Source organism: Agelaius tricolor, unplaced genomic scaffold (assembly GCF_023055355.1).
Source record: "Agelaius tricolor isolate 1412-34295 unplaced genomic scaffold, bAgeTri1.0.p SCAF_4, whole genome shotgun sequence".
Classification (NCBI taxonomy): Eukaryota; Metazoa; Chordata; class Aves; order Passeriformes; family Icteridae; genus Agelaius; species Agelaius tricolor.
This window is the reverse complement of record NW_027269264.1, coordinates 6,492,986-6,637,164: the sequence shown is the minus strand read 5'-3', so window position 1 is coordinate 6,637,164 and position 144,179 is coordinate 6,492,986. Positions and strand designations below refer to the sequence as shown.

General features: G+C 38.5%; 2 protein-coding genes across 10 annotated transcripts; both read right to left on the bottom strand.

Moving 5' to 3' along the window:
* Positions 1 to 29,425: 29,425 nt before the first annotated feature.
* Positions 29,426 to 73,070, bottom strand: SUSD1 (sushi domain containing 1). Of its 9 annotated transcripts, XR_011678814.1 has the most exons (17): positions 72,349 to 72,454; positions 70,629 to 70,760; positions 68,947 to 69,102; positions 68,149 to 68,301; positions 66,643 to 66,819; positions 64,555 to 64,734; positions 62,402 to 62,581; positions 56,987 to 57,081; positions 55,193 to 55,382; positions 54,109 to 54,203; positions 52,847 to 53,033; positions 42,027 to 42,120; positions 40,754 to 41,009; positions 37,163 to 37,202; positions 36,269 to 36,327; positions 35,019 to 35,112; positions 32,156 to 32,293 (listed from the first exon to the last, which is right to left on the bottom strand). XR_011678814.1 is itself a non-coding variant. In XM_071424452.1 (16 exons), the coding sequence occupies exons 1-16, from the start codon at positions 72,657 to 72,659 to the stop codon at positions 32,155 to 32,157; spliced, it is 2,253 nt and encodes a 750-aa protein (XP_071280553.1). In that variant the 5' UTR covers positions 72,660 to 73,070; the 3' UTR covers positions 29,426 to 32,154. The 9 variants fall into 9 exon arrangements, 7 of the variants coding, with proteins under 7 accessions (XP_071280553.1, XP_071280552.1, XP_071280555.1 ...); XM_071424452.1 differs by lacking the exons at positions 36,269 to 36,327; positions 72,349 to 72,454 and adding an exon at positions 72,575 to 73,070 and having other exon boundaries at positions 29,426 to 32,293; XM_071424451.1 differs by lacking the exon at positions 36,269 to 36,327 and having other exon boundaries at positions 29,426 to 32,293.
* Positions 73,071 to 82,752: 9,682 nt separating this feature from the next.
* Positions 82,753 to 129,377, bottom strand: PTBP3 (polypyrimidine tract binding protein 3). The gene is made up of 15 exons (XM_071424449.1): positions 129,050 to 129,377; positions 125,292 to 125,386; positions 114,277 to 114,348; positions 111,505 to 111,668; positions 110,515 to 110,661; positions 107,457 to 107,621; positions 103,866 to 103,976; positions 101,520 to 101,694; positions 98,405 to 98,482; positions 97,620 to 97,750; positions 94,984 to 95,017; positions 94,275 to 94,367; positions 93,534 to 93,750; positions 91,775 to 91,852; positions 82,753 to 91,084 (listed from the first exon to the last, which is right to left on the bottom strand). The coding sequence occupies exons 3-15, from the start codon at positions 114,299 to 114,301 to the stop codon at positions 90,952 to 90,954; spliced, it is 1,551 nt and encodes a 516-aa protein (XP_071280550.1). The 5' UTR covers positions 114,302 to 114,348; positions 125,292 to 125,386; positions 129,050 to 129,377; the 3' UTR covers positions 82,753 to 90,951.
* Between the last annotated feature and the right edge of the window lie 14,802 nt (positions 129,378 to 144,179).

Below are 144,179 nucleotides of genomic sequence, written 5' to 3'. Positions count from 1 at the left end.
TATTTAATTGACTATTGCATTTGACCATTTCAGGAACTAACTACTTTCAATATCATATCTGATGTAAGGTCTTTCCACTCTTGATGTATGTTAGCAAGATCTTTACAGCTGGAACAATTTTTTTTAGCAAAAAGAAACTTCCAAGTAGTGCTGTGGAGGTGGAAGGAAGTGATTGATCATCTTAATGAAGATAGACTGATTTGGATCTTCTTAGGCTGCATCAACAGTATCTGAAGTCAGTATTGATTCATGCACTGATTCTATCCTTTCCTCTTGGAAGCCAGAACACCTTGAAGATCTCTAGCTCAAGGCAAAACTGGGTATCTTTTTCTGATGAAGATCTGAAGTCTGGGTCCTCAGGCCCCTCCCAGCAACTCCTCACAGCAGCTTCTCAGTTTCCTAAAATGCACTAGGGAAAAGTCCAGCCTATAGGGAAACATCATCATTATGTATGCTGTTTTATTACAGTCAGATGTTAAAAAAAAAACAGATTTTCATGGAGAGTGGGATGGCATATGTGTTGCTAATGGCTCTAGGCACAGCAGGAGGTTCATACCACTAAGTAAACCTGCAAATAAGAGCATGAAAAGGAAAATAATTCCATTGGTGTCTCATGAGGAGAAAGGCAAAGAAAGAGTTTTCATTTTACTGTCCAACACAATGGTAAGGATCCATTGATGACTCTGTTATTTTGAACATATTTTGACAGTGTTGACTGATGATAATCCCAAGTAACATCAGTTCTTACCTTTTACATTGAAATACACACTTTAATAGTCTCCTTCTTCCTCAAGCATTCTCCACTGGAAAATATGTTTCGCCGGTATTAATCACCACAGTAGCCCAATCACTAGGCAGATTAGCAAGGCAAAACAGGCTTCACTGATTCAGTTTGCTATTTATTATGAAGCCAGGGAGACTTATGTCCTGCTGCCACCTGGGCTCTGTTACTTGAAATCAAGAACTGGAAGGAAGGCAAAATTACAACTTAAGTAAGAATTGTACCAGGCTGTTAATTAAGTGATAGCGGGGCTATTCAAATACCATGCATGCTGTTTCAGTGTCAAGATTATGGGTTTAAGGACAGTTACAGAAGAAGTCAGTGGCCATTGCTCAGTATCTGTCATTGGCATTATCTGACACTGAGACTCCTAGTAAAGGATGATAGGTGAAAGATGCCAGGGAGCACTGGCAGTACATGTTGGCACTCTAGTTTGCTCCCATCACAGTAAGCTCATTTCCAGGGCTTTTCTTCAATCTACATTTCCTTGCCTTTGCTTGTCCCAGAGAGAAGCCCATGCAGGTGACTCACTGTGCATGCATCATTCTTGTGACTGATGTGTAAAAAAATTGTTCTGAAACAATATCTCATTCTGTGGCTCTTGAGTTCCAAAATGCTCAAAATGGAGAAGTCCCAGACTATCCCATATTCCCTAAAATCGCTGGATCTTTAATGCATGTCTTCTGTCAGGTTGGCCCAAAACAGAGAGACTGAAAGAGGATGTGTTTCCTATGATTCAAAATGCTTTGTTTGAAAAACAGGAGAATAGTTAAGACTACCAGAATAAAAGTGAGAAGGTGATTGTCTAAGCAAATAAAAGTTTGGGGGTTTTCCTCTACTCAAGAAAAAGCAAGGTTCTGAATGCTTCTCAACAGGCATCCTTCCACCAGATCTGGTCTTATCAGAGCAGCTGTTTGATTTCTTCTGGCCAAGTATCCCTGGAGGAGACTAAGCTACAGGTGGGTAGTTTTCTGCATTTTAGCACAGCACATGGGCTCTTGCCACCAGAGGTAGCTGGGGAGGTAGTAGGACCTATGGGCAGGACGTGTGGAGGGGAGGTGTCTCCCTAAAGCCCCTGCACTCAGCTGCAGCGTGGGATCAGCTGAGGGCTGTCACACAGATGAATCCAGGTGCTGGGGATAGCTGAGCTTTTAATCTTTCTGTGTCGTAACGTGCCTGATCCCCTGTCCAGGTACAGACATAACATGTCTGAAGTCTCCTGCTGTTCATCCCTAGGAAGTGGCTAACTCCCTGGGTAAAAAGGAGCCAACAGCCTTACAGCAGGTTCAGGGATTGGCTGCAAGGGAAAGGTGATTGAGCGTAATGACTTTCAAAATCAGAGCTTTTGTGGCTGCCCCCCGTGTATATCTTTCAGGTCAACTGCAATTACTGGAGTCAGAGGTGTTGGTGTGGGCCACAGGAGCTGGAGGATCCAAGCATCCTGCAATTGCTCTGGTGGGGATGGGCAGAAAGGAGCACAGAGCAGGTGAGAAAGGAACCCTGTGAACAGTTAGCAATTCCCCAGGAATTCCCTCCTAAACTTCATCAGGTAAAAAAAGCAAACATAGAAAAAAAGAAGAAAGCACTGCTCGTCTTCATAGGGGTTTTAATGCAATTTACAAGCACAAATCTCTGTGAAATGGGAGAAGAATTATGTCATGGGACAAAGTTAAATGCTTTCAAATTCATAATTTTTTGTGTGGTGATTTGGGACTGCAGCTAGGGACATAAAGAAGGAATGAGTGGTAATGTCACGAAGGAAACACCATTTCATTTCAAAAACATCCATGTGACTTTGAACCTTCCCTGTCCATGGCATCCTTTTGCTCCAAGATTCCTTTCCAGTTCACATAAGAGCACAGCTGCACAGCTGAACCTCAGTATCAGTGTCACTTCCATAAGTCAGTGTACAGCATGATCTAGTACTCTGAGTGAGGAAAAACAAATTTCTGTGACTGATTAATCTGGGGAAACAGAGTCACTCATATAGTCTTTTGCTCTTACAGAACAATTGTGCAAAGGAGGAGATAAAACAAAACTGATGACTGTGAAGAAGGATGGGAGAAGGGGCTGGTGATCACCATTTGGGTAGTGATATTGCAGAAAGAAAGAAAGAAAAAGAAAGAAAGAGAAAGGAATATTTTTATGATTTTGACCTACTTAACAAGAACAATGTGTATGCTAGTAAAAACTTTGATTAACAAGCAAGGCTTGGCTAGGTAAAACTGTAGTAGTGGTAGTAGCTAGTAAAACCAGAAAATATTCAGAATGTAATGACAATTTTATTTGGCCACAGAGACCAGAACAGAGTTTTGATCCTACCATGCAAGTGAAAGCAGAATGAATGGCAGAGGTGATTTTTGTGCTGATCTGCCTGCTTTTAAGGCTCGCTGATCCTGCTTACACCTATAAAAAGGCAGAGCCTGTCCTGGCTTCAGGAAGAGCTGGTTTTCATAGCTCATTCTGACTGCCTGCTATCACATCTTTTATTATTGTTTTATGTACATCTGTGTATGTAATGTGGCTCCTAGGGAATGTGCACAGAGCCTCTCTGCCTGCACTGCCCATATTTTCACAGTGCAAGCTAACAGTCTCCACTTGTCCTGTCTCCAGACTGTTGTTTCAAGAGATGCTCAAGTCCCTCGCAAGCCTCCAAAGTGGCATATGTACATGAAAACAGTCTGCCCCACTCCACCAAGGTGAGAGCCTCAAGCCTCATGTGCTTGCCAGAAAAGCAAAGCTTTTGAGCACACTTAGACTGGAGGGACTGGTCTTTCTCTTGTGACAGACTCCCCTGAGATGCCTGCCAATCTCTGAGAACCCCAAGATCTAAATGATGTGGTCTAAAGGAAAGCAACTCCTTCCAGATGCTCTCACAGAAAAGAAAATATCTCAGAGGAAGAAGAAATGCAGAGATCTGACACAGAGAAAGGGAGATAGAAAGAAGCGGATCGAAAAGAATTTTCCTTTAATTATGTTTTATGTGAAAAGGGAGCAATATCATAGAGTGGAGAAAAGTTTGCAATTGTATCAGGTGCGGAAGTCTAAGGCAGCTCATTATTTGCTCAAGTTTGAACATCATCTTCACTTGCAGCAGCAGACTCCAGCACTGCAGAAGAAAGGCTCAGCCCAGAGAAAGTGAGCAAATAAACAATCAAATGAGCGGGGAAAAAAGAGTAGGAAAGCTTGATGAAGAGCAATTTAAGAGAGAACAAAAGCAGTCTGAGACCCCCTTGAAACTTGAGAGACTCTGTTTATGTTACAGAGCTACATATTTGTTATCTGATAACAGAACCCATTTGATGGCTGCAAAGTTTGCTTGGGCAGATATAGGAGCTGGGGGGTGGCAAGTAGTAGTTGGACTTTTTGTAAGAAAGGAACAAGAGAAACACCTCTGCTGTATCCATCCAGCATCAGGAGGACTTGATACCCAACATGAATTTTGCAAATTGAAAATGTGTGAGGTTTACATTGGAAGGGTGAAAGTCTTCCAGTGGCCATCCCAGAGGAAGACTTTAAGAGACGGATTTAGATTTCTTCTTATAGTTTTTATTGAAATAGTTGGATAAAACAAATGTTCTTGTTTTAATCATGTTTGCAACTGGGAAACTACCTCAGCAAATATCAGAAAGTACAGATTAAGCATCAGAGATTATTGACAGAGGTGTTCAAGTTTCTTGCAGTGAGCCCAAGTGTGTACACCAAGGCTGTCAGTGAATTCATATGGTCATCTTGACATCAGTGAGAAACAGAAGGACATGGCAGATAAGGAGAGATAAGAGAGAGAGAAACCATGAATCAGTTGTCCAAATAGCAAAAGTTTTTCCAGTGTTACCATTCTCTACAGAAACCTTTCTGAATCTGTTTCAATCATGTAAACTCATATTACCATTCTTCTGTGGTCAAGTCAGGAAATCAGTTATCTGATGTTGGAAAGTATCAACACTGCCTCAAAGAAAGCCCCACCAAAACAAAACAACAAAAAAACAACAGCAAGGCCCAGTAAATACAAAGTTTTTGTTTTGGGCTATGAAATCACTAAAATATTTGAAAAACAACAAAAGAATCAATTGCATAAGAAATATATCTTTAGGGGCATTGTTCCCTGATCTCCACTTTTATCTTGGCTGCAGTGGGAAAATGCAAATAATTAATCAGCTTTGGGTCAGCATGAGAGTTATAATATATTCATTTTTTAAATCACAAATGTAGGAGGACAATGAATTATAACCATGCCCAGTGGTTTCATGTTCTTTCAGCATAACCAAATACATTCAGAGGTTGTCTGCATCCTGAACACAAACCCACAAATTTTCTATTTTCATTGCTTCCTCTTTTAGAGTTCAAGGTTCTTCTTCCCCATGGCTGTTCCTACCAAGTTACTACAAGTAACACCAGGCTTGATTTCATACTGCTGCACTATCACCCACTTCAGGAGTGGAAGTGTCCCTTCCCATGGGTGCCAGTAAGGAATGCACTCAAGCCTCATGCTTCTCTTTGGAGTTGTCAGCTGAATATGAAGACGTTTTCAAGCAATAGGGGCTTTTCTCAAGACTTACTAGGAGTATGTGCTCATGGGCATCTTAAAACAGAGACTGCATTTCCTGTTGGCATTAGTCTGCCTGGTCACAGTGACTTTAAGAAGGAACAACTCAATTAGTTGGGTTATTGCTGACAGTGTGCCTTGGAATGGCTACCTAGAACAGAGGCTAGACAGAGCTAAAGAATAAAGTAGGCATTTATTAAAGGCCTTCAATAGGCACACCTTGGGCAGTGCAAAAGCCTCCGAGATGGGCTACACCCAAGATATGGATGGTGCTCATGAGTTTTTCAGACAGATTAAAGTTCGGTCTATTTGCATATCAGAGGTCAATTGTCCAATTGCAGCTTCAGGCAATGAAGTTGCATACCCCCAGTTTGCTCCCCCCCAATTCACATCTGTTTATACTTTTTGGGGCCTGAGGCAGTGACAGTGACCTTGGCTCTCAGGCCTGGAAGGATTGTTTTGTCTGAGCAAACAGTGAAGAGAGCTTACTAACACTCTATATGGAGATTGGAGTTATACACTAATGCAGGATCTGAAAACTGTAAAAGCTAAAACTTAAGGCATCACCCTTCTACCAAAACTTATTGGTCCTTGAATTACAGGCAGTGAAGAACAGTGTCTAAATCAGCACTGTACAATCTGCTTGGCCTGACCTTCTGTATGCAGCTATGTAGGTTGCACTTTTAAATAACAACAGCAAAAGACAAAGCTCAAGGGTGTGGCATTGCAGGTAGGGAGGCAAAACAGCTTTGTTTTCCTTTTCTAAATTGGTTTGGATAATAGTGACTACAAACTAAAATTTAAGAATGACTATTGCAAGCACCAACAAATCACATCTTCTGTCTTGTTTCAGGTGAATGAATAATTGTTTACTTATTGGACCCTCCTTTTTTACATATTTATAGAGTTAATTTTGGCCAGTATGATGGGATGGCAGCATAAGGGCAAACTTATTGTCTCTTTCCTGTAAAGCTTTCAAGAAATTCTTCTCTAATCTGTAAAAGTCGCTTTTGGAACCTCTGACACAAACTGTGTGATCAGTCCAGCAATAATCTTATCAGACTGCCATTGTACTTTACACAAGCACCAGCAAAGAGGGACAGCTGGCATTTATTTTTAAACCTAAACATGACCATGAAAGCTGGAAGTGCTTGGGGATAAATTAGTCATGGTTCACAATGATAATCTTTGTTAATGAAGCTCCAAGCAGACTTCTATCCAGAAGCAGCAAGTAATGAGGTGCAGAAATGTTTACAAGTCCATAGAGAATTCATTAACCAAGCTCCTGTAGCAAAAGAGCTGAAGGAGTCTAAGAGATTTGAAAGGTGATATTTTTTCCTGGGAAAAAGTTAAAATACCAGGCTGGCAGTACACACATAGGAAGGAGCTGGGCTTTTTAGCAGATTGCTGACTATGCTTGCAAAAATCTTGCATGCAGCTGCCCCCCCTTCCTGCTTGTTGAGGGAGCAGAAAGATGGATATCAAGCTTGTGTTTAAAGTTATCTGTGATTTGGAAATCTCTGCAATTTCCTTGGTGACAATATAGAAATTCCATGCCCACAGTGCCAAGTTTTTCCATGAGAGCTACCTCCTCCCACCCCCACTTGTCAGTGATCCAGAAATCAGGCCCTCTGTGACACAGGGCCCAGCAGTTAGTTATGGAGAAGGATCACCTACAAGTGGGTCGATCACCACTTATAAATGTTTGAGTGGTCATTTCTGAGTAGAAGATGGCCCTACACAGACATCAGAGAGCCTGAGTGGATGCCCACACATGGAAGGTTAAAGCTATTAAAAAGCTATGTGATTCCATGCCTGGGGCCAACAGTGACAGATGGGAGATCTTCCCAGGGTGTCATGGCACAGGAGGGATAGCACATTGCAGAAGCAAGATATCTGAGGTCTTGGACATTCAGTTGCTGATAAACAACAGCAGATAGCTACCGACTCCTAGGCCTCCCATAAGTATGAAGGATCATGAAAACAAAGGTGTCTTGATACTGCTTCTGCTTAAGACTGTGAGGAAAACTCAAAATCAATGTAAAATGCCTGTGAATGTATGAATTTCTGTCCTTCTTGCTACTCAAAAATCAGAGTCACTGAGCCTCCTTTGGCTGACAGCAGACATACAGCACTGACCAATGCCACATGCTGCAATCCTATCCCAGGAAGAAACCCCCTCTGAAGTCAAAAGTGATATACCCTGCTCTGCCCCAGCACTGAGCTCTCCCTGCTTGCAGGGTGCTGCTTCTCATGCACAGTGGGGTGTTGACGCAGGAGACCAAGGAGGTGCTCATAGCAAGGAACAGCATTGCTTTGACATACAGGCATTTTCTCCATCCCTCTGAAGGGTTAGTACTAAGCAGGAGTGTAGACAGGTATTTGCAGCCAAGGTTGCACATTGCTATCCAGGCTTTAGGCTGAGTTTTCCCTTGAATACATTCTGACTCTCAGGTTGCATGAGAGTTGCACAGAGCCAGAGGATCAGGGGTAGTGATAACCATCTTTCCTGCTAATCCTAAAGGAGGATTATCAAGAAGACAGAACCACAGTCTTTTCAGCAGTGTTCAGCAGAGGTAACTGTAAAAAGTTTCACTAAAGCAGATTCTGGCTGGACACAAAGGCAAAATAATTTGCCTTGAGGATGGTGAAGTAGTGGAGCAGAGTGCCAAGAAAGAAAGTGGAATTTTCCTCCTTGGGAGCTTTCAAAACCAGAGAGAATAAAGCCCTCATCAACCTCACCAGGTGCTGAAGGTAGCCCAGCCTTGTACAGGAAGCTGGATGTGAGGTTTCTAGTGGTCCCTTTCTGCCCATACCTGTCTGTGTTTCTGCTTTTTTGCCCTCCTGAAGTTCTTTTATACTTCCTCTCAAGACATCTCTCAGACTGGGAGAAAGGCTTGTTAAGAATGATGGATTTAAACTAGAAACACCATCTTACAGCAGATTTTCGTGTCTAGGAGAAGGAAGAAAATGTCCAGAATTTCACAAAGTTCTTGTGGCTATTTCTGCAGCATATACAAATTAAACATGACCCAGCTGCCTTTAGGTTTTTTTGCATGCAGAGGCATGCAAATAAAGCAGAGGCCTGGTCTCCTGGTTTGTGGGGGTTTTTTGTTTGTTTGTTTGTTTGTTTAGGTTTGGTTTTGTTTTTGTGGGGGGTTGTTTTGGTTTTTTGTTTTTTGTTTGTTTTTTTTTTTTTGCAAGATTATTTGCCTAGATTTTGTCCAAAATACACAAAGTTTCAGATGTCTACTGCCACAGTTGTCAACAGGCAATTGGTTCTGGATTACATATTTAATGGAGTGATTTTCTTTATCTTCTTTCTATGTCTTTTTTTTTTTTCAAATTTCCTTTTCCCCCCTTTCATTTCACATTTCTGAAGAAATTCCCTAGTCTTGATTGTGTCACAATAAATACTTTTAAAAAATAAAAATCACTCACTGCAAATACTGCTCACCTGCTGATGACCCCAAATGAGAACAGACCAGTCACTGTGCTCAGGGGCATTGCTGCCCTGTGGAGAGGCTGGGACAGGGTGAGGAAGGGGCCAGCTTGCATGGGGCAGCCCTGACCCAGACAGGCAGAGCCCAGCAGGGATGCACTGGAGCCAGGGGCATTCTGTGCCCTGGCATGGAGCAAGCTGAGCCAGGCCAGTGAGGCTGGAGGTAGGCATAAGCTTTTTTCCCCAACACATGAGGCACATGGAGGGGAAACCACCTCCGTCCTTGGAGATTTCCAAACCTTAGCTGGATAAAGCCTTAAGCAACAACATCTGATCTCATTTCTGACCCTGCTTGGAGCAGGAAGTTGGTCTCACAGACCTCTCAAGGTCTCTTCCCCTCCTTGCTTCTTCTGTTTTATTTTGTTTTGTTTCCTTGCAAGTCTCTGGAGAGAATAATTACATAGATACAAAGGATATATAAGCTTTATATTTAGACTGAAGTAGACATTAATTTTTTTCAAAGACCTTGTCCTTCCGATGTCTTGCCAGATGCACACAAAGAACAGTAAGTTGAGGAGATAAAACAAAATCAGAACAAAACAGAACAAGAAAACTCCAAATTTTGGTGTCCTTCCCCAGTCCAGAAACTTGGAAAAATCAGCTGAGAACCAGCTGAGTTAGCCAATATTACACAATGTAATACTAAAAAAGGAAGATTAAAGGGCACATCTGCTGATTCTCCCTCATCAGCCAGTTCAATGAAATCAGACACCATGGACATTTTCCAGCTATTTACAGACCTAAAGCCTTCAGAGGTGCTCCACAAGGTAAATTAGATACTTCACACCTTCATACTAACGCTTGGTCTGCTGACAGCTATCAGGTGGTAATTTGTCAGCCTTTTTATACAAACAACACTAAAAAACCATCATGTCGAATGTTATAGCTGAATCAGCGAATATTTTTGCTTTAAACTTCCATTATTTCTGCAAAGGAGACGTATTTTGTTTTACTCTGATTACTCAGTGGGTACTTAAAGGTTTTCCTGATCCCCCTATTAATCTTGATTCTTGTAAGAGAGGATGTAGATTTTAGTTTCTAAACCTAACAGAGGGAGAGCAGCTCTGAGAATTGGAATAGGCTCTTTGATTTTTATTGGGAGTTTTGATTCTCTACATGAGACAGCATGAGCTTGGTTATCTGGTTTGAGATGAATTTTTTAATGGGGCTCTTAACAGCACAGTGTAAGGAGTTACTTTCTGGTTAGCAGCCACACACTGCAGACTGACCTGAACATAAGAGGTTTTTGTTTTTCCTGGGCATATTTCTCTCCTTATCCTCACAAGACATGTGGTTGAATCAGTTGACTGTTTGGAGACAGGAAAAGCTGTCCAAAATACAGTGTGATGAATTGCAAGGATGCCCCTCGAGGGAACAAACTGCTGACCCACAGACCGATCTGTGCTGGATGCTGTTTGGAAACCTGCTAGCAAAGGCAGGCTAGTAGTGGGACTGAAAGAAAAAAATCCAGTTTGACATTCTTACAGTAAGGAAAAAAATATCCATGATCTGGTAAATATTAATTTAGAATCACAGAAAAATTTTAACTTCAGCTATTAAACTCTAGAAAAATAAAATATGGTGGTTTTGTTGGAAATGCTTAATTCCAGGATTAGTTGTCATATGTCTTCATTTGGTAACTCTTTTATTTAATTTGAGCCTTTAAAAAAATGGAAGTAGGATTTGATGCAAGTTTCACTTATCTCTGTAATTAATAATCAAAAATAATAACATTATAATAAACACTATCAAATGTATAAGAGAGATTTTTTATTATGACAGAATTGTTCTAAGAAATAAAATTACTTAAATGAACACTTTTTTCATATGAGTTTTGTATATTTCTATTAACAGAATAACATTAATTTTTTGCTACTTTGTAATATAACTTTTTAATAATTAATATATCATTTCAGTAAGAAACAATACAAAATAATGTTTTCTACTACCCCTCCAGGAACTAATAAATTTTGTGTTTGTGCTGCATTTATTTCCTTAAGGTTAAGCCTTTCCACTCTAAGCAAGAATAGGTCTAACAAAAAATGTAGGTAAATTACAATGCTGATCCTAAAAGAAACAGTAATTCACTATTACCATTTGCCTGAAGAATTATTAGAATTATTTCTGGTTTAAAGTCTTTGGTAAATATTGCTTATAAATTTATCTGGAAAGAGCAGTAACCATAGAACTAGACCAGCTGATAACTGATGTTCCACCTGTAGACTTTCTACCTTTCTGCTTGTATTAGTTCATCATGATGTTGAAATACAGCTGGAATATTTATTCCTGTTCATGACAAACATTCTCAAGGAATTTTTATGTTCAAAATTTTTGAAGTCATCACAGGAATGTGGAACACTAGTGAAACCACATTTAGCACAGATTTGAACACTACAAACTGTCTCATGTTGTATAAGAAAATGTAAAAGATGATTTCCAGGGATCAAAGCTCTTTCAGATGTTCCTCTCACTAGTACAGACAGCTGTCACAGCACCCTGTTAAATAAAAGCATTTTTTGGGGTATCACTGGGAACAATTTGGCAATAAACCTTATTTCTCTTCCTTCACAGAATATTCCAAGTTGGAAGTGACCCACAAGGATCACCAAGTCCCACACTTAAGTGAATGGCAGTACAGGCTCATATCCATCTATTTGATAAGTAAGACAGTGGTTTTATGATGCACTCATTAATGAATTAATGGGGGGAAAATACTAAATAAAAACCATACCCCGCCCACTCCCTTCAGAAAAAAACAAAACCCGAGAATTTAATACTTAACATGGGTTTCCTTTTAAAACCAATCCAGCAAAATGCCACTAAGTAGAAATAAAACCATGTCTTTCTGAGAGGTCCTTTACTGCAAAAGAGTAGGCAAGTAGACATATAAAAATTTTTGACAGAATTACACAGTTCATCCACAGTATTATAGAGGAAGGCAACCTGGACTGGGAAGTGGCTTTATCAGGTAAACATTTTTAAAGTCCTTTTTCTTTCAATACTTTTCAAATAATGATTTTGCTTTGTGAATGCCTCTCTTTGGTCTTTCCACTACCAGATTTCTAAGAGATGGATAATTACCATAGAAAGATATTAACTCTTTTGATTTCACTGCTGGTTAAAATACTCTAGTCCTGAATAAACAGCACAATCCAGAAGTAGCAGCTGAGGTTCAGTAAGGACCTAAAATGCAATTTATCCTAGGACTCAGTCTGCTAACAAGACATCCCAATTCTCACTACAGTTTTCTAAAATCTTTTTTAAGGATAAAATTTGTTATTTTTATTTTTGAAGTTATTGTTATTTTTGAAGTCAGTAAAGAAAAGCTTTATTTTAGTGTCCAGCAGTTGTGCATGAGCTTCACAGGCAGCTTACGATCTTTCATTAAGAATAATTTTAAGGTAAAGGGCAATTTTGCTTTAGGATAACTCTAGCAATGACTTCTGAAGAAGTATTTTTTAAGACTGAAAGTTTCATCAATATTTCAAAACTGTTGTGGAAGCTACTAGTACTGCAACTAGGATAAGAACAACTGGTTCCCTCAGGTGGTTGTGGAAGTGACCCCAGAGGTTTGATCTGGCCTTCAGCAGGAAACTGGAAAATGCTTCTGACACTATTTTACACTTAATTTTGTAATAGGTAACTATTACAAAATTTTCAGTAGCAGTTAAATTTGGAATTCACATGCTTGGTGCATTTCTGCAGCTTATTGCCTACTAGAAGTCCTTCTATGACCTTTTTGCTTCTTTTTATCTGAAATTCTTTTTAAGTGTCACCTTCTCCCCAAGGGTTTTCAAGTTTCCTTTCTGTGGCTATAAGGCACATGATGTCTATCACAGGAATTAACTGTAAAGCACTGCTTACTTCCTCTCTAGACACAAAATGTTTTCAGGAATTGAGATAGTGGGGGAATTCATCCAGGAATTTATTTTGCCTGATTTAACTGGAACTGAAGAAAGCAGAAATGGGGGGTTTGTTTTGTTTTCTTTTTTAATAGTATTTCTACTTTTGATTTGAAAATATGACTTGCATATCTAATGAACTTCTGTCATGTTGGATCTCCAGTGGTCTAGCCAGCTGCCTCTGCAGCAGCAGGAACAACATAAATCCTTGCAGATACGAGCTGGCTGGTACCTCCTGCATGGTGGTCTCTGACCCATGATCCTTGCCACCCTCCAGGGCAATACAGTGGGTCAGAACTATTTGCATATACCCCTCTCTGCACTGTTTGAGACCTGTGCAGATCTGAACTGGAGAGCAATTAATCAGGAACAGCCTCACAGGGATCTGATCCACCTCATCTACCAGAGACAAAAGAAAGATACTTTCTTTTTTCTGTTGATTCTAAGTAATAGAATTTAAGGAATTAAACCAATTCCTGTCCTTGTAAAACACATAATTGGTTTGTTGTTCTCTTTCATTTAACATTTTTATTTCTATCAGAATCAAAAGCCTTGATACAGCTGGAGCCTGTTCATTCTGTTCACCTGAATACCTTCAGGACAAAGGAAGCCTTCCACTGCAGCAGGGTACTCCTGTTTCTCTGTATGCTCTCCTATAAATGAGGACAGAATCATGGTCATCAACTAAACAAAACACAGTGTTATAGGATGGAATTTGCTCAATCTCTCCAAGGCATTTCCAGATTATAGTATTAACCTTTCTAAAGCACTCAATGGATTGATATTCAAAAGTGTTTAGACATTTTAAAATACACCATGTTTCAAAAGTTTACAGTTTTCTGTTTTTCTTTTCAGCATATTTTCCCAAAACAATGCAAAATAAAACTAAAAAGTTCATGACTCTGCATCTTTTTAGTCCTTCATCAAATTTAAAAAACAATTGTTGACGAACCTTTGGACTGTAAAATTTTTTCTGCAGGTATTATCTTGGTTTCCTTAACTGAAACACCCTGAGCCAACAGTACCGAGCTCCCACTCTGCTGCCGGACCCTGAACGCCTCCCCCTGGGTCTGCAGAACAGCAGATGTCAGCACTCAACACACCTCGGTTTGTTCCTAGAGATCACAGGGGAAAGGTGCCACAGGAAGAACTGCAGCAGAAGACAAACCATAGAAACGTGCAGGCAGGGATGAGCCAGGAGATGGGGATCAGCCTGGCTCACACATGGCAGCAGAGTCAGGCAATCCGATCCATACAAGAAGCAGTGAGATGTGGTTGAATTTACTTGTAAAGGTGCAGTTCCTGGCCCAGGGGTGCTCTGCAGCTGGAATCGGGGCCCAGCTGGAATCGGCCCTGCTCCGACACAGGAGTCACCCGACGGGGCACGGCGGGCTCCCTGTGGTTGTGTGGCCGTGAGCTGTCACTCGCAGCTGAGGGCAGGTGGCAGGTCCTGAGAGGTGCCAGCCGCGGTCCCCTGGAGCACGTCTCCCTGCTTTCCCCCTTTGTCCTTGCCCAGGACCGTTTAACTTTGAGGGTGTGCTGGCCCCGGGCGCTGCTGTCGCCGAGAGGAAGAAAGGCCCCTTTGTGCAGCAGAGCTCAGGCCCAGCGCGGAGCCGTGCAGGGCCGTGCTGGCCAGGCCGCGCCCCGGCTCCGGCTGCACGGCTGCTCGCTGCGCTCGTACCTTCCTCATCATCAACAGCCTGGCGTGACATTCACCGCACAGCAGGGGAACGAACAAAGCCACAGTCAGCAAAGGGAATCACATGAGTGGCATTTCCAGAAATGACCAGTTCTGTTGCCAGACACTACTGAATGTGGGTTGAGTTCCAAGGAAATTAAACAGAAGGCCCAAAAAACTCCAAACCCATACTGCGGTTTGTTTTCAGATTACTTAAAAAGAGTTAACAGTATCTATGTGATGCTGGATGAACTGATGGAGATAGAATGTGCTTTCAATCTTGATGCTGTAGGAAGATTAGTAGCAAAGATTAGTTTGAAGAAGACAAAACCTACTCCTCTCCTAATCGTTTCAGAAGAAATGAGATTAAGTAGTATGTCAAATCAAGAGAATCCATTCTTTGGATTGTCTTGATTTGTTCACCCAGTGATATTTGCTGAACTGAATTAAAACAGATTTATCATAACAATAAAAAACAAAACAAAACAAAACAAAACAAAACAAAACCCCAAAAACCAGAAGGCAGGATAGACTCAAATAATAGACATCTTAAATACAAGGATTTAAAGTTTATGAAATATTTCATAGTGGTGGGATAAAAGTAATGGAACCCTAAGGAAGAATGGGAATTCCACTGTTCCACTCAATATGGCTTCAAAACTGATTGGAACATGTTTGTTGGAGAACTGCTGCTGCTAGACCAAACCACAAAATTTTGCCTGGTCAGGAGGAGTAGATGCAGGGGGAAGGAGAGGAGAACCCACAGAGGAGAAACAGAGACAGAGAGGGCATAACACTCACCCCAGGGAGGTGAAAGCTGGAGATGTGTAGAGCAGCTCTATAGTGACTTTTCTGCTGGCACTGCACTCACATGCATGAGGTGTAAGGGTTATGTGGAAGAACTTGCCCTCTTACAGTAGAGCTACTTTGCTGGTGGGGGTGATCTGGCTCTACTGGCCTACACTAGTTTTTCCAGGCATTCTTACCATGTGAAGAAAATATAAGGCTTTCCTATGAGACAGCAGGCATGGATTTTTTGGACATGAGCTTTCACGGGACAGTGCCTCTGAAGGGAAAAAAAATTATTTTTGGCCAAGGGGCCTGGCCAAAGGTCTGTCTTAGAAGAATTGTTGCAGGAGTATTAATGTCTGCACAAGATAGCTTGTGGCTACAAATGGGCTTTTCCTAAAAAATTTGTCTTTTCTGGATGCAGGAAACTCAGTGATCTCTCTGTGTTTCTAAATGCCTGAACATGTATCTATGTAATGAACCTGCATATCCTAAATGAGAAGGTCAGCAGTGATGTTTTTGACAGTTTTGTACCACATACCCTACCTCAAGCCTGCTTCCCCTTTTAGAGCTTGTCCACTGCAGCCAGTGGGCTCACCCGCTGCTTATTGTTGCCAGACCCCCAGCACCGAAAAAATAAAGATGATGCTAGCATCCCCAGGCTGGTATTTGCACTGTGAAAAAACTGTATAGAAGGGAATGCCTTGCCCTTGCCAAGGTCTCAGTGGAAGAATAGTCATTACCACCCACAGAGAAACAGAGACAGAGAGGGCATAACATTCACCCCAGGGAGTTGAAAGCTGGAGACATATAGTGCAGCTCTATAGTGACTTTTCTGCTGGCACTGTACTCACAAATTCCTCCTTCTACCGTGTGCTTTAACAGTACCAGCCAATTCACATCTTTCAAAGGAGACTTGTAATCTCCCTCTAGCAAAAGAACTTTATTAAGTGAACTTCCACATCCTGTAGAAATGCTGCAATGAAAAATATAGTGTAATACTGTGTGGTCAAACACATGGCAATGGAAGCTGCATAAATATTGCATGCAGAGCTAGAGCAGGACACAGATCTGTGATTGTATCCACCATGCAACCCCTCTACATGTATCAAAGGGATGCTGGAGAGCTAATAATAAAGAAATAAATTTTTAAAATCACTACTAAGCAAACATTACTATGCTTAGACATTATCCACCCTATTGGGCATTGCTCTTTTTATGGATGTGAGTTGGCTTACACATGTTGGACTGCTCTTTGAACCTTTCCTGCTGGAGAGTAAGTAAAAAGTCATTCTTCACTTTTAATGTCAGAGCTCTAGGCCTTCCGTTTTCTGTGGGGTGCATTAGCTGTACCTGTTACTTTGTTTTCAGTTCTGTAAAAGTTACTCACAGTAAACAAGACCTGCTGCCCTTGACTCTCCTGTCCATCCAAAACATCTTCAGTCACCTCTGTCCTCAGGAAACCTAGTTTGTAAATGTGTAGGTACCCAGATGTTTCTGGTTGTTTGCCTACCCCCAGAAGAACTACTTGCACTTAAATGCCTTAGAGAACATCTATTAAAATCCCAATGGAACAGACCAGGCAGAGGGCCTGCCTTTGGATGTGGAGTTAATGCTCAGAGGCAGTACTATGAGATTATAAAGCAATACCTTCCTATTTCTCCAGCTCTTCCCTTACATGGGGGAACTGTGAAAAAAAAAAAGGTGGCTTAAATCACTGGACTTTCATAGTTTGTACCTGAAAAAAATGCCTATTTATGTACGTTTCAGCAATCCTTTTGTAAAATTTTGTTCCTCAATAGCAAAAGGAGTGGTTTTGTTACAAAATTATCATTGTTCTTGTCAAAAAATTCCAAAGCTAGTAGGAGTCCTTAGATATATAAATAGCAACAATTATTTATCATCTGTGGAAAATAGTATGAGGCTTTGAAACCCAGCTGTACCAGATTTTAACAATCCAAATTTCATACTTCTCCAAGTCACAGTCTCACAGAGACCTTGTGTGTAGGGAACAAGGCTGCTAACAGGTCAGCAGTGCCAAAGCAGGAGCTGGTTTTTTGGTTCACATATATCTCCCAAACAAAACAAAATAAGAAAAGAGGAGGCACTTTATTTCAACTTACCAGTTTTTAAAGCCCTTTTTTTACTAAAAGAAATGCGAGTTGTCAAAGCAGAGGACAGGCTACTGTGCCAGACAAAGAAATGGGTGAGGTGTGGTGGAATTTTACATGGCAAGATAGCAAGACAGCAGTCCCATGAGCATCAGACACTGCAGCTGGTCTTCTCATGCTGTGCAGCCCAGACACAACCCAGCAGCTGGTGGGTGTGCAGCTCCTGCTCAAGCTCACATCATGGCTCTGGCTACACCTGCACACTGCTGGAGCACATGCGCTGCCTTTGTGCTTAAGTATAAAAATGGTGCAAACACCCTGCTTGTCGGAAAAAATAAATAAAAAAGAAGAGGAGCAAAACCAGCAGAAAGCTTTTCTTTCCTTAAGCAGATCACAGGGAGCTTAGCATTATTAACATTTGAGTATGATTGGCTGGGTGGATGGGGATGTGCTTTCTATAGTTACTAAGAAAGCGTCTACGATTGCAGATCAGGGTGTTCTGCATGAGGAGAGATTCAAATTGAAGCTCCTGCTTTCAGTCACAAAGAGAAAATCTGCCTTTTGAAAGATGCTGAACAACCAGGTTAGAAAGGTGTGCACAAATGCCTTCTTCCTCCTCAGATTTGCCAAATTTAAGTCAGGGGCCATTTTTTTTTTTTTTTTTTTTTTAATTTCTGGAAGGGGGAAAAAACCCACTTATATTTACAGGGAAAATTATGGTCTCAGCTTTAACTTCAGGCTGCTTCAGCTATCCCCACTTCTTCCACTGCACCATTTTTTCTCTGTCAGTAAATATTTTTCTGGAGAAATACAATTTCTCCTGCTCCCCACATGAGCACATCTAGAGTGACCATGACACTGCAGTCACTACACCTGTGTTGCTGACCTGCAAATGACCTGTCTGGCTGGACTCTCAAACTGACAGCTAAACATGGCTGGCTATGAGGAACTGCAACAAAGAAGACATGGGAAAAAAACAGCATGAAAAGCAGAAGTGGTGCATTCATCTCTTTCCAAATTCTGTCTGCTTCCTTTTGCTTTATCTCTTGAGCAACTCATTCCCCTCCTTAATCATGTTCTTGTGACAGAGTTTCTTATCAGTAGCCTCTCTCCAAAGTGATAATGGTCCTTTCCCCTCAAGAATGTCTGTATTTTCCGCAAGTCACTTGACTGTGGACTAAAAATATGACTGTCAGCCACAGTTTAGCACTGTTTTCCAGTTGTCAATGAGGTGTTTCCCACAAAGCAGAAGAAATAAAAAAACATAATTTCACTAAACATGGTTGCTTTTTATTTTCCTGACTGCTCCTCAGGCCCAAAGGAATTTCAGATGTTTGCCCTGCCATAGCCACAGTATTCAGATCACAACTGTATGCTAGAGTTTCTGATATTTCTAGTCCCCTCATCTGTTTCCTTGTATCACACACTAGCAGATAGAGATTATCAGAGGAAGCAGATAGCTCCACTGAAATCCCACAGGAAGTGCTCTCCTGCTCTGCCTCCCAATACTGTTTTGGAGTTGTGGAAAACAGGCCACTGCTGGTGGCCAGTTTAAAGCAATAGAAAATGCAAAGCTTACACCAAGATTGAGGGGAGCTGTGCAGGTAACTGCCTGCTGCAATGACACCACATGTACAGGATGCAGACAGGGTGCTCTACTCATAGTTTCTTCAGATGAGTAGCTAAGAGATATAGTAGAGACCTATAACCTCTTCCTCTTGCTGAGAACCAGTCTCAGGCATGCAGCTACAGAGTATACATAGATATAATATCCTTCAAATAACATTCACATTGATAATTTTCAATGTGTTAAAAAATAAAAACACATTAATTCCTACAATGGAATATTTCTATTTTCTACCTACTCTCAAAATGTATCACTCTAATGACAAGCACAGTGGTGGATAAAAATGCATGGGAAACAAGCACTTTATGTAACCTTCTCATTCAGCAATGTAATGTAAAATCAGCCTGTAGTATGAAAACCAGGCCTTGATCACAGACAGGTATGTGTAGTAGAAGCAGCTTTTAAAACATAAAAAATAGTTATCAGAAAAGAAAGGAATAGCAATGTCGCTGTTGAGACAGACACACGACATACACACATTCTCGTGTAGACACAACAATGGCTTTTTCTTTATTACAAGTTGTTCTCAAGTTTTATACTCTTAACAAAGTGTGATCTTACATCATTAGTTAAAACAGTTTATTATATTCATTGGATAAAGCAATAGCTTATTGTATTTTATTGGTATAAAGCAATTAATGTCAATAATTAATTGGTAAGAGTTTATAACAAATCATTACTAAGGCACGTACGCTGCTCACTAAGGCACGTATCCTCTAAATGTAAATATCTTTTGTGTCTATCCATTTTTATGCTAACGGCCTTATTTTTTCCTTGCTACGGATAAACTTGTATTTTATCAATTTCTTCTGCTAAGTCAGTCATGTGGCCTGTAGACCAGCTGCTAAGCTGGTCCATACTTCTGTACTTCCCCCTTTTTGTATTTGAGCTACAAACACAGTTGTTAAGGATTTTTGTAGGGCTCTTTGTAAAAATCTAAGTAGGTAAGGGAAACCAGTAATTGCAATCACTAACAAAATTAACAACCTAGTCTTCAACAATGACCTAAGCCATCTAGTGATGGTCTAATGACTATGTGTTAATAACAAAAAAATTAATAGTTGTTTTATTTTGTAAAGTGGTATGTCTAATGATGTCTATATCTAATAGTAACCTATTTTAAGTTACAGATGTGTTATTGCTTTGTTTGTTTAGTTAACAACTAAATTTATTAAATGTGGTTAAAGTGTGAGCTGTAGCTACTCTAGGTGTTAAAACAGATGTAGAAATAATAGAACTAGGTCTTTAAAAGGTTACATCATCATGACACTGAGAAGTAAATTTGGGTCAGAGTGATCATGTATTTCTTTTTATTTTTTGATGTATTATTGTTATGTTGGGGGCTAGCAGAGTTAATCACTCTAAACTTTAGGGACCTGCTGTTATTTTACTTCAAATAATAACTTAAGTACAATCACTACAGGTCAAAGCACACCTTTTGGCAGCTGTAAAGGTATATTAAAATAAAAGAAGTTTTTTGCCTATAAAATACAAAATTTAACACACAAACTACTTTATCTATCTAATCCTACTTAATCTTGCTGTCTAAATCAGTACTCACGATACAAAATTGACAGTCAATGATAACAGCTTCAGTTTAATGTTTTTTACCAATTCTGTGGCAGTCAGGACAACACCTAATCTCTCTGTCCCTCATACTTTCTTGTGGCAAAGTGTTTTGGGTTCTCTGGGAAAGAAGATAAGCATATCTATATATGATATAAAGAAATCATAAGGACTGACAGGCATGGGTGTAAGATGATTCTATATTCAGAACCAGACACAAGGTTTTTCATCCCAGTGAGGGGGAATTGAAGATAAAAAACTCCAGATAAGCAGCAGAGGAAACATTATAGGAATTTTGTTGTGCAAAGGGAAGAAAGCGCATTGGGCACTGACATGGTTTTCCCAAAGTACAAAGGCGAAACAGCAGTTCAAAACAAATAAAGAAGTGAATACAGGAATGCCTAAAAATGCAATTTGTCCATAAAATCCACATTTATTTTTCTGAAAAGCAAAATCAGTTTTACTAATTTTTTTTTAAACAAAGCTTTATATTTGTTTTTTTAAAACCTCTGATGGTGTTTATCAGTATTTTACAAAAAGTAAAGGAAAAAGGAATCTATAAATGATTCAAAGGGGTACCAGTGTCTCTGTTGCACAAAGGCAAACATGCATACCCTGACTACCAACATGTATACAAGTCCCATATCCAGTACACTCTTTTCCTTCCCTAAAGGCACATACCCCAGATCAACCTTCCAGGAAAAATGTACCAGCATTGCCTTGATGCAAATCCTTATGTACTTCCACAACATCTTGAGATCTATTTACCTATACTTCTCCTTCTTAATCAGATTTTATGCTTTTGGTTTTGCTGCATTTTTTTTCCCAAGGGAAGTGTACACTTCCAAAAAGAAATCTAAAGGATTTAGGGACACTGTCTCTCCCTGAACCTGACACATCATTTTTAGAAACTGCAACTTCAAAATAACAGCGGGCCTTCAGCCTTCCCTCAGAAGGAGACCTATTTGCATGGAAATGGTCAGTCGTGACATCATCAGTCTTTTTTTTAAAAAGCTTAGCAATTACACAAAAGGATGCCTCTAATCAGTCTCAAGTCACTTCCTCATTATCCAGTTGCGTTTTTAATTGGAACTGTGGTAATGCTTCCCTACTGACACATATAAAAATTGCAGACTTTTAGAGCCTGAAGTTGCAGAGGTTCTGTCACTTGCTTTCAGTTGCTGACCCCTTGATTGAAAATCTGTTGGTGAAGATCATCTCACAAACAAGTATTGAATGACTCTTCCTGTCAGACCCACTAGAAAGACTGACTGCCATGAGTGCTGGTCTTGAGTCACAGGCAGTCTGTTAAAAGTGCTGTGGACAAATGTGAAGGCTAGACAAGCAATGAATTCTGTGATTCCAAAATACATGTTCTTACATGTGATGTCAAGTGTTTTAAGAGCCTGTAGGGAACCATGACAAAAGGCAGATTTAATGACTAGCAGCAGAAGAAGCAGTTACCTCTCAAAATTCTGATAGCAAAAGAGCCAGTCACATTTGGGATGATGTTCTGAAGCAGTTTGGGACAATATGACTCCTCACTGCATTTTTTAGAATATGAACTCTCACTAGAATTTTTTTAGATCAATAATTTATTGTGAAGAATCAGCAAAGTTTTGTTGTTGTCAGATTGCAAGACAGGGATTGAAGTTGCATTAAGAGGCACTTCTTTATCTCTCTCTGATTTTCCTCCTGCTGAAGAAAATTCCAAATTTAAAATATATCCATGCACTTTTTCTGTTTTGATTTGAAATGTAAGTGGAACAGTGCAAAAGAGCAAATGTCTCAGCAAGCACATTTGACATCGTCAGGCTGGAAGACCTTCTAATTGGAATATATTTCCTAAGGGTCTAACTGATTTTATTTTTTCCCCCACAAAAGAAAGAGTAATTACTCTCCCTCCTTACTCCAAAGAGGAAAAAACAGGCAATCCTATATTCCCACAGGATGTTGACTCCATTGGGAAAAAGACAAAAGGAAATTAATATAACTTACAATGGGGGAGAAAATTAGTACAAGATAAAAAAGGTAACAAAGCAAAAGTCAAAAAATTGTAGGCTTGCTCAGGGATGTCAAAGGTAGGAATGAGAACCATTTCTATTGGTTTTGAGAGCTCCTTTTATACTTTGAAAAACAAGGACTGATTATAGTGATTTGCATTTGGGGATGGCAGGAAGGGAAAGTGCTGCTTCTGCAGTTTCAAGACCTATATCTGTTGTCTGTGATTTTCCAACAGCTGGTAGCCAGGTTTCTACAGCTGTGAGAAGGCTAAGGTTGAAGTGAAGACTTCCCCTAGATAATTAAAAATCAGCACATTTTTGCTAAAGACAGGCAACAGCAAATTTAGCATATAAAATACAAGCTGCAAAAAAACAGTAATAGATTCCTGCTAACACACACAAGGACCTTTAAGCTGCAGCCTCTTATACAGAGCGTTACAGACATAGGTTCAGACATTCATTCTCAACACAGTTTCTTGAAAGAACAAGAATGGGTAAGAGCATGAATGGGGTGTGAAGAGAATGGTTTTAGTGGACATCTTGGAAAGCCCACTGTAAATAAATATCTGAGACTCAAAGGCTTTTTTATCTGAAAGAATCTAAATGCCATCTTGATTCACTCTTAAAAATCTCCTGTCCAGTTATGTAGAGCTCATAAACCTGTTTCCTCTATTCATATGAACACCAGGATTTAGATTCTCCATGCATTACATATTCCCTAGATATTGTTTGTGCTGTGTCCATGTTTCCCAGAAGACCAGAGTTGTGGAAAACCACATTCCTCAGGGAAGCCTGAGTCCTTTTGTTTATGTGTCATCATTCTGGACCAGCAACTATCAGAGATTACCTGTTTATAGAAAGATTGCACTTATATTATTTTTTTTCTCTTAAATATGGATAGATGAGTTCAGAGAATTTCACTGTTCTTATCTAGTAAGAAACACTCCTTTGATTCTCTATGGCAGCCACCTCCAGCTCCACTGATTTTCTGATTCTCATAACAGGTTTTAAGAATTAACAGACTGCAAATGAATCGTGAAAAAAAACATTGCTCTGTAATACTTTAAATCTGTCTGCAGAGAACAGTCTGCAGGCATGCTGAAAGAGTTTAGATAACAAGCAGATCTATGAACACTGGGTTCAATCAAGCTTAGTTTTCTTTGGATTTGTATCTTGTTACTGACCTGAATTCTTAACATAACTTGAGTAGTGTTATTAAATGAACTCAGCTCTTAGAAGGCACGGGAGACTAATCACATACTAAGCAGTAAAAGTTTTTCATTACTGTTTGCATGCAGGAGACAGAGAGAATTGACTGTGCAATGGATTCTACTGTATTCCACACTTTATAAGGCTTGGGCAGAACATCAGTTACTAGTGCAGTAGATTCTCTGAGGTCTGACAAGTAGAGGCTGGATTCTTGCCCTTCTCAATTGCCTGCTTTCACCAAACTCAAAACACAACTCTCTTAATATTTCTGTTGCTCATGAATGTGCCTTAACACAGACAGGAGGCAAAGATATTATTGTGGGGAGACAGAGTTCGTAGCACGGTCATTTCTTTAGAAAACCTAAAACTGTGAGACAGCTACTTACAATAAGTAGTGCAAAAGCCACATTTGGACACAGCAATCCCAAGCTTATGAATGAGAGCAGTGGGGGTCAGCAGAGGGAGATATGCTGACCTTTCTCTCTGATAACCAGCAATGGAAATGGATAAAGAAATGAAATGAAGATGCATCAGGGGAAGTTTCAGCTGAACATTAGGCAAAAGGTTCTTCAGTGAGACAACAGTGGGCACTGGAATGGGCCCCTGGAGGAGTGGTCACAGCACTGAACCTGTCCAAGAAGCTCTTAAACATTGTAATATGAATTAGGTTTAGGTAGTCCTGTGAAAGGCAAGGAGTTGGACTTAACAGTCTGTATGGGTCCCTTCCAAGTCTTCTAAGTCTTGACTCATATGCCACTCACAGGAATATATACCTTAAAAATGGAAAGGGATATAGAAGTGAAGTACATTGTAAGAATTTCAGGTTCTTAATGGCTGCTGAGGTAAGATTTTTAAGAGGAAGTCTTAAAAAATTTAAAATCAGCACCTGATATTTAGAGTGTTGAGAAATAGTATCTCTTTTAAATATTGTAGTATCCAGACACTGTATCAAAGTATTTGAAACCATTTTCACCATGCCTTTACTCCTATACTGAAGCATATCCTGACTGCAGCAGTTTTACCCATACAGAGAAAGCTTATAACTAAAAGGAAAAGATATGACTAAACACAGAAAGCAATTAGTCAATACTTAAAGCAGACTTGCAAGGAAAATATCTGGGAAGGGAAAGTCCAAGGACCACATAAAATGCCTGGAGGCAAAAGTATTTTACTATCATACTGCTTTACTCTTGTCTGCTGTGACACGTTTGCACAAAACCAAGTGGCATCTAAATGGCATTAAACTGGATTCCTTCTCATATTAGCTTACTATTCTGACTTGCTGATATTCTACTAAGTGTTTTAGGTTCATCACTCCTGTGATTATAAAATCATTGTAATTTAAGTCTTACTCTGTCACCTTAAATGCAGTCCCTTTTCAATGCATGAACTCTGCTTTTTGCTTTGGAGGATGAAGCTGGGCAAAGGTAGAGCTGCTGCTTGCAATAAGTCAAATAACTGATGAAGGAATACTTGTTGTACCTTGTCAAAGATGGAATGGCTTTTCATTGCTAAATGCCCAAAGCCAATACATGAAAAATGTGTTTAAAAATTTTGGTTTATTTGAAAAATATTAAACATCCTTGTGGTAAGGTTGTGCAATGAAAAAAACCCCAGGAGTCCCAGCAGAAAGCAGAGCAGATCAACAGGATCCTAAACTACCTCCTGCAATCTTATTTCATCTCATATGTTGTTGATGAACAAATTAAAAAAAGAAATCTTTCAAGAAGGAACACACACACATAAAGTATGGAATTGTATCTTCGAACAATAAAAGGAATTGCACAAAGACAATGTGCAGCTGGAAATTCCTATCCACCTTGCTTCACATTGACCTCCTGTGTAGACAACAATGGATAAATAATAGTACTGCTGAAGATTCTGTGGATACTGCTGTGGCTATACCAGGAAATATTCTTACATCTATTGTTTCAATCTTCTTGAAAAAATACACAATACATTCACCTCTCTGGTCTCCTTTCTGCCTTGAGTTAAAGCATAACAGTAGATTCTTTACTAATGTAAATATATGTCTCATTGTGCTAAATTTAGAAATAACAATGTTATTTGGCACAGGGTGAGAATGTGGGTGATTCCATAAATTCAAAGGAATTTAATGAAAATCTGGGGGAGAAAAATGAATTCCTCAGCATACCTTGATCTAGGCCCAGTTTTGAATCTGTTTTATTATAATAAAAATGAACATCTGGCAGATTGAAGCCATGAAGAGTAACATGATTAAGGTAGTATTTAGCTGAACTGGAAGGAGCCAGATATCATTAAGCCATAAACCACTCAAATCATCATACTGAAACATGGTGTATAATCTAATAATAATAATAATAATAATAATAATAATAATAATAATAATAATATTCATTTGCCAGTTGGAGATTGGCACACTGTAAAAATGCAGAACTGCTGTTGATGCACTCTTTCACAGAATCACAGAATATGCTGAGTGGAAGGGACCTTCAAGGATTACCAAGTCCAATTCCCAGCCCCACACAACACTGTCCCCAAGAGTCACACCATTATCCCAAGATTATTTTCCAAATTACTCTTGAACTCTGTCAGGCTTAGTGCTGTGACCATTCCCCTGGGAAGCCTGTTCAGTGCCCATCCTCCCCTCTGGGTGAAGAACCTTTTTCTAAAGAAGAACCTAAACCCTCTGATACAGCTTCAGGCCGTTCCTTCATGTCCTGTCACTGGTTACCACAGAGAAGAGACCAGTTTCTGTCCAAATCCTTCACGAAGCTGTTGAAGAGCACAGGGCTGAGCATGGAGCCCTGTGGAACTCCCCAGTGACAGGTCACCAGTCTGGTGTTGCCCCATTCACTGTGACCCTTTGTGCCTGTCCCTGAGCCAGTTGCTCACCCATCACATAATTTGTTTATCCAGCTGTGAGCTGGACATTTTCTCTAGAAGGACTTCTCAAGACTGGAGGGCCAATACTGAAAGCTTTACTGAAATCCAGAGAGATTGCATCAACTGGCTTCCCTTGATCACCTATGTGGGTTATCTTGTCATGAAAGGACATCAGGTTTGATAAGCAGGATTCCCCCTCATGAAGCTGCGCCATCTGAGACTACCAACTGTGTTGCTCTTCAGGTGTTTTTCATTATTTCCCAAAATAATCCTTCTGTAATTTTACTGTACATTGAAGTGAAACTGACAGGCCTGTAGTTTCCACGGTCCTCTTTCCTGCCCCTTTTTGAAATCTGGAACAATGTTCATCAGCTCCAATCACCTGGGACATCTCTGGATTACCAAGATAGCTCAAAAATCAAAATAGGATTTGCCATGACATCATCAAGTTCTTTGAGGAAGCCCATCAGGCCCCACAGATTTGTAGATGTTCAACGGGAGCAGCAGATCCTGCACTACTTCAGGGTCAACTGGGAGTTGATCATTCTCACAGTCAGGGGGAGACTCTCCAGCTCAGGGTACTAAACCCCCTTGGTTCATTATCCACGTTGAAGACAGAGGCAAAGAATGTGTTAAACACTCCTGCCTTGTCCCTGTGCCTCTCAGCAGGTATTTCTAATTGCCACTAATTTGGCATTCACAGTGATCTGATTCTGTTTTTCTGTGCATGAAGGAATACTCCAGGTTAGAAGAAAGGACTGGATAAGTGAATGCATGAAAATAAAGTACCCAGAATGGGTCAGAATTCACAGGAATACAAAATAAAATGAAACTTCACTTTAAGTTTCATCAGCTAAGAGAAAAATTAAGGCAGCCATTCTACACAGTTGAAAGGGATAGCTGAGAGCTGGCTTTCACCAACCCTACCCTTTGTTTTCATTATATTAGTCTTTATTCAATGTATTGGCACAGCTGAATTGTGATCATTAGCTTGGAACATCTTCACCAGACTTTTCACTCCTCCCAAGATGGCTGCAGGAGTGACTTTTATATGAACTGTTACCAAATCAGGCTAAAATATTCCATGCTAAAAGCTGCTCAAGAAAATCTGGGCTTTTGGAAATTACTTTCTGTTAAGAATTTGCTTTATTTCTATAATTCTTTCTCTGTTGCTTCTCATTCTACTAATATTTTTATAGTCTTGAGGTGGAAACCAAGGTTCTCCACTCTTGCTGGGAAATTTTGACTGTATCTTCAGTTAGTTACGTGCAATGGAACAAACAGAAAAAAAAATACACACACACACATGTATATACATATCATGCATGTATAGTGTACAACGTGGTAATCCAACAAGGACTCCAGGGAACATAAAAAATGCACTGCAACTGAACTGCATAAATTTTGCTGCCTCAAGGCTGGGAAAACCCTAATAAATTGTTATTGGTATTTCCATTATTCCCAATTATTCCACTGTGAGATTGCAGGAACAAAGGCACTATTTCTGGAAAAAATACACAAAAAATTTGAGGAAAGAGGGGGAGGAGGAAAAAGAGGACTCCAGAGCAAGTCTCCCCTTTTTCTTCTGTGACTGTAATTGTGCCTTTTTGTCAACTTCAAAATGGAAGTAGCTTCATAATAGCAATACCAGAAATTAAATCAGTGTACTCTGACTCCTCAGACTCAGACCTCATCACTGTCAGAAATGAAAGGACAGTGCCTGTGCTGTCCAAAGAGTCATTCTGCTGCTGCTGCTGCTAGGAACTGCAGTACTTCTGCAACCCTGACACTTAATCCCTTACATTAGAGCTCAGCACTGAGATCACTAACTAATTTCACAGAATCTACTCAGTATATGATTCAAGGACACCAGTTCCCTCCTTGAAAGGATTGCAACAGTTAGATTTTTCACAGACTTTCATAACTTCCTAGCAGTTCTATCACTAGGAGTACATATCTTCTCATCTGAGCTAGAGACCTGTGAGCCCATGCTGGATTCTAGCTGAACCATGCTGAACATGAAATGGCCTCACAAAATAGTGCAAGACCTTGGAAACAGGAGTGGAAATTGAGAGTAGTTAAATCTGAGAACATACACAAACACAAGGAGCAGACTGGCTGTCCTGGTTACAGCTGAGGTAGAATTTATTTCTTTTCAGTAGCTGTTACACTGCTGTGTTTTGGATTTAGAATAAGAATGGTGTTGATAACACAGTGATGTTTTGGGTTTTGCTAAATAGTGTTTATCCTTAATCAAGGGCTCTCTTTTTTCCCTTGTCTCATGCTCTACCAGTGAGGAGGTATGCAAAAAACCCAACAAACTGGGAGGGAGCATAGCTGTACAGGTGACCTGAACTGGCCAAAGGGATATTCCACACAACAGAATGTCATGCCCAGTCCATAAACTGGGGGGAGTCACCCAGAAGTTCGTCCAGTCTGGGTCCAGGAGTGGTGTCTGGCATATGTCAGTGGGCAGTGAGCAATTCCATTGTGCATCACTTGGTTTTTTCCCTTTTCACTATTCTTCTTCTTCTTCTTTACCTCTATTATTGTATTTTGCTTTATTTTCAATTATTAAATTGTTCTTAGCTCAACATGAAAATTTTACTTTGATTTTCCTCCCCTTTTCACTGGATTGCAGGGAGAAGGGAGGGAGGGAGGGAGCGGCTGTAAGGTGTTTCATTTCCATGGACCTGTGGGCTTAAAACCATGACACCACCTCACATATCTGACCCTGTTTGTACAATTGATTGACAATATAAATACTGAAACAAACAAGCCTGTCTGACTTCTGTGTTTATCATGCGCAAAACAAAGAAATTTCAACAAAAGGTTTAAAGGACTCATCAGACATACATAGTAGAAACTGTATTTTACAATAAAACCCTTTTCATTTGATATACCATCACAACTACTTGCGTAAGTGCTGGATTTTACCAGTATCCTGTGTTACTTCACAATTATAAAATAAAATAGAAAAAATAGTTTCACTTAAGCTTACAAGACTTACTTATCCAGGACTAACCATTTCCCATTTCCTGTAAAGAGGATTAAAACAATCCGCATATAGTGCAGCTATTGGTATGGATCTAAAGCAACGAGTTTCTCAATACAGCACATTTCAACATAGCACCATGAAGTGGTAGAGATCAGCAGTAGAAGTAGAGTAAGTTCAGTTCAATTAATCTTACTTGGCCTGGGTGTGGAAAACCTATCCAAGGAAGCAGAGAAAAAATTGGAAAAATTGGAAAAAAAGGACAAATTTCAGTGTTAACTGAAGGTACTAGAAATGTCTCTAGAACCACTAGAAATGTCTCCAGAATTTCTGGAAACATGAGAATGTGGTTATGACATTGCAATTAGTTCAGCAGAAAAGCTTGGGAGCAATAGAGCAAGGGTCTAACAAGAAAAACTGTTAACATTCGCACATCTATCTGAGGATGACAAGGTTAAATTAGTTCTCTATTCTTTCTATATTTAACTGAAACATATATAGGTGGAAGAAAGATAAGTAAACATGAAATAATAAGGTAAACACAGATGAAGATGTGCTCACAGCCAGAGGTCTGCCAAGAGTGACAAGGGAGGCAGAAGGAATGAGGGAAACTTGCAGAACTGTAACTGTTGTGGAAAATTGAAGACGACAGAGAGTCTTGCCTCATCTCTTCTCCCTTATCAGTCCATTCCTGGGTATCAAGAAGCTACACTGAGTGGAGATGTCCAAATCAGTCATTAAGTATGTTATCTAACGACCAGCAGAACCATGGATGTTTTGTAAGGAAAAAACCTTCCTCTGAAAACTTTATGAAAAAGCAACTTAGGCAAATAAGAGGCACACAGAAAAGAAATAACCTGCTGAAGATTACACAAAGACCTCCAGTTTTCCAATCATACCCATTGACAAGATGGACTTTATAGTCCTGATCAAGTAGCATACTGGAACACTGGTGGTCTCAGTAAAGCGTAAAAAGAAGTTTGGTTTTTTCACAGAGGGTAGCACATCTGCCTCTCCAGCCTTTCCAGCTCTCCCTTAGGCAGGACCAGCTGCTCATGAACTCTCTCTAAGGACCAGAGCGGCAGGAGACTGAATCAGAATGGAGTCATGCAGCTCATACTCTATACCAAACCTTGCAATTTATTCCATTGAGGCAGGGAATGTGTGATAATGAATTCCACACAAGAAACTGAAAAATTAAGGCATGGTTTCCCAGTATGAACAGTTTAGTTTTCTTTCTCAATTAGCAACAGAAAATGCTATCGATTTTTAATCCTTAATGTAGACAAAGGTGTTACTTAACTATTAACTTGAAGGACACCTCTGGAAATGCTGGATAACAAAATTGGTATCTGCTCAGACCTCGAAAAAGCACTCTCAGATGAATGCAGCAACTGAAAACTCTTTTTGGCTGTAACTCTACTTTGCTTCTAACTATGAAATCTGCTGTTGTACTTTAAACCTCAATTACATGTTATAGAGAGACAGAACATCTAAAATTGTAAGAGTAGTAGCATCAGAATCTTAGCAATTCAGAAACTTAACAATTCCAAAAATGTGCAGCATATATTTAAAGTGGTAAAACACAAAACATAACTTAGGAAAAAAAATATCACAAAACCAAAACTCCTGCTTTTTTAATTTCACCAGTTAACACCTTTTTTGCTAACATATAACAAAGCAACTTGTGAAGAGGAGTGGAAATAATCAAAGCCACTTGATTCTTTCTTACAGAAGAAAAAAACATGTATTAACTGGGAGTATGCAATAGGAAATTGGTTAATTGTACTTTCTTAAGTGACTCTAACCAGACGTTACACAGTGGACAATTAACTAGACAATTACTTAAGGGCTTTACTCAGCTGTAATTATAGAACAGAGATTAACAAAACTACACTTAACACAGGAAGGTCCTTCCTTAAATTAGTTTCACATGCCATTAAAGCAAGCAGCTTTTGAGCAAACTGCAGTTTTATAGATTGGTATATTATTTGCAATTACTGCTAATTGCTATGAGCAATGATTGCAATATCTCTGGAACACATTAGTTGCTGACTACTTGAATGTGGCAACTTCATGGCTAACAAGTGTACGTGCCACTGATGTATCATTACTTGTAAGTGACTGACAGAAGAGTTCTACCTTTATAATTGGAATTACAATAGGCACTTTATCTCGCATAAGGGTAGGTCTGTACTTTTGTTCATAATAGGCCAGTTTATGTGTGCAAAGGTATCTAAAGTAGCAGTTAATCCTCAAACAGTCTCAGCTGGATCAGGGGATTGTTCATGTAATCAAGTACAATACAAGTACTCATTATCAGGCACTCATGCAGCTGGAATAGTTGAAAGACTGTGACCAACACATGGGATGCATGATAACCTGCTTGTGAAGGAAGGTTCTCCTTCACACACCACAGCATCTGGAATAAGGCAAGACAATAAACATCCCACTCCAGTGACAAACACATTTAAACTGTCCATGCTGTAGTACATATGTGACATGCAGATACCAGACACATGCTGGCTTTCAAAGAAGAGCACATTTTTTTCTAAGCTGACTTCAAGGAATAAACCATCAGAGAAGAGAGACACTTTCAGTCTCTAGGAATGATGATGCAATCCCTGCTTGTGCCACGTCTCCTGTAGTAGATAAACGTACAGCCTCACAGGCTACAGGAGCAGGTGGGGGATGCACTGAGCTGTGGAGACAAGACCTGGGGAGAAAAAAAATTCCAGTTAAAAAAATCTTACAAGTTATTCGAGACTCAAGCATAGACCTGACAAAGAACTTGTATCACTCATATTGATTAGATACATGACAATGCTTCTGAAGTTTTTTGAAGATGCATGATGGTGCTAAAAATCCTGATCACTACAGCCAGTGTGAGATGGGTAGGAAGCATTCCCATAGGTTACCAGATGATTACCTGACCAATGTTAACCTTGGCATCAACAAAACTGATGCCCAGTGCAGATCCTCAGAAATCTGGAGTTATGGCACTGTCCTTATGCATATGAATGGGCATCACATACAAAAGAAAGGAAAGAACTAAGAGGAATGGAGCAAGGTATATGAATGACAAACCACTTTAATAACAACTATGGGCTAATGCATTTTTTAAAATGAAAAATATAATATCTAAGGACATCAAAAGTCAGACTTCACCTAGTGAATCCAGTTCCAGACTTTTACTTGTTGAGGAACAGTTGGAACTGCTGTCAGCAACCACTCTAGCAGGAATTCACACCCTGAATTCCACCCATTGTGGAAACATAATTCCTGAGACAGCAGACATGTGGCAAGCTGGTGAGCACTTGAATACAGTGGCTCTTTGTGACAGAAGCTTACAGGGACCACAAGAAATAATCCAAGACCATTCACCTGACACCATGGCAAGATCAGCCATAGCTATGTCATTACTGACAAGTTTGTTTAACCTCCTCTTGCAGACCACCCAGAAGCTGCATTCAAGCAACTGGTTCCCATGCCTCCTCTCCTACAGTTCAGAAGCACATGGGCATGCCGTACATGTACCATTGGCACTACCAACAGGAGAAAGTTGATCTTTATATAGTGGCATTTTGTATATTTGCATATTATGCTTCTGGGCAGAATCTTCTCTGACAGGCTAAGCAACCCACCACTAGAATGCCCTGTTTGTAGTTAGATTAAATAGATCCCAGGTCTCTCTTATCAAATTCCACGCTCTTTCACTCCTACTAGGCCACATCTCTCTTGGAGTACAGTGTCTAAAACAGGACCATGGTTTTACAACTGGATAGGGCAGAAGGCTGACTTCACATGGGTTTTTTTCAAATCACATTCTTACTCAGAAAGGCTTTAAACTGATGGTTAATTATAACTAAAATCACATTTGTTATTTAAAATATTCCAGATACTTTGTAAGCATTGTGAAGGGTCTTATTACAACTGACATCTGGGGTTTCCCTTCTCTGCCTACTGCTAGGATGCGGCAGTTTTAATTGCTGTCAATGATTCTGTCTGGTATTCCTTAGAACCGGAGAATGGATTCAAAAATTTCTCTGTACATAGGATCAAGGGCCTAAAAGATACTTGCTGACTTATTAAATCCTTGTCCCCTACAATATACCACTGTCAAATTTACTCAATGTAATCAGCTTCCTAAGGATTTCATTTTCTCTCACTCCTTTTGAAAGAAGGCTGAAGTGGCAGTTCAGGGTCTCTCACAAGTGGCTCACACTCATGCATGATTCTTCCAGTACTGTGTCATACCTCAAATCACTCTCCTATCACTATGAACCTAATTGATTTGACATAGTTTTGAAAAGTACTTATATCCTTCTGCCACATTTTAGCCAGGGAAACTGAAATAACTGAGAAGCCATGACAGCCCAGGGAACCCCTTCCTCCTGCAATAAATCCTCTGTCAGGAGTCAGCTACTTTAGAAATCAAGACAGTAAAAGCCCCTTCTTTCTCAAATATCAAAGCTGACTCTGAAAACATTTTCAAAATCCCCCAAAACAACCAAGACTGCAAACTCAAGTTTACCACTGCATTCTAATACTAAGGGAAGCCTAAAATCTGTTTATTCTGTTTATTTAGTAACTTAAAGAAAAATATGAGACCATGGAACCTTTAATTCAGAATTTTGATTGCAAGAACTGATTTGAAATTTAGACAATCACTAACAATCCAAATAAATCTACTTTCTTCAGCCCTATATATGACTAATTCCTTCTGTTTCGGAGCACCAAACAAGCAGCTTAACCAATCAATGCTTTATTTCATAGTCTCCAAGCTGGAGGCTCCTGACCTTTCAAGGGAAATATATCAGAAGCCTATTCTTGTAGATATGCATACTGAAACAACAACAAAGTCATAGATTTTAGTGAAGAGGTATGTAGGCATTTCTAATTACATAACTTGCATATTTCTTTTAACTTTGAAAGGACGAAAGTTATGAAATTACTGACTCTGCTTGAAGGATCATGAAACATAAATTAATAAATCTCCTAAAAATTTTAAACATGTTTTTATCATGGTCTTTAGGTAAAACAATTCTTTTCAGGCCTTTTGAATAAATTTGGGAAGACAAAAAATTAGCTCTGTACATAAGCAAAGTGCATCAACATTTTGACAGCATATAAATTTCATGTACTTAATTCCCATTAAATCAGAACACTTCTGTACTAAAGTCCAGGTTCTACTCACGGTCTTAAATCCTTCCTTTATTAAGATATGCCCTACATATTTCTGATGCTTTGCCAGAAATTGCAAAGATACAGAGGACATCAGCCCAAGCAATGGACAGCATTAGTGGCCACTGAAAGCACCCTTGATTACAGTTTCTAACCACCCATGATGCCTAAACCAAGCATGTTGGCAAGAAAATCTAACTGAAAAGAAAAAACACATGAAGGAGGACTGCAAAATTGGAGGCAGCAACATCACATACCGTGACACAGAGAATGACAGGAACAATATAAGGCAGACAGCAGCCACTGACCCTAATCCAACAGCAGTCATGTATTGTAGAGTGGGTGATAAATCTGAAAGAAAGCATCAAACAATTCAAACAAACCAATCAAATAGTGCAGCATCAGTCTGCTCATAGCTGAAGTATAGCAACAAAACCCAGATGCTGGATGTAAAGCTCAGTTAATGAGAGTAATGGAGCTGACTACCTAGTAGTTACCATCCAGCTGAGGAATAAAGATTAATTAGAGTATTAAAAAAATTATTGGTAAAAAATATACCTGCCCTTATAGCACTATAACACCAGTTTCCATCAGCAAATTACACATCTCTAGAGAAGATGCCAGCCCCGCATAAAGGTTACAGAATTGTCTTCCCTCCATATTGTAGACTGAATATCATGAAAAACCCTAAAACTTCATTTAACTTCTTTGTGGCAAAAGAAAGTATGCTTTTAATACAGTTTTCTACCATTTTTTATGACAATGATCTATCACACAATATCTAGCTAGATGGCACCTGAAACAGGGCCATTTGGATTAGATTTAATTTGCAGATTTGCCTTCCACAAGTTGAATTAAGAAATATTTCTCAAAGGATTCAGGAAGCCAAAAATACTCTCAGCCTCTCCAGCTGCAGAAGTACATTAGGGTAAAGGACACTTTGACTATAAGTCCATTGGATATAAAGGCAAATAGATTTACACCAAAGGCCTGACCAGTCCTTCTCTCTTCTTTCTGTGCTCATTCTTTTAAAATCCACCTATTTGTAAGACAGCCTCTGTTGATGTGCTGCATGTTGATAAATGACAAATTCAGAACAGAACAGTTCTCTGTCTTTCCATAGTTATTCTACAGCTATGCCTAAACAGTCCTAGCAATGGAACCGTTGAACTTAAGGAGTCTTTGATCTTAGCACAGTCTCCACAACAAAGAGCTGCCTGGATTATATTCTAAGTGTGGTGATAAATGAGCTAGGTCCTAAGAGTAATTAAAGAAAGAGTAGCTAAACAAAACCTAGAAATAAACAGAGTTGTCACCACAAGATCAGTTTTAGTAATAATTTGATATGGAGGAGGTGCACCTCAAACACTCCATGTGCCACATGATTTGACATCATTCCAAAGTACTGCCTCATTTTCCAGCATTACTGCCTTTCCTAACTCAAATTTGCAAGACTTTCAATTCAAAAGCAGATTTTAGGGCTCATAGGAGACTCCATTGGTGCTACCTTCTTTGTCAGCAGAGTTTGCTTTTTGCTGAGACATGAGGTGTGAAGAGGAGTTTCAGCTATGGTGGAAAGGAAGGAAACAAGTGGATCCCAAACTGCTCTGACCAAAACTCATTAATTGGAAATATTTTAAAGTCAAAAAGTAAATCAAAATAAAACCACACTGAGAAATTTACAGGGTTTTAAAGTTATGCTACTTTTATACTTAAGAAACTGTACTTACCAGTATTCAAATTAGCCATATTTTTCATTTTTGCACAGTATCTTCTGGTTTTTTTAAGACTGTAAAATTCTTGATGGACCATCTGAACATTCTAAAATAAAAAATATCGCCTCTAAAAGCTAAAGCATATTGTGGCGATGTGTTTCCAGTTTTTGTTGTTGTTGGGGTTCTTGTATTTTGTTGTTGGTTTTGGTGGGGGGTTTTTTGTTTGGATTTTTTTGTTTGGTTTTTTTCATGGTTTTGTAGGGGTTTTTTTTTTGGTTTTTTTTTTATATTTTTAGTTTTACTTATTGCTTTTGTTCTTTAACTGATTTTTTAAATCTTTAGACCAATATAAAACTATCTTAAAATACACTTCCAAAATTTCACATTTTCTGTGCTTCAAATCCTTTGTGCACAAATATTGCTGTAAAGATTTGGATGTGATGCAAAGAAAAAACAACAGTGAAAACCAGGGAAAAACAGGAGAGTCCATTTTAGAATGGACTGCTGCATCCATTGGAGTAGAATAGTGAAGAGCAAGGAAATTTTTCTCTCTCTAATCTTTTCAATCCTTGAAGTCAACAGATCATGAATGGCAAAAGAAGAAACAGCCACCACAATTATTAGTTTATGCTTCCAAGCAAAGCCATGACAACTTAGATTTTTTACTGAAGGAAAAATTTACTTACTTTTAATTTGTGCCCAAACAGCACAGGACTGTGTTCTTACCTAAAAAAGAAAACATAAAAAATCACTGTTTCTCATGAGAAAAATTTATGGTTATTAACACCCTCTGAAAGATCAGCCATCAAAAAAAATTACTATTGGGAATGGAGCTTGTTATTCCCTTGGTATCAGCCTCTATATTGTCTTAAGAGATTATAAATTATAAAAATAAGATTAGACATAGAACTTTGCTGAAAGGCTGGCTCTAGCTTTTAGCTCATTATTCTTTCTTTCTTTTTACAACCTTCCATCCATGGAAGGCTCTTTGACATTGCTTTGATCAGGGTTCAGAATTTATGAAATGTGAAGATAAGGATAAATATGCTGTGTTAACTCTTTCCCAAGAAGAACATGTATGTTAAAGTCAGGTATCTGATGGCATGTTTTACAAATACTAGATGTAGCATTTTCTTCAGTTATAACATGCTTGGTAATTTTTAATAGCTGTATAGAATACTGACAATTAAAGAAATATTTATCATGGGTCTGCTTTTGCAGATTTGTTAAGCAAGTTCGATTTTTTTACAGTAAGCTTTGGTCTCTGTAGAGCATTTTTCCCCAGGTCTTCATAGTCATAAATACACAAAAACTTCTATTCTAGGTTCTATTATCTATTGTGTAATTACTGTGAAGTGTATTTTTGTAGTGCTTCCTGCTAAATGACTTTCACAGACTTTCACATAATACATACACGATACATGCATTTTTCATATTGTAGCAAAGTGTGTGTTATGATGTTCTGAATAACAGTATGTTTGAGAAAGGCTACAGTTTGAAGCTTTTGGATTAAAGGATGAAGGCACATTTGTGTGATTAATCTCACTTCTGTGTGTCTGTATGCTGAATTGTCGAATCTCAATGATTCTTAAACCCATTATTTATCAGGACTTTTCCAGTTAATTAAAAAGACAAAAGACTGACAAGAAAAATCTTCTCAGAAGTGGGAAGATAAAGGGATGGGTTTAGAAACCCAGTCAAATGCCAGATTCTGGGGCAGAGGTGTGAGTGCCATCATTTTGAAATAGCTACCTTCATGACACACTCTAGTGTGCAGAAAATCAGACATCTCCTGCCTATCAGAGAAGTTACAGAGGTCTCATGGATCTCAGAGAAACAAAAAATAAATGGAAAGTAAAAGCCTCACAGCAGACACCCTTTTCAAGACCTCCAAATCTGAACAATGGAAAGATGAACACGATAATATGTTAGGCATATTCAGTAATAATGTTAATAAAAATCAAAACCAAGCAATGATTTTGCAGCATGATGATACAAATTGTACCATTTTTAGTATGAAAGGAGACAGAAGGGACCCTTAAGGATGCCAGAATATGAAAGGGAATAATGAGAACATTAGTGAGGAGCCTATTACATCTATTTCTAATTTGTCTGTATTCAAATGGAAATGTGCTAACAAGTAAAAGACACTTCAGAAATGCTGATTTCACAGGTATTAAGAATTGAGGGCCAAGCAATTTTTTTAAAAAGAAGACTGAGCTCTTGAATCCAAATGCAGTTACTTAAGTAATCAAATTTTTAAAAATGTGACAAAACCCAACAAACCCAACAACCTGCAATTCATATTTCCGATTTTTTTTCAGCTAATACCAGCAATTGCACAAAATAAAAGGGCATGACAACTGAAGATAAACCAATACTTTTGAAGCAGTCCAACTTCCATTTTGAAGAAGCACAGCTGAAAACCAAAGTAGTTTGGTATTTGCAACCCCAATAATGATTCATAACTGTTGCATATAACTCTGTGTATTTCATCAACCAACAAAAACCATACAGGGAAGTGTACCTGAGGGAGATTATGCATTTTTAATGGTAGGAAGCAAGACTGACCTCTACAAATAACTGTAATATTAATCCATCAAATCAGTGGCCTAGAAAACACATCTGCAAATATCAGCAGTGAAAGATCAGTAAATAATCCATAAGAAATAATATGTCATTTAGAAGCATCTTCACAAACGGCTGGTAAAGATGTATAAGAATCTACTTTGTTCTGTGCAGCAAAAACCTCCGCAAAATAAAAGAAGTTAAAATACTCCAGTATTAGAAAACACTGAGGGGTAAAGAGCTAGGGAAGCCAATGCATAAACCCCCAGGATAAATAAACTAAGCTCAAAGATATATTTAGTAGTGCCTGAAGAGGCCAAACTTGTATACATTTGACTGATTAACAATCCTGCTCCACAGAGCACATTTTTCTATGAAATACAGTTCATTGTCTAAATTCCAAGATATTTTGGATATCAATGTTAATAACATAACACTACTTAAGAAATGAAATGCCTTCTATTGTAAATTTTCCTACCTTCCCCCTCACACAATTAATTAAAAAATTATGACAACAGACTTGTATCAGGATGCAAAACCATTTCATCTCTGCTATAAAAATTTCCCAGACTATTGTTAAATAGTACTGCACAGATTAGTAGATACAAGAATCCTCTTATTACATGCACTTGTTTTATTTCATTGACTTTGAACTGAAGCAGTTACAGGTAAAAGGTAAATCTTTTTACTCTAGAAATACATTTTGATAGTAATACACTACTAGGAAAACAGTACTTTAGAATATGCATAAATGAGGATGTTACTCACTATTTCTTAACAGAAGCTGTTTTAACTTACTGAGATTTGTGTGTAGGCTTCCAAAATTGCAGAGAATCATTTTTAAGTGACTCATGGATCAGTTTTTGCATGCCTCCTGGCTTTGTGCTGTACGCACAAAGTCCTAAAAACTCTATTTTGATGGCAAGGTAAGGTGCTGTTTAGGTGTTTCTTTCTTTATTAGAGGTTGCCTAGTTCAATTTTTGTATTTGACATTCAGGAATTGTATTGCACACAAGGAGGTATCCCTTTCCCATACAAGAAAAACTTTCTACTGCTGAGACTTATATTATAAAAAATTTAAAACTGTTGACTCCTGAGATAGATACAACTGGAAAACTAGATGATATGTACATTTTAGAAACTTTTTGTTTCTAATTAAAAATACATATTTACTGTAAAATGATAAAAATTAATGATAAAAATATACTTTTTTTTTACAAGGCTTTCTCAGTGGAGCTGGAGCTTACATTCACTGTCTTTTGGAAGGTAACAACACATAATAAAATATATTTTTCCATGTAATTTGGAGAATTGGGATATTTTATTATAAAATATTTAATTAAAAATTAAAATGGGTGACTTCATCATTGCTAAGGAGTGATTTTCAAATTATCATACTAATCTCTTCTAGTAAATTCTGGCCCTATACAGGTATCTTCAATTACTGTGGGCAGGGATGGCCATTCATTTTAAATTATTTTCCATTGTTTGACTTTTGGCATTCAGAGTGGCTTAAACATTACAATGACCTAAGTACCATTAAGGAATTTTAAGAGATATTTAAAGAGCTTCAGATTTAATCTAATTTTGTCAACTAGGAGATCCTTGAAGTGTCATAAAAATTTAATACCCAGCTAACATTTTCGTCTTTTCCCCCAACAACATTTCATTCAAGAGGTGTAAAGAAGAGGTTTTAAAACATCCATTACCTTATTCCACTCACTTATTATTTTCAAAAAAACACAATACTCTTCTCCCAGCTTTAAAGGAGCATTATAAAACTTCCCATAATAATGTCTGTCTCCAAGAGCAATTGACATATTATCAGCAACATCCTTTGCCTGAAATTCAGCTGCCACATATCCGTTAATGTCAGCGGTGTTATTAAAGAAAGATGTAGCAGCAAAGGAGTCACAAATAAAAGTGCTTTGCAAATCCAGAGGAAGCACAATCACTTGATAAAGACTAGAGTGAAACAAAAGAGAAAAGTAAATATTAGCCCTCATTTCAATGAAATAGGCATCAGACATTAATTAATCCATACTGGTTTTTTTTCTATTTGTAGCCTCTTAACTGTTTTTTATTAACAATGTCCAATACAAACACTTCTTATACTAAAATATTTCTCTGTATGTGTGTTCCACTTCAATTTTAACCAAATGCATTGCATGGACAGCTTAGAGCTGGGTCTTCTCATTACATTCATGTTATTCCTACATGCTTATTGATATTCAGAAGAACATAAAACTGACATCAGACTATCTTCTCCTCCTCCTCCTTCTCACACTGAAGCTCACCTATGAAATAATATACAATTTTCTCAAAAAATTACTTGTAAGTTCAAAGAAACAAGACCTCTTCTGTTGAAAGGAGGAGTGGACAGGTACCATTAAAAAATTTAATCAAATCTGTCTTCATACCTCTCAAAACAACGTTTAGTCTATTGTATTCAACCATAGGAAGACTATTCATTAAGGTTGTTACACCAGCCATTCCATGAGACCTTCCTAGCTTTCAATTTTCTACTTCAGTGTAATATTGAGCAACCTTTCATTTCTGTCTCAGTAAGGGATAAATCCTTTTACTCCAGAAATACAATTCGATAGTAATACACTACTATGAAAACAGTACTTCAGAATATGCAAAAATGAGGACATTATTCACTATTTCCTCTGGCTCTGGGGGGAAAAATGTACCATTTGCATGAGTTCATTGGAAAAGAAAAATGACATCAGAAGAGGTGTGTTTGTATCCATCAATAAAGATCTACTGTAATCTCACTGTAGATAAAGGGAAAAGAAAAACAAAATCAAACCCTGAAGCTAAATATTACTCTGCTAAGGGGAGAGAAACTGGGAGGTTCAGTTCAAGTTTTTTTCTCATTGCTAAAAAAATAATCTTGTCACCCAAAACAGTTCTAATCTGTATGTAACATGAATCTGCAGAATGTTTTTTGAAAGGGTGAACAGCACAAAGACAAACCTGATTGGTCCATTTTCATCTTCTGCTTTCCGGAGTCTGAGCAAAGGTGCAGAACCTTTTACTGCAACAAATTCTACTTCTGGGAAAGGAGGATCTGAAAAGTGAATAAACACCTGTGGTTCAGAAAGGTTTTAGGAATATTTCAGGCATCAGTTCCTAGCAACTTTTCAGTTCTTTTTTCAACTGCTAGCTAGCTTTTCTGCCAAAACATCCTCAGTTGAGCCTTGAACCCCAAACAGCTAAAGGTGGCCAAGAAAAACACAGAGCAAATATGATCATGATGGTCTGGCAGCCCCTGTACTTCTGCTAGCTGGAAAAAGAGAGATGCCCAAAAATGGTGGTTGACTACAGAGAAATGAGCCTTTCTGACTACAGAAAAAATGAAGGCTTTGTTGGAGGAAGCAGTATTATTTACTAGACTAATTGAAATGGTCAGGGAGAAGAAAAGTATCAAGCTGTGCACAGAGCCCTTTGCAAGAAATACAATGGTATGAATAGAAGAGAATTTAGTAGTGCCAAAAGTACTTTCAAGAAGGCAACTTCCTTAGATACTGCTCGTAGTCAGGTACCAATCTCCAGGCCCTTAAATTGGATTTCAACATGGATACAGAACTCTAATCTGTTTTGGTGGGAATTTGCATCAAGGCCAAGGCTGAACAAATAGTTCTTCCTCTAATTTCAATGGTAATGATGACAGCTGCACATTGATAAGGAAATTACCACTACCAGCCTGGAAGCAAAACTGAAAATAGATTCAGTGTGTACAGCCAAGGAGGCAGAGTGTGAAGCATAGACATCATCTAGCCCAGAAGTCTAAAAGAACTTGCACAGGTAAATACAGGTATAGCTAGGCTTTTTGAACACCAGTGTATCAGGCTCCTGATGCGATATCTGACTGAAGAGTAAAAAATGCAGTGCTTATGCACAGAACACCAAGGCTTCAGAGCTAGAAAGAATAATCAATATCATGAAGAGAAACAGAAGAAAATCAATGCAGATTTCCCACTTAAGTGACATCAGGCAGGATATTGCTGAGATGCATGGATTTTTCAAAGATCTGGAACACAAACAGCTGCACATATCTTTTGAAGTGTAGAAAATCATTAGTTTTGCAGGAGAAAATGAGGCTTGTTAGAAAAACTGTCAAGAGGGTAAGTAACTGCTAAAAAAGGGAGCTAGAAAATCATGTTGAATGCAGAAGTACTGGGGTGCAGGAAGGTTATTAGAGGTTAGTGCTACTAGCATTTTGGTAACAATCATGGTGCAAAATCCCAGTATGTACAGATGAATTTTGCTGCTCAATGTTAGAAACACAGATTTTACTAAAGGAGAATTGAACTACTGTAACAGCTGTTGTTGTTCAAAACTGGGATTAAATTCACGAGTACAAAATACAAGGTGATACACCTGGGCTTCTAAGAAGAATTTATGCTAAATATTCTAATTGCCTTTGTGTAGTAGAAATGGCGTATTAGTGTATCTCAGAATGAGTGCTAGGCCCCAAAATGACAGCAAAAAGCAAAAATCTAGAAGGCTGCTGTAAAAGGCATCTGAATCACGCTAACATAACACTAGAATAGTAGCACCCAAAATATACAAGGCCCATGTGTGACCATTTCATATGACCTCTGCTTTAAACACAGATGAAATTTATAAGGGGATACAACTTTGGCACGGTGTGCCCAAAATAAAGCTAACAGGCCATACAAGCATCCCTAGCAAGAAAAACCTCTACCCCTTGAAAAAATCATCCTCTGAAGAACCTCCGGGAAGCCTACCTACCCAAATAAATTGCTTTGGTAGTTCCCTTTACCAGGTTATCTTTAAAACCATGGTATAGGTGAACGACCAGTAAAGAAACCAGCTATGAATGTTTAGGATTGAAATGAGAGTAAGATTTATACAGTGGTCTACAGCTTCCTCCCCTGGGAAGGCAGAGGGCATGCACTGATCTCTCCTCTCTGATGACCAATGACAGGACCTGAGGGAATGGTCTGGATTTGTGTCAGGGGAGGTTTAGTTTGGCTATCAGGAGAAGGTTCTTCACCCAGAGGGTGGCTGGGCACTGGAACAGGCTTCCCAGGGAAGGGGGCACAGGACCAGCCTGACAGAGCTCAAGAAGGATTTGGACAATACTCAGGAGGATTTCGACAATACTCTCAGAAGGCACAGCGTGTGACTCTTGAGGTGTCCTGTGCAGGGCCAGGAGTTGGACTTTCACAATTCACGTGTCTCTTCTCAGCATATTCTATAATTCTCTGAAAGCAATTTCTCTACAATGACTTGCTTCCCTCTAGTAGAGTCAGGGCAGAAAACCCTTTCTGAGAGTTTTCTGAGTTAACACAATGTACTGCATGGCTTCCTGCAGGAACAAGAAACAGTCTTTGCTCCTGTTCTTTTCAATACATCTGCAGCCACAGATACTGTAAAAGGTACAGGCAGAATTTCTATCTGAACAAAATAAATTAACAACTAGTATTTGACAGCCAATCTTTAGGCCCTTTGCACTTTGCAAACTTAAGCATATATTAATTAAGAGACAAAAATTATCTCAATTTCAGTGGTTCCTTAGCACAGACACTGTCAATAGAGAGAGTGACAGGAAAATATATCTCTCTCTGGTTTTATCTAGTATACTCCTTCTATCTTCCTTTCCTTTGACATTTAGTATCACCACAAGACATTATTATTAATTTCCCTAAAGAATTTTTCAATTTCCAAGAAAAACTTGGGAATTTCTTCTCTAATGCCAGCCAGAATGACCATTGCATGCAATGGTTTTGCATTGTTTTTACAGAAAACAGCACAAGAGGAAATAGATGTGGACTCAGATGACAAGAAGATGGATGATGACTAATGTCATAACAATTTCTATTTTCTTTAATTTGGCAGGAAAATGAAAATAATGAAAATAAGTAGCCATCCAGAACTGAGAGCCCTAGTAAGTAAGTAAAAGAGAGAAAGATCTGAAGAAACACATAGTATTGTTAAAGGATGGAGTCTTTTGCTATGTTTAGTTTCTGGTAAAAAATACTAGTTATTAAAAACATCAAGCACACAGAAGACAATCTACCTGTTTTAATAAAAAGAGTGAACAGTTTGTAGCAATGTGAAGGAGTAATAATACTAATATAATTGAAAGGAGTAGTTTAATTTTTGCTTCGGTGATCAGAAAATAAACTCCGAAGAAGTTGTTCCATATGCAGTATTTGCCCACTCTGACTTTTTTAATAAAATAAGAACTTTGCCAAAATTAAACACTGAAAAATATAATTTAAAAGAAGTCTGCTGGGAGGTCAATATTATTAGTGACCTAAAAATTCTCTTCTTAAAGACACTGACTTAACACCACAGAGAACAGCTGGAGGGGAAAGGGGAATACTACAGAGAAGAAAGGACTTGCACTAGGTGAAGAAAACAAGATCCTCCGGTCTGTTCAGGCTCTATTACCACCTTGCCTTTCTTTAAGAAATAATTTTTTTAAGTCTTCACAAGCAGAACAGACTAGCATATCCAGGAAAACAGAGAAGGGCACAGTAAGAAATCAAAGTATATGCATAGATTTATGCATACATTGTCCCACTCTAAGCACTTCCTTGTCATATCAGTCTTATGGTTAGCAACACTTGAACATTTTATACAAAGGCTAATTTTTTATAGTGAGAATCCATCTTCTGATTTTCTCTCTGAACCTGAAGGCAAGCTACAAGGAAGAAAGTACATGCCAGGAACTGCTTCCTGCTGCAGCAACACTGAGAATCATCCCAGGCCTCAAAGCTGGAGCCAAAGCCTGCTTGGTGTTACACTGTAAGGGCAATAACAAAGCTTTAAAAATAATAATGTAATTGAACAACAAAGTTCAAATTCACATGGCAATTCTTCACCAAACTTGACACTCCAAGGAATCCAAATTAAAGACTCTTCTTAAGGCTGGGTTTTGAATAAAACAACTTGTTAGTGAAATAAGACCATTGTCATGATCTTAATTCCCTGCACACAAGGGATTTCTTTCATCTGACACCTATATAACTTAGGTCAAAGTTACAAGGTGCTTCTATAGCTTGAGTTATAAGACATCAATATAACCTGATTAATCTATATAACCTGATATCAGTACAACCTGAATCATAACTTTCTATATGTAAGTAACCTGAATCATAGCCTATATATACCTAAATATATATATATATATATATATACCTATATAACCTGAATCATAACTTTTTATACCTCTATAACCTGGTAAAAAATAACTTTCTGTACAACATAAAGGCTAGTATATGGTTAACTAGCTGCTTAATGCTGAATAGACAAAAAAGAAGATAAAAACATGCCAGGTGGATAGCTTCAGAGACAGATAAGTATAGTACTAATGAGAAATTGGCAAATGTAAAGCCACTTAGCCAGAAAACAAAGAATTTACGCCAGCCAGGACCAGACAGACCAAGGAACACCATAACTATGCATGCTCCAAAGACAAAGCTGCAAAGTTCAGATGTGAAGAAGACCTTGGAAGCCTTCATCAAAGATCCGTGATGACCCCCAAACTGGGGAGGCACAAGCACGGTGCAGAAGAGTTTTTTATAACCATGAGATCATACCATGTAAATTAGTTCTGGCATGTATGTGATTATGTTGAAGTGATATAGTGACATGAGGCAATACTTACTGTGTAAATATACCACAGCATTTGACAAGGGTGTGAGCTAGGTGGAGATCTCTCCTCAACACCAGCACTAAAATAAACAAATACCTGCTTTACAGGCACAGTTCTATGGGGTTTTATTCACAGCCATTTTTGGGCATCACATGGTTGAGGGCTTTATGTCCAAAAAGTTTTTGCTGAATTTTAAAACAAGGAAATAAAAAATACTGCTGTAAAAGTAAAACTAAAATAAGGTAGAGATATTAATACAATAGAAAACATTGTTTACTGTTTTTATTACTGTTTGAAGAGTAATTCTAAAGTGATCAGGAGAGGAGTAGGCTTTGTCTTCTTCAAACTAATCTTTGCTACTAATCTTCCTACAGCATCAAGATTGAAAGCACATTTTATCTCCATCAGTTCATCCAGCATCACATAGATACTGTTAACTCTTTTTAAGTAATCTGAAAACAAACCGCAGTATGGGTTTGGAGTTTTTTGGGCCTTCTGTTTAATTTCCTTGGAACTCAACCCACATTCAGTAGTGTCTGGCAACAGAACTGGTCATTTCTGGAAATGCCACTCATGTGATTCCCTTTGCTGACTGTGGCTTTGTTCGTTCCCCTGCTGTGCGGTGAATGTCACGCCAGGCTGTTGATGATGAGGAAGGTACGAGCGCAGCGAGCAGCCGTGCAGCCGGAGCCGGGGCGCGGCCTGGCCAGCACGGCCCTGCACGGCTCCGCGCTGGGCCTGAGCTCTGCTGCACAAAGGGGCCTTTCTTCCTCTCGGCGACAGCAGCGCCCGGGGCCAGCACACCCTCAAAGTTAAACGGTCCTGGGCAAGGACAAAGGGGGAAAGCAGGGAGACGTGCTCCAGGGGACCGCGGCTGGCACCTCTCAGGACCTGCCACCTGCCCTCAGCTGCGAGTGACAGCTCACGGCCACACAACCACAGGGAGCCCGCCGTGCCCCGTCGGGTGACTCCTGTGTCGGAGCAGGGCCGATTCCAGCTGGGCCCCGATTCCAGCTGCAGAGCACCCCTGGGCCAGGAACTGCACCTTTACAAGTAAATTTAACCACATCTCTCTGCTTCTTGTATGGATCGGATTGCCTGACTCTGCTGCCATGTGTGAGCCAGGCTGATCCCCATCTCCTGGCTCATCCCTGCCTGCACGTTTCTATGGTTTGTCTTCTGCTGCAGTTCTTCCTGTGGCACCTTTCCCCTGTGATCTCTAGGAACAAACCGAGGTGTGTTGAGTGCTGACATCTGCTGTTCTGCAGACCCAGGGGGAGGCGTTCAGGGTCTGGCAGCAGAGTGGGAGCTCGGTACTGTTGGCTCAGGGTGTTTGGGTTAGGGTCCTTCCACAATGACAGCCTCCTAGCCCCAGTGAAAGAGGTCTGGTCTGAGACCCTGCAAACAGCAGTCACTGCTCTCACCCCAGTTCCTAAGCTGATGGCAGGACCTTGCCTGGGTAAGCAGAGGGGTGCAGCACTGTGCTGTACTCTCAGGGTGAGCACCCAGGCTTACAGTGCCAGACACTTCCTATATCCCCTGCCTTTGCTCAGCACTCTGTAGCTCTCCCTTCCTCCTTGACCTTGGCCAAGTGTCATGGTCCTGTGCACGACCTGGAACTGCTTTAATTGGATGTGTGGCACAGGAGACTGGCCACATATGCATATTTTTATATGCACCGAGATGAATGCACCTCCCTGGCCATGGGAGAGGATGAAAATTTGGTCAGGGAAAACTCAGCAAGGTGCTTTTGGTGCTTTCAAATGGAAAGCCTGACAGAAGACACCATGTTTACTTTTCATTATTTCTCTTCTGTGAGCAACCCATTTCTCTTTCAAAGCACTGGTTGTAAAGCATAGACTGTGTCACCGATATTAATTGCTTTGTAAACAGAATAAGAGAAATTATCTGAATGTTCATGAGTTTACAGAGAGTCATGAAAAATTCTTACTATGGAGGAGTTCAGAAAAATTATAGCAAAGTGGTGTTCATATGAACTTAATTATCATGCATTTAAATAATCTCTGCACAAAAATACAAAGTGTATGCATATGTATGAAATTATTTACATGACTGGCAGACTTATTTCCCCCTACATTAAAAAAGTAATCCTGCTCATGTTTTCATCACTTCTCTTCCCTCATTATATAAATCAGAAACTCCCTTCTTGGCAATTCTCATGCTCTGATGCTGCACACTTTACTGGATAGTTTCTCTGGAGGTACATGATGCTCTGGTGCTCTCAGAATAAGAGCTATGAAATCACCACACCTCCAACAGTCTTTCACTTCCTCATTGGAAAGTAGATTTTGGGTTTTCCCTCCTTTTCCAGACGTTAAAGAACTCCCTTTATGAAAGAATGAGTATAAATGTTTTTCATCCTACATCAGATCAGAACAATAGTCTATCTTTTATGTGCGTGTGTACATTCAGAGACAGATGAACAAATCAGACATCACAATCTGATCTGTAATGTTGTACATTTTCCATATGCCAAGACAAAGGGCTCTACAAGATTATACTAAATATATGATGGAATATATGATTCTCCTTATTCAAGTAACTTTCTAAACTTTCTGCTTGTGAGTCTACTTTCTCACTCATGTTCATATGAAGACAGAGAAGAGACACATGAATACGTGGCTTGCCGGCAAATCTTGGGCTAAAACAAAAAAGAATAGCAGCTGAGAAATACAGGAAGTACTACAATTATCTGAGGTACACAGACTCAAGGTCAAGCCTATTCAAACCTCCTGGAAAGTATATGTACAATTATGTAAGGAATTGCAGCGTGTGTGAAAAGTATGCCTTGAGCAAACTCAAAATACAGCTTGATTCTAAGCAGAAAATCAAGATGAGGAAAAGCAATGAGAATTTTACCTAATAAGAATTATTTTACAAGAAGGAAATGTAATCAGTTATTCAGGGACAAAAGTTCTATTTCTAGTGTCCTGAGACACTTTTGGTCTTACTATGTCTTAAGTCATAGTGGTCTGTTCTAAAGCAAAAAACCAGCTAACCAGACTCTGTAAACATATATGCATTCATGGACTCCCAAAACACCAGAGTTTTCATAAAGAATCTATCCAAAGCAAAGCTCAAAACCAGATTGAAATGTCAATAGAATTTTAATGTGGCTGAACTGAAAAAATTACTCTTATTCAGAACATTAGTAATGAAAGTAAAACAGACCCAGCTCCTTATTTATTATTTTGTTTTTCAAACACTTAAAAAATGGTTACAAAATGGTTCAATCATCTTCATTTCATATGTAAAAACAGGTAGTGAAATTAAGAACAATGCCTCCCCTGAGCATGCTTTATTAAAGGATATTCCAAAAGGAAAATTAACAGAGCCATGTGTAAGTAGTATAATCACAAGTATGCCCACTAGACACTCCTTTCCTTCTCTGGAAAGGGACACAAGATTCCTTGCTCAAAAGACAATCTTGCTACCATCCTTTTACAGCTACAATATAATCACTGCCTAATAATTTTTGATATTTGACTCAATTTCCTATTTCTAGTAGACAAGTGGTGAGAGCTTCTTTAAAATAATTTAAGACAACATAAAAGACTGTGCAAGATGCCTGTTACAATGGTACGTGAAGCATTTGCTAGACTGCATTTACCATCAACAAGCTGACAGGCAAAACCAACTTTGTTCTCAGCACCGAACTAATTTTTTAGAGGATGCTACTTGACAGGGAGAAAAACAGGCTTTTAGGTCCAAGTTCTTGGCTTTTTTTTCTTTAGAAATAATACGGATATAACGTATCCTCATTCAGGATGAATATGGGCATAGATATAGATATTCAGGATGTAGAAATAACTCTCATTACAGGCATTCACAAATCTTGTTTTTTTTGAAAAAATACCCAAACTTATTGCTAGGATTTACATACATATTGTGTTCTGCAACAGTCTAAAAATTTACATAATCACTATCCTTGTCAGGAAATTAGGTCTGTAAGGCAGTGATCATCCAATTGTCTGGGACATGTCTCTTCACACTATTCATAACTCCACAGTTAAGATTTTCCAAACTCTCAAAATATAGAAGGTTTGTAAAAGTCAAGGAGACACAACATCTGGATTTGCTCCCAGCTGTGGCTACAGACCAAGTAATCATGTACCTCTTCAAGGATGGCATATGAAACCTCAAACAACCTATGAGAACATAATCAGTAAAACACTTTTGTAAAAGTCTCAGTTTCCCTAGAGCTTCTGTGCTTAAGGCGTATCTTGCATTTCTACCATACCATTTAGCTGGAAAAGCATCAGAGCTAATAAAGCCTCTTTTCAGAATTAATTTGGCAGATAAATTGAGATCATTCCATCCACCTTGGAAAACGCATACATGATTACAAAATAACTGAACAAATTAAGGTGAAAATAATAGTTAAAATAGTTTAAATAATAGTTTAAATTATAGTTTTTACATAAATTAAGCTGCTTGCATAGGTAATGAAATTCCAAGACATAAGACACAGAAGTCAAAACAGCACTGCCAGAAGAATTATTTCAGCTGGATCCTTTTCATCTTAGATAACAACACAACTAATCCTATTTAAATTCCATTATTTGGCAAGTTTTTCCACAAGATCATTATTGGCTTTTTAATTTTCTGCAATTTCTGCAAAAACTTTAAAAAATATAAACTTTTATGTTTTTTCAGTGGAAGTCAGAAAATAAGAAATGTTTTCACACAAAGTTTTTGATAAAGACTCCTAATATGATAGAGCAACACCCATCTTTTATTGCCTATTGAGTAAGGTAACTATCAGGTATAAACGGGCTTGTGTAGTAAAATCTCCTTTCAAAATGGAAATAATCGAACTTTTACGCAAAGACCTTTCCTGGGGCTATGCATATGCATTTGTTAAGCACTAACTCAGCAGAGAGGAAAATATGCCAGCTGCCAAGACACAAATACCACACAGCACCTGCTGCAAAGTATTCTCTAGAGCTCTGCTGAGTAAGTGACCTGATGCAATTCTGCAGAATTCAGGAAATACCACAGGACGACAGAGTAAAAAGCTTTTCCTTTTCTCTGAGTATGTATTCAAAAATTACCACTATCAACAAAATTCTGAGATATCTTACTAGCTTTTTAAACAAAGACACATGTACTCATGAACTCATGGGCACTACTTTTGAGTGGCAATTAGGGAACTAGTGAAAAGGAATTACCAAATAATTTCTGTAATTTCATTTAAAAAAAAAAGAAGCAAACAGGTCATTGTATATCTTAAACAGTAGCTTTAAGAAACAAGAGTTTTCAATAGTAAACCTGAGGCTTAAAACCATCAGGTTTACTATTGAAAATACATCAAAACTATCAATTTCAAAATGCAAATCTCCAGCTCTTCCTAAGCAGTCAGAAGAGAATTGATTCCATCTAGTGGCTGAACAGTTACACGCACTCAGAGAGCTTTCATGTTCCTTACCTATTATAATTTGTGTCCCTGACAGGAAGAGAGATACAATCATCAAACACTGCACTGCACTTCACCTAATACAGAGATTCTGACAGTACAGGGATGGTGAAAACTGTTCTAAACAAATCAAGACCCATAAGATGTTTCTCATCACAGCATTTGACATACATCTTGCTAAATTGTGAACCCGAGGCTCTTCCTTCAGAAGCTAATTTGCTCAAATGTCTTTTATGTTTTGTACTCTGCCAATTAGAGGTGAAAGTATCTACATGAGGTACTTGCAGATTCCTGTACTCTACTTTGGATTCTTGCAGACTTCAGTGGTATCTGTTTCTGTTGTCACAAATACCAACACAAAGTGCATCTGAGATATTAACTCCACTGTGGGGAGAAGTTTTTCTTAAAAAAAAGCCTTAGCCTCTAAAAGGGTGAGGAATTTAACTCAGCTGTCCTAGATACTAGTCTTGTGTCCAACCCACCAAACTATCTTTTCCCTGATGTCTCAAAATGACACATTAACACTCTGCACCTCAATTTTTCTCCCGCTTCTGACTCTGAACTCTACAAAACCCATGAAAACAAACAATGGACAGTTTTGAGCATGGAAAGAATATTTTGGCAACCCACCATACAACACTGAGATCAACAATGTAGATTCACTTGAGTCTCTTACGCCCACTAGGTGCTTTTGTAAATATATAAAAAATAAATGGCAAGACCTACCTGTAATTTGTGTTGTCATAGAAACAAGCAGTGAAAAATTCAAAGCAACCATGGAAATATTAATAGAGTAATTGGTGCCTGGTTGCAAGTCTAAACAAACTTCAGGAGCTTGCTTGTGTGTGGAAAGTTCGAAGGTCATTTCATGAAAGAAGTTCTTCTGATACCAACGCTGGCCTTGCACATGAAACTGTAACCAAACAATCACAGCATGAAAATTGAAATGTTATAATACAATACTTGCAATTAGCCATCTCATGCTCTTAATTAGAGGAAACAGCAGAAGAGAGCACTGCTTATGATGTGTCAAAACTGTAGGCATTGACAGTTACTCAAATTCCAATCCTTCCAAAAGTTGATTTGTCTTGATCAGATCTGATATTTTCCTGGTTCTTTCACTTCTCCTCCTAGTCTATCCTCTTTTTTATTAATTTCCCCTAGACCATATTTCCTGCTAACATATAGGCTTCCACTAATGGCTCACTTTTATTGAAGTATACCCTCCTGGTGAATTAAAAAAGTAAGCTCATGTGAGCACCTCTCCAGTTACACCCTGGGGATCAATACAAAATCAAGTTATTTTGACCCATGTCAAAATGCCAGCTACACTCTGGGATCTGTCTACAGACACCTATATTTCCAGTGAAATTTACAGGCTCATGGGTTCTTTTTTTTGTTTCAGTAGGATTTCCTGTTTTATTGTTGATGACTGAAATGATCATGAAGTCAGTAACTTAAGGCCTCTCCTGATCAAATGATTTTTCTGAAATGAAAACAAAAATGCTTGCTGGATATGAATTGTGCATTAATTTTCCTTTAAATAGATCCTATGTCTTCAGATAACCTCTTACTGTCTCCTGGCACAGAGAAACTTGAGACAACAGCAGGTGGTCAGGAGTCCTGGCAGAAGTAGTTCATGTACAAATTCCCTGCTGGGATAAGGGCAGACTGAAGGCATACCACAAGGCAAAGAGAACTGACTCAGTAGAACCAGAATAGAGTCGTGTGAGTTGTTTGCCTGAACATGGCAAAATTACAAGTACAGATAAGGAGAGTAAATTAAGAGTTAAGTATGGGAAAAATAAGCAAGAAACAGGGGACTACAAGAGAGCATGGTCTTTCTTTGGCTGCTATGCAAGATTATTCTTTGGGGTTTTATGAGACATTATTATGATAAGGAACACTGCTAGCAGTGAGTGTTGAAAAATTAGGTTTTTGATTGATAAAAATTGCTTTCTAGATTCAAAATACAAATTGTCACTTACTGAGTATTTGTCTTCCACATCAGTTCCCCTGACATTTCTCCTCCATTTCAAGCAGGTATCATTAAAAATTAAAACATTATTGAAAGCTTCCTTTACTGTAGAGACAATTAAAAAAGAGATCAACTTAGAAAACTCTACCTCCTTCAGCTTAATTGAATATGAGCAGCTGAGAAGAAAATTTTTTTAAAGTTTGAAATTTCATTCTTTTCTGAGACAGAGAGGTAGGAAGCTATCATTTCTTTTTGAATGAACAAACAGGATAAGTAAAGCATGATCATTTTCTAGAGAACTCGGTTTTTGGGGAAACCCAAGCATGCTATTCAGGAAATCTAACACATGATCTACTTGTCCAGGCCTAGAAGGTTATAGTTACAGAAAGATCAAGGGTTCAGGCCTCCTGATTTAAATAAAATTATCACAGAACAATTTGTCATAGTTGATGCCCTTTGGGAAAAAGCATGTGAGCAAAAGCATTTTTGTGGATTTCAAAAGCAATTATTTCTCAAGGTCTGTCTCACCAGAATTAGTATATCAGAAGACAAGCCTAAAGTCTCCATGACTAAAATACTACAGAAATCCACTGTTAGAACATGACTTCTGTACAGTTACTGATAACTGCCAGAGCCCTGTTAATCACTGGTAAACACAGGAGCATTGTCTGTAATGCTCATACTGCTTAAATTAGTATCACACAGCCAAGCAACAGGGAACTCTACTACAGGGAGAGAATCATATTTCAAGGCAAAAAATAGAAACCAGTAGGCATTGTACCATGGACCAAAATTCTGTACCAATTCTGCCTGAGTCAGAAGGCATGTCCTGAAAAAGCAAATTTGCCGAATCTTTCGGAAGGGCACTTTCTGCCCCTGCTCTCCTTGCTCATAGAGTCAATGGCCAAGTAAGCAGAAAGAAAAACATCTTGCAGAAAAAGAGGATGTAGACAGTGGCTACATGCATGTAGCCAGTATAAAGAATTATGAAGTCTAGGAAACAGCTCTTTTTCCTGTCTGTTAGACTCAAATCAGTGAACTCTGCAGCACAGTAAGTTCTTTTAGAAGCACATAGAATACAAAACACAACCTACCCTTTGTCTGAATTGTTACTGTAAATGAGACAGTGATGTTTGTAGAAGAAATGGTAGTTATATTCACCACGTAGTTACTTCCAGAGTCCAGATCTAAACACACCTTTGGATTATCTTCACTTGTACTGATGTTAAATATCACATCTTCTGAGAATATCTTCTCATCCAATCTTTGGCCCAGTATATGAAACTATTGAAACAAAGACAATAGTGCAATTTGTTGTGACTCTCCAAAATTCAGAATATGAGCTTATTTCATCCTATTGGTTCTTAAAGGGAACACAGGATTACATCTGGTTTAGAGAATCAGTTCAAGGAAAATATATACTAGCTTTTTATATACTATACTAGTTTTGACTAGCTATGGGATGTCTTAACAAACTAGATCTTTAGTTCTTCTGTCTGTTAAAATTATTATTTCATATATTTCTACAACAGATAGAAGGAATCTATTATGGAATCTAATCAAATCTATTAGGAACCTAATCTACTGTGGACCCTACAAAGATCTCCAACTGAAATAGTAATGTGTAAGCAAATATTGTTTCTTGTTTACAGCACACAGATAGAAAGTACATCTAGTTGTTACTTTCCTTCCCTTTTGCTAGTTTTCCCCCTTGCCCCACAGAAGCAATAGTAAGACAAAACGCCAAACAACTGTAGACAAACTTGCCTAAGATTGTCCCAGTGTAGTGAAAAAGAAATCTGTTGCTTGTATGACATGAAGGGACAGACAAAGCTCACCTTCTCTGGCTATTCTGAAGTGTCTTTCAGATGACAGAATTCAGGAAAAGCATGTGAAGAGAGCACATTATACCAGAGACCCATAGCTTGCCAGTTACCATTGGCTACATAAAAAACAGTTTCGACCTGTTAGTGGAACTGGGAAGCTGTGTTTTCCATCTCAGCAGTGCTCAATAAAAGTACACAAACTAAAAAATACTTTGCTTATATAGGAGGAGAAAGATGGGTTGTTTTCCAAAATTATTACCCAACCTTGAAATGCTTTCCACATTAATGTACTTACCCTGGACAGCCTAAATAATCCTTTTTATGTTTTTTCCTTGTTGTAGATACTAAAAAAAAGGAAAAAAACCAAAACCAAATAACACAAACAAAACCCCCTTTCTTGGGATGTTATTGTGAAATCATGGAAAGTCTTATCATGTTGTTTTGGCTTTCAATAACACTGACCGAATTTTTGTTTCTGGAAATTTATGCCTTAAGCTTTATTCTTATGCTCATGTAGATTAAAAAAAAGAAAAAAAAAAAAGTCCTTACAAAAGTTGTTTTCAATTTCCAAGAAAAATTGTTCTAAAATGTTCAGATATACATTAGTTGAAACTTTTGAGCAAGGCACACTATTTTGATATACCTTGCATTTTTAAAACGTTATATCCAGTATCTGCAAGTGAGACACAGTTCAGTTGAGATGCTTGTCAAAGACATGGACAGAGCCCAAATGTTGCACTGTTTTCTGTGGCAATGTGAGCTTGAGCTCTTCAACAGAACTTCACTAAAACATAAACTTTTGCTGTAACTGCTTACAGATTCAAACAGGCATTTAGGTGATTTACTGGAATGAGACCCTGAATCCCGAAGTTTTTCACCTACCTTTAGGACAGGAATTTTCTTCTTTCTTAACATAGCTAGTTACCCCCAGGAGCTCCTCTGGGAGGATTGAGACAAACTGCCACACCAACAAAACCCACAACACAAATATCCAATGCTGAATCAGCAGATATAACCACAACAAAATTACTCCCAATCTCAAATACTTCCATTATTACTTACTGTGTATGTTTCCTGCACTCCCAGTCTTCCACTTTTCCTTTGCCACCTCACACATGTTTCATTGAAAATGGATAAATTACTAAATAATTCCTCTTCTGTGACCAAAAGCATGAACACAGAAAGAAAATAATTACTTGTCATGCATAGCTTATGTTTGGAGCAATTGCTTATTTCTTACTTTTTCTTTGGTCTTTTTTTGCTTTGTTTTTTTTTTTTTTTTTTTTTGTTGAAACAGGAAAAAGCCAAAGAAGGTAAGCACATGTTAGGTAGAAGGCTTTGTCTTAACTGTGTTGGCTCCTAAACTTAAAATAACAGGCTAACTGAAGAAGCATGTCCTGAGCTAAACACTGTGAACTCTTTAAACATACAGCCAGCATTACATAAACTGACCCAAGGAACTTTTAAGAAAGCTTCTGTGTTAGACTGGAAAAAGAGTTTATTTGTTGCTGAATCAAAGTTTTGGTTCATTATTGACTCAAGTTGCTTTTTAAAAGGTGTTGGCATTTTTTTCTTGTTGTAGAATAAATAAAATTAAATAACAAAGCAGAAAACTTTTCCAAACACACACTAGATTAAATCAATGGAGCCCACAGAACTAAGCATATAGGAAATACAGCTCTAGCTACCAGAGATACATCCCTCAACACACAGCTGTTAATTTATACACTTTATAGAAGAGCAGGCTTTCTCAGAGACAAAGCACAGCTAGGAAGGTCAGCTCATCCACATTTTTACAGCAGCTCACTCACTGCTGTCATTAGACACAGTGCAGTTGCTCTTACATGATGAGATAACATTTTCACATAGCTAAGAGCTATGCTCCTTCTGGTTACAACTCAGATTGACAGCGAGCATACCTCCTCCTTTCCTTCATCAGCCTTCAAATTTTCATTCCTTTCTCCCACCACCATATTTTCTTATTACATTCACTATATGACCAAGGTCATACAAACCCAACCTCATATAGAATCTAAGCCGAAAAACACTTACTAGCTGCTGAAAAATTGAAAGGTATTTATAGGACAGCATTGGTAGATACTTCATGGAATATTCACAAAATAGTTAGTGAATTGTTCTGATGTTAAAGCAGGCACAGGTCAGGGCACTCTTCCCCTGCATATACTTCATTACCATCTCACAGGGGACCTCTTGTAGCAGTGGATGTCAAGCTGGCACTAAAATAAATCAGTACATTAAGAGTTTCTAGCATTTCTAGCATTCCATACTTAGGCAGATATTTAGAACTACAATGTAACTGTTAATGTATTTTGCAGTACTTTTTTTTTTTTAATTATTAGAACTGCCATAAAACTGTTTTCTAACATTATCTCTCTCTCTGTATATTCCACAAATACCTCACTCACTAGACCAGTTCATCTCCCAACTAATTTTAACTCCCCCACTCCACATTCATTGTATTTGGAAATGCTGTTGAAAGTTTTCATGTTTCCAGGACAGAAGAAAGAGATTAATCTATGTGTCCTCTAAAACAAATTTCTTATAAATAGCTGTGTGATTGACTATATTTAAGGGCTGCTTATTGTTATTGTTATCTGTTTTGCAGTACTGCCCCAAACTCCACAGTCTAAGGCTTCTGTACCAAAACAAAGCAAAAGATTATGTTCAGTTGTTGCATTTTTTAAATAAGACACAGTTTTATTAAAAGAGTGGATAGCAAGAAGGACACACAGACAGAGGGAAAATGTTTCCATATCCATGAGATCTGAATTAAAATGCATAACAAGGAGGCAGGAGGGAACAAGAGAGGGAGTAATCTACAAGACTTATTGGCAAGAAAATCTGCAACTTGACTTATGAGTTTATATAATACAGCTAAAAAAAAAAAAAAAACAACCAAAGAAAACAACAAAAGGGATTGCACTGGATATTTAGACAAGGAAAGAAATCTTTACAGTGGCCTCCTTGGAAGGAAGAAGGCAGAACTAGTAGCATTTTTTTTTTCTGTAAATACATCAACTTTTTTGTTATGCTTTCTGAACTTTGAGGACAAGTCCATGGGGCAATGACCATAAATTCATAGAATAGCTAGCAGATCTTTCCTCAAAAGTTTCCACTTTAAACGGATGTGAATGAAAGAGCATGAAAACCTCTGCAGAGCAATTACCACAACAAAGCCTACAGCTTTCTGAGGAGACTGATTTTTCTCCTTTACTCTTACTGATAACACAATCTTTGTTTGGACGACCAAATATAAAGAAAGGGCCTGGTTTAACATTAATCCCAGCAGCATAAACGGAGTCTTCAATAAACAAAGATTTCTCTGAAAAAAACATTCTGCAACTAGAGGGAGGCAAGTTTCTTGAAACATTCATTCTACTCTGAAGTCTAACAGTGGCAGTGACTTACAGAGATTGGGAACTCACTTTGTGAAACACACAGTAGCAGACAGTAGCATCCAGATCTTAAATGTATCTGATTTTGATCAACAGTTTATACTTAAACTTACAAATAAACTGGGAGAGCAAAGACCCTACATTTGCCTATATCTCAGCACTATAAATTTAAACTTATGATTACCCAAGGCAAGTGAAGTTCACTGCTACCCCACTCATCTTCAGGTTACCTTCACAACCTTTTCCCATCCCAAAAGAAAGTGTCCTAGAAACAACATGTGAATAAATACCTGGAGAACCAGAGGTGAAAGATGAAAAGAAATCCTTCAGGAGTCAACGAGAGAAAGGCAGATTTAGGAGAGGATAGAGAGATGCAAATAGTACCTGGCTGTTGGCAGCCAGGAAAGACAGGTGTTAGTAAACGCAACACAAATGGTAGAATGCAGAAAAAAGCAAAGTATTTCACTAGCACCAGTGAGTGTTGGAGGGGGAGAAATTACATCAAGAAATTCAAAGATACCAACTTTTTTACCAGAAAGCAGACAGAATCAGCTCCACTCTGACATTTATTTTCAAGTAGCTAAAAGAGAATCCACACATTCAAGTTCATTTCCGGAGTTCTTGTTACCTATCCCCATGCATAGAAGCAATTTAGTGGAAAGAAAAAACCCACGTATTAGATTTCTTTGTATATTTTTGCCTGTTCAATTCTGTAAGTGGTGAACAATGTTGCAAATGCCATCTGCTACTAACCAAACACATTTTTGCAATTAAATAAATGAAAATATCTCAAAGACAGGTGCCAAGAGGGTGGTGCCAGACTCTTTTCAGTGGTTCCCAGAGACAGAATGAGGAGCAATGGCCACAAACTAAAACACAAGAAGTTTCACCTGAACATAAAGGAAAACTTCTTTACACTGAGGGTGGCAGAGCACTGGAAGAGGCTGCTCAGGGAAGCATGAAAACATTCCAAAGCCACTTGGACGTGTTCCTGTGTCAGCTGCTCTAGGTGACCCTGCCTTAGCAGGGAGATTGGACTGAATGATATCCAGAGGTCCTTCCAACAATAACAGTTCTGAGATTCTGGGAAACCAAGCACTTCTACTCCACAGGGAAAGAAGTTCTGTGAGGACCAGATACACAAGATGTCCAGGCTCACACGATGAGCACACTAGACAACAGGTATTTTAATTGCTGGTCTGTTCTCTGCACTTCAATCACCTCATTTCATGTGTATAAATGAGAGGTTGGTAAATACTGTAATCCAGCTTACTACTGCCTACCTTACTGATGGCTTAATCTAATCAGCATCACAAATAAAATTAACTTTGTAATTAAAAAGTTAAATTAATTAAATGTAAAATTAATATTTTTTAGCATTTAAACTAGCTACTTAGAAAAGTACTTGTATACACACACACACATATATTTACCATGTATCCAAACAGACAATGCACCAAACAATGCAAATAAAAGGCATCCATAGCAATCACTTTTTAAGAAATGAAGAAATTAATTGTCAAAGAGAATTTCCTGCAGATGTTCTCTTAACTGCCTCATTTCTAATGGAATGGAACGTACTTTCTCTCATTTTAATGGGTGTTGCTGTTACATGCCATTAAGAGCATGTAAATGTCAAAGGCATCCCTGCACAAGCAGAAATTTTATTTCATTTTAAAGCAATTTGTTAACTCTAGTGAATATGAAAAATGTAGAAGTCAAGAAGATGCAAGATTTGTAACAATTTCCTGTTGACAATTAATTTTTTTTAAAGAAGTCTGGACTAGTTAGGCTATTTTTGTCACTCTTCTTTCTGGTCTATTTGACAATAACTGTCTTTTTTGGCTCTCTGATCCAGCAGCTAGGGCTGGAATCTGGCAAAGCTCTTGCTGAAATCCGTGGTAATCCTGTGAGTGTAGTCTGCAGGTTCAGGCCCTTCAAAACTTCACAGCGCTCAAGACAACTCTTGGCACTTCAAAGACTGACAGACCTGACTAACTTAGTCACTTTACACAATGCTGGCTTCAAAATCAAGTCACAAAATACAGTCATGTTAGTTTCCTGAATGAAATATGAATCATGACTTCTAACAACAGCAGTTCCATTTTCACTTGGACACTTTACCAGCTGAGAGAACTGCTTTTCTGCATACTCATTTTACTTGATGTCACATGTTTTACATTCACCATAGATGCTCAAGAGGTCAAGTGAGGGAACGGAGGCCTCATGCAGTAACTCTGTATGAAGTTAAGTGGCAGCAGGCAAGGACACATTTTGGAAACCATGAAGATGTTTCAAAGCTAAATGAACACTATCTTCTGCAAAAGACACCACTGCTAGAGATAGAAAGTGATAGACTACTCCTTTTTAGGACACAGAAGAACATTAATGAGCACAACAGTAACAGTCCAAAACATCTGCTTCTTGTTGCTGTTAATAAAATGTCAGTACATCCTGTTTCCAAGCACACAGTATGACAACACCTTTATTACAAATTTCCCTTGTCAGAACTCATTATTTAATAAGAAAATAATTCTGGAATGAAATTCAGAAAACTAGATGTAGGCTGGAAAGGCAACCATGAACAAATTCTGCTTTGGTCATTACGAAAAAACAAAAAACAAAACAAACAATGAGGGGGAGAGAGAGAGATAAAGGGCTTCAAATTAAATTGCCAGTATTTTCACTGGAGTGCACTTTACAGTATTAGAGTAACAAGAAAATATTGTTAAATGCCTTCTGCCCCTCTGGTGACGCTCCATGGGCTTCTGAAGCTGAAGGCAATGTGTGAGGCAATAAAACTCCAGTAGCATTAGTCTCTTTCTGTTTGAGAAAAAAAGCAAGACAGCTACAGAAGATCTGTGGTATCCAGTAGAAGTTGCTGTATTGTAAACACTCTCTTCTGTGACCTCTCCATCCAAAAGTACTACCACATTCCCTACATTATAAATTAGAAAGGGGTTTCTTGCCCTCATTCTTCCTCCAGCTCCTAACATCAGAACAGGAGTGACAAACTAATTGCATTGCAATTTAAATAACAACTTTGTATGTTAACACTTACCTTTGCACACATATGTAATATTCTCCCATGACTGATCGATTGTGCATTCTGAAAAATTCCTGTCTCCATTGAAGTAATATCCTTCTTTGCAGTGGTAGTACACTCTGCTCCACAGAGTGGTAGAGTTGTCCCAGGTCATTGTCGTGTGTGGAATCAGCAAAGGTTTGCCACAGTCTATTTCTAGAACAGAGAAAAGCAGGAAAGCAAAACATTGAAATGAAAACAGGCAAGACATATCGAAGTCCTAAAGATGGAGGGATGAACTGTCCCAGCAGGTTACGCTTTGTTTTTTGCACTTCTTAGAGATTCCTAGAAGTCAGGGAGGTCATCAGAACCCAAAATTTTGTGGCTGGAGACCTTCTAGCAGGCTGAGATATTTATCCTACAAGATGGCCCGTAAAATAAAAGAAAGTGTCCTGATTAGAAATGGAGAGCAAGGATCTTTAAGCAAATTTTTCTGAACAATTCTATCTTCCCACAACACTCTCTTAACCTCCACAAGCTATTTATTCCTTTATTTTACCTACCATTAGTAACAGTAGATATTAAAAAAGACACTTGGTTGAAGGAGTGTTGTGAAAGAACAGCATCAAGAAGGTTATGTTCCTTTGTCAGTGGATTTAATTCAAATTTTGAAAAGAGAGGCTGCTACAGACAAGATGAATGAGCAATTCTGGAGGAAAAATTGATAGATTATGCAAACCACTTGACAGATAATTAGAAAGCTGGGATAATGAACTAATAATTTAATTCATTTGCTCAGGTTTTGGGGGCTGAATAATAGAACAGGGAATAAAAAGAATAAAAAGTGAAGATCAAATAGATGGAACAGTATTATTTAGGGTAAAATCTGCTTTTCAATTCACAATGAACGTTATACCTCAATAAAAGATTCTACGCCACTTCAGTTATAAGAAGCAAACACTGTAAGAATTAAAATCTTACCCTCATTAAAGCTCATATGGTGCAAAAAAGTTCTTTTAAAACCATTCAATAATTTTAAGTGATTCTGAAATTCTATTTAAAAAAAGGAAAGCAAAGAAGTAAAAACCAAAGCTTATAGAAACATGATCTGTACAACATTTAAAGGAAAATTTAAACTTATGTATTTCAATGGATAATACATCCACCATCATGACTATCTTCCTTTTCATACACCAATGAGTATGAATCTATCTACTATAAATCATGAGAATAAGCCTTGGAATAACTAATGCTCATGGAAGCATGTGATTAACTCATGGAAAGACAGTATGTGACGAGACAGAAAAATTCCTCCTGTTCCAGCTACCTGCCCACAGCCATTCTGTAAGCAGACTGAAATGCAGAAGCACATTCTTGTGTAACATTGCAAACCTTCTCCTCAGACTCATGACACAGAATAAGAATATTAAAGGTCATTCTAAAAGTGGAGAGTGATTATAACATACACATGGAGCATTCAAAAAAATTACTACATTTGATTGCAATAAACTGAAAGCTTGATCCTGGATCAAGCTGAAAATATATTGCTTAACCAATAAGTGGAAAAGTGAAGCTGTGAAAACTGACTAAAGAGTGTAATTATTCTAAGGTCTCCTAATGAAGAATATGAGCCCAGATTAATAAAAACCAAACCTGAAGAGTTTTTTTATAAATGTATCTTTGTGTTCCATCTTAATGAGGAACTCTTTAGACTACATTCCTCCAAATCATGGCACTGTAAGAGACTTGATTCATCTCAAATAGCAACAGCATGTATGAGCAGTCATAATTTGCAACTGGAAACTGTCCAAATACAGGAATTTTGAAGGTATGTTAATAACTAATAGCAGTTTGATTTCTGATAGTGGCTTCAACTGCTATCAGAAAAGTAGAGTGGATATTGAACTGGAAAAAACGTAAACAATTTAGGTTGCATTTTCATCTCATGGTAATTTCAAGGCCTGACATGCATTGGGATTATGTTCTTGGAATGTTAACTTTTAACAATTTATTGGAACTTCCATTAGCAACACAAAAAAACCACCCTGTTCAATATATGGTTTTTGTTTTGTGACAACTTTCTGTGCCAGAAGACTGTAAACTGAATGCTCAGAGCGGATGACTGATATTTATTACAGTGACTTAAACAGTATCTATGCTTAACAAACCAGAAGGCAGGCTTTATTTACCTTTGCACACCAAATCAGGGCCATCCCACTGTCCTTTGGCATTGCAGACTGCAGTGCCACTGCCACCTGCCATCAGGTACCCATGATCACAATAGTAAGTAACTTCACTTCTGTATGTGGTCCCACTCACAGATGTTGGACGTGCATTCAAAACAAAAGGTGGAGCCCCACAGTCCACACCTGAGGAGATGAAGGAAGAGGAAGACAGACCTGTTAGTCAATCAGCAGGAGCAATGACAGCTGTACTCACATAACTATTTCTTCATCTTTACCAGCTAACCCTCTTTTCCTATAGTAATGCAATATTTCCTCAGGTCCTCTGCAATATTCCCACTATGACTGACAGTGCTGTAGCTACTCCAAACTTCTACTTCCAAATAAAAGGACACTTTTCTGTCTTTCTCTCAGAATAGCATGCTAAATCTGTGACTCACTCGTCAGTCTAGCTAATAGTATACAGAAAAGTCCTGGTTTTCTTCTGAATCTTTAGACTCTCCTGCGTTTACAAACCTGATTACATTGGGTAAGGTGGTTCTATACCATTCACAATGAGCAACACTCAAAGGAAGGCCAAGGAGCAGAAACTGACTTGAGAAGGCAAAACTTTTAAAAGTATACAAAAACTGTAAAAATGCAAAACCACAGAAAAGGTTACAACATACTATATAAAAGTTTCCTATTAAGGCAAGAATCTCTTAAACAAAGAAGTCAAGTAGCACACACACACACACAGACACACACACACACACAGACACACACAAAGAACTTGTTAAAGGTACATTTACTGTATTAAAAAAAATCAGACTTGCCAATTTTAGAAAGAGAAGTCCTAATTGAAAAGGGCTTGCAATACAAGGAGGAAATAAGTTTGAAATTTCAGACTTTTGGCTGTTTCTTGGTGTATCATGCATGTTATTTCAATTAACCATAAAAGAGATGCTGAGAAAGTCTGACCTGACCTACTCTTTGATTGTAGAAATTAAAAAAAACACATGAAAAAGCAACTTCTGAAAAATGTTAACAAAAAAAAAATATCAACAACTCGCAAAAATTACATTCCACAATCTTTCTCTAGGAACCACTTGAGACTCTGGGCACTCCCTTCTTGTTTTCAAATTCATTGTCCTTTATTTTTTGGGGGTGTGAAAGTGTTACTTGCATTGTTTTAAAATTGTTTTATCTTTTCTTTCTTATGAATTTCTAGTGATAGTTAATATTTTGCTTTTCCCAGCCACACTGTTTTAGCACCCTTATTTTAATTTACTTCCCATAAATGTTACATTTCTATCCATTCTTGGAGAAAAAAAAAAAAAGAGACAGAGAAAGGGAAAGAATTGGAAGTAAGGAGGACTGTTTCACAGAAAGAATGATCTCTTCTCACTAAGTGATGATTTCCAAGATGACAATTCTCCCCTACAGAATTGCTATCGCAGTGTGTCTTTTGTTAGCTAGAACTTCAAGTATCATGTAACTAACACAAAGGCTTTCTAACTACTCATGGGAACACAAAAAAAATCCTGCACCTATAAGCAGTAATATTGCCAGAGAATGGATGATTAGAACTCCAAAGCAAGTACATGTTTTAAAGACAGTCATAGGAAACTTAACTCTTCAGACATGCGGAAGTGTTTGCTCATGCACATATGTTCTTAAAATTATGAAGACTACCTAGAGATGAGCAGTGCTATGATGCCCTCTTTTGCACCTACAGCAAACCTTCAGACAAAACTTCACAAGGTGTCAGGAAAATTGATGTTTTCGTAAGAGGTGAGTGACACCTTTCAACTCTGGAGCCTTTCCCATGAAATGCTAAAGTAATCTAGTTGTTTTCTAGGCCTCAGCTCACAGGCAGGAGGACACACTGCAGTGTCTGTAAAAATGGAGGGACTAGCATAAAAAATGTCACTACACTAAAGAAAAAGGTAAACAATAACATGTCCTTTAATTTTCTTCTTTTTCTGCAAATAACCAGATCTTGAAAAAACATTTCCTTCAGATTGTGAAAATAGTCTACTATCTTCACAAACACACTCCCCATGCATGAACCCCTTAATGAAGAATTTAAGAAAGATGTAAGACTCTTTTCACCTTTACAGCTTAAAGTGGCAGGTTCCCAAGTTTCATTTGCAGTGCAGTATGAGAACTTTCCTTCATTGCTGTAAAACCCTTCTTGACACTCATAATGAACTGCACTTCCTGGTAGCAAGCTGTAGTTCCCCACAATGTAGCCATGCTTCATTTCAGGAGGGGAACCACATCCGATTTCTGCAAAGAGACTGGGTTGAAAGATCTCACAGTACATAAATCACAACACTGACTGCTTTAAAATCAGCTAAACTAGATGGTCACATCCCAAAATACACCTGATCTGATGAATCTGAGGGCTTACCAAAGAGGTAGAATAATAGATTTGAAGAATTGTTGTGGCCACAACTGGAGGAACACAGGAAAGCAGTTACTGAGCTACATTTTTACTAACATACAGCTGGAGCCACTCACAACACCAAAGATGAGACACTGCAATGTGATGGTGCTTTGTGTGGGCCAGTCTCGTTACAGCCATGGCTGAATGATACTTCAACATCAACAGGAAAATTTCAGGCCCCAAAGCACAGCTTTATTTCCCTGTGCATGGGAAAAGTGAAGCACTCTGCAGCAGATAAATTGAAATGAAATGTTCTGCCCCTCAAATCATTCATCTCATTGAAACAGCCTGCATACAAAAGCTCCACTCCTCCAGCACATCTGCTTGGACAGGGCTCCCTTGTGCAACTCTGCAAGAAACACAATCGGTACAGACACTCTACTTCACCACAGAACATGGAGAGGCCAGTCAGTGAGATAAGAAGCAGGATTATCAGCAATTCTGGCAAACAAAGCGGAGCATTCCAGTCAGAAAAAGTGAGCAATTACAGGCTGTGAGCTGTGCTGATGGTTCTGGCAATAATTCAGAAATAAAAGCTGAGTATAATCCAGGCAGCTCCTTCCACCTGGGATGCCTGTGTTCACTATATACTCAGATATCCACAGCTTACACTGCTAGCAGTTTGCATCTGTAAAAACTGACACTAAAGACAGACTTTCAAATTGGAAACTTGATTCTGTTTTTGTTTTTTTTTTTTGTTATGGCAACATAAACTGAACTGTTTATTTATGCAGGAGGCACAGTATGTAATAAATAGCTAAATTGTTATTTTATTATTCCTGTCCCCTAGGCTTTTTTCATTTATCCAACCTCTCTTATCAGCTATTCAGTCTCTCTTCTCTTCCCCTTTATGGGGTGTGATTACATAAACAACTGGATTACAACACACTTCCTTTCTACTCAGAAACAAACTACATTACTTTCATAACATCATCAAGCTTCTCTGACCCTGCACATCTGAAGCACTGCTGAGAACCTGTAGGAATATCTGGTGTTTACTCTGGGATCCTGACATCACTGGAACAAACTGAATACAAGAAGAAAAAAAAAAAAAAACATATGGCAAGCAAAGTCCAGAGAAAGGGTTTCTGCCCTGGAGAAGCACAGGCCAGAACAGGCACTACACGTGATTTTATCTGCTAGCAAAAACAGCATCCAAAGACTCTCACCTTTGCATGAAACTATGTTTCCATCTTGACGAAAAGAACGTTCTCCAGTTTCTAATTTATAACCATCATTGCAGTAACACATATAGCTTCCTTCAGTATTCACACATCTTGCATTGTGACCACACAGCCCAGCCTCCTCACATTCATCAATATCTAAAAATTCAGAGAAACGTAAATGCACTTCATAATAGGGGGTTTTGTTTTAATTAATTAATAAAGGGCCCAAGCTTAACTATTCCTTGAAGAGTTCTACATAGCTTCTCACAGCTCTTCTAGGAAAACAAAGGAGCTTATCATTGTCTCATCTTCAAGCATCTGGAAAGAGGACTGTTGCAATATTGTCACTAGCTATCATTAGAATTACTGCTGGTCTACTTGACAAATAGTTTCCAATGTTATATGCTGTTCAAACAATTCCAGAAAAATCCTGTATCTGGACACCTCTTAGTTGGTTACAACAGTTCATCACTAACAAGAAACTGGCCAATATTCTACACTAAACACAAAAGTTACAATCTGGGAAATTTTAAGTATCATCCTATTTCGTTATTCAAGCTGCTGCTGCTTCTTCTGAAAATATCATTGTTTGAATGAGATTGCAAAGTAATGATTTGTAACACAGCAGAGTTCAAAACAGAACTAAAACATAGCTGTTAGGAACCTAGATGTCAAACAAGCACATTAACAACAGTGGTTCTCTGATATAGTGTCAGAAAATAAGTTCTACAGTAATAGGAAAAAAAAACCAATTTGTGCAGTTCTGGATTTGTCAAGCTCAGGATTCTTTGTGATGTCTACCTGTACAGTTCGTGCCATCATTGGGAATAAATGTCTTGTTGTTGTTGGAGGCTCGGTATCCATCAAGACAAACACAGTAAAAACTTCCATGTGTATTATGGCACAGGGTATGATTTCCACAGATCTTGCTGGCTCCAATCTGGCATTCATCTTTATCTGTCAGTACATTCAAAAAACATCAGAAAGAGATTAAGAAAAATGGGGTGACCTCCCCTCCTCACTCATGCTCAAGTAACCAGACTTCTCCTTACTGATTTCCTTTATAAATTATTTGGGATGTAATCACTGCTAGTAAGCTGGAGAACAATAGAAACTTTTGTCCCTGGATGAAAATGTGAATATAGTTTTGTGACACAGCTTAAGTTATCCAAGAGTCTAAGAGCTGCTGAAACCAGAGGGTGCTACTCTATCCTTCCACTCTTCCTTATGGTGTGCATTCCATATAGCACCTCATGGAACACCTGGGTGGGGGCAATCCCAATCCCCCAACAGTCTGGGTAGAGAATGGATCAGGAGCAACCTTTCTGAGCAGGACTGGGGGGTGCTGGTGGGTGAGAGGCTGGGCATGACCCAGCCATGGGCACTCCCAGCCCAGAAAGCCAAATGTGTCCTGGGCTGCATCCAGAGCAGCGTGGGCAGCAGGGGAGGGGGGGGATTCTGCCCCTCTGCTCTGCTCTGGTAAGAGCCAACCTGGAACCCTGCATCCAGCTCTGAGGTGCCCATTGCCCAGCTGGAGCAAGTCCAATGGAGGCCATGAAGACAATCATGGGCTGGGGTACCTCTTCCACAAGAAAATGCTGAAGGGGTTGAGAGTTGCTCAGTCTAGAACAGAGAAGGTCTGAGAAGCCCTTATTATGGCCTTCCAGTACCTAAAGACTACTTTCAAGAAAGCTCGAGGGGCACTTTGGACAACATCCTGTAGTTCTAGGACAAAGAAGAACTGCTTTAAACTGAAAGAGGATGGATTTAGATTTGGCACTTTGAAGAAATCCGTCATTGTAAGGGTAGTGAGGCACTGGAACAGTTTGCCAGAGAAGTTGTGGATGCCTCAATGCCCCATCCCCGAAAGTGTTCAAGGCCAGCTTGAACAGAGCTCTGAGCAAGTTGGGTCTTGTGGAAGCTGTCCCTGGTCACAGCAAAGGGGTTGGAACTGTGTAATTTTTAAGATCCCTTCCAACTTGAAGCATTCTATAGCTCTATGGTTTTCCTACAATGAGATACCTGAATTCTCTGCAGGATCCAGCAGCTGTCAGTGCTTTGTGAAGGAAGGGTAAGAGACAGGGAGAAGGAGATCATTGGTGAAGGGCCATCCCCTTTAAGCACTGGTAAGCTATTACAGACACTAAGACACAGTGTTTGACATTATCCTTTGATTCACATATTGATATGAGACAGTCTTACAAGGACATTATCAGCCTGGTAGGTTGTTCATTAAAATGTTGCTAATGTTGCCATGAGTAAAATTAGTTACACTAAATTACAATAACAAAATGCTAAACAGCACTTCTGAATATGTACAAGCCTTCTGGTGAGGAAAAACAATCCAAATATATTCCATGGGAGATTCTTCCAGGAACTGACAAAGTTTTTAGCACACTTCGAAGAATTCATTAAAATTACTTGAGAAGGAGCATTTTACGAAGTTACAAGGTTTCTTTCCATTTTAGAAGCAGGCAGCTTACCTTGACAATGGGTTCTTCCATTGCCTACGAATCCATAATTGCAGATACAAACACTTTTTCCTCCACTTTGCTGACATGTTGCATGAATGTGGCAAGTTGCACAGACATCGGGAATGGATCTGTTCACAATTACTTTAAGGACAAAAAGCCACAATTACCTTTCTTGAAATTATCAACAAGTGGCATGGTAGGATATCCAGCACAGAATGGAAAGTGAAGATAAAATCCAGACTAAAACACATAGAATACACCATAAAACACACATACTACCTCCTCCCACCTCATTTTGGAACTTGGAGGGAAACCACAGCTATTGTATTAAAAGACTTAAGATTAAAAATAAACAGAAAGGATTAAACGAATAACTACACTGAACATTTTTGTCCATCCTTCTCTTCTCTGACAACAAAGAAAAGAGTTTTTCAGGTTTCAGAAATGTTTAAAAGGTATATAGTAAGTAGCTCTATCCAATATTATTAATCTTTCCTCCATGTGCATTTGTTTATCTTTTGTCTTTATTTCTGTTTCCTGTTTTGTTGTGCTTTTTTCTATTATTTATGCATAGACATTTGGGATAGTTAGCAATCTGTTTGTATTATGTGTCAATATGGTAAAAATGTTATTAATAAAAATATTGCTAATGTTGCCAGGAGTAAAATTACTCACACTAAAGTAATTTTAGAAATTAATTTATATTAAAAGTGGTTGAGAAGCATACAACTTAATTTACTACAATTTGACATGGCTGTAAATATACATGAAATTAGAATAAAATAATTTTTTTTTTCTTTGCATTCATACTTCCAGGGCATTATGTTAATTTTCCTCCATTTTTTAATTAGCTCTTTTTGTTATCACACATACCCTCACCTTCCAAATGACCTATGTCAGAAAAGATGGCTTTAATGTAGACAAAGCATGTGTATGCTGATGCCTTTTTACATTTTAAAATAATGAACTAATACTGCACAAGCTGATGTCTGATGTTGCTCGACATAGAAGTATGGAATTTTTTACTTTTCTAAGATAGCTGAAATTGATAAGAATACTAACATCACTGTATATTTAGCATCTCTGACAATTTTTGACTACTCTACAATGTTTAAATACATAACCAGAACTGGAAGGAGAAGGAAGATGAACACTCTAATATTTTTTTATGCATTAAATTTATCACTGTGATAAAACTGCCTTTCCATATCCACAGGGTTTCAGGTTTTTATGGGTGTCTCAAGGCTGTGGGAAGCGTCATAGATTCCTATTCCTAATTATACATGCTTTTATATACTTGAGTATGTGTGTGTTTCTGATAAGAGCAGAAAAGAAAAACTGTCAGCATGCAATGGCAGCCTACATAGATCAGAAAATTAAAACATACAAACAGCCACAGAGAGAACTTTCTTGTGATACCTCAATCTTCTGATAAGACATGGGAGTATCCTCCTCAGATTGCTGGTTCAGGAGATAGAAAAACGTGTTTCCACCCCCCGCCTCCCCTTACTACTACAGCTGAAATTTTATTACTTATTTGTCCTTCACAACACACAATTTATCATGCCAGCACTACACTCCCCTCACTGTTTTGGTCCTGCCCATGCGCTCTCTCAGGCTCCCGCCGTAGCAAGGCCCTCTCAGCCCGGCAGGACACGAGGTCGCTGCCACCACCGCGGTCAGCAGGTGTCGAGGAGACACCGCAGCCAGCGCACAGCACAGCACCCACCACGGCCACCTCCGCCACCAATGCCACGGGTACCATCACCACCACCAAGGGATGCTCCGCCACCATCAATCACCATGGGATACCCGGACATGCATACCAGCATGGGATGCGCCCAAGGAATGCTCCGCCACCACCGCCAAGGGCGCCCATCAAGCCGGGCACCTGACGTGGCGACAGGGCTGGCGCCCCGCTCCAGCCGACAGTGTCCCCGCCCGGCCGCACTCACCCCGCGCCGCGCATCGCGGCAGCGCCAGCAGCAGCAGCAGCAGCAGCAGCAGCGGCCCCGGGGCCCGGCCGCCCCCCGCGCCCATGTCCCCGCCGCCGCCGCGCCCCTCGGTGCTGCACGGCCCCGGTGCCTCCACATCGCCCCTGGGGGCGGAGGGGAGCCGAGGGCAGGGCAGAGCCGAGGGCAGGGCCCGCGGCCCTGGGCGGAGGGCGTCTGGCGCTGCCTCCCGGCGGGCGGGACGCCCTTATCGGCGCCGCCGGGCCCTCGGCACCCCCGGGGCTTTCACCCTCAGTGAGGCCCCTTTCCTCCCCCGTCTCTGCCCGCAAAACCCTCTCTTTTTCTTCCCTTTTTCTCTTATTTTCCTTTTTGTTTTTTGGTTTTTCCTCGCTTCCCTGGCACAACCCCTTTCCTTCCCCGGGACACCGCCTCTGCCCGGCCAGGCAGGTGGCAAGGCTGATAAGGGCTGCTGCTCTCCATAGCCCGCCGGCGGGGGGAGAAACGGATGGTAGGATTATTTATGATTCCCGGGAAAGGCGGCTGGATAGACACACCTGTCTGTACGTGGGAGCTGTGCCGCCTCCCGCCGGCGAACGGGACCGAGCCGCAGCTCGGGAGGGGCGCCGGGCCAGGGGCGCTCGGGTGTCCCCCAGGGGAGGCCGTGGCAGCCGCCTCCCGGCACGGAGCTGGCGCAGCCGTACACGGGCAGCCCTTACTGCTTGAAATAAAGTAAAGCTTTCCCACAGCAGGTCTTAGACGCCGCTGAGGTTAATCCCCGAACCTCGTGTTCAGGCAGGAGCAGGAGTGCTGCCTGAAGAGTTTTCTACTGTAGAAAAGTAGTAATAGCCCTAGCGCTCAGAGTCGTCATTCATGTCCGTGAGCCTGCACTTTAGAAAGCTGCATAAACTTAATCTACAAATGCAGTTGCCCACTTACCACAATAGAGGAAGGTGAGGAATCGGGGAAGCCTAACACAAAAGTAGAATTTGGCATATTTGATAACTCCAATGAGATTCCTGAAGTTTTGCTCATGTGCAATGGTGGCTTTTCATTAATGCCTTTGAATGCTAATTCAGCCCAGTCCTCCATCACCATTGCATTTAAGTGACATAACCTGATCTTTTCCTGCTTTATTATAACAAACACCAAATTATCTCTGTCTGAATTCAAGGGACGCAAAACCCAGTTTCATTGAATCATCAGCTTTATTGATTTATTTATGTAAGCTGCTCTCTTCCAGTTTTAGGGGTTTTGGGTTTTGGTGGGCTTTGTTTGTTTGTGGGTTTTTGTTTGTTTTGGCATTTTGCTTGTTTGCTGTTTTGTGGTTTTTAAATTACTGTTCTGCCTACTTAAGCATGTATACACTTTAAATCAGCTTCTGTTATGCTTATACATCTTGACCAGATTCTTCAGCAGCAGCCAGTTACATACAAATATCTTGCTTTTGGAAGAACACACTACAGATGTCATTACTGCATATTTCTCCCTTAAACTTACTGAAATTGGAAGCATGCATTCTCAGTGGTCGTAAGTAGCTTATCATTATAAGGAATGGTTCAGAGAGCAATTGTTCTGCACAACATATTAAAATGGTTTGGAAATTACAATTTTCCACTTCCTTGGCAGCCCACTGTGTAGCAGACCTACTAATCGCTGCAATTTCTACTATTCCTTTCATAAAAAGTAGTGGAAGCAACTTTTTATAATTTTAAACACCTCATGCAGCAAACAGGAAAATATTTTTGGCACAAAGCCTGAAGAAATACATCATATTTATAAAGAGAACAAATTAAAAATTTTAATAGAAATATTCTTTAAAGAAAGTACCAAAGATGTGTATCAGCTGAAAAAAGTACAGTAGCTAGACTGGAACTGATCTCCTTTTTGTATCCCTGTCTATTGTATCTCAAACACACAATTAATTGCTGTTTAAGACATACTTCAGAACCAAATAATTAAACTACATACAAAGGGTACTTTAAATTCAATGCATGGTAATAAGAAATGTGTCAAAAGATGTTTAGAGGTCATTTGTTCTGTTTTCTGCTCTACAAGGTCAATTATGGTTTCTGACTTGTCTAACTTGCTCTTTATGCTGACAGTGATGTAGAATTCACAGCATTCCCAAACAATCTCTTCCATTACTTCAGGTTTGAATCCACCGGTGAGACTCATCACAGATCACTTCTGCCCTGAGGTCACCTGCCCAAACCCTAGCTAATTGGTACAAAAAGATAATTAAAGACTCAGGAGAGTAGTGTCCCAACATGCTCATCCTTAACATCTTCAGCAAATCTTGCTTCTTTCACATAAAAATCTCTTGAAAACACAGACTAATATCTACCTGTATTTTCTGTTTTGGATAGGATAAAAATGTTAATCTTTTCCTTGTCAAAACTAAAGAAAGCCTAGGTTTTAATTACACAGTTTTCTTCATCCCTAATGTTAAATTCCCCAGAAGATGTATGTACCAGTATTTGCTTCAATTGTTCTTCTTTGTGAAAAGGGTTGTGATGGTCAAAGTAATTCAATTCATCCAGAGCTCCCTGGAAGATTGCTGTGCATTTTTAGCTTGCAAGTCTCTAAATGAGGATAACTGAAAATCAGAAGGGCAAGCTGGATTAAACATCTCCTCAGCCATATGTATTTGTTCTGTCTCCTTTGCAGACAATTCATATCACCATGTTATCTAAATCTCTTTATTTTTTCTCCTAAGGATTTTTGGCATAGACTACACTGCTTATTTTGACACATGAAGACAAAATATTTTATATTAATAGCTCTTTCACCAAATACATTTTTAGAAACTCCACAGCAAACATCTTCAGCTAGAGTGAATAAATGTATTTCATCTTTGTTAACAGATCACTCAGCTATTCATTGTGCAGTTGAATTCTTGAACAGCTTTCTATCAAGTGCTTCTTTCCAAATTGCAATAAAAAGAGTAACTACAGCTTGATGGAAGATTCCTTCTATCTGAATTCTGTCTCTCTTGCTTATTTAAAATTAATCAAATTAATAACTGGTTTCTGGTTACTCACTTAGCTCCCAGAATAAGAAACACCAATTTTTGAAAATAACTCAAAATATTCAGAAATAACTGAAAAGATTGGCTGATCCTCTTCAGTTTTTATTGAAAATGCTTCAGTACATACTGTGCAGAAGTAAAGCAGTATCTTGTTTGATTTTTTTTTTAAAGGAAATATTATCATTCAAGTTGTTTGCAGTATTTCTGTCTGTACTCTCAGGGTGCCTATGCCACTGTCTCAACTCCTAGCAGATGAAGTTCAAGATGAAAATGTAAATGAGATTTCTGAAAAAGCATTGGACACCTGAATTTGAACCTTAAATATTGAATGTTACAACTGAATGAACAATTTGCCTAGAGGATACGCCTTGGATGTGACATACATCAGAGCATGCCCTGTACATCTCATAACAAGGGCACAGTAGGTGATAAAGCCTGCTGACAGTTACTGCTAATCAGAAAAGCAGCTCTCCAGAGCAAAAGGCTGCTATCTGTGGGTTTTAGCACAGGAGACCAAACTAGGCTTTGCCACAAACCCACTGGGAGCTTTGATAAGAAAACCCCTCTCTCCCTCTCTTCACTTCTCCCTCCCACTTAGATGTGTAACTGGGATGGTATTCCTACATAAGTGTGTATGGTGCAACATAATCTCTGGTAGAAGCTTTCATGCCACAGCACCCTGCCCCAGTTTTTAGAAGTTTTTAAGCCACAAGCACTTAGTGTATATTGCTTTATGGGGCCATGTCCTGGTGTTGTCAGATCTTGGAATATCATCCAAGAATACTGCTGATAGCCATTGTTTCTGATTGTTTCATGCTGTGTCATTATTTTGAGGGTTGTGCTGACTGAAGACCATAGTTAGGAGGAAAGAGGCAGAGAGGCACAAAGGACAAGTTCAGAAAGGAACAGTAACAGCACTTCCTTCATACATTTTTAAAAGTAATAACTAACTAAATAAAAAGTAATGTTGTGAGTTTTCCAGCTCCAAGTAGATGAACAGACATCTTTTTCTTTCAGATCCTAAAATATCTGCTAAAATCTGAAGAGAAATATCTTGGCAAAAAGATTCATGCTTTCTTCTCTACCAGGCTCCCCAAGCTCACCCACAGGGGTGTTGGCCTTTCTATTGAAGCTGCATAGAAATTAATAACAGCTTGTCAATAAGGCAAAAATTAATGACAGTATCTTTGATAGATACAGGAAAAAACCCAAATCCCACTGACTACACAATTACCCTTGTATTGTCCTTCTCTCACCATCAGCTTTGCTGTATTTATGGGCAAGATGAGTCTTAAAGGGAGTCTAGAAACATTAGATGGGAAATACAGCAACACATCAAATTACATTATCTATGAAAATAATTTCCATATTTGTGTCTTGTGAGTTCCTGGCCATCCTGCCTGAACATGTTCCTGTGAACCTGCTTTAGCAGGGAAGTTGAACCAGGTGATCTCCAACCCCAACCATTCTGTGGTTCTGTGACCAGAGAAAATAAACCAAACCATTCTGAAGCTGCTCAGGCAGTTGGGGATTCTTTTGCCATGGCTTCCTTCTCCATGGACCAATTGTATTTTGTCACCAGGCAATCTCAGATTTGCATCAACACTGTGTAGTGGGAAAGAAAAGGGAAACTAGTAACCAAACCTTTCATAGTAAATACCTCAGCCTTACTCTCTGAGTTGTTCTGTAAGCAATTAAACTTTTACATGCTTATGTTCATCAAGTTCAAAGTAGCTGTTTTTATCTCAATTAGAAAATACCTTAAATTACTGTATATTTAGACCCTGGGAATACAAAGCTAGCAGAATGAGTAGGATTTTAGATTCATAAAATTAGGCATTCATTGGCATAAAAAAGGAGAATGCTTTTGTTTTGTTACAAAACCAGCACAAGCCCTGTTCTTTGATCTTGGAATATTAAATTAGGTGTAACTATGTTATTTCTACATTTACAGGCAATCAGAGGAGAAATACACCCTGGGTGATGGCATTTCTGTGTTGTTATAAATTGTAATAAAAACTTAAGATTAGCATTTCTGTGGCCACCTAGTCTTTTTATTTTCTTTTTCATTCAAATTGCAAAGCTGAAAGCCCTATTTATCTTCAAATAATACTTGCAAGAAATCAAGTTTGTCTTACAATCACAGAACCATAGAATGAGAAAGATTAGAAGGGAGCACTGGAGGTACCCTGGGCCAACCTTCCTGCTCATGTAGGGTTATCTGAGAGCACATGGCACAGGATTCCATCCAGATGGTTGTTGAATATCTCAATTGAGGGAAACTCCATGAACTCTCTGGGCAACCTATTCCAGTGCACTGTGACTCACACTGTAAAGAAATTTTCCTTATATTCAGGTGAACTTCTGTACATGAGTTTCTGCCTTTTGTTCTATTTCTTGGCATCACTGAGCAGAACCTTGCTCCTCCTCTCAACATCCTCCCTTCAGATACTCATAGACAGTGATGGAGTCCCCCCTCAGTTGTCGCTTCTCAAGGCTGAGGATGTCCAACTCTCTCAGCCCTTCCTTGTAAGAGAGATGCTCCAGTCCTTTAATTATCTTTGTTACCCTCCACTGGACCCACTCCAAGAGCAACATGTCTCTCTTGTACTGAGGAGCCCAGAACTGGACACAGCATTCCAGGTGAGGCCTCGCCAGGGCTGAGCAGAGGGGCAGGATCACCTCTCTGGACTTGCTGGCACTGCTCTTTATGATGCAGCCCAGGATACCACAGGCCTGCTCAGCCATAAGGGCACCATTGGCTCATGAACTTTCCATATAGCAGAAAAACTTGACATCCAAATAATGTAAGCCTTGTGAGAACTAAATAATGACTGACCATTCGGGCCTGCATGAGGCTGAGAATTTTTTTCTTGCTATGTGCTACATGAATCCACTAATTACAATTACAGATTTTTTATTTTATACCCATTTGATGAACAACCATATGTACACCAGAGGGTGTTTTAAACTTTGGCTGAAGGTACAGCCCCATCTTTTGGAGAGTAAGAAGTTATGTGTATGTCAGTTTAGAGTGTGGGTGTTTAGACTGGATCCCAGTCTTTGAAAGGGACAGAATCAAGATTAGTCAGCAGGATTCCCAAAGTTACATTCAGCATCTTAATCAATCCCAGTGTTTCTAGGCTTGATTGGCAAAGTTATCATCAATTTTCCTGTTAGATTTCTTGAGACAGTAAGTGACCAAGATATCCCAGGCAAGACAGGATGCTGCTGCTAACATCTTATGGTCAGGTCCTTCAAAAGTAACCTCTTCCTTATCTATTTTTCTGTTGATGAGTGGCAACAATGACCTAAATATTTTTGAAGGGCCTTGATTAAAATCATGTGCATTAAAAAAAAAACAACTGAATGGAAAATGCAATCTTCCCATAATATAAAATTGGGAGAATCTAAGCCCTGCAGAATAAGCAGTTTGTGTAAAAGCTAGAGGTACACAGTGATTGAACAACTTCCTTAAAGAAAAACTGTTCACACAAGTAGCATAGTTCTGCACTAACTGGTGAGTAAAGAGCTCCACAAAGTGTTCCAGTAAGGTCTTTGGGAATCTAACAAGCACATATAGCATGCCTTGAAGGAGAAATTAACTCAGGCCATCTTGTGACAGGCAAGCTGTAACCAGCAGTGCCAAACCAGAGCAGAAAAAGAGAAAAAGACATTTCTAGCATAACAAGTCTTAGCATCAAGAAGTGTGGTGTTTATTAACCTTCACGTCTCTGTGGCTGAATCAACATTGAAAGAGCTAATGCGCAAAGAGCAGTTATTTATTGTTGCAACAAACACACTCAACAATGATGGAGCTGACTGGGAGAGGTCCGCTATCAAAAATCTTTAACCAGTTCAGTATCTGATAGACCACTGAAGGCTCTGAGAAAGAAGATAAACTTGTTGAAACACAAAGAGCAACAGTATAAACCCTGTATGCTTTTGAAAAGATAATTAAAGCCTCAGCAAGATAGAGTTTTAAGCTGTTGAGTCATAATGAGAACATACACACAAAAACGAAAAGAGCAGGTCACCAAATCAAACATCACATATGAAGAAGAGTATAGAAACCACTTTCAGTTAATAGATGTGATAGAAGAGATTACTTGGGTAGCAAACTGTTTTTAGGAATTTATTGTGACCTTAAATAGAAAATCTACTTTCAAAGCTTTTCACAATGGGGAACCTTAGTTACACAATTCACAAGATACTTCAAATCTGATGACCAGATGACTTTGAATTCTGCATATACAGAAATGACATTTTGCTGCAGGTACTGTATTGCTGCTATTAAATCTCACACTGCTTTTGGATAATTTGGCCATAGGAGAGAATTTGAAGAGGGAAGAAAAGGAAAGAAAGAGAGAAGGTCTGTAATGCTGAAAAGTCAGCCAATAACAGTGCCATGTAAGAACTAAACCTGACAACTTCAGGTTTTTGTTGGAAGTTTTCAATTAGAAAAGAACCCACAATCCTTCTTTCCAGCACCCACCCACATTGCACTGACTAAAATAGACCATTGGAGCTACAGACAGTTCTTCCTAGACCATCAACAAAATTCATAGTACTGAATAGCAGAGTTATCTTAAGCCTTTGTAATTTTTTTTGTGTTGAGATATTTGTTTTAAAAGGAGCTTCAATTTTATTTTTATAGGCAGTGATACTTACTGAATATATTCTCTAGGTATGTGCTAGGCAGCACCATGGCAGGGTAGAAATGGAACTTGTATCCAACCACAGAGCTGCAAGCCTGCAGCATTATGCAATATCCTTCAGCCCACTCTCCTTTAAAAAAAGTTCCCAAGCATTGAGCAATGTGGCTTTGCAGACCAAGATGGGCTCTGGAGGAAAAAAAGAAACAGAGAAAACCTTAAATAAATATCCTTACAGACCCTGCATTGTACAAACAATATGCATGCACAAGAGAAACAGTTCATATAATCATAGAGTCTCACTTGGAAGCACCCTTAAAGATCATATAGTTTGACCTGCCTGCCATGGACAATAACACCTTCTACCAGACCAGGTTGTTCAAAGCCACATCCAACCTGGCCTTGAACGCTTCTAAGGATGTGAAGTCCACAACTTCTCTAAGCCAGCCTGTTCCAGTGTCTCACCACCCCCACAGTAAAGAAATTCTTCCTAGTATCTAATCCAAACCTACTCTTGCTAATCTTGAGGCCATTTGCTTGTGTCTTACTGCTCTTTTGAAAAATCCCTCTCCAGCCTTCTTGTATCTCCCTAAACTGCACAGCTAGAAAAACACTTATATAGTAGATTCAATGGAGGAATTACAGACAGTATACTTTGCTTCCATTAAAAGCTCTGATTCTCACAAAAGGACAGAGTAGTTGTACTTGAAACAGATTGGAAATGAAACACAAGACCTAAAAGTGTTACCCTGATGAACTGTCTTAGATTAAGAAGCAAATATTATGGAATAAGAATGATCACTAACTTGAGATTAAAGTATTACTCTCATTGTAAGAGCTTTTTTGGAGCCAAACAACTCATACTGCTACCTTAGCACTACCTTAAAGACATTTGTTCTCATTGTCACCGGACTGCTTCTCTCTGGCTTTTTTGCTGCATCTGAGATGAGTTGACGTTCAACAGCAAAGGCATCAGTCAGGAAATGGTCTCTGGGATGACTCACATTTCTGAGGTCTCTTCTTCCCTCTGCCTCTATGCCCCACACCTTCTCTCACCTAGATATTCTACCACAACTTCTGCTTTCATTATATTTTGTTTAGACATACTTGTACTCACCTGCTACATGCCAAAGTACAAATATCATAGCACAGTTAAGAAAACGCAAGTGGGAATTTTTATTGTGTTTTCAAAGCATACAATAATCATCTTTCCACCTCTGTAAATTGGTGAGCCCTGGGGCTATAAAGAAATCTTTTGGGTCTGCTTCAAACCATGAGAAAGTAGATGCTGGCAAATTTACCAGTTACTGCACTTTCTCTTTCAGCTTGCAAGTAATAGAAGTTCTGGTATCAAAAAATTTATATCTGTGTTATTTAAAAGTTGTATTTCATTTTTCATTTTCCAAGATGGACACTTATATAAACTGCTTAAGGAAAAAAATTACTGTGATTGTATTGCAGGGTTAACAACAAGAGACAAGAATCCAAGATAGGATTTACATTTTGGTTAAGGAGTAATGGGAGAAGACAACAGTCGGGAATTTCAGTTCCTCATACATTCTCAAGCAGACTTGGTCAAAAAACAAGAAGCCAAATTATGGCCACTAAAAGCAAGCATTTTCCCCAGAATGCTTATCAAATATTTAAGTATCAAGGACAAAATCAAGAGTTACACATGGGGACTTCACATCTAGCCTTTGGAGAATAATTTGCTGAAACCTGCAATTCAGTCTAAACTGAGTCAGATTTTTCTCCCCATAAAAGCATCTACACTCAGAGACTGGCAATTGCATAATCTACCGGGTGGCAGACAATTAAATCGTTGCCAGACTGGCTGAAAATTTTAGTTCAGAAAGAGGTGTTGCACTCCCCTCGTATTTGTATCTATGGCCTTAGACTACTATCTGTTTACCATCAATCCTGAATTTTGCATGCAAGAATAAGAGGGTCTAAATTAGTGTTGTGCAACATGGAGAAGAGCAACCAAAGGAGAATGAAAGAAAAGTAATCAACAAGACAGTTGAGAAACAGGAAGCTGAAAGCAGACCATCTTTTTAAGCTGCTATTTACATTTTTTTAAATCTTTGTGCAAAGGATATGAACTTCAATCCTAGGACTAGAAAAGAGTACAGCATTGTAAAAGATAAAGGAGTTCTCAGCTATAAGGCTCCAAGTCTCTCATCACTGAAGCCTCTCATTCCTGTCTCAAATAACATAATAGTCATCAACTACTGCATTGGTTTAGAGTTGTAGAATAAATTTCCATCCTACTGAAAATAAGAATTTCTGCCCTGCTCAGGAAAATCTTTAGGTGCTGCTGACCTTCACTTCTTGCTGAAGATGTGCATTAATCCTCTTAAAATACTTTTGATATGAAAAGCTTTTGTTTAGATGTCCATGTATGCTAAAGGAAAAAACCCCAGAAAATTAGATGTTATTAGCTGCACAATTTTAAGACCAAAAAAACCCCCACAGAAATAGTCAAGAACACAGGAAAATTTAAGAGTACAGTCATAATTACATTTATTAAAAGACATGCTACAACAACTAGAGTTAAGAAATTAGTTAGGCATAGATATCATGTAATTAGAAACCACACTAACCTAAAAAACCAGAATATATTACAGCACAAACAAAATCATATTCACCATGCACTACACAGTCACAAAATAGGTTTCTTTAATACATCTTATATCTCTTCAGTTTTAAGTCATCTCCACAGATATAAAATACTTTTCATGCAATGCCACAAGATGCTTTACAAATGAAAGCTTTTGCTTATTAAAATATACAGACAGTATTTTTATATAAAACCATTTTTCATTTCCATTTGTTTCCCCAAACACTCTTTTTCCAGATTAAAAAAACAAAGAAAACAAAACAAAACCAAAACAAAACATGATGTTACAAATATTTACAGTATTTTCTTGTGTTAGATGAACATTTTTAAAAACTGAAATGGAATTTTTATGAACATATCATGTGAAATGAGGAAATGACAGCAATTCTTAGAGATGTTTACTGTGTCTTGAGTACAGTACTAAAAGCAATATATTAACTTTTTGCATTCTCTCACACCATTTGGTTCCCATTACTATTTTCATTTTCCACTGTTTCTACCACCAGTAAAAGTCTCAAATAGAGGCCACTTTGCATTGAGTCTTCCCATCAGAAAGGAATGTGAGAGAAAACAGGTTTTCATATCTCAGTAAAACCAGAACACTCTTTGGTCAGAGAATGAAGTGACATTCTGATGCAATAATCTGCTTGGTTAGCAACTTTCGTCTTGTGCTGCTGCAGTTCTGTGGTGAACTTCTGCAGAAAGTGGGTAACATATTCAAAAAGAATTGGAAAGTGCTTGAAATCAAGTTTATGTGTGGTAGCTTCCCACTCATAAATAAAGCACAGTTTCCAAGAACTGAAAAACTGCTTACAATGATGACATTAATCTGCTAAAGTAAAAGCTTTCTTCATTTATCAAGGACCTTCAATTATGTAAGCATTTAATTTCTTTGGGACTACTCCAAGCACAACATGTCATTATTATCTGAAGTAGGAAATAATGTCAGTTATGCTTGGATTCCTACATATTGCAGTAAAAAAAAAAACAAAAAACCAAAAAAACAACCAAACAAAACACCCTGTAATGGGAAAGACAGTAGAATAATTAAATCTGTATTGAAACAGCTGTAGTTCTCTTCTTGTATAGTCAGTAGACAATATTAATTTTTCACAATATAAATACAGATTTTCCAGAGGGGAAAAATGTATTTATTATACTTAAGACACCTACAGATATGAAAAACCCTACATATAAAACTACTGAAGGCACAAAAACTTTGGTCCAATTTTGTTCCTATATCACATCCCCCATCAATAAAACCCTGAAGTTAAATACTTCAGAAATGTTATATTCTAACTGTTAGGATTTGCTTTGAAAAGAGCAGGCAAAGAATCTTGTACATAGCAAACCAAACTTCAGAAAGAAGATAAAGTTAATGTAAAGAGAAAATTCTGTGCAATCTGACTAGTATCGTTTCAGCACAACAGTAACAAGACTAAATCTAGTAGTTGTGCTCTGGCTAACAACATGTCAGGGCCAAAGGTTAAGGCAAACAATGCTTTTTGTAGGCAGCTGACCTCTCATTTGAAAAACAGAAATATAAGCTAACAGCATAAAATGGCAAGTAGTAGATCTACATCTCTTATAAAAAACCCCAACTTACCACTTTCCTACTGACATGAATCAGAGGAGGGCAAGATAATTGATCAGACACACTTCACTGGCACTACTATCCACAAGGACTAATAGATTTATTGGCACACAAACACAGGTTTGCTGCCTGTAATCAGAAAAATGTCAAAAACAGGCAAGTTTCCACAGGTATGTGGAATATCTTCTGAATAAAAAGGACCTCAATTTATCAGCACACAAATCCAGTGCAACTTACAGGACCAGCAGACAAGGCAACTGAGTCAAATTATAAGTCAAAGTTTCAAAAGTTCATTCTGATGTTTTAAGAGTTCTGCAGAAATTAAAAGAAACAAAAGTTTTACCATTATATAACAAATCAAGGATCATTTGAAAAGGCACTTAGCTGCTCCTGGGTTGTTAAAAAGGCCTTATTACACTTTGAACCAAGCGTGCATCCATCAAAAAAAATGGACTAGGAGGTAACTCAGAGTTGATTCAAGGACATGACATATACAGAGGCATAACCATACAGTCACAGAATCATAGAATATACAGAAGTGGAAGGGACCCACAAGGATCATCAAGTTCAACTCCTGGCCCTGCATAAGACAGCCCCAAATAATCCCACCAAGTGCCCAAATTCCAACTTAAACTGTGCACAGTACCAGATATTTCACAAACAGAAATTAATAACATATGTTAAAGAAATTATATCTTTAACAGCTTAAGGCCACAGTATAGAGAAGATGAAGCCAAAATCCTCTTCAGAGTTATGCAGGTAACAGGGAAAAAGGCAAAAGACATAGAATGTAGTATGTTTAAAGCCTTACATATTAAGGAAGCAAATTCACATTGAGGACCGCCAAATGGAACCGTGAAGAACAGAAAATTTGTTCCATTTGATTTTTTTTTTAAATTAACATGGACAATTCTTTGAGGAACTGCTTAAAGTTATCTATAATCTGACTGAAAGGTGGGACTAAGGCCTTTGGAGGCCCCATTCCATCCACATCACCATGAGACTCTGTAGAATATCATTCTTTCCCAAATCTTACTCTTTTCACAGATATCAAGGGCTTTAGAGAATCAAGAACTGAGATGCAACTGTGCTTCTGTACATGGCATTAATGAATCAAGCACAAAGTATAAAAAGTATTCCCTCTGCCATGCTTCTTCACTAACAATGCATTGTAATAACTAAGGTGTTATGTTTATGCTTTCAATTTTCCAAGGTGGAACACTAAAAGGGAAAAAGTAGCCTTAACTAGTGCCTTCACGCTACTAAGCAAATGTTAAGGTGTACTGTCAAGTTCCAAAGCTTATCGCATATCTTGTAAAAGCGGATCTCCCTAAGAAGAAGCACCTTTCAGATACACACAAATCTAAAAGTATGTTGACAAGAATAATTTGGTTGCAAAAACAGAACAGTAAAGGTGAATCAAGATACACAATACTTTTATCACAAAATCAGAAAGCAAACATAATAAATACCAACACTCAAATTTTTTCTAAGTTAAAAATTTTTAAGATTCCACAGGCAGTCTTTTATCAATGCTCACAGTCAAAGGAAAGGTGTTTGAAAGGGCCAGTCAAATCTGGTGAACCAACAAATGCTTCTGGGGCTGTATCCCAGCCGGGGGTTTGGCTGCATTCACCATGGGACTTGCTTTCAGAAACTGGGTCTACTCAGAGCTGACGGGGTCCATCTGTTAGAAGAGGGAAAGAGCATCTTCTGCCACAGGCTTGCCAGGCTAGTGAGAAGGGCTTTAAATGAAAGATGCCAGGGGGAAGGGATGTTCAGTCCATCCCTGTGGGAGGGTGGATTGTAGGAGAATAGATATAGTGCTGAAGGCAATCTCACACCTGAGGAGCTGCAGCTGTACTAATTACCAAAGAGTAGGAACAGTCTGCCCTTAACAGGGCACAGCTATGTCCAGTAAGGATGGGTGTTATAAAAGAATGGGTTAGCTAGTTGAGAGGAGAGCTGGTGTTTGTTGGCTGTGCTGTGAGGAGTGGTAAGGATAAGGTGGTTGTGCAAGGGACAGGGAGGAGTTAGCCAGCCATGCAGAAAGAAAAGGAGTCAGTGTTGTGAGAAGCTGCCTGTGGGAACTCACAGAGAAGGTATGAAAGTTTTACAGTAAGATGATAAACTGATGGTGACAGTCAGTTTCCATCCACCATCAACTGGTGCCAAGCACTGACACCAACACTTGGTGGCCCATATGGGGATGGGTCCTGACACATCCCACTCCTATTAACTTGGTGTCCATGCCAGCAACAGATGCCCAGAGCCTGTAGAGGGATCACAGGTCAGCAGAAAAGCACCAGAAGAACAATACAAAGGAATTCCAGCTACTCCAGCTAGTAAGTCAGCTTCATTAGCATCTGTGCAAGAGGACATAAGAAGGGGAAAAAACAAGCAGAGTAAGACATGTGGACATGCCTATGACCTCATTGGTATGTCATGGATGCACAGTGGGATGGCTCCAAAGAGTAGACTGCTGGAATGCAAGGATATAGGCTCTTCAGGAAAGACTGGAAGGGTAGGCAAGGAGTTGGTGTGGCCCTCTATGTCAATGACCAGCTGGAGATCACCGAGCCTCACCTGGGGATGGAAGAGGAGCTGACTTGAGAGTTAATGGGTCAGGATTAAAGGCAGGCAAGGGAAGGTGGCTCTATAGTGGGTGTCTGCTACAGATTGTCTGACCAGGGACACAGAGAAAATGAGGCCCCTTACAGAGAAGAGTAGCCTTACATACACAAATCTTGTTCCTTATGGAGAACTTCAACCACCCTAATATCTGTCAACACAGCAGCACATAAATGATCCAGAAGGTTCCTAGAATGCATTGATGATACCTTCCTTCTTCAATTGATGGAGGAGCCAAGGAGAGGAGGTGCTATGCTGGACCTTTTTTTCCCCAACAAGGAGGGGCTGGTGGAAAATGTGAAGCTCGAGGGCAGACTTGACTGCAAAGACCACAAAATGGAGTTTGAGATCCTTAGGAAAGCAAGGAAGGTGTACAGAAAGCTCACTACCCTGGCCTTCAGGAGAGCAGCCTTTGCCCTCCTCAGGATCTGCCTCATACAGTATCATGGGATAAAGCCCTGGAGGGAAGAGGGACCCAACAAAGCTGATTGTTATTAAAGGATGACCTTTAATTAAAGGATCATCTTCTCCAAGCTCAGGAGTGATTATCCCAACAAAGAGGAAGTTGGGCAAAAATGTCAGAATGGCGTTAGATGAACAAGGAACTACTGGATAAACTCAAAACACAAAAAGAAAGGCTACAGAGGGTGGAAGTAACGTGTAGCCTGGAAGGAAAAGAGGTTTTCTGAGCAGCTTAAGTCTATGAAACTGTGAGAGCTAATGCTTTTCTTGCAAAGGGGAAATATAGCCTACATTTGTAAAAAGGGAAATAAGAAAGACCCAGGGAACTATAAGGCTGGAAGTCCCACCTTGCTTCCCAGTAAGATTATGAAGTAGATGGTTTCACTAAAGCCAAATCATTCCTGACAGATTTAATGGTCTACAACAGAGTTAAAGCAATGGTAGATAAGAAAAGAGCAACTGATGTTAACTCCCAGGACTTGTGCAAAGCATGACACTGTCTCACAAAACTTCCTTGTTTCTAGACTGGAGACATGGATTTGATGAGTATACCTCTAGCTGGAAAAGGAAATGGCTAGATGGCCACATTCAAAGAGTTATGGTCAACAGCTTGATGTCCAAGTGGAGACCAATAATGAGCAGTGTTCTGTAAGGATAATCAGGTACCAGAGCTGTTAAACAGCTTTGTGGGTGACATGGACAGTGGAATCAACTGCACCCTCTGCAAGTTTGCTGACAACACCAAGCTATATGGTGCAGTCAGCACCCCTGGAAAGAAAGGATAGCATCCAGAAGGATCTGGACAGACTGAGCAGTGAGACTGTGAGAACTTCATGGACATCAACCCACACCATTCTGTGATTCTGTGAAATCCAAAAGATAACATCCCTTAGGGGATTATTTTTTCTAAGCCAGTTGAACTTTCCAGTACATAGTACATTCTGCATATTTATATAGTTGTGTTGTACAGCACTTAGTATAGCTACATCTGTACAGTCAGATTGGCTGCTACTGTTGAGGAACAGGTTTCACTGAGGTAGCTCAGGGTGCAGCTGCAGTGGGAGCTGCAGGTTAAGCTCAGGCTGGGGCAGCCCAGGCAAAGAGGCCCTGAAGAGCCCACCCTGGGCACACGAGGGCCCGGGGAGCTGTGGCCCAGCCAGGGGGCCGGACACTGGGACATGGCAGGAGCCAACGGTCCCAGACCTTCCCATGCTTGGTGAGGGGATAAAAGCCCAGGGGTTCCTTTGTTCTGGGTCCCTCCCCAGAGACACCAGCCCGAGCTGTTTGTTTGCAATTGTGCTGTGATGAAATGATTTTAATGGTTGGGATGCCTGAGCTGCTATGGGAAACCTGGGGTCAGCCCAGTAAGGAAACCTGTTCTGACTGTGGGAATGTGGGAGCTGTAACTGGGAAGAGCCCCAGGTCCAGCTCAGGTGGTGCAAGAGTGACTGCCAGAGTGGCTCCCAGATGGTCAGGCAGGGAAGTTCCCTTAATACTACACCTGTAATCAATTTACATAGATCAAGGTAGTATCTGGCAAGCTACTATAAGGCTGATTTTGCAAAAATAATTCAGAGAGAAAATTTGAGAAAGCTCACTACAGAATACTCAGATCATGGTAGAAACATACTTTTTCTTCTAGAAAGATAAAGTCATACAATTCAGATGAACAAAAACAATTATGAGTGACAAAACATTACAGCAGAAAAATTCTGCAATAGTTAGAAGTAAATAAATGCCATGTTTGAAAGAAATAGGTCTTTAAAATGTGGTAAGTAAAATTAAATGAATTTTCAATTAATTTATGTGAAAGAAAATACTAGGGGAAAAAAGATCTTAAAATTAAATTTAGCTTTTTAAAATATGATCAGTCATTAGTATTCATCTGTACACTCATGGCAAAACCTAACTGCATCTCAGCTCATTCCCCAAAGAGGAATCAAGATTCAGTATCTAACATTTTTTCATACTTAGAAAGGAAAGAATGATAGTATTCTATTACTTTAAGTTTAATACTGTAAAGTATTAAAAATAAAAGAAATGCAGAAACCTGAAAGAATATTCTGATACAGCCAGTGTGTCTCAAAAAGTCAGATGAAGTCCAGAAAACTAACTGGATTTGCTGTTTGGCCCTCCTATATAAGTTTAGTTGGTTTTTTAGTATATTTTTTCTGGGTGTGAAATTTTTATCAGTGAAGAACTACCATCAGAGAAGTGCAACTAGGTAAATTTAAAGAATCCCTATGTGATTTCACAACAAGTGAAACCTCAGTCTCGTCTACATCCAATCTCCATAAGAAAGCACAAGAAACTAGAATTCAAAATATTAATTAATGAAAAAATATATCTTGAATTATTGTGGAAAACATTTACAAGACACAGAGGAGAATTTTCACAAAGCCCACAATATTTTTGCAAGACACTTCAGGTAACACTCTAATCTATTCATACACATATAGTAAGGCACAAAGTAAGAAATTAGGTAAATACACAGTAATTTAAGTATTAGACTATAGAGTGGTAAAAAACCTCGAGATCTAATTTTTCTGCCCTGAAAGATGACCTTAGCAAAAATAACTTCTTAAAAACTTGAGAAACCATCACAGACCTGAATATTTTCCACAAGATTGCAAACATTTAATTATTTAGAGAAATGTAAAAAAAATTATTTTAAATCAAGACCATTTTCTTTTTTTATTTTCTCCAAGGTACTGTTATACATCCCTTCATAGTAGAAATAGGATACCAAACTTCCAACCCACAGTCAAGTCAAACTAATTTTCCAATACCACACCTTGAAGAAACTTGTCAAATACTTTTATTCCACAGAGAGAAGGCACTGCCTTTTCTCTAATAATTTAATCTATAAGAACAGCACAGACTTTTTATTTTTATAAACAAGTTATTTTTAAAGATTCACCAAAGTATGAACACACACTTTGGTAACATAAATACTATTTAGAGGATACTCACAGTTACTGTTTGCTTTTCTTCAAGAAACCCAAGCACTATTTCACATTCAAATTAGTGTTTAATCTGCACAGAGTAGGTTTACTTTTTCTTTAAACATACTCATTTGGTACATTGTAAAAGCACTCGAAATTGTTTTGTAAGGCTGATTTCAAACAAAAGCTGAAAGGATGGTCTCAAAACATAAAATTTTAAGTAGGAAATTTGATGATAAATATTGTTGCTAAAATGATTTCACAGAAGATCTTTCTATGGATGACATAATTGCAGCTAGAATCAGAAAAAAATAATCACTTAATTCTTTGTGTATGAATGAGGTTTTTCTTTTAAGAGACAGAGTTGGTCAGAGCTGTCTCAGTCTCTATTTGAAGATTTTATTAAAACCATTTTGCAGCCTTAAAGGGAAAATTCACAGAAAATTCAGATTGAAGATTTTGAGAAGGAAACTCTGAGATGTTGGTTTTCTCCAAAGTCATGATTGTGAAACTCAATGAGAGCGTGAACTGCTTCTTCCACAGAGCCCAGCTGGATAAGAGCCATTTTGCAATCTTTCCTGAAGAACAATAAAAACTATTATTAATCCTAACCAAATTTTCAATAGCCAACACAGAAAAGTGGCCTAAGTGGGTTTTTTTTTCTCAGCTATATTACACACAGTTCTACAGCAAAAGAATCAGAGCTATTTATGCATCTGCCAAAATGAAAAGAGAAAAAAACTACATAAATTTTGTGAATCTATGGCTTAAAGTCATGTCATTCTTTCATTACACCGGATTTCAAAAAGCTAGGTCAAAATAAGGCTTGAAGACCCCTAAGAAATACTTGCATTGTCCATATATATGGGATTATTCTAGCAAGCATGATCATGCTAAAATAATACTGCCAACTAACCTTAATTAATGTAGATACATTGTCATCACTGTCATTTTTATATGGCATTTTACACAAAGCTTGTGTTTTTTCAAGAAGTGAGCATTTACTTTCCTTGAACTTGTTTTACTTGGAACACACATGGAGTTTGTCAAAAGGCTGCCTATCTTCAGTTTAGTTATGCTAACTCAGTATTCCATTTAAAATTTTAAGACAAAGTATCATAAAAATTGTGATAGATGTACCACTTTTGACTATAGCAATATGTACATAGAATTTTGCCTGTAGTTGTGTACACATATAAAGTCACAAAAAAGCAATTAGATATTTTCTAGGATGGAAGCTTGCTTAGCAATTTTGCAAGAGAACTTACTGGAAAAATTTGAAGCCTTTCACAGTAGATCCTTTACTTGTAAAAAGGTTCTTCAAATCATCAACAGTAACAGAAGGCCTAATTGAAAACAACAAAAAACAAACAAAACAAAAACAAACTCCCCTCAACTTGTAGAAGAGCACAGAGTTCTGAAATAACATCAAGATCTCAATTTTGGCTTCTAAACTACTTTGTGCTGTTTAAATTTATCTCCATCAACTCAAACACTTCAGCTCAAAACACTTGCATTTACTCTATATTTTAGTATCACATTGTGCTACAAAAATATTTTAGACACTATTGTTTTTCATCCAATCCTGTTTTTCTGTCAGTAAAATTCAGATTGCATAAAAATCTCCTAAAAATCTTAAGGAACACATTTCATCTTGCAATTTGTGCAAGTGCACGTCACATATGTTCAATTTTGAAATATTTTCATTTTACTCAAAAAGCTGTTTTCAAAGTGTCTTATAATGTATTTTCTTACTGTGGCAAAATTTGATAGTTTCCTTTTTTCCTCCCTGCACAGCTGCCAAACAAGAGAAGCCTGTAAAACCTATGTTTGGCTGTTACTCCACACACTACTGATAATATTCTAGACATAAAAAAGATTATTTCAGTCTTAAAGAGTACACAAAATGCTTTTTACTTTCTCACAACTTGCCCTCCATGTAAGATATCTGAATTTGGTAGAAACTGTTCTTTAAAAAGTTAGAATTATTGTCCTAGGTTGACTATATGATGCTTTTATCCCCAATTGTCTTGTTCTCTTTATGCTGAATAATAAGTTTTGCACCTTTAAGACTTGTTGCAGAGAGTGAAGGGGGGAGAGAAGAAGCGTGCAGTTTGTTTTCAGACACTGCACTCACTCCTCCACATTGCTGCTCCTAGACTGTGTTGTCTGCAGATGGACAGACAGTGGGACAGAGGTCTCCTTTGCTTTTAGTTAGTTTAGCTAGCTGAGGCAAAGAAGTTCCGTGGACTGTGGTTTTTTCCTTTTCTTTGGAGCTGTTTAAACCTTCTCTGGACTGAACACCCAGCAGAGCACCGGCAGCTCACACCTGGGGCCCACTGGGCCGGGCCTGGGCCGCAGCATTTCCAGCACCCGAGGGACTGACCAGAGACTGAGTGAGCTGAACTGCAACCTGGGGAGGGGACTTTCTCAGTTTGTCATCTCTTTTGGAGCAGCAAGGGGTTTTATTCTTTAATATTGTTTAGGTTTTATTGTTTAATAAACAGGTTTTTTCCACTTTTCTCCAAGGAGGTAGTTTCTCCCAGACCGGTCGGGGGGAGGGGCCAATTGAATCTGCTTTCCTAGAGGAGCCCCTTTTGGGGTTCTCTCCCAAATTTGCCCTGAGCCAGGACAAATATTAAACACTGTATCTATATTAAATAACAATGTCCATGATGAATTTGATGTCGTGTACATTACCTCAAAAACCATGTCTTTAACCTTTGTGAAAATTTGTGACACATGATTTAATGTCAAAAACCAAAAGTATATAAAATATATGAAAAAAATATAAATTGATCAAAACTCAAAGAAGATAATTCCTTCAGTTATCCTCTTTGCTAATGATAAAAATGGGACAGTTAAAGGATTCACTTATTGATAATAACATACCAGAACGACCCACAGCAGAATGAATTGTAAAAGGAAAGAAAAGGAAAGAAAACCAAACCTTATGTTAGACTTTTTAACTTCACAACACCACCTAAAAAATATCTTTCCAAGAAGATGACACATGCAGATACTCACGGGATGTTGGACAGATGCAAGGTTGCAGATGGAGGAAAGATATTTTGGAAATTCTTAGAGCAGGGATTCTTAAAGCGATGTAAAGGGCTATTGCTATAGTCCTTTGTCAGACCTTTGTCCTCTTGTCCCTCACGAGGAAGTTGAATTGTCTGATATTTTGAAAGAGTAGTATGCATGACCCTTCCATAAAGCCTCTGTCCATTCAAGTAGTTGATAGCTAACCAGTGGAAATGTAATTTGAACAGGAATTAATGGAGGGGAAGAAAAGACAATTCTTTGAATACTGTTTTCTACTTGGTGTCAGATTTCACATTCTAAATTTAAACTGCAACTTCCACATCTACCAGGTGGGCTATGTCACAACATTACATTTTTAAAAAGTATAAGGGTATAATATAATCTCCAGTTCAAACACCAAAAAAATGCAAACAGCATTTCAATACAGATAAGTTGATCATTCTTAAATAGGTAGATATAAGATAAATTACAAGAAAACAATACAATGTATTATTAAAATAAATGACAGGAGAGTTGTATGTTTTAGTTCTATTATTTACTATATTGAGAGTCATAGGACTATTTTTTTTAAAACCACTAAGAGTATTATCAAAGTTTGCATGTAGTAATGCAGCACAATGATGAATTTTATTTGTTTATGCTTGTCACTGACAGATGAAAAATTCCTCCTTTATATTAAATTCATATTAGCTTGAAGCATAACTGTGCCTTAAAAATCAATACCTAATTGAGCTTGGGTCGCATCTGCCATCTGAACTAAAGCAATTCCTCTTTTCTTAAACATGATTTTCACACGATGCACGTCACCATACACACCTGTGGAAATCCAGAAAGGAAATTTTTTTCAGAGCACTACTAACTAAAGCACAAGGTCGAGTCTCTTTCTTTTGACTAACATTGGTGTTACAAAGAATAATACCTCATTAAACAGGTTGGTTAAAATATTAGTATAAGGAGAGTTTTAAAGTTTATTATATTCTGGGGCTCGTAAATGGAGGGAAATTCCCCAGATCCCAGTCACACTACTGCATGTTTATGTTCAGTTTGTAAATAGTGCAATAGTTGTCAAAGTCCTCTTAACTGAGGCATATTAAAATATTACTCTACCCAACACTGTCCCCTGCAACTAATGTATGAGCCAATTCTGTACAGCATTTCCTCTGATGCAACCTCTGTTTTTACATCTTACTTTGCTTTTCCATTTTCTGTAGTAACAAACTGGACCACACACCAAAATTTTTCTTACACTAACTGTTATGCCATTTTGGTATCTGTGGCTTTTATGTAATGACTCAGCTTACTGCCATTTTAAAACCAGTTCATTTCCTGGATGTGCACAGAGCAATGGAGTTTGAATTAAGCAGCATGGGTCAGATAAAAAAAAAGAACCACTAGCCCTGTGGTTTGTCAAGGTATAGTTGACATATCTTACCAAAGAGGATGAAAAGTCCATAAGGTGTGATGGCCTGTTTAAATGATAAAATGAGTACATTATTTCTAAAGCCATGCAAATGAAGACATCTATTCTGTAAGTGCATAGTAAACAAAAAGAATGGAAGAGATGCTGCATACTAATACATAAACCTGTCTCTCCAAAAGTTATTCCTTGAAATAATCACAGTGTATGGCACTCTTGTTAATACACATTTGCTATGCACATGTAGAATATGTAAACAAGCAAACACTTCAGCTCATGCATTTTCATCACTCAAGACTCATTCTATCATATTGCAGAAGCTATTAATTTTTTAAGTAGCTTCATTATTTGACCTTATCCTTCCTAAGCTCCCTGCTCATTCAATGAAAAGAATGAAAGACATTGGTTAAATTACAAATAAAGCATTAAAGAACTCTTTGTATTTTGTAAACAAGAGACAATACCAACAAAACTAAACCCAGTTGCTTCAAAATGTGTTTGCTTTGTCTTCAATTTTTTCCCCATCCCACTACATGGCCATGACATTCTAAAGGGAGACACAGAGAATTTAACTGTTTATGTATTAAGCATATAGAAAGTGGTATTTAAATTGTATTCAATTAGAAGCTGTGAATAGAAAGGTAAATATTGAAAGAAATTTCTCTTCAGTGATTCTCAATACAAATCTTGTATGCCAAATACTAAAGAAGACAATTTACCATCTAATGCAGCCAAAATTTTTCAGTTGAGGCAAAGGTTTTGCCATTAATGAGTTCTAAAATTACCTGCATATCAAAAGTACTACTCGCACTCTCTAGCCCTATTCCTTCTCAACTCAACTTCTTAAATGTGTACCAAACATACCTAAATATTAAAAAAAGAAGATATTGCAGCCTAAGCGCAAGGCCATACTGTTTATCTTCAGCATTTAGTGGTAGAGAACAACTGCTATCAATGTAAAATCTAAATTCATCAAGAGGTTTTTCTTCTGGCCCAAATATTTAAATTCATATAGAATTAATTCTTCTGACTCAAATATTTAAATTCAAGATGGAGATTTTGGTTTTTAAATAGAAATTTCTTATTCAAATGAGACTGAAATATTTCTACTTAAAAAAAAAGGAGTGGGAGGAGAATGGAAGACAAAACCAGATAATTTAAAAGTCATGAAGGAATGTTAAAATGCACACTGAAATTCTGCAACAGGAGAGAAATATGAACTGAAATAAGGTCAACCAGATTTTCTATACAAATAAAAAGGAGTGACAGGGGTCAGACAACCAATACTGAAGAACAAGTGCTACAGAACTGCCAAGAAATATATTTCCAACAATTAATGCTGTAGTACATTCTTATTTTTATTCTTTTAAGAAGTTGGGCATTACTTAATACATTGATATCGTATCATGCATTACAGCACTAAGTTCTACATTAATTCTTAGCTATGATTCGTACTAAGTAAAGCATCAATGTCCTAAAAAGAGCTCTGACCTATGCTTCATATATGCTTATTTTTAAGAGGCACTCTCCTTTTAGATTCAGAAAATAAATAGTCAGCTGCAGAAAGCACATCTGCAGCCATCATCAGAAACTCACTGATATATTGTAAAATTAAAGAAAAAGTGACTTGTCTTACAGCCCTGTGTACATCTGGGTTTTGGATGCTTACTGTGAATTTGGCTGTTAGTATGAAAACAGAAACACAGCAATTACTTAAAACAAACTGGTGAATAGATTTTTAAACCTCAGAATTTCAAGGGAACTTCAATTTTGCTGAAAACTCCTAAGTTTTACAGTTAAGGAAATGTATGGAGTGTGTGCAACAAGAATTTTACATTGCTGCAACAGGACTGCTTATCAATAGTGAAAAAGAATCGTGTTTTAAATCAGGCCCTGGTAAAGCTTGTTTAATTTATTTTAAGATGATGTATAATGCTTTTAATTAAGAACAGATTAGTGTTCGAATAACATGAGGAAGATTATAGATCAGCCTATGTCATTTCCACTACAAAAATAACTTTCCAAGTTGTCCTTGGTAATTTTACTGCCACCATATGAAAAATCATCTGTGTGGTACCATGAAAAGTGAACATGGGTATTTATTAATTTTTAAAAATAAATGTAGAGTGATGTCAATAACATAATGTACCCATGTTCTTTTTCTTCAATCTCAAAAAAGTTGCAAAACTAGAAAGATCCTACACATATTTAGAAAAGCATTTGGCATACTTTTATTTCCTTTTCTGTTTCCTCCTTTCCATTTAATTCCTTGTTTTTTAACCAATGTAAGGAAAAATCCTTTGCCTTCTTTACAGATAAAAAAGCACACAGAGAAGTCATATTAACTGAGATATCAAGAAATTATCACATCTTCAAACATTTCTTACAGTTGACCATAGACTTCTCTCCAATTACTAGCTACACTGCTAACATAGGGTTCCTAAAGTAAACTGTGTTAGGAAGCTTTTCACTGATGATGGGAGTTTTTAAACCTCACCAATATTGCTAGCTACCTAAAACAAGTATAGATGTGTCCTGTTTTTGATATTATCAGCATAGAGAATTTTTCTTATTCCTTCAGCTAATGTCAGTTTTCGAGGATTCTGGCAGTTGGTACAAGGTGACACATCAGTTCCACCAATCAAACTTACTTCAGGGTTGAGGTTGCTGACTAGTAAAACGGAGGTTGCTGGAATACCAGGAATAGTCATGTGTCCAGGTGCTGCTGATGTGGTGACTGTGAAAGGACCAAGTGCTCCAGGAACAGGCAGAACAGAAGGACCTGGAAAGGTATAAACAGCATCACTTGACATCTCAAAGTGGGTAAGGAAGAATACACAAGCAGGTTATATTTTACAAAAACATCAATATCCAATTTAAAAATTATTTTAAGGAATTTAGTTATTACTAGTATATGACCAATAAAGCAAGAAGCAGCTCCCTTTCATAGAAAAAAGAAACATTCAGCTGTACAAATAGACCCAAACAAAAGATTGCATAAATTGCAGCCCAAGAAAGAAAAAACATAATTCAGCACCCAAGTTTATCCTGTGCTAGAAAGGGAAAGATCACAGTCTAAAAAACTATGTATTTATCTCTTGATAGCCAGAAAAGCAGAGACTTCCCTCATTTTGCATTGAATGTCATAGCAGTTTTATGATTCTGAGAAAAAAAATAAATGCTTAATTTCTTCTCTTGCAGTGAATTTTTATCATGGCATTAGATTCTTTGCCTAATGAATGATAAACTACATCAGGATATGATTTTTATTACAGAAACTTATTTTATTGAGTGTATATATATGAGAAAGAGTTACAATTACTCAAATTAATACTTTGTTCTGGTAGCTGTATTTTAAAACAAATGGCTCTGAATGGATGTATTCAGATAGGCTATCCATAACTACAAACACCAAATTTTTAGAAAACAAACTTACCTGCTCCCTGAGGAAAGCCCAAGGCTGGGGCAAACCCAGGAGGCCCTGTATATGATGGAATTATGGTATTTTGGGTAGCTAGAGAGAACAGATAGATTTTTTTAAAGCAGATTTTAAAAGTTTTAGAAAACAGAAGAGATTTCAGTAATCAGAATCAGCTACCAGTATTACTATTTTGACTTTATATGTGATTCCAAATGTTTATAAAACTTTTGGGTTAAAACTCTAATTGAAATCCAAGATTCTATGTTGTACAAAGACAATTTTCAGCCATTTTTGAAAGCAAATATTCTGGTCGGCCTCAACATTCCTCTCTAAAATGAAATCTGGACAAAATATAAATTAGATAAGTTTGAATAGGAAAGCACAGCAGAGACTAGTATCCATTAAAGCCTGTGTTCAATGGTTTCTATTCACACAATGGACATGTACTCTAGAAATTTTCTGCAAGTAAATACAGTCAAAGATGTTTTGCAATGATGAGATACAACTCCTGAACACTAAGATCAGTATAAGCTAAACAATACAAACTTCTACAACTAATCTAAGGTTCTAAATTTTACTAGCTGCTAAAATGCATAAAGCATATAAATTCTGCTTTTTAAGGAGATGCACTTTCCCAGTTTGTGTAACTTCATACATAACCACTGTTTTTTATAGTTCCCCTGGAAATCGCAAGCATTAACCAGATTTGGAATAGCAACATATGGAGAGTCCCAGCATCAAAGATAGCTCAGTGATTTCCACATTAGTATGTGGAGTCAAGTGCTACTCAGGGTACCTCACAAAGCTGTATTCTAAGCATTTAGATACAAGCTTGAGCTGTGGATTCATTCATATGTAAGGACACACCAGATTTTAATTTTTCAAATGGGGCATGTATAATTAGAAAACATTCTACAAGCTTGGTAATATGTCTGTTTTACTACTCAAACCTCCACACTACTGACCAAAATAGAGCTACTAACAAATGATTATCAATAGGGATAATACAATACCAAAAAAAGTATCTATTTTGAATTACAAAAAGAAATGTAACAGACACCACAGATCAAGTATCCATGAATACTGCATCACATTACACCTCCTCTTATCTGTAGCAAAAAAGCATCTTTCATACAAAAAACTGAACACCTTTATGACACTAAAGCAAGTAAACACATTTTTGAAATTATACTGACAAGTTCTGGCAATATAGTTATGAATCACTTATTCACAATCCAAGAATTGCAACGGAAACATTAATAAATAAATAGATCAAGAAGTTTTATTCTGCCAAATAAGACCTGCATGTTGCACCTTGATACCAAAATCAGGAATGTAAAAATTTTCAAACTGAACTAATGCAGAAAGATCTAGAATTCTTTGTTGCCTTTTTTTTTTTTTAATTCATTTGCTTCATGGCTATCAGCCTAGCTTTCGAAGCAAGCCAATTCAGGTATTTCTGCTCACTGGATGCAAGAACTCTTTAAATGCAGAATATGCACAAAATCTGTTTATAGTGCAGTATCTTTTCCACAGAAAGCAGAAGAAAATTAAAGAAAGAAGAAGAAAAACAAGTCTCAAGAACAGTTTAGTTTTGCTATTAAGATGACTTCAAGTCTACAATAAAAAACAGATATATTATTCTGACAGTTACCAGCTTTGTATGATAATTCTATATCAAAACTACTTCCACTAGTAATAGGAAATAGTGAAGGTAGTCACATGATTTAAAACATCTTTCACTCATGTTCTGTAACTAAGCTTCACAGAACATGCCAATTACAACATGTGCATGTTGTCAATACTGACAGAAAGGCTAGGAAGCAAACTTCTCCCATTTACAGATATTTTTTACTGTTTTTTTAAATAAATGTGCAGCTGCTTCACTATGAATGTACCACAGACAATTTTTTTTACAGACATCAGACTATTCCAACACTTCTTACTCTTACAGTAAAAGACAACAAGGCTCCTAGCAATGAGAAGCTTGGAGAGTGAGGAGGAAGATAGGGAGAAGTGTTCATGTGTTATTCTCCAAAAGCATAGTTATTTCTGCCCTACAAGCAAGTGCAGAAATAATCTACTCTAATTGTACTTTTCCCTTCCACTGACATTTCAAATAATGCAAGTCTAATTAATTAGAATATATTAAACTTGTAATATCACATTTCTGTAATGCTGCATGGCAAATTCCACCATCCTCCTCTGCCCCACACTGTAATGACATTTGTCCATTACCTAAAGATCCAAGGCCTGAATTTAAGGGGAGCAGTAAAGACAAAAATCAAGAAAGTAGTGAGTGCAACTCACTTTCTTATTCTAATCTAAGCTAACTCAATTATTCAAAACAATCAAACAAAACCCAGTATTTGTCCTAGCTGACACAGAAAAGTAAAGAAAAATAGGGAGTTATTCTCCCACACTTTTTACTGTGATAATCAATTGGACAGCACTTAGATATCTATTCAACAGCTAAGTTAGTTCTTCATTGTGTATTATTGCTAATAGTTGTCATTAGAGAGAGAGAAAATCAGCTAAAATCACTCAAATTGTGTTGTGAGCATTTCTCCAGTTTCACTTCAAGCAGACACTGTCTTCTCTACACCAAAATGACTTCTACAATTTAAGAAAATGTCTTAAATTTATATTTTAAAATATGAGTATAGATTATATATAAATAAGTATAGCATTTTGGATTTTCTTACAGTTTTGTTTCTTGCAGCACTCAATTATCCTAAAATATAAAAAAATAGGAGCTAATACCCTTACAACACTTATTTTCAAGCAGCTTTAGGCAGCCAGTGTCAATTTGTGATGACTTCCATCCTGATATGCAATATTTGCTACATTACCTGTACCAATTATACAATTTTACAGCATTTTAGTAGTATTTTGTAGCTTTTTTACAACACTAAAATTTGCCCACTAGTGTTCCTCATATTACTATTTCAGATACTGATTTACCAAGACTTCAACTTCATGCTTTCCATAAGAATTTTATTGGACATAGCAAACAAAAATGTATGCAAAATGTACCCCTCTATGCACCTGATAGGAAGCCAAAGCATAAATGCAACATAAAAATGATGATCTCAGTGTGTATTTAGTACTAGAAGTGAAGGTTTCTTACCAAAGGGAGTAGATAAGGATGCCTCCATGGTTCGTTGGCCATCACCAAAAGGAAGGTCAACGCGAGTGAAATCTCTACTTTTGTCATTGTTGTACTTCACTGTTAGGTTAGTTAACTTGGAGAAATCAATACGCAGAGTGCAGCAGCCAGTGTAGATACAATGGCCATCCAGAGACTGAAGAAAAATAATTACATTTTCAGAGATAAAACACATCATGGCAGCCATCACTGTACGTTTATATTATTATTGCAGCCTTTCAGGACTTGAAGGTGGTCCATAAAAAGATCAGGACAGATCTTTTATTAGGGCAGGTTGGTATAGGACAAGGGGTAATGGTTTTAAACTGGAATGGTTGATTTGGATTACCTATACGGAAGAAGTTTTTCACAATGAGCGTAATGAAACATTGGCACAGGTTGCCCTGAGAGGTGTCTGATGCCCATTGGACAGGGCTCTGAGCAACCTGATCTAGTTGAAGGTGACCCTGCTCACTCCAGGGGATTGGACTGGATGACCTTTAAAGGTTGCTTCCAATCCAAACCACTCCACCATTATAAAGTTTTCACTTTGCAATTGAATCAAAACAGTAATTCACCTTCTGCTATTAAGCCCTCTTTTTAAACACCAAGTATACAATTATGCTGAGACTATGCTTACCTAAACTACTAGTGTAGTCTACTAGTTAGTATTATATCACCTTGTGTCATCTGGACAAAACACAGCTTTAAGCATGACTTGACTTCTTATGTCTCTAATATTACTTCTCTCCCATTCAACACACAATATCAGATGGTAATAGGAGCACTAATTTGGAAATTTTAACTGCATGAACTGACCCTTACATGAAGGACTCTAATGCAGGATCTGAAGCACAAGTACCATAAGGAGTGCTGGAGGGAGCTGGGGTTGTCTGCTCTGAGGAAATGAGGCTCAGGAGAGACCTTACTGCTCTCTACAATTGCCTGAAAGGAAGCTGTAGCAAGGTAGGAGTCAGTCTCTTCTCCCATGTGACATGTGACATGACAAGTGAAACAAGTGACATGACAAGAGAAAATGGGCTCAAGTTCTGCAAGGGGAGTTTAGACTGGATATTATGAAAAATTTCTTCATCAAAAGGGCTATCAGGCATTAAAACAGAGAAGTGGTGGAGTCACCATCCCTGGTGGGTGATGGAGGTACTTAAAAGATGTACAGATGTTGTGCTTCAGGACATGGTTTAGAATTGAACTTGGCAGCATTAGGTTTATCATTGGACTCAATGACCTTAGGGTCTTTTCCAATATAAGTCCTAATCCTAGGCATGACTTAAAGTGAAACAACAGAGTGGACAGAACCTGTGCCCAAGAACACCCAGAAGTGGTGCATAATTGTTGTAGGTGATGCCCTGCCAACACAGAGGCACCCATCTGCTGACCTGATCATTGGTCTAAAAAGGTTACCAGTCTGCCTCTCTGGGACTTGAATCACAGGTGTTGTGAAAGAATTGCTAAAGCTCTTCTACACACATCTGACTATTAGTTACCTCCTGCTTCCTTTATATGAGAACTAAAGATGACTTGGATGAAGGGGCAGAGGCCTCCTCAGCAATTTCACTGACAACACAAAGCTGGGAGCAGTGGCCGATAGCCCAGAGGGCTGTGCAGCCCTTCAGAAGGACCTCAGAGCCTGGAGAGATGGGCACAGAGGAACCTTCTGAAATTCAGCAAAGGCAAATGCAAAGCATAGATTAGGGCCTGATCTGCTGGAAAGCAGGTTTACAAAGAATGTGTATCTTTGTGCACCACCACAAGATGCCTGTAAGCTAGCAATCTGTCCTTGTGGCCAAGAAGGCCAAAGGCATCCTGGGATGCATTACAAAGAGCACTTCCAGCAGGTCAAAGGAGGTGATCCTGCCCCTCTACTCAGCACTGGTGAGGCCACATTTGGACTGCTGTGTCCAACTGTGGGCTCCTCAGCCCAAAAGAGACATGGAGCTCTTGGAATGGGTTCAGTGTAGACTTACAAAGATGATTAAGCAATTGGAGCGTCTCTTTCACAAATAAAAGTAAAAGGGAGCTGGGCCTGTTCAGCCTCAAGATGACAGAGTTTTTATTATCAATGATTTTCATTTTGACAGACTCATGCATGTCCTGGAGTATATGCTATAGATTTGTTTGCAGTTGATGATAGAGTGCTGTCCTCTTAAATAAAAAGAGACATCAAAGTTATTCATGTGCAACAAAAGTGTTAGAATGGTGAGATATCACAAAGTTAACAGTCAAAATATTCCTAATGCTTCCCCTGTCCCTTAGCAAGGAAAACCCCCCAACAAACAAACAAAATCAAGCTGAATACATTATACTTACCATTTTGGCATAATATGCATTCATTGCATCAGCATATTGGAGCAGAGCTTGAAATTGATTGTTCTTATGGAACATGACAATCTTCAAGACAAAGCCAAATTTAGAGAAAATCTGTTAGGGAAAAAAAATGGGCTATAAGAAGCAGCAAGTAATTCATGCACACTAAAAGCTAGCATTTAATATTCCAAATAAATTTCTGAAAAATATTTCTGTTGTGAGAGCTGAACAAAAATTGTGTGAACTCAGAATTTTGTTTCAGGTAAAAAAAAATAATTAAAGAAAGACTACAAAAGAAAGGAAAGATGGATAAAATGTTTTTAAAGAATTAGCAATGGCTTATTAACTAAACAGGGAAGGACAGTCCTAACAGGCATTTGTCAAGTGTCTGCAGATAAATTGTGAATAATGAATCAGAGTTGAAATGGACTTCACAAGTCATAGAGTCACAGAACACATTGAGTTGGAAGGGATCCACAAGGATCATCAACTGAGTGCAGTTCCCAGCTCTGCACAGGACACCCAAGAGTCACACCATGTGCCTGACAGCATTGTCCAAAGGCTTCTGGAACTGTCAGGCTTGGTGCTGTGATCAATTCCCTGAACGGCCTGTTCCAGAGCCCAACACCCTCTAGGTGAAAAACCCTTTCCAATCCAACCTAAACATTCCCCAACTCAGCTTCATGCAATTTCCTCAAGTCCTGTCACTGGTCACAACACTGAAGAGATCAGTACCTGCTCCTCCACTTCCCCTCTGAGGAAACTGTAACTGCAAGAAGGTCTCCCCTCAGTATCCTCCAGGCTGAAGAGACCTAGTGCCCTCAGCCACTCTCCATAAGGCTTCCCCTCCAGACCTTGTGCACTGCTGATTCATATTCAACTTGCCATTGACCAGGATGTGCAGGTCCCTTTCCACAGTGCTGCTCTCTAGCCTCTTGTTCTCTAGCTTATACACATTACCCTTCCCTGTTCCAAGCTAGCTTAAAGCTGTCAACAAGCTCCACTACTTCCTACACTAGAACACTTTTTCCCCTCTGAGAAAGGTACATCACATCAGGTATCAGTGGAACAGGTGTTGAATAGATTATCCCATGGTCAAAAACCCCAAAATTGATTCAAGTACACAACAGAGCCACCTGCTGACCTGGTGGATCTGTCTATTTCTATCAATATTATTCCTTGTTACTGGAAGTCAGTTGAGATGGGAACTGCAATCTGCATTCAAGGTATGCACCTTTATGTTCTGCACATTAGACAAATTACATTTGACAATGTAATTGTCAATTAGACAAATTCTACAAATCCGTTGAATAAAATACAACTTAAATAATTGATGTGCTTATTAACACCCACTGCCTAAACTAAAAAACAACAAGGAAAGAAGAAAGACAAAGACCTAGATTTGAACCTACCTCTATACTTTATAATCAAATAGTATTTGATTTATTGCAAACATAAGCATTGCAGAAATACTTTTAAATGCTGAATTTAAATATATATACATTCAAAATGAGAGTGTGCATTACATGAACGTGTTTAAACAAAGGAGTGTGACAAGGAGTGAGGACAAATGTAAAGCCAGGATGTATCATGCAAGTGCAGGAAAAAAAAGGCCAGTCAGAGGAAAGGTGAGTTTGAGAAATACTATTAGTTTTCAAACAAACTGTTAGAATCAATGCAAAGTCAGGAAAGCAGAAACCCCTGAGAAATATTAAGTCTGCAATGGAAAGAAAGGACCTAGATAAGTATAAGCATCTCTTGCCAACCTCTTAGGGCCAAGAATCAGCGATACAAGACTAATGTCCCAACCATTTGGACCCAGTTTTGCCATCTCTCAGAAACAAGATTTTAATGCTGAAGTCATCATTTAGTCGTAGAAAACAGAACAAAAACCTTTTCACAGCAATTTAAAATTAGTCTTTGAGTTCCTGTACATAAAGCACTTCCTCTTAAGAAATGCCTAAATACAGCTTTTCAACATATGCTTTTCCATGTTTATCCAGAAAACTTAATAGACCTTTTTAAGGTAATGAAATTTAATGTACTCATTCCAGTTTGATTTTAAACCTAAACACACTGTATACATCAATTTTGTTTCTGAAAAGATAACACTGAATTTTCAGCTTCATATGATAAATATTTTAAGGCAAACTGTGATTTAAAAAAATTAATTTTTTGACAGGCAAGACAATTTACAAACTACAATCCAAGTATGGACTGACAGCTTGCCTAGTAGTGTTCCATAAGATGCTATACTTGTCAGTGAAAATATTCATTTTCATTTACCTTACCATACAAAGTAAAAGTTAGATTGGGCACAAAGTGCTGCTCTAATTAGAGGAGATTGTCCCCCATTAAGAGCTCCAAATAAGATCCCTTTGCAAATATTGCTAAATTTTCAAGACGTATTGGAAAGGTGGTTGAGAGCAATTCAAATGCTGAAAATGTTGTTGTGCTGCACTGAAGTAGACTAAAATCAAAGGAAAGTAAATTAATATGAATTTCCTCTTTGCTTTTGCATTCTTAGAACTAATACAGCTTCCATAACCACAGGAGTTTGTTCTGAGGTTATTCTGAATGCAGCAATAATCCTAAACAGCTGACATAGTATTTGCACAGGTTCAGCAATGAGTGAGCAACACTCAAAGACAAAGGTTTAGATCCAAGTGGCAACTAATATGTACACTAGTTAATCAGTATCATGGTGAGGAGATAGAGAGAAACAGAAAATTTTAAGAGGAAAAACAGAGTGTTGCTAAAGCTATTCTTTATCTCAACTATTGTTTGAGATCTTAGCAGAGCAGGAAAAGAATCTTCCAGGACTGCAGGTTCCTACAAAATCATCCCAGTTATTCTAAATTGTATTACTTAAGAAACTCATACATGGGGCATGGTTTTTACTGCATAAATTACTATTAATTACAAAAGTTTCAAGTATGAAAAACTTTGCAATATTTGTGAAATATCAACAAATATTTTGGACGCAAAGAAGTGGTCTTCAAGTTATTATTTTTAAACTTAGAGCTTTCAACAGCATAGGCCAAACACCTAGCAGAAGTTACAGCAATGGCTTTCATAAATACAGCCTACCATTATTCTAAGTTAGAGAGGTAGTCAAATGCCATTCTAAAGATGAACAATCAAAAATATTTTATTTTAACAAGCAATTTGCATATTACATCACTTGCACTGAGCTATAAAGGTGAACATAAAACCGTAAATATAAAGCAAACTACAAAGGTTACTCAGCAGAAAGAGTGCTAAAATATGGATTCACTAGTTCATAACATTCAGTATTTCACTAGCTCATCAAGAAAGCAGAATTAACCATTCAAGTTTGTTGCTGCTTCCACAGCAAGGAACTAAATGAGACAACATGAAAATCTGAGTACTGAAGCTCTGTTTACTTCAATTTCATTTACATACAACTATTTCAATCCTACATCTCTAAATTTGGGAAATTATTTTAAAGAGACAGTCCTCATACAGAAGATTCAGGAACCACAAGTATTTAAAAAAAATAATAATTAATGGACAATGTTACAGTAGCAACATTGAAACAGATTGTGACTTTTTTTAAGCAGTCCTCATTACCTGATACAGCATGTCTAAAGTGACAGGGCAAAAAACATTTTCAACAACGATTCGAAGAACAGAACCATGACTTGGAAGGACCCCACCTTCAGCAGCAAAAGCACTTGTAATACCCAGGTTTCCATGCTGCACAGCATTCGCACATTGCAGCGCAGGTTGGGGTCTCTGAAATTAAGTCATAGCAGAGAGCGCAGTTATTTTACATACAAATTATTCATACTGAAATAAAGTTCTCCCAAATGAAAAGGACATAAAAAATAACTTCATAAAAACATATTTCCTTCATATTAATGATTCAAATCCCACATTAATAAATAAATCATAACTCTTACGTTCCATGCTCCTCCCTTACACCTAGTCAGTGTAATTCACAGAATTACAAGTATTTTTTTGTTAAACTGCTACTACTTTGTAATGATTTTTCTTTGATTCAGTAAGCTATTGTCATTCTAGACATTTTTCCAGCAATATTATAGATGACAATATTGTAATCTTGTAATAGACAAACAATCAGTCAGCATACTAAAAACTAGGATTAATTCTCTTCAGGAACTAAGATTTGGTTGGAATAAACTTAAACCTGCACACCCTACTCTTCTTTCAGAGCAAAGCCATCAACCACAAAAAACAGGTTCAAATCTCACTCCTCAAACTATACTTCTGTGATTACACAAGTCTTTTCACTTGTTTTTCATGGGTTTTCCCCAAAGAGGTCTTCATACCTCCTTTGAGTATCAGGACTGTGGAGAGATGTTCCTTTCCAGACGCATTGTGACTTAAAGTCATGTCTCAACTACATAAATTCTTTGGAAGACAGATTAAACAGGGCACATGGTACATGTTACCTAGTTTCAGAAAAATATAACCCTGCAAAACAATATGTACTTCAGGGCTCAGCCTGGGGACTAGGACAGTAACAGTATTCAGCTGCTCTACTAGGGTCTCTTTAAATTTTAGATAAAACTCAAATTTGAAGTGCCAAACAGTTTATTTTCTAAAGTAGACAATGCTGTTATAGAAGAAACCAAGTGCCACATACCAAGTTGAAAATACTCAGAAAGAGACCCAAGGAGTCTTATTTGCAAATATACATACAGTTTTCCTGAGGCTGTTATGCAAACCACATCCTTAAAAAAAAATCTTGTAATTTGTTTGGTTTTGCAGATAACAAACTGACACAGCAATCTTAGATGAGGAAAGAGACAAATAATATTTACCAGACTGACAAGCTTGCAAGACTTGTGTGACACTTGTGCCAACACAAATGAATGATTTATGCCCAAATCACTACTGTCAACATTCTTACAGAGGAAAAAAAATTCATGATATACATATCACAGTATATAACTTATGTAGCTAAGTGGGAGGTCAATTGAAATCCATCCAGGAATCCAAAATCCAGTATTAACCCCTAGGGTACTCTGCCAGTGACTGGACCCTAGCTTTATGCCACTGGTCACAACCATTTCAGCGTTTCAAATCACTTCACTTAACTAGACTGCATTAATCAGTTCATCATTTTGGATGTTACTGGAAACAAAAACAAAAGTCTTGCCAAAATCAAGATACACAATATCCCCTTGTCTTATCCACCAATCTAGTCATCTCACCATAAAAGGGCATCACATTGCTCAGGCATAATGTGCTTTTAAAAACCTATGCTTGACTATGACTAACCACTTTCTTCTCCCTAGAATGTTTGGAGATAGTTTCCAGAATGAGTTGCTCCATTCCTTACCCAGGGACCAAAGTAAGGCTGATCAAGCAGTGGTTCCCCAGATCTTTCTTTTCATCTTTCTTGCTGTCCCTCCTTAAGATAGGAGATGGAAGGATTTTCTTTTTTCTAGTCCTCAGTAACTCAGTCACTTTTTCCAACTGCCATAACATTTTCAAGATAGTACATTGGCATTGCAATGACACCAATCTGCTCCCTCAGCATTCAAAAGTGTATCTCACTAGGGACACAGACTTTTTGTTTATCAAAATAATTTAAATGTTCTCTGATGTGATTCTTCTCTACTTCCTTCATCAACTTTTCCACTCTTCTCAAGTGCAACTCTTAACCACCACATGCTGCTGAGAAGGCTGTCGGTAATTCAGCCTTTTCCATCTCCTCTGTTCCTGCCCCTTTCAGCAGCAGGCCTATGTATTTTTTTAGAAAAAAAGAAATCTAATGTCTACTGCTGATATACCTCAAGGAACCAAACTTGCTGCTTTTCACATCTCTCATCAGAGACAACTCCATGTAGCCTTTGACTTCCCTAACTATATCCCTGCATGTATAGGTAATGCTCTATAATCTTCCTGAGGCACTTGTTCATGATTCCAGCTTTCCTATGCCTCTCTTTTATGTTCAAGCCCAATCAGGAGCTCCTTGTTTATACAAGCAGTCCTCTTGCCACCTTCACTTGATTTTATCGTCATTATGATGAACTACTTTTGAACTTGAGCTCCTTCACAATAATTTTACAGATTTTGAGAAGACCCTGTCTCTAAGAAGTTACTGAAATTATATATATCAGAATTTATCTACTGGTATAGTGAAGTGCAGCTGTTTATTTACTAGTGTTGTGGTTTAACCCTGGTATGCAGCAAAGTGCCACCCAACTACTCAGTCACCTTCCCTTAGCACAACGGGACAGGGAATTGAAGTGTAGAAGTGAGAAAACTGTCATTTACAGACAGTTGAACAGGCAAAGCAATAGCTGCATATGCAAGTAAGGCAAAACAAGGTGTTTAAACACCTCCCCCATTGGCAGAGAGGTGATTAAACATTTCCAAGAAAGTAGGAACTTCACTGAGTTTAACAATTCCTTGGAAAGAAAAAGGCCACAACTCTGAACATTCCTCATCCTTCCCCCAGTTTTCAATGCTGAGCCCAACATCCCTTGGGTCAGTTGGGATCAACTGTCCTAGTTGAGATCCTTTCTATCTTCTTGAGCACTATCACAGGCAGGGCAACGTGAGAAGCAGAAAACAACCTTAATACTTTCTGTATTAACACATGCATTCACAACTCATGCAATTATATCCTGTTAAATGGAAATATTGTACTTACAGCCTGATTATGCTGATTGTCAGTCTTAAGTTCCTTGTAATTGGAATACTGAATATAAACTGGCTGATTGTGGAGGTGAGGTGTAGCAGGAGTGTAGTAGTTCACCATAGAAACAGCAGCATCTACAGAAGCCATTTCCAAAAATGCCTGCAACCAATACACAGACAATTTCAAAGCTGGTTTTGTTTACAAGAGAGAAAAAAAGCATAGTTTTTTCCCAATTCCACTCTCACTAGAAAAAGATTATATGAAAGTACAATACTGATTTCCTCAGCATTAGAATGCATTTGGGTGTGCATGTTTATGGGGCTGTTTTATTCAATTTGTGTGTTTTCATAGAAAGTTTTACATTGTAAGTACACTACATCATCTAAGAAGAGGTGGAATAAGTATGACATATGGAAAGTAATGCCGCTAAAAGTACTACACTGCTAATCAATTTGCTAAATTCCTGAAATCAAGCACTATTACTTAAGTAGCTGATATGCATACTGATTGAAAAAGCTAGAACAGAACATTAAACATCCATTAGTTTATGCATTGTATTAATCCAATTTTTGTATGAATGTTTATTATTTTTAGGATTTCTGTGCTTCTTCATGACACAAACTACTCTGCCACATCTAACAGGATTAAAAGATGTCAAAAAATTACATGCATGTCAGTAACTTAAGCAGGCAGGCTCATTGTCACTGTGTCATCAACAGTGACAATGCAGTTCTTGATCATCTATATGTTTTCACATAAAGTGGATATAATGTTTAGCAATATTATCAACAAATTTCTAGTTCATTACGTAACCTGAAAGCATATTAAAAACTTAAATTTCAAAACATCCTTTCACATTTAAAAATATGAAAATCTTCTGCTATCAATGAAATATTTAGACATTGTTGCAATCATTTCACTCAAGGTCAAGATCAAAATTATCATAACATGAACCACATCTTCAGTCTTGCTCTTGTTATTGAGACATTGAAAACTACGTACCTGACCTTTTCCTCTTAGCATCAACAGATTGGTTACTTTGCCAAAAGGGAGACCTAATGAAACAACTTCTGCTCCAGTAACACCATTTGGAATTTGACGAATATGAAGGACACGTGAAGGGGAACACGGAGATCTTTTTCCTTTACTTTTTTTCTTCTCATTATCTAAAATATTTTAGGGAGGGAGACAGACAAGTAAACAAGACAAACCCATTGCACAGCATACATATCAAAACCTTAAGGAGATAAACTGCTGCCTCAGCACTGACATTGACTTAGGTACTTATTTCTTTGAACCCTAAGAAAGGATATTCCATATCTAACAAAGGGACAGTGTAAGAAGGTATCATCAGCTATTCCAAATCTTGATAGCAAGGGGAGGGTGGCGTATGTCTGGCTTTGCTTTGGACTTGTTTATTTTCTGAAGATTTGGTTTTGGTTTGCTGTTGTTTTGTTTTTTTTAATGGGAGGTCAGTAACTTCTCCCCAAATGCCTACATAAGATATCTATAAAATATTAGTTGCACAAAAGAGGGGAAAGTCCCAATTGGGAGGTAATACATTAATTTTCCTTTTATCACCAACTTGTCTTGCTGTGACTGAATTGCTAACTTGAGGTTTTGAGTTTGTTTTTACTTTATTAAAGAAAGCCTGCTGTTCCAAATTATTTTAAGTTTTAAAAAGTCTTTGAGAAAGACAGCATGAAATCCATACAAACTCTTACATCTTCCACTTTGACATACTGCCAGAAGTGGGGTTTTTTTGAACATATGCCTGTTTGGATCCTGTAAGGGACAAATTTGGATTGGTAAGTGACCAATGACTGAATTTCAGGAACATTATTCAGTATCCTTGAGAGCACTTTAAAGCAGAACACCATATCTGGAACAAGCATATTGTTCTAGAAGCAGTTGCAATGGAGGCAAGAGAGTAGCCTTAATATCTAATCTGTTGCATTTAGCCTTCCAAGGAGAAACACAAAAGATTGAGAAGAAATTTCTGTAGGAACTTTATAAGGTTTTGCTGTAGGTTTTGCATACAGTCTAAGGCTGAGAACTGGTTCACACAAGTCATTCTGCATAAGGATGTTTACAGAGGGTCTTTTTATTACTGGAAGCCTGTAAAATTTCAAGATGGATGATAAAAGCCCCAACTATAGCACACTTAACAATTCTCCCACCTGCAAAACTGAAAAGTCTGCTATGCATTCATTTTTCCATCAAGAAATTTTAAATGGCTTCATGTGCTCTGTATGTGTTCTGAAAAATGTGAACTTTAAGACAAACATGACCATATTAAACACATATTGGTACCAAGCCACGACAGGACATATTACTAGTAAACTCTAACAACATATTTTGTTACTTTTCAGGTTCAAAATTTACAAGATGTCCCTGACTTAGTATTAAGTCAAGGAATGCTTGACCAAAGAAAGCAGTTAATGAAGCCTAGAATGAATTTCACCTCTAGTTTTATATGAGAGACTCTTGCAGAAGCAGTATCTTCTGGGTTCTGACACATTGTCAGAGGTGACAAAATGGAGCTAAGTGGCAAACTGTTGAAGTGTTTATTTTCTTGTGAAACTTTACCTAAGTTACTAAATCGGCAATAAAAGCTAGCACATCTCAAATATAAAACCTCATCGTTTTTTAAACCATGCTTCTTTCTCCAGCTGTGGTTCGATACTAATTTTGATGCAGAGTGATAACCATCTGTATCTTCCAACATCTAAACTTCAAAATTGATTCAACATTTCTTTAAAGCATGCCAAAGCTGATCACCTTTCTGAATTGTACTCTCAACTGAGTGAAAGTAAAAAATGCTTTCAGACAGACCAAAAAAACCCTTATGCACAAAGTGAAAATTGGTTCCTGATGTACAAAGGGAAATTCATTACAATCACAATTCATGACCAGTACAAATGTATTCCCTGCATAGCCTGAGGTAGAAAGGTATACATTTTAGATATGTGACCCACCAGACCAAAAAAGCCCCAAAACCCCAAACATAACAACAAAAAACAAGACCTGCAGCTGGAGCAGCTGTATTGGGTAAAAAGATGCATTTCCATAGTGATCATATTTTATTTTAGATTTATATGATTATTAATGAGAACACCTAGTAATATATTCCAAAAACCTCTATATCATTTAGACATCTTGGATACCACTGTGAAGGATCAGTCAATGCACTGTTAATTAATAATATATATTTCAGCTATTACATTGCTGAGCTATAAGCTAATGCTATTTCAAGCCAAGCAGAAACATTTGGACATCACATTGAATTGATCAGCAGAAGTATAAACAACCTGACATGTGCAAGTCAAAGAAATAAAAAAGAAAAATCTTCAAGTTAGCTCCTCAGACTCCTCCTTCCCCACCAAAAATACAGCAAGTCTTAGACACTTGGTGTCTAAGATCACAAAGGTGATCTGCTCTGTCCTTTGCCCTGATATAAAATAAACTATTTGGAAACCACTGCTGACAGGCAATTGTCTAGGTCATGATTTAGTTAATTTATTTGACATAAAGTTACTTCATGCAACCATTGGTCATTAACACTCCATGTACACCTAATGCTGGAAGTAATATTAACAAAAGCTGTACCAGCTTTCTCTCACTTTCAACTTCCTGTCTGGTCTAAAACTACAGGTAAACAAATATATACACTTACTGCATCTTCCTCAACACACACACAAAACAATGAAAGAAAAAAAAAAAAACAACAGAGAGAACAGCTGAAGAACTTTGAGGGGTTTTTTTTATGTATACCTGTAGCTGGAGTAGAATTGCTCATGGTAGAAGGTCTGTTACTGACACCAGAAGCAGCTTGTCAGGACCACACTAAAGAAATAAAAGACAAGATTACTAGTAAAGCTCAATATAAAAGTGCACCAACTCCCTTTACTTATTCTTCCCAAGAACACCCCCTTCCTATACACAATACCACAACTGCCAGGACCTTGTTTTTCAGGAAAAAAAATGCCAACAACATAATTTTTTCCCATGTCTCAATAAATCAGCAAATTCAGCTCTATTACACTATTGATTTAAATCAATATGTTACACTGATTTAAATCTATCCCACTACCCTTTTTAAAATACCAAGAATAACATGGTTAAGAAAACTTGCTTAAGAAAAGAAATGAGCTGGCTGTAGGCTTTGTGTCTGCAATACATTACTTCCATAAATGCACAGCCACACAGGTAAAATCTGCATTTGCAACAGGACACAGGGGACCTTGAGCAAAATTAATTTGACATATATTTAAACACACCCATGGCACATTAAAAAAAAAAAATTGGTTTCAGTACAGTTTTTAAAAATATATAAGTCTTACCATTGAATTCTTAGGAGAAAGATCAAGGTATTTGCTTTAAGAATGTTAACAATTTGAGACTCTAACTACTGACAGAAATGAGTTTGAGTACTACAGGTCCTTCATTCAAAAATCAGCATCTAGCTCCAGTTACATCTGTTTACTCATTAAGACTGCTGTAATATCCCAGCCAAGCATCAACTTCAAAATGCCAACAAGAAATAAGGTATACCTTGAACAAACAAAACACCTCTGAAAGGCAGTTACATTTCCTGAAACTTTCACCACTCTCTTCCATAAAAGCATTTTAATGGAAAATGGAGACCAAGGGAGTGATTCTGCAAGATGGAATAAGTTGATCCAAATAGCTTCTCATCTCTTTGGTGGAAAGAGAACTTCCCATTGCCTTTGGTCCAATATTCCCACATGCGCATGAACTGTTTATCTTGCATCAAGCCCAGTGCCCAAGAGTTATCCTATGAGATTAATCAATTCTCCAGCCTACCAGCATTCTGAGCTGAGCTAGATTAGCTATTCAGCTGTAAGAGACATTGAGAAGTGGCAGGATCCACTGCAAAGGGTAAGGAAAAGCCATCATGTTGGCTTGCATTGGCTCCAAAAACACTGCTCAGAGTACTGGCTTATATGGGGTCTGTGCTAAAAGGAGCAATTAGATTCTCCTCATCCTTGCTAATCACGTGTTCCTGCTGCTTCCCTAGTGTGGGAAAGTCATTCACAACAGAAGACTGTGACTAGGTTAGGGTGCTTAAAAACCTTTTCAGCCAAATTTAGCTGCTCGTCAAGGAGCACAGGTGTTAGTGTGGATGGCAGAAAACATGAGTGTGTTCATTCCTCTCCAGCAACAGTAAAGACTTATTTTTAGCCATGAAACTGCATCTTAACAGTATATTTAAATACATCTAATTGTGACACACAGCAAAATCATTTTTACATTAGGAGAACTAAAAAATATAAACCCTGTATTTTAAAGAACTGTCAATTAAATGGTTACTAGATGTCATGCATATTACACTGTATTTGCACAGATACTAGAATGTAATTAACATGCAATACTGATATTAATTTTCAGCTATTCGCACTACTTTGAGTATATCAGCACTCAGGTATTGCACCTAAAGAGCATATTTCGACTGTAAAATGCATATCGTGCTAATTAAACAAAAGCTGTATGTGCAGATATAGTAGAAAGTATTAATGATTGTCCTTTATTACACCAAACCTTCCTTTTATTTACTGGAGGGCAGGAAGAAAAACCGCTACTGACACAACCCCTGTTGTGGGGACTTTAACTTGGTTTTTAACTTGGCATTTATTTAACAGAAGAAATGTCTGCATACTTCCAGAAGGCTGTGGAAAAACATGTAGTGTATTACCATGTTCAACATATATTCTTACAATCTCATATTTAATTTTATATACACCGGTATTAAAAAAAACACCTCAAACATTTTCAGAAGAAAATATTTTCCAACCTCTTTCATTTTTAGCACACACACACAAAGAAATACAATGCAGATGGCTGCAGTGACCTGTTCTACAACTCTGTGTAACTGGCCTGTATCCATAAAACTGAAGCTGTAGCTCACTGCAGCACACAATGAACTGCTGCTCCAGGATGGTGGACTAAACCAGCTTCAACAGGAGAAAAATTATACTTAAATTACAACCCTCATCCATGACATGTGCCTGTACTTACAACTGACACATCATTCAGTCAGTATATCCTAAGACAGTTCCCTAGATTTTGCCATTACACTCATAACCATTAACCCACTACAGCAGCAAAAACACAGAGAAACTCTTTAAACCCCAAGCTTATCAGCTATGCAACTGTTTTATTTGGTTTAATAAAAGATCAACAAAGTTTTGGGCTTCTTACAATACAGGGAACCATCATCATTTCAAATGTCTGTCTTCGTATCTTCAAACTGATACAAAGAGTATTTTTAAATTTCCATACTTTTAACTATGATTGCATTAAAAAGCAAAACAATTAAACATTAAATCAAGACACTGTAGAATAATTGGCCTGGCCTAGGCTTGCTAACTCTAGAGCCCTGACTACAAAACTTAGTTTCTTACAGGATAATTTAGAATCTTACCTGAAGATTTTGGTTATACTTTTTGTTATTGTCTGAGTGCTCCACTGAAGCACTACTCCAATTTTTAACTTTTAGTATCAATACTAAGTTATATACTCACCCAAACAATTACAGTGCATTCATAAACTATAGCATGCCCCTTGGAAGAATGTAGTATATGAAAACTGCTCGGAATGCCAGTGTTTTCTCAGGTGGCTGATCAAGGTATTTCTCAAGTAGAAAAATACTAAAAAGATGCTTTTCATCATCTCCTTGTTTAGGCAGCTTACAAATGATAAGCCTTCTCATTCACTGACAAAGCAAAACCAAACCAAATGCAAAAATGTTGTAGAAGATTGCAAAGATAAACTGACATCATGCCCAAGTAGAAGTACAAAATGTGTATGTTTGAGGTACTCTGAATTAATGAAAAAGATGACATTTACTTCTTCAGTGTTTTCACAATTCTGCTCATACAGAATACACGAAGAAATTACAAAACTTCAGTCTGTAAAGACTGTTTGTTCCATCTCTTTCTTTCCCACATAGAGGTGAAAGAGATATTTTTAAGATAATTTGTAACATGAAGTATTTAATGTAGTGGCGAAGATCAGCTCCAGGCTGCTCTGGGTTTGCAAGGCCTTTAGTGTTGAAAAACTCCACATAATAGGGTAGTGTGCCCTAGATAATGTCTTAGAGGATTCTAATCGAATCTTTCTTCAGAGGCTAGAGAGTCCTACCATGCCCCTAATCTCTCTTGGTACACGAGTTTTTCACAAAGAAAACTCCACTGGTACTTCTTAGTTATGCAGTTTTTAAGTCCAGCTGAAAAACAGTCAAAAGAATAGCCAAATCCTGCTTATAAAGCTACCTTGACATACTTTCTTGTCCACAGTTCATAGACACCTGACAAGCACTTCTTTAAGCAGAGACAGGAGTTCACACTGCCCTTGCGCCAACAGATCCATTTCAGTTTCCACAGCACAACTGCGTGGGGTTAGGCAGCTGCTTAGCCTTAGTGAGCTGCTTGCGCCAGTTCTCTGTGAGGCCGCACAGTGAAAGTGAACAAGCAGGCACGACAAGTAACCATGCTGCCTAACCCTTCCCTAATGAACACTTCTTCCAGCACAAAGCCGACCTCACAGAAACCAGCACCTGCCTTCTGAGTGCCAGTTACATGGCCAATATTCCTTTTCTCAAACTGTGGTAAACAAGGTAAATGGTATAGCTCAAAACAAGGACAGCTATCAAACCAAGGCTGCAACATCCTCCTCTATTCCTGCACTCATTCCATCATTCCAAACATATTCATCATCTCCTAAGATCTTAAGACTCCTTTTTTTACATCATGAGACTTTCCACCTCTTCTACTTCAAGGTAGCATTTTTACATTTTTGGGGGGGGGGGGGTTATTAACTGGGAACAGGTAAGGCAAGAGTAATAGAACAGCTACAGCTAGATTAAGTTTATTCTTTCTTTGTTATTCAGTAGAAACTAGAAGCCAGTTGCTTAGAAAGCTCACTTTGATTTTGGACATTTCTTTAAAAACAGGTAATCTATAGTGCTGAGTAAACAGTCAAATAAGAAGCCACCACAGAGTAGCACTCAATGATAGGTTAATGAAACAAAGTATTCTTCTGTACCTACCAGATCAATTTCCCTAACTAAATAAGGCATATTACACAATTGACTACAGCAACAGGTGCCTTTCCTGAAACTACTTTAGCTGTTATATGATTTTTAAAATTCTGATAATAATTTATGGAATTTATGTTAATTATTATTAATTATGCTAAATAATTTATGCTAATTATTTTGCAGTTCCAGGATAAAACCCACTGCATTCATAGCAAAAACCATAAACATCTGAAAATCAGCAACTCTAAGTTTCTAAAATCTTTGTGAGTCACATATAGTTGGAAACAGAAGGGTAAGTCTAGTACGGCAAAATCCTTCTTTAGAACGCGTCCACATGTTAAAACCATGGCTGGTATCTATTTAGCATTACTTCTGGAATCACTGAATCCTATAAACAATCTTTTAATTTCTAAAAAAGCTGTATGTAACTCCCTTATTACCCTCCCCTCAGCATTCAGCTGCAGTATTTTCTCCCCTCTCATTTTCTAGAAGTCACAAATTCTTCAGGACAGTACAATTAATTAGAAATTACGGTTCCAGAGAACCGTACATTTGTATTGATGGTTTTCCTAGAATTTAGTTAGTCATCTCTCTATGCTATTATTTTTAAGTCAACAATAAGGAAGAATATGATCACAGGTTTCATTAGGAAAAAAGAGCATGGGCAATTCTAATGGAAAATAATTCTTTCAAAAAGGACCTCTCTCCACACATGTAAATTAAAACTGTACATTTTTCTACAAGATTCTACACAGCAGAACAAATTAATTATTTGAAATTTGTCCCAAAAGGGTAAATTTCAAAACATGACAATTTCAAGCTATACCAGTGATAACCACAGCTATATTTAAACTAACTGTTCTACTGCATACTTTGTTCATTTTTATAGAATTTGCTAACAAAAGCTAAGTGTCACGAGAAGAATGAAAATTTCCTTTATCTTCCACTTCTGCAGCATGTCTCTAGATAATTACTATATTCATTTACTCTTTTTTCCTCTTTCATGTTTGCAAAGGAGATGCAGCTCCTACTTCCAAAGTGGGGATTTAATATGAAGTACAATGCTGTTGATGCCAAAATAAAGATTTCAAAGAAAGGGGAGCCAAACTATGGGAAATTTCAAAACCATGTAATTGTACTAAAAATAAACTGACCTTACATAGATAAAGCCTACCGTTTCAGTAAGCTGAAGAAGAAAGAAATCATAGGCAATGATCACAAATAAGAAAGCCTCTCTTCCTCTGCTATATAGACCCCTCCCAAACACAGCTCAAGCTGCTGATTGCCAGCCACCCTAGAAGCACTGTCTTAGCACTGATGGCTGCTCTTCCGTAGGCCTGAGTGCTCAATAGCTCTGCCAGCACACAGCTTGCTCCACTGCCTCTGTTGTCAACTCCTGAAGCTCGCTCCTGCACTGGTAACAAGGTACTGCACACCTTCAAAGAGTTATGTAACAGTAATTAAAATGTTCAGAGAAAAACATTATGTACTTTGCATTTATGCTAGATACAGGGCAAGAACATAAGGAAATAACATTTTCCTCTTGAAGATGCAAAAGCAACCTTGAGCATGTGACTATCAAGAGCTGTAAAATTAAGAGTAAAAAGCTTAATTTTTTAATTACTATAAAATACGCATTTTCATTCTTAAAGTCAGAAATACCTCTACTTAGTGTGAAAGCCTTAAGCTCATCCAAAAGGACAATAAGCCATATACCATTTTGAATATTCCAGAAATCCAGCAGGCATCATGACACAACGGCAGAGCTTTCTTTGAAACAGTCATCAAAGATGACTGCTTTTCTTTGTGATATCGCTCATTTACAATTTCCACAAATATTGTTTTCTGACAGTATAAACACAAACTTGACTGAAAACAAAGATTGATGTCTATGCTTCAAAGGTAGCTTAAGCCTTAAATATGTGAAGATTAAGTTTTCCTCAAGAGTTCACATAGGTTTTTTGTGAAAAAAAATTTACTTAAGTTACTGCAATATACTCCTTTCACATACATATTTTTAATGAAGTGTACAGATGTACAGATGAAGACACTAGGCTTTAAATTTAAAGTCACAAATGTTCTATACAATGCCACACTGTAGGGTTTCGGATCATTTTATACTTCATTATGTACAAGTCATGCCATAAACATCCAGGATCTCAAATAAACCACCAGTAAGCTGTCTCTCTTGACTTTAGTCAGAAGGAAATTTACACAGCCTTACAAAGTACCATAACTTGACAATCTGGTTTATAATTTATTATTAAAGGTTAAAATCAAGAAAGAGGAGCTGAAAGAAACCACCACACCAATGCCAAACAATATGGCTGGGGTTAAAACCCAGGAGGGGTTTTAACAAAAGTACTAGTGTGTGAAAGGCTATAAAAGAGACTCTTCCATTTAAACCAACTGCTAAGAGATCTGTAACAACACTTATGCTATGTAATAACATGTATTAAAAAAATTGAAAAAAAGGTTGAAATATGTTAGCAAATTATTCAAAGGTGATGGCAAACAGCTTAAAGGAAGAAAAAAAACCCACTGCGATAAAAGTAAAAATGTGACAAACTGTGGATTACTTTCTTTCCTCTTGCAAAGGAAATAGTTTAACTTGCACAGCACAAAGAAAGAGAAAGAAAACTAGCTGGATCACAATAGCAATCAAAGTTTCTGCAAAACTGCTATCTGAAGCATCCCTTTTAGCATTCATTTTAAACTCTAGTTCCTTTTGGAAACAGAAAGATTCCAGGATACAATGTTTATCAGCACCTCTACCTTGCAGCATAAAAGACATCTACTTTTGTTACTTTGATTCCTATTGTTTTGCAGAAGTAAATATACACAGCTTTGTTTAAGAAAATAATATTGGGGGGGGGAGGAAACTCATTTCCCATGCATCCAAAAATGTATCCAAAAACCATCAGAGATTCATAGGAAGATACCAAAAAGATTTGACTCTTAACTGATCGATCATTTAAATTTAAATCGATCAGTTATAAATTTTCAGACTCCAACAAATAGTTTTTAAAAAAATCTTTCCAGTCTCAACTTAACTGTGATGCTCAAAAGACATATGTTCTTGACTGTATGGTTTTTGAATATTGAATTTTCTGCTTCACAATTAAAGATTTCATCCAAAAGAGAAGAATTTTTACTTTTTTTTTTTTTTAAGGAAATTCATATGCACAAACACTCATTTAAATCTAGGACAAAAAGCTCTAAGAATTGCACACTTAAAGTAAAGACGTTGGAAAGAAATAAAAGTCTGTTTGATGATGTGTATCACATAAATTAGGAGTTGAATAATTGTTCTAGCACATGAAAGATTTGTCTCAAGATCAACAATAGATTCAATATTTTTATTTGCAAGCTGAATTTTTAATTACTCCTTAATGCTTTCTAGGAGAGTAGTGTTGCATGCAAGGAAAACATGGTCACAACTACGAACCCTTGTCCTTTCTGTCTCATGTGTATTTCGTTTCCTCTCCGCTTGGCATTGTTTCTTATCAGTTTCTCACTCTAAGAAACTCTCATGCCTGCTTCTCAGGCCCACCTTCACTTCATCTTTTGGAAAAATTAGTAATAAACTAGCCCCTGTAAGGATCATACTTTAAAGAAAGCTTCTGTATTAATACACTAGTTGCACAAATGAGGGGAAAGTCATAATCTCAGCCTGCTGGCAGACACAGGAGATAGCACAGCATCAATAAACCTCTGTTTTTGTTTACATCTCCCCCATATCCAGAAAACATGCAACTTTGTTGAAATCAATGTTTCATCTTTTCAGTATACATGAAAAAGGACAAGTTCTCCTTGCTCAGTCCTTCACCTAAATATTACATCAGTCACACAACAAGAATTTTTCCCTTCAGTTTTACTTCACAGTGTAATATCCTCTAACAGTCTTCATTTCTTCCTCCTCTCAATGGGACACAGAAGTTAGTTGGTAAAAAAATTATTTTTCCATGATTTTGAGAAGAAAACCCATGAAGCCAATACAACTCCTGAAAATTATCAATCATTAAATCCACACATCCTATTAATACTCTGTACTCTATAAAATACTGGTTATTAAACAAGTTATCACCTTTGGAAAGTCTACTGCTTTAATTTTCACCATTTGGTTGAAAATTGAATGACTAACACTTTTCAGTCTAGGACAGTTCAAATCTAGTCTTTGGATTACATGCTTTGAGAACCCTGGATCCTGCTGAGGCACTGCTTTTTGTGAGTGTGAGTGTGTGTGTGTTCTGACCTGTTCTCCTTATATTTAAAGGTACACACTGAAACAGCAACCATGATAAAAAACTCCTCTGCGAGAGCATAACATCCTTCATAACACACTAGGCTACACTTGTTACACACAAGCACTAAAAATACCAATTTTGTACACAAAACAGTTGAATCCTAGGTGTCCAAAATAAAGTTCACAAAAATAAAAACATTTCTAATTAATTGCAATGTTGTTACTTCAGGATTCTACACCAAAGACTCCATTTATTGTCCAGTCCTCAGCCCTACAGAGCACAATCATTATACACCAAAACCAAGCTATATAGAGCAGATGCTACAGAGGACCAGTACAGACAGAGTGACCTTTTCAAATATACAGAAGTCCCATTACTGTACATACATATAAATATACACACATACAGTTGAAACTTATGTGATGGCAACACAAAAATTACCCTGAGCAAACTGATCTCCCTACAGACAGTATACTATGGAGCACTGCAGGAAAGATTCAGCAATGAAGAGTTATTTTCAAGTTACTTTCACACTTTTAAAGAACTCAGTTTTACTTCCATGCATTTGTTTTCTATTTTAGAAAACTGTTGTACATTTACAAATAGGGTTGTACACAGCAGAAGAAAATTACGTAGAAAGAGAATCTTCTGTGACAGAATTTCAAACTAATGACAATTAAGACAACTCAGTTTCTCTACCAGGTTTTATTAAACAGAAAAAAATTTCCAGCACTGACAGAAATCAAGTGAAAAACAAGCATATCACCTACTTTTGAGTTCAAGAAGTTTCCTCCACAGAAACTAAGTTTTGCACTATGGTTTCCACCCTATTCAAGGTCATATACTGTGCACTGAATAACTTCACATTAATTACTTCAACATTGATTGCATTTTGGGAAAGGACAGATAACTGAGATGAAGGGGAAAGAACAGACAACAGAAGCTAGAGTAGTTTTCCTGGTAATACAAGACCAGAACAAACAGCTTGTCTGTATACATGTAGCAAGAAAGACAAATTAGAGACTAGAAAATCAAAACAGATGAACTGACAAATCAAAAGAGTGAGAAAATGAATTCAGTATCCTGCGTAATAAAATGAGGAAGTGAACCAGCAAAATACCTACATAAATAGAAAAAAAAAAAGGAGAAAAAAAATCCTAATTAAACTGAGCACAATCAGAAGGACAAAGAAGGCCTAAAAATACCAAGAGGGACTACATGCAATTTATTAATTAACTACATCACCTCTTAATGTTACAAGTCAACAAAATACTTGGATGCTATATTCTTTTCATTTTCAGTGGTCTTTGGGATCACTGTACCACCATGCATTTCATGCTGACTCCTGAACAGCATTTGTGTTTAGCCTGGAAAACACTATGGTTAAAAGCCTGAAGACATACAGAATCATAGAATCATTTAGGTTGGAAAAGACCTTTAAGATAGGGGAGTCTGTATCTCAAAGTGTTGAAGCATAATTTACACATTCAAATGCAGTATGAAGTATGTTATCACTCTGGACATTTGTAAAAATGTGCCTTGAATTCTTGCTTTAAAAATGTTTATTGTCTTTTCCAAAGTACTGCAGTCTAGGAGCCATCTAGTAAGATGGACCAAAAGCTGGAGCAATACTCTAAAATTTTGTCACATCCTTCTCATGTGCCACTTCAGTTGTATCTACCAGGCAACTTACCAACAAGGAAAGGGTTACCGTTCCCTGATTTTGCCATACGGTGGTAAGATTTGATTTCTGCCTATACGTGAACTAGTTTTGGATCATCCTTATTCCCGTGACTAATGCAATCCACTTTCCAAGAAAATAGTAACATCTCATTTAAATAGTAGAATCCTAATAGAGAACACTGAGCCCACCATACACCTCTCCAGCTGTATGAAGTATGCGCACTTTCAGAGACTGCATGTGTAAACACAATTCTGATTCCTTTGCTTCTACTACTCACTGTGCAGAAAGAATAATTTATCTTCTCCTTGACTTTAAATGCCCTAGTAATAGACCATGTCTTTTAATGAATAAGAATGGCAACAAGTTAAATTACTAGTAGTTCAGTGTGATTAAGGAAGTTAATTGCAAAGATAATGGCTGGTGTATTGAATCATATGAGCATTCATTCCATTGGCTTTCACAAGAAATTCAGGGTGTGGTTTCCTGGTCAGTTTAAGCTGATCTATGGCTAGAGAGAGCAAAGGCAGTCATGTCATTCCTCACCCTTGTGTTTTCACAGCTCTCATCACAGTGACTAACAACTGCAAGGCAGCGTGGTACCAGAATAATTTATTTTACCATGCAGTTCACATATGACAGTTGCTACACTATGAGGGAGGTGTAGAAATGCACTGTTGAGGATGGTGCTGCTCTTTTGGCAGCAGACCTGAGTTTCAACAACTTCAGCCAAGAGGGAAACAGCAAGAGCGGGGAAGAATGGTATCAACAGGAGTAGACAAAATACTTTTTCACCTACCCACTCTGCAAAGAGTGTTTTCAAAAATGCTGCCTCTAACTCCAATGTAAAACTCACGTCCACAGACCTGAAGAAATAGGAACAATTTTCACATGCTGAAATGAGAAAAGAGAAATTTTAAAAGTCTCTTAAATATAGTCTTTCATAAAAAATATGCAGCACCAAATGAAACTGTAAGTACAAAATATATACAATGGTCAAAAGCAGGAGAACCAAAAGCAAAAGTGCAGTTAAATGCAACAGTTAAATGAGTGTAAAAGAATTAAGAACTGCAACTTGAAACAACAGCTGCAGGCATAATTTCATGATATAACTAACTCTTGTCCTCATGTTTTGACACATGTTTTGTTTAATTGGGATATTCTCTAAAAGAAAGTTGACAAACACACACTTGTGCTTATCACTTAACACTGGATTAGTTCAGCAGAAAACCTGATAAATACTCCCTGGTAGAACCCAAATCAACTCCTTATCTCCCCAGACAGGGTACACAAAGCAGATTAATTGTCTTGACTACAGATCAAATCAAATGAACAGCAACTTGACAACTGCTAGAGAAACTAGGAGATTTATTCATATTTTGCTGTTTTCATGTTTCTGATTGTGATAGATTACTTCCATTTCTCATTATATCAGACAGTAGTAGTAAACAAGATTTGGGAGTGAACAGCAAGCTCAGAAGGAGAGATAACTTCATTCATACCAGGCAATACTACCTGTTTTCCAAAAGCACATAACTCAAAGTGGGTTAAAAACAGGTATTTATGAAGCAACTATAGTAAAAAAACTATGTAATTCTATGTAAAATATAAATTTTTAAAAAAGGCTTCTGAGCCAGAAATCTATGGATAATAAGCAGGAAGTGGTTGATGACTCTTAAAAAGCTTGAGCATTATCTTCCAAAATTCCAAAGTCTTGTTACCTGAAGATTTAATCTGGTACCAGAATGACTGAATTTAATTTGAAAATGAAATACCGCTGCTGTGTATAGTGTTGTTCCTGAGTTTCCCCCTTACTAATCCACAAGGAGGCCACTAACCTCAACTATAAACATCCATAGGTTTAGGTACATAGCTGGTCTGCTTTTGATAGCCAACAAAAAATTACAGGTAATGCCACTCAGGTTTCTTTGATTTTTTTAAGTTTAACTTGAGTCACATATTCCTGCTAACAAAATAAGCTTAAATAAAGAACAAATTTATTTGCCATAAAACTGAAATTCTCGCAGCTTTTTACAGAAATTTTCTGATCCAATTAAAAATTATTTTTCTGTGCTTACTTTTACATATTCTCACCCTTATTAAATATAAGGTCTGGATCTAAATTAGCCTCAGCATTCCATAGAAAGAAATTAATTTTATTTAAGAAATAAAATTTATTTCATTTCTGTATTAAAGCAGCATGAAGCGTAATTTTTCTTCTTTGACTTTTTTTGTTTTAGTTTTTGATTAAATGCCCCTGAAAATAAGAAGTCACAAGACAGCTTCTGAAAATTTTGTTTTACTTTAGGTTTACTAGGGCAGTTTTAACCAACACCTCAATTTCAACTAACAGTTTGGAGATCAACCAATGGCATTCAATTCTCAGAAGGTAGCATCTTCTAACAAAAAAAGAATTTAGCATCTTCTAACAAAAAAAGAACATTTCCAAAACACTCAAAACCCCCAGGTCTTCCTGAAGTGTCACAGGCAGCACTTAGCATCTCAGAGCATACTCAAACTTGCAGTTATCACCAACCACCTGTATCTTCACTGAAACACATAAAGGCTCTACTTCAGAAAATTTCTTTAAAAACACTCAGTTTATGTTTACACCTTTAATATGTCTATAGTCTTTGTTTCACTCTCTCAAAAGAAAGTTTTTTTAGGGAGGTTCTACTTTGCAATGTTAGATTTGTACGGTTTTAAGAACTACAGATATTTTAACTGCATCATTTCTACCCAGAAACAATGTCAACCTAAGTTATCTTTATTAGTATTTCAGGGCAGATACATGACTCTTCTTCCCTCCTTTCTCAACTGAAATAATAAAACCTTCATGAAAATTAAAAAAAAAAAAATACTTGTGAAAAGAGGTCATCATACTAATTGTATGACAGCATAGGAATCATACACCCACATTAGATAGCAATTCCACAACTTAAGAAAAAAAAAAAACCATAAAAAAAGCATCCCTGTATTCTCAAATAGAACACAGGAAAAACAAAATTACAAGTTCCTCTATAAGCACATTTGACAAATTAATAAAAGAAATATTCTCACTCCAGTGAGAACTTTCTTAATTTTCTCTTAAAATTTTGCAACATGCACTTTTAAAACAAATGTGAAAAAAAATGCTGATCATAGCAGAATTACTCAGTATAATTTTTAATTAAATTTTTCAAAAATATACCTCTTTAGACTATTTGCTGCTTCATTAATCAGCATTTATAAAAGACTTTTCTCATCAATATGTCTCCCTATAAAGGCTTCTACTACCACAGTGTGTTAAAAGATGTCAGGAAATTTTTTTAATCACAAGGGATTAAAAGAAGCCTTAACTTCTGTATCAGAATACCTAGATTTTAAGAACAGCAAAGGTCTTACATGTCACCAACATGCAGGATACAAGTTTAAGTTAGTGTAACATCTACATCTTTGCATGAAGTTGGAAGTGCTGACTTCCGTGAACATTTCACCTCTGCATACAGTTACAATGAAAAAAATAAACATTAGGCATGGTTAGTTTCCCGGGACAGCTGAATTTCCCATCATGGCCAAGACTTTGGATTTTGAAATATCAATAGGTAAAGGAAAAATATCAGCAATCAAACTTTCACTTAAAAAGCAGCCAGGGAAGTTAGCAGCATACACAACGAACTTGGGTTTATTACTTAGTTTCAAGTTGAGAAACTTTATCAAGACATAAAACAGCCAGCTACCGTCACACTATCCCAGCAGTGGGAGCACAATAATTCAGACTTGTTTAAAATATTTTTATCTTCTGAGAACTACAGTGCTGTAGAAACTTCATCCCTGTAGCAATCTGCTGCATAGTTAAGGCTTTCAGTAAGGTCTATAAAAACGCATTATATGAATAACCATCCTGATTATTGATTAACCCCGCAAAATAGATGTCAATCAGTTCGCTTCCACATATGCACTTCAACCAGGCACCAGCGACAAGGCGAACAGCAGCGGCTCCACGTTTTCTCTGCTACAGACAAGCACCCCCAGACTCGGGGTACTAAACTTCAACTACCACGTGAAACCGCAAATACCCAAAAACTCATCGCGATCTACCTCTAACCCGCGCGCCAAAAGATTTTTTTACCACCTTATTAGGGGTAACTCCGTAATAAAGTTTAAAACCCGGGCAAGCGCAGGCCCCGGGCGGCGGCCGGCACCTCCGCCCCGCGGAAGGTCGGGAGCGCGTCCAGCCCCGCAGAGCGGCGCTTCCCGGCGCATCCCGGCCCGCGGCCGGGCGCGGGGCCACGGCCCCCGCGGGGCAGGAAACCGGCCCTGGCCACGGCCGCGGGGAAAACGCGACGCCGGCCGCCCTAGAAGAAAAAGAGAGAAAAAGAAAGAGGAAGGGAATGGAAGCCAGACCCGCACGCCCTGAGTACCAAAAAGTTCCCCGCGGCGCGCCCGGCCCCTCAGCTCCACCTCGGCGACGGCCGCCGGCTTCCTCCTTCTACAAGTACCTGGCGGAGCAGCCCTCGGGAATATACCCACCCCAAGCCCGGCCCCTCCGAAACCCGGCCCCTCTCCGACACCCACCTTTCCCCTCGCTCCGCTCCGCTCCGCTCCCTCCGACGGGGGCGGAGAGGACCTCCCCCAGCCCCTCTCTCCCCACCCCCGCTGCTCTGAGGAAGAAGGAGCCGGGGTGTGCAGGTCACCGCCCCGCTCTGCCGCAGGCGGCACCAGGTGGAACCCTCGGGGCGCTCCCCGCAGCCAGCGGCCGCCGCCCGCCCCTCAGCGCGGCCCCGGCGCGGCGGTGGACCGGGACCCCTGTGCACGGCCCGGCGGGGCGGGCGGGGAGCGCCCGCGGGCGGGGCCGCCCCGGAGCGGAGCGCGGCGCAGACGCATCGAGGGCCCGTGCCCCCGCCCCGGCCTTTCCCTCCGCGGCGCCTGCGCAGTGCGGTGGTCCCGCCGCTGTGGGGCGCGGTCGGGCTGTGCCGGGGCCTCGCCCGCCCGCCGCGGCGCACGGTAGCAAGGCATCGATCGCTCGGCATCACTAAAGCTGGAAAAGACGCCGAGGTCATCGAGTCTAATCTGTGACCGAACACCGTGTCAACTAGACCATGGCACTACGTCCAGTCCTTCGTTAAACATCTCCAAGGACGGTGACTCTATTACTACTCTGGGCAGCCCCATTCCAAACTTTAATCACCCCTTCTGTGAAAGCGTTCTTCCTGATGTCCTTCCCTGGCACACCTTGAGGCCATATCCTCTTGTCGTGTCCCTGGCTGCCTGGAAGAAGTGACCGACCCCGAGCGACCCCGACCTTCCTTTCAGGCAGTTGTGGAGAGTGGTAAGGTCTCTCTCCCCTGAGCCTCCTTTTCTCTAGGTTCAACATCCCCAGCTACCTCAGCTGCTCTTCGGAAGGCTTGGGCTCCAAACCTTTCCTCAGTTATGTTTTCCTTCCCTGGGTTCTCTCCAGAACCCCAGTGTCTTTCCTGCTCAGAACTGAAAGCCAGACTTGAGGCACAGTCTCAGCAGTACCCAGTGATGGTCAGGGGGATGGTGACTGTCCTGGTCCTCTTGGCGACACCATTGCTTGTACAAGCCAGGACATCATTGTCCTTTTTGGCCAGCTGGGCACACTACGGCCTGATGTTCCATCATTTGTCAAGCAGCACCCCAGGTCCTTTTCTGCCAGGCAGCTTCCTATTCACTCCTCCCCCAGTCTGTAGTGCTGCAAGGTTCAGGGCAGCAGCCACAGGTCAGAGGCTTCACCATCCCTTGAGGGCCCCAGGGCCCTCCTCCCCTTTGGGTCCCACAGAGCACCCGAGGCAGCCAGGACAGAGGGAGAAAGCTTGCCACTCACCCAGCATCAGAAGATGGGATTCAGGTACCAGCCCTGCTGTGGATGCTGGTTGTGCTGTTCCTCTGTGTGGTACAGCCTCAGTGCTGGCTGTTGTGCTGTTAAAAGGTGGTCAGCCCCTGTCCCTGTAAAAGCTGGACATGTGGGTTTGTGAATTCGCTGAGCCATATGTTAAGGAAACTTCCCTACTTGATCAGGAGCCACTCTGGCAGTCAATCTTGCACAACCTGAGCTAGGATCAAGGCCCCTTCACAGCTACACTCCCCTACTCACACCGTAACACCAGATTTCCACACCATCTCCACCCCAGGTTTCCCAGAGCAGAGTTTCAGAAGTCCACATCCCCTGGGTGCAGGGGACAGATGTCTGGTCCCCTGACTGGAGAGTTGAGCGGGAAGCTGGGTGATGCCAGGCAAGGTCTGGTGACGTACTTGTGGCTCCGTGCAGTTCAAGTGAGCTGCATCTACGTCCTGCTCCTTGCCCAAGGGCAAGAGGTGCCCTGGAGATACCAGATAGAGACATCTGTCTTTCATGTAACGGCAAGGAATTGTGTTCCTCTGGTTATGTCCTGTGTAGGGTGGACTTCCCTGAGTGAACTCTTTTTCTGGGCTATGTTGTTAAAGAAAAGTGTAGCCTCAATCAATGGATCACAGTCACAGGACAATTCTTCAATGTCTTGTGAGTCTGATAGATTTCACTCCTAAGAATACAGGAGTATCTAGAAGTTTGCTTTTCTGTTCCCCCACAAACTACAGGAACAGGACAAGTCACCATGATCAAAGTACTTTGGGGAGTAGTTGTTTGAAAAAAAATGAATTTTAGTGTTAACATAAGGGTCAAAAATAAATTTTAGACATAACAGCAGACTCAGAAATTATTATATTTTAATCAGTTGTTATGAGAAAAGGAAGTGAGAATATTTATCAATGTATCTATTTTAGATATGCTAATATGAGAACATACATATAAACATATGAGAATATACTAATATATTCAATATTTCAAATGTATTGGAATATATGTTATATACGTTAGTAATTAAAATTTTATATGTATATAAATCTAAAAATTAAGGATTTTTGAGTCCTTTGAAAGAACTTTTCTTTAGAGGTCAGATTGTGAAAAATGACATACAGTTTCATCCCTTAGCACACATGTTTCTTGTTACAAGTTAAATATACAACGTAATTTAAAAATACTATAAGGGTTCTCCTGTAATTGCTCTGTACACTATAAAAATAGAAAGAAGTGTGTTTTGCCAGTAATCTAGACTTTGCTGCCATTGAAGAATGCTTTTAAATTAGCTTTCAACTGCAATTCACAAAGCCAATAGAAATTTTGATAGATTGTTATAATAGAAAAAGAAAATAAATCCTTTGCGATAGGGCCTGTGAGCTGGTTGCTAGCACAAGCAGGGAACAACAGAAAGGAAGAAAACTTTGATCATTCCCTTCCTGGGAGGCAAGCAGTGAAGGGGAGAGAGAGAGATAAAGATAATGTGAGGGATGACACTTCTAGGAAGCAAACTTGGGCTTTGGGAGTACTATTCCTACTTCACCTGTCACACTTTATGTGACTTTATGTTTGTTTTCGGTTTGGAGGTTTTGTTCATTTGTGGGTTTGTTTGTTTGTTTTTAATTGGTCCCCTTATTCTATTTATTAATTTCAGCTTACTTCTCTGATTGGTTATGTCTGTAGCTTTTCTCTTTTTCTCATTAATTTAAACTGTATTCTTCCTGACCTATGTCAAATTCATGTTTCTTGCAACTTTAGGGAAATCCATGGAGTTGTGCTGTCTATAACTTAGGTGTGTGTGATTGTGTTGAACAGATGTTCCAGCTGCCTTTTTTATACAGACATATAAACTGAATGATGGTCTTGTTTACTTTAAAGAGGTATATAGTGTGATTTAATTAGATAGAACTTCAAGGAAGAACAGATATCTGTATGAACAGATCCAATTATAGCATCAAGGCCTGGGTGCACGATATTTTGTCTGCTCAGCATACAAATACAAGTAGACAGATGTAATTAGCCAAACCGATCTATTTTAAACAAAATATGTTTATCTGGTTTTAGCAACACCATATTTTACTAAATATTACTTGTCTTTGATGTTATTCTATCAAGTTTAAAGAAAATAACACCTACTGTATTTTTCTCTTATTGATATTGTTGTTGTCCATATTGCTAACGCTTGTTTACAAACCAAAACCAAATTACCTGGTTTTGTGTTTTGTAATTGTAATTCCATGGTTTTGAGTGTTTATGACATAAATTAATATTTGGCAGCTAAAAGGTCTTCTAAGCTGCTCTCTATTCAATGAGGACCTATTATCCATTTTATGTAGCTCCTATTTACTCAGAATAATTGGATACATTGTTGGTTTTCAGGTAATTCTTCTACTAAAACTCCAGTCCTTTGTAATATGTTATGTTTATGTAACCAGATACATTATATTTCTGAGAATACTACACAGTACCACTTGTAGTAGGAACTTCTTTGTTTAGTTTCCTGGAAAAAAAAAAAACCTAAGAGATTTCTTAACAGGGTAGTCATTGACTAGGTCATTTGACTTGCTCCAGCCTGACAACACAAGGCTTTCAATTAGAGACTGTAGCTCAAAAAATAACAGTCCTTATTAAACCTTGCAATTCACTGCAATTTTACCATCTCCTCAGCTGTTGTGGTGCAACTTAACTGCAAAGTCACTCCACAATCTGCATTTAAAAAGGTAACTTCATCCACCTTTTTTGGTTTTAGGATTAGTACAGTAGTGTAGAAGAGCAGACATCTGGAAAGAGCAGCCATGGACTTCCATGATCCTACCCCTCTCAGGTTTACTGTGCACTGTACAGTAAACAGGCTGGCACCTCCTGGTAGGGTATGGCTATTCCACCAAACTGCTCACTGCACTGAGTCAGAAATAAAGCTGCATCTTTGACTCTGCTGATCACTTCTGGAGAGAAGCAAAAGGTAGATGCTTTCTCTGACTAAACCAGTTCCTTTAAGGGAAATACTCAAAGTGACAATTACATATTGTGATGTGTTAAAATATATGTGCTCTTGCCATAGTCATGCATTAAGTTACCATTAAAGAATTTAACTACACTGTTTAACTATAAAGTCCGTAATAACCTCACATGAGGAAAATGTAGCATTTGAGACCATGTTTAATCTCCTGATTTCAATGCAGAATCATTCTAAGATCACAGTAAACCTAAATAGCATTTATTGGCAAATGGCAACAAATTAATATATGTCTGTTTCTTGGAATATACTAACTAAATTACCAGTGCTGGAAACAACATAGCTAACCTGTTAACTATAGCCTGTTCAAATTAGTCCAGAGCTGGCAAGATCCTTGGATGCTTTAGAAGGTGGCAAAAGATCAGGTGAGAACAAAAAAAGGCTTTGGCAGAGTTTGGGTTTCAAGAGCCTTGAAATAGTGTGTAATATTTAAGAATGGCAGAAATTGAAAGATATTATGACTGTGTTTGTTGATATAAAATTTTAGATTGTTCCTAGACCTTAAATGAAAATGCTGATGCAAAATGTAGCAAATTTGGGATCTAAAATTATGCTCCAAAATCAGTATTTGTGTATAGAACTGATAGAATCTGTAAAATCTGGAACATACGGCCCCTACCCCCAGTGAGGTAAATACATTTTGTTTTTAAAATAAATATTTGGCATTGGCCAGTTCAGGGGAAACCCAGAAGATTACCCCAAATGTTTAAGCTCAAAAATAGCCATTTGAATCATAGAGCAGAGGATCAGGAGACAAAAGACAGGCATAGAGCAAGAGGAGTACTTGCTGTTTCAACTCGCAGGATAACCATTTTTCAATGCTGATAAGACAGTACCAAACACTTCCTGTTGTATCTGACTGTTTTGAGACACCCTTTGTCCTTGAGACAAAAAAAATTGAAAAATTTAATAGGAGTCCATGCACTGAGTATGGCAGCAAAGATCTAAGTCCTTTTCATTGGCCTACTCCCAGGATCCAGTCTCTATGAATCTTGGGTATGTATGTAATGCATCACTAATGAGGTGGTATGTTTTGAGGGTGCATCAAAAATTTTTGTATGTTCTCCCTCTAATTCACAATACATGCTTGGAGATGGTCAGGGAATATTATAAATCTTGTTTCCCATTGCATTTTTTTTTATGCTGAATTGAGTTACTCACTGCCACCATTTACAAACCTATTAAATGTTACAGATGTGACAGACTGGAGCATTTAAGGACTGTTATTAAGGAGGGCTTCCAGAGGCAGAAGTTACCAACCTATTTGTGAGGACAAGTGGGGCTCTTCTATGAGGGCAAGTGTCTTTTCATCATGGAAAGGTCAGGTAGCAGCAAGAAAAGGCTGTTTTTCCCAAAATAAGGTTTGAGGAGAGCAGCCACAAGGCAGTGACCTTGTGGTAGTGACCTTGGCAATACAGTGCTGTCCCCTGGCACCAGAGGCAGGTGAATCCAAGCAATGATTCAGGCACAGAAGGGGCAAGTGCACCTATGATGTAGCTAAGCAGAGACTGAAGGCACAGACATGAGGTTAAATGGAGACTCCAGTCAGAAGCTGTAGATGTAGGCTTTGGGAGAGGCTTGTCAGAGAAACCAAAAGCTATTTGTCATCAAGGTTTCTGACAGGGTCATACTGGGTGTGGACTCTCCTGTTGACTCTGTTAATTTCAAAGGGAGAAAGAAGATGGGATATCAGGATGAAGAGAAGCCAGAAGAAAGCTTTTCATCTTCTCTAGTGGTGAAGGGCTGTTAGGAAGAAAACTAATGGTCAGAGTTTCCTTTGAGCAGAATGTTTGTTGGAAAAGCAGACATTGCTTTTGGATGAAGAAATATTCCTACTTTTTTTCCCCTGATGGGACACAGAGTAGTGATATCATCTTCTATTGAAAGAGATTCCTCCCCCAAGCCTTCTGGATAACATCAAACACTCTGTCTCATGTTTTTCTCACTCCATTTTTTCTCCAGATGGAAATGGCTTGTTTGCATTAGTTGCTTTGTGTTTTAACAGTACTTACAGTTGTGATGTAGCTAATGTAGCTAATGAGAATATCTTCAGGATGTAACAATATTGGTAATGAAACTGTGAATGTTGGAGATCATTTGGCCTAGGGTTTCTTAGCTGACTTCGTTGTTGACTGAAGAGAAACATCTATTTTGCCTATTTTAAGCATCTACTTTTTAGGATGCAGACTAACTTTTGTCCTAATATCTTGACATTCTGTGTCATGGATTTCTGGTACAGCTTATCTTCTGTAAAAGTCTATAAGCTTTTTCAATTTTTCTTCAACTGAGGCTACTGCTGTGCCTAATAATGGAGAAATGATCACATCTTTTCTGTAAAGAAGCCTTTGTACTTCGTTGTGTGAACAGCACCACATGGGTATAACAGGCTTGTTGCCCCCTTCATGTGCCTTCCTGCTACATCTTGACATAAGACCTGTGTAATAAATTTGTTAGCACCTCCAGGTGCCTTCCTTCTACAGCTTATCATAACAATACCCTCCAGTGGTAAGCTTTGTTTGTTTGTTGCATATTTGGAAGTGTCAGGGAAACGGCAGAGCTTCCTAGATGGCCAATTAGCTGATAACTGTTATAGTCAAATATCATTGTCACACAGCACAGTTTTTTTCTCCCTGAAAAATTTTCTTGACATTCTTCCAGTGTTCTTAGTAGTAAGTTTCATTAATGGACCAAATTTCCTATCAGTGCATGGCTCTAACAATTGAAACAGATCTTTATTTTACATATCTAGCATACTTATATGCTCGATACATAAAATACTTACGTATCTAGCATACTTATACTTTTTTTCTTTCCAAATATTCAAATAATCTGGTTTTGGTAGGTAACTGACAATTTAAATTTTCTTAGTATTCATATTGTCCCTTTCAGACTTTGATTAATTTGAAAGACTATCATGTTCATGACTTGTTATTTCCATACATCTGTTATAAGTTAGTTGTCCCTTAGGATGCTCCAGTGTGATTTTAGAGTTCATTCTCACGTTATACTTAGCAAATTACTATTCCTAGTTCTATAGGCTTGTTTCACAGATACAGAAGCACTATCTCATATGAACTTTGTAAATAGCTACATGTACCAGCATACACATGACTGGGTGAGGAGTTTAAGCCAGGGAAACAGCTGCTATATGTTTAATTTCTGGTCATCTGGAATAAGGATCATTTGCAACTGCACAGTGTTACTTGTATGTATTTTTTGACTATAGTTAACAATTCTGTTCCACAACTCTTTGGAATTACTTGGTACCAAAGAATTTACAGACTTGCAGAATTTGAATTTAAGTTCGTTCATGTGTTTTGGTCATATGTGGTCACAAACAGGTCAGGGCATCTGGGTAATTTCTGAAGATTAATCTCTCTACTTGCAGTCCTGTGGATCTAAATAATACGTAGTTTCTAAACTAAGCCATTTATGCCAAAATTTCTTAGGCTGTAGCATAGCGTCTGTTTGTGTCTTTTATCAGGTCATGGTGTAAATGCCTAGAAAAGTGCTGAAGGACTGAGACCAAATCTGGTAATTTTGGTCTTGGTCTTATGCCTCCTCCATTGGAAGAGTTTTTAATTGCTGCTGGTAACAGTGTGTACCGTAGACTTAAACCTAGGCTTTCTTTCATACACCAAATTGCTAATAGACTCTTCTGAGTGATCTTTTGATAAGCCCCGTCGTTTCTGCTCAGGAAGCCATCCATATTCCTGCCAGATTTACAAAGCAACATCTGCTTATGTGAAGTTGTATTTCCAGTCATAGTTCTCTTCTGCTTTTTTAATTAACTGTCAGGTGAAAAAGAAAATTACAAAATGAACATGAGAAGTGGAGTTCTTTTGCCTTTTAGGCTGAACTGGAAAATAATATGAAAAAGGTGCCCTTAGTTTTATTTAAGAAGACTGCTTCTGCCAGCTCAGATTAGTCCCATTTTACAAACACTTGACCTAGTAACACTAACAAAAAGGTGATAATCTAGCAGAAGATGAAGTGAGTGTGGGGAATAGGAACTGACTAATAGAGATTTGGCACAGCTTTTAGGAGAATGCTTTTCCACTTCTCTCTCTTTTTCACTTTCTCTTTTTTCTTTCTTAATGACTCATTTTTCTCATATAGTTCTCAGGAATGATTAATCAACTTTGTGTATGACTGTACTTGAACACAGGTGGGGAAGATGCTCATTTGGGGAAGTTGGGTAATGCTATCAAAAGGTGATGAACATCTGTCAAAATCATAATTTATAAGAGTTACAACAGCTCTATTAATGACTGCATTGTTGGTCTGCTCTTTCATGTATCCAGCGTCTTGCTTCTCTTTGGGTTGCCCGTTCTTCAGGACAGGGCTAGTCACGCACTCTGTGTTTGCCCAGGAAGTGGCCCACAGGACTCAGTCTTTAGTATATTCCAGATAAGCAACAAGAGAGAGTAGAATAGAATAGAATAGAATAGAATAGAATAGAATAGAATAGAATAGAATAGAATAGAATAGAATCAAATCGAATCTTTGGAAGGAACCTACAAAGACCATCCTGTCCAACTGCCTAGCCCCGTCAAAGCTAACCAAAAGTTAAAGCATTTTACTAAGGGCATTTTCCAAATGCCTCTTACTTGGGGAATCAACCACCTCTTTGGGAAGCCTGTGTCAGTGTTTGACTGGATAAGACAGACTAATGAAACAATTTACCAACCTCCCAGGCTTTTACTTTTGCTCCTTCCAGAGAATCACACACACAGAATCACTAAGTTGGAAGAGACCTTCAAGATCATCGAGTCCAACTGAGCTCTAACTCCTCAACTAGACCATGGCACTGGGTGCCACATCCAGTCTTTTTTTAAACACATCCAGGGATGGTGACTCCACCACCTCCCTGGGCAGACCATTCCAGTACTTTATCACTCTTTCTGTGAAAAACTTTTTCCTAATATCCAACCTATATTTCCCTTGGCACAGCTTGAGACTGTGTCCTCTGGTTCTGTCAGTTGCTGCCTGGTGAAAGAGGCTGACTACAGCCACCTTTCAGAAGTTGTAGAGAGTGGAAAGGTCACCCCTGAGTCTCCTTTTTTCCAGGCTAAACAACCCCAGCTCCCTCAGCTGTTCCTCACAGGGCTTGTGTTCCAAGCCCCTCACCAGCCTTGTTGCTCTGCTCTGGACACATTCAAGTGACTCAACGTCCTTCCCAAACTGAGGGACCCAGAACTGGACACAGCACTCAGGGTGTGGCCTCACCAGTGCTGAGTACAGAGGAGAATGACCTCCCTGCTCCTGCTGGCCACACTGTTCCTGATACAGGCCAGGATGCTGTTGGCCTTCTGGGCCCCCAGGGCACACTGCTGGCTCATGTTCAGCCGGCTGTCACCAGCACCCCCAGGTTCCTTTCTGCCTGGGCACTGTGCAGCCACACCGTCCCCAGCCTGTAGTGCTGCAGGGGGTTGTTGTGGCCAAAATGCAGGACTGGGTACTTGGACTCATTGTTAGACTCTGCCCATCCACCCAACCATTCCAGGTCCCTGCAGAGCCCTCCTACCTTCCAACAGATTGACACATGCTCCCAGCTTGGTGTTCATCTGTAAATTTACCAATGAAAGACTCAATCCCATCATCCATGTCATCAATGAAAATATTGAACAGAACTGGCCCCAGCACAAACCCCTGAGGGACACCCCTCAGGGTGAGCAGCCACCAGCTGGATGCAGCACCGTTCAGCACCCTCTGGGCCCAGCCATCCAGCCAGTTCCTAACCCAGCAAAGAGTGCTCCTGTCCAAGCCATGGGCTGCCAGCTTTTCCAGGAGTGTGCTGTGGGAGAGGATGTCAAAGGCCTTGCTGAAGCCCAAATAAACAACATCCACAGCCTTTCCTGCATTCAGCAGGTGGAAGAAAAGGAGATCAGGCTGGTCAAACATGACCTACCCCTCCTAAACCCACGCTGGCTGGGTCTGATACCCTGGCCATCCTGTAAGTGCTGTGTGATGACACTCAATATAAACTGCTCCGTTACCTTGCCAGGTACTGAGATCAGGCTAACTGGCCTATAATTACCAGGATCTGCCTTCCCACCCTTTTTGTGAATGGGGGTCACCATTCAGTCACCTGGAACCTCAGCAGTGAGCCAGGACTGTTGGTAAATGATGGATAGTGGCTTCTCAAGCTCATCAGCCAGCTCTCTCATCACCTTGGGATGGATTCCATCTGGGTCCATAGATTTATGAATATCCAAGCATCTCAGTTCTCTGCCTTCTCTTTGATAACGGGGGGACCATTCTGTTCCCTGACACCATCTACCAGCCCAGGAGGACAGCTGTCCTGAGGACAAGCCATCTTCCCACTAAAGACTGAGGCAAAGAAGGCATTAAGCACTTCTGTCTTTTCCTTATCTACAGTTACTAAGTTCCCTCCCACATCCAGTAGAGAGCAAAGGTTGGTCTTACCCTTCCTTTTGCCATTACTATTGTAAAAACATTTTTATTATCCTTTACAAAAGTTGCCAAATTAAGTTCAAACTGAGTTTGGCCTCTCTAATTTTTTTCCTACATGCCCTAGCAAGCCTCCTAAATACTTCCTGAGGGACCTGACCTTCCTTCCAAAGATGGTACATCCTCTTTTTATTCCTAAATTCCTTCAAAACCTCATTGCACATCCAGACTGGATGTTTGCCTCATCAACTCATCTTTTGCCACACAGGAACAGTCTGTTCCTGTGCCCTCAGGATCTCTGTTTTGAAGCACACCCACCTTTCCTGGACTCCCTTGTTTTTAAGGGCTGCTTCCCAAGGAACTCTCTAAGTCTCCTGAGTAGGCCAAAGTCTGCCCTTCAGAAGTCTAATGTAAAAGTCTTCTTGGTGTTCCTCCTCTTTTCACCAAATATCGAGAACTGTGTAATTTCATGATCACTCTGCCCCAAGCAGCCTCCAAGCACCACATCTCCCACCAGCCCTTCTCTATTTGCAAACAGCAGGTCTATCATAGTCCCTCCCCTGGTGGGCTCACTCACCAGCTGTGACAAAAGTTATCCTCTACACACTCTAAGAACTTCCTGGACTGTCTCTGTTCTGCTGTATTAAGTTCCCAGCAGATGTCTGGTAGGTTGAAGTCACCTACAAGAACAAGGGCTGGTGATCCTGACACATTCTCCATCTGCTTATAGAATAAGTTGTCCACCTCTTCCTCCTGGTTGGGTGGACAATAACAGACTCCCAGGAGGATGTCAGCCTTGTTGGCATTCCCTTAATTCTTACCCACAGGCATTCAGCTTCATCATGATTAGTTTCAATACCCATGGCATCCAAAACCTCCTTAATGTAAAGGGCCACCCCTCCACCTCTTCTCCCCTTCCTGTCTCTTCTGAAGAGCTTGTAGCCATCCAGTGCAGTGCTCCAACTATGTGAGTCATCCCACCACATTTCTGTGATGGTGACTACATCACAGCTTTGTTGTTGCACCACCGCCTCCAGCTCTTCTTGTTTGTTATGCTGTGTGCATTGGTATACATGCACCTTAGCTGGGCTAATGATTTCAGCCCTAACTCAGGCTTACCACCCTTAGGCCTGCTTCCAGACAGCCCAGATACATCCCCTTCCCCCTTCAAATGTAGTTTAAAGCCCTCACAAGTTCCACCAGTTCATAAGCTAAAAGTGTTCTGCACTTAACAGAGAGATGGAGCCCATTTGGTTCCAACTGGCCAGGTGCTGAAAAAGTTGCCCCATGATCAAAGAACCCCAAATTCTGCTGATGACACCTACCCTTAAGCCACTTGTTGACAGTGTGGGCTCTTCTATTCCTTTCACTGTTTTTCTCTTGCACAAAAGGCACTGAGCATAACACCACCTGCACTCCTGCCCTATCAGCTACTTGTCCCAGTGCCCTAAAGTCCCTTTTAATTGCCGTGACACTCCTCTTTTTAAGTCTCATCACTGCCAGCCTGGAGTATCAGCAGTGGGTAATAATCAGAGGGCTGAAATCAGCCCAGGGAGTCTCTTGGTATCCTGTACCCAGGCCCCAGGGAGGCAAGAGACCTCTCTGTGCGGTGGGTCCAGTTGACACATGGGGTACTCTGTTCCCCTCAGAAGTGTAAGGGAGGCTCTCAGGGCAGATAATTTTCTTCTACCCTCTGGCTGACCCTCTAGGTCCAGAGCCTCATACATATTCTGAAGTGGACCTGGGTAGGTAATGGGGGTCAGAGGAATTTTAATTACCTCTCCAAATAGGCACCTATTTCCAGTCCCCTTCATCCTCCAGTGTCTTCCTATTGCTCCTCAGAAATGTCTGACAAGTGAGAAACTTTGTCAAGCAGTTGCAGTACACAGTCTTTTTATATGTTTCTTGTAGCATTTTTTTATGTTCCTCTTTTGGACAGAATAGTAATACTGGTAATATTTATTCCCTATTGTTTTCAAGTACAAAAATCCTTTTCATACCATGTTATGAAGACATCAGATTTAGAGGATGTGCCTTATTTCAGTTATAATATACTGGGATATCAAGAGCTCTTTACAGTCTGAAGGAATAAAAAATGTAGTATTTGGCTATAAATAGAACTTAAATTTATATCATGCACTGGATGGCAGTCATTTTAATCTGACTTACAGTAAGGGCAGTACTTTAAGAACCAGAGCCTAATTCTGCAAGTCTTTTGTACTGAAATCCAAGGACTTAATTCAGGCTCTATGAGATACTGGACCAAAGTTGCAAAGAGTTAATATGTGTGTGGGGGCACTGGACTAAATCCTTAAGTGTGTTTCTATTTCTACTTCTGTTTTCAAACTGTGTTTTCAGAACTTGTAGAATATAAGGTGTGATCAGTTGTATGAATAACAATGATTTTTTAGAAGGCTTGAAGGAGTATTGTGTCAGAAAGGAGTTAATTAAGTAACTTTTTCTTGTATTATTATTGTAAAAGTGACCAGGAAGTACTTGGCAGCAGTGGGCAGGGAAGGTGGCTAAAACCAAGGTAGCATAGTTGTAAACTCTGACAGACAGAGAGAAATGGTTTATCTTACTTTCTCATGTTCACGAGGGTATACCTGAAAATGTCTTTTGAAAAACTTCTGCCAGCGGGGGTTATATTAAAGAAACTACTTAAGAGCTTTTTTAACAATAATACTGTTTTGAAGAATATTAAATACTAATACTAAGGTTTTGAGAGAATCCTTATGGTTGTAACTTACTCAGTTCATATTTGTGAATATTTTAAAATTTAAATCCTGTACGTCCACATATTCAGACCTTTGTGCATGCAAGAATAGTCATAGATAAGTTCAGTGTAAATCTTGCATGCCTGGAGCAGATTCACTATTCATCTGAAGTCAGTTGTTTCTTGTTACCTTGCCATTTGTTTAAATCTCCAGTAGATTTACATGCACACATGCTCACAACAAACACGTGAACAAACAAACCCTGTTAAAAAGTTAATGTTTTCAAATACTGCACACTTAGGGTCAGGCCCAGTTTTCCCAATCTTCAGTCAGTATTACAGAACTCAGTGGGACTTCCAGCACATGTTACATGAACAGGACTGAACATGTAGCTGACCTGTTTCTTTACCTATGAAACTGTGGTGTCCTTCCAAGATGATTAGTGTCACAATGGTCTGTGCTTCACCTCACTCTAGAAGATGTAAGAACAAAGTCAGACTTTATCTGTAGTAAGCACCCTTGTTAATTCCTGCTAGCACAACCTTGAGTAAGAACAAAAGCCAGGGTGCCAAACTGTTACTTTTTTGGTCTAACTCTTGCTAAGTTCCCAGAAGGGAGCTGGACCAGTCTCAGTGGTTTCTTGGGACAGAGCACTATAGATGGGCATATGTGTCTTTGCCAGAGGCATGTACAAAGAAATTTTTTGGGTGTTTCCAACACTAACACTGATCTGGAGTTCTTTAAAAGAGTTTGTAAGGATGCTGTGAATAAAACTATTTCAGGTCAATTATCTGCATGAAAAGTGATAGGATATTCAAATCTCCTGCTGCTTTGGCAGAGTTGCTCTACATTGATCTCCAGTATGACACTGAGGGCATGGTCAGACATTCATTCTTGCTCTACAAAAGTCACACTTATTGAAGGATGGAAGAGAGGCAACTTCTGTTTCACAGCTGTCCTCCAGCCATTCCTTTTCCTCTCCATCCAATATAAAGCTGCATGTCTGCATCTCATAAGCAAAGAGATGGTAAGAGAAGAGAGAAACTGAGCTTTCGTCTGGGTGGCAGATCCTTCTGTAGGTTCAAAGCCTAAGCTGGGTGCCCAGGCACAAGTTTTAAATGTGGTAGCATTTGGGGTCAGAAGTTGTTGAGAGTATCATGGCAATGGGGAAGAAACCTTATTCAACCTCAAATGTTTAAATACACACTAAGCAAGGGAAATAATAATTTTGTGAAGATCTGAAGTGTACTTCGCCTACTCGAGTAAATATTCTGCCTTGAAAGAGGCAAAGTAATGAACCATGGATAGATATGCTGCATTAACACTGCCTCCTTCACAAATTTCAGAATTACAAGAGAAATGTTATAGAAAGTAATTTGTAAAATTGAAGAGTCTTATTCTGGTTATAGCAGAGGAGTATGCACACTATAGGCTCTGAAGTATTTCTCAGGTATTTGGAGACATATTCAAACTCTAGCATGGTCTTTAACAGCACAGTGCATGTGGGAACTAATAACATGCCAGTGTAAGCCTTGCTGCAGCTAATTTCTGTAAACACTTGTACAAGACAGCAGCAACAGTCCTTAATTATTAGTAATGAATATTACTAATAATTAAGCATGTTTGAATGAACATATTATTTGAAGTTACAAGCCTTCTTTTAAAACAAGGGAAACATGGTTTTAATGGTACTTAATTTTT

Bases quoted from the DNA above. Each gene is read 5' to 3' on its own strand.
- SUSD1 (XM_071424451.1), bottom strand. From the start codon at position 72,451: ATGCTGGTATGCATGTCCGGGTATCCCATGGTGATTGATGGTGGCGGA. The intron at 55,383-56,986 runs GTAAGTAATAAT...TTGTTTCAATAG, and splicing joins GAGTGCAGGAAACATACACA to TTTCATATACTGGGCCAAAG. The intron at 42,121-52,846 runs GTAGGTCTTGCC...TTCACTTTTCAG, and splicing joins TATGACAACACAAATTACAG to ATCCTCCTTTCCCAGAAGTA.
- PTBP3 (XM_071424449.1), bottom strand. From the start codon at position 114,301: ATGAGCAATTCTACTCCAGCTACAG. The intron at 107,622-110,514 runs GTAAGTACAATA...ACTTAATTTCAG, and splicing joins ACAATCAGCATAATCAGGCT to AGACCCCAACCTGCGCTGCA. The intron at 94,368-94,983 runs GTAAGATATGTC...GGATTTCCACAG, and splicing joins TGGACTTTTCATCCTCTTTG to GTGTGTATGGTGACGTGCAT.